The sequence below is a fragment of the Trachypithecus francoisi genome, unplaced genomic scaffold (assembly GCF_009764315.1).
Source record: "Trachypithecus francoisi isolate TF-2019V2 unplaced genomic scaffold, Tfra_2.0 Lachesis_group13, whole genome shotgun sequence".
Taxonomy (NCBI): Eukaryota; Metazoa; Chordata; class Mammalia; order Primates; family Cercopithecidae; genus Trachypithecus; species Trachypithecus francoisi.
In genome coordinates, this window is record NW_022681458.1 from 61955233 (window position 1) to 62099411 (window position 144179).

At 37.2% G+C, this 144179-nt stretch overlaps 1 protein-coding gene and 1 non-coding gene across 2 annotated transcripts; both read left to right on the top strand.

The window, feature by feature from the left end:
- Nucleotides 1-37296: 37296 nt before the first annotated feature.
- CWC22 (CWC22 spliceosome associated protein homolog) lies at nucleotides 37297-101012 on the top strand. Its single transcript, XM_033230980.1, has 20 exons — nucleotides 37297-37586; nucleotides 51502-51641; nucleotides 56736-56803; nucleotides 58839-58949; nucleotides 63627-63872; nucleotides 67188-67316; nucleotides 72012-72180; nucleotides 72568-72621; nucleotides 74750-74885; nucleotides 74977-75183; nucleotides 75270-75332; nucleotides 79872-79976; nucleotides 81237-81318; nucleotides 86403-86463; nucleotides 90536-90613; nucleotides 91209-91361; nucleotides 92996-93123; nucleotides 94645-94746; nucleotides 94840-95060; nucleotides 100172-101012. The coding sequence occupies exons 2-20, from the start codon at nucleotides 51615-51617 to the stop codon at nucleotides 100753-100755; spliced, it is 2724 nt and encodes a 907-aa protein (XP_033086871.1). The 5' UTR covers nucleotides 37297-37586; nucleotides 51502-51614; the 3' UTR covers nucleotides 100756-101012.
- Nucleotides 101013-112051: 11039 nt separating this feature from the next.
- LOC117095508 lies at nucleotides 112052-112189 on the top strand. Its single transcript, XR_004442043.1, has one exon. It is a non-coding gene; the product is annotated as a small nucleolar RNA SNORA43 (small nucleolar RNA).
- The last annotated feature ends 31990 nt before the right edge of the window (nucleotides 112190-144179 follow it).

Below are 144179 nucleotides of genomic sequence, written 5' to 3' on the forward strand. Positions count from 1 at the left end.
TGGGCAGATCTCCCAGACAGAAAATCAACAAATAAACATCAGTCTTATCAGTCTTAATCTGCACTCTAGAACAAATGGACCTAATAGATAGTTAGAGAACATTACATCCAATGGCTACAGAACACACATTTTTTTTCCCTCAGCACATGACTCATTCCCAAGGATAGACCATAGGATAGGCCACAAAACAATGCTTAAAACATTCAAAAAAATTGAAATAATGTCAAGCATATTCTGTAACCACAATAGAATAAAGCTACAAATCAACAACAATAAGAATTTTGGAAACTATACAAACACATGGAAATTAAACAATATATTCCAGAATGACCAGTAGATTAATAAAAAAAAATTAAGAAGAAAACTGAAAAACTTCTTGAAATCAATGATAATGGAAATATCACATATTAAAACCTATGAGATACAGTGAAAACAATACTAAGAGAGAAATTTATGGCTATAATTGCCAACAGTAAAAACATGAAGAAAAACTTCCACTAAACAAAGATCCATATTAAAGAATGAGAAAACCAAGAGCAAACCAAACCCAAAATTAGTAGAAGAAAAGAAATACTAAAGATTAGAGCAAGAATAAATAAATTTAAAATGAAGAAAAATACAAAAGATTGATGAAACAAAAATTGAATTTTTGAAAAGATAAAATTGGCAAATAACCAGAATAACAAAGAAGAAATAACCAGAATAACCAGAATAACTAAGAAAGAAGACCCAAATAAATAAAGTCAGAGATGAAAAAGGAAACATTACGACTGATACTGCAAAAATTTAAAGGATCATTAGTGGCTACTATGAGCAACTATATGCAAATAAATTGAAAAATCTAGAAGAAATTGATAAGTTCTTAGACACATACAACCTACCAAGATTGAACCATGAAGAAATCCAAAACCTAGGCATACAAGTAATGAAATTAAAGCCATAATAAAAAGTCTCCCAGTAAAGAAGAGCCCAGGACCCTATGGTTTCACTGCTGAAGTCTACCAAACATTTTAAAAATAACTAACACCAATCCTACTCAAACCGTTTTAAAAAATGGAGGAGGAAGGAATATTTCCAAATTCACTCTATGAGGCCAGTATTACCCTGATAACTAAACCAGACAAAGACACACAAAAAAAGAAGAAAGGAGGGAGGGAGAGAAGAAGGAAGGAAGGAAGGAAGGAAGGAAGGAAGGAAGGAAAGAAGGAAGGAAGGAAGGAAGGAAGGAAGGAAGGAAACCACAGGCCAATATCTCTGATGAATATTGATGCAAAAATTTTCAACAAAATACTAGCAAACTAGCAAACCAAATTCAACAATACATTAAAAATATCATTTATCATGACCAAGTGGGATTTATTTCAGGAATGCAAGGATGGTTCAGCATACCCAAATAAATCAATATAATACATTATCTCAACAGAATTAAAGACAAAAACCATATGATCATTTCAATTGATGCTAAAAAAAAAAAGCATTTGATAACATTCAACATCCCTTCATAATAAAAATCCTCGAAAAAGTTGGGTATAGAAAAAACATACTTCAACTTAATAAAAGCCATATATGACAGACCCACAGCTAGTATTGTACTGAATGGTGAAAAACTGAGAGCTCTTCCTCCTAGATCTGGAGCATGACAAGGATGCCCACCTCAACCACTGTTATTCTATGAAGTACTGGAAATCTTAGCTAGAGCAATCAGACAAGAGAAAGAAGTAAAAGGTATCCAAATTGGAAAATGAGGAGCCAAATTATCCTTGTGTGTAGTTGATAAGATCGGATACAAAAGCAACAAAAAAAAGGTAGCATTTCTGTATGATACCAACATGAAAAATATGACAAAAATCCAAAAAGTAATCCCATTTACAGTAGCCACAAATAAAATTAAGTACCTAGAATTCAACTTAACTGAAGAAGTGAAAGGTCTCTGCAATGAAACCTACAAAATATTGATCAAAGAACTTGGAGAGGATACAAAAAATGGAAATATATTCCATGTTCCTGGATGGGAAGAATTAATATTGTTAAAATGTCCATACTACCCAAAGCAATCTACAGATTCAATGCAATCCCTGTCAAAATACAAATGATATTCTTCAGATAAAAAGAAAAACCAATCCTAAAATTTATACAGTCACAAGAGACCCAGAATAGCCAAAGCTATCCTAAGGAAAAAGAACTAAACTGAAGGAATCACATTACCTGACTTCAAATTATACTACAAAGGTATAGTAACTAAAACAGTGTGGTACAGGCATAAAAACGGACACGTGGACCAATGGAATAGCACAGAGAACCAAGAAACAAATCCACACACCTACAGTAAACTCATTTTTAATAAAGGTGCTAAGAACATACATTAGAAAAAGACAGTGTCATCAACAATGATGCTGGGAAAACTGGATATCCATATGCAGAAGAATGAAACATGATCCCTATCTCTCACCTTATACAAAAATCAAATCAAAATGGATTAAAGACTTAAATCAAGACTTCAAACTATGAAACTACCACACAAAAACATTGGGGAAACTCTCCAGGACATTGATCTGGGTAAAAATTTTCTGAGAAATATCCCATGAGTATAGGCAACCAAAGCCGAAATGGACAAATGGGATCATATCCGGTTAAAAAGCTTCTGCACCACAAAGGAAACAATCACTGAATTAAGAGACAACCCAGAGAATGGGAGAAAATATTTGCAAACTACACATTTGACAAGGGATTAGTAACCAGAATATATAAGGAGCTCAAACAACTCTATAGGAAAAACTCTAAAAATCCCATTTTAAAATGGATGAAAAATCTGAATAGACATTTCTCAAAGAAGACATACAACTGGCAAACAGGCATATGAAAAAGTCCTCATCATTGATCATCAGAGAAATGCAAATCAAAACTACAAAGAGATATTACTTCATTCCAGTTAAAATGGCTTTTATCCAGAAGTCAGGTGATAACAAATGCTGGCGAGGATGTGGACAAAAGGGAATCCTCATACGCTGTTGGTGGGAATGTAAATTAGTACAGCCACTATGGAGAAGAGTTTGAAGATTCCTCGAAAAACTAAAAATAGAACTATTGTGTGATTCAACAATCCCACTGCTAGGTATATAACCAAAAGAAAGGAAATCAGTATAGAGAAGCGTGATCTGTACTCCCATGTTTATTGCTGCACTGTTCGTAATAGTCAACATCTGGAAGCAACCTAAGTGTCCATGAACAGATGAATGAATAAAGAAAATGTACTTATACACAATGGAGTACTATTCTGCCATTAAAAAAAAGAGAGAATGAGATTCTGTCATTTGCAACAACATAGATGGAACTAGAGGTCATTATGTTAAGTGAAACAAACCAGGTAGACAGAAAGGCAAACACAACATGTACTCACTTATTTGTGGGATTTGCAAATCAAAACAATTGAACTCATGAAGATACAGAATAGAAGGCTGGTTACCAGAGGCTGGTAAGGGTAGTGAGGGGGGTGATGATGGGGATGGTTAATGGGTACAAAAAAAGATAGAAAGAATGAATAAGATGTAGTATTTGACAGCACAAGAGAATTATTGACTATAATCAATTATATATTAAATTATTATTATATATTAAATACATTAAATTATTATTGACTATAATCAATAATAATCATTTCCCCTCAAATGATTCAGATATGTGTGTCCACGCATGCACACACAAGTGCGCATAGAGGCACACACAGAGAGAGAGAAAAGAAGCAAATGTGATAAAACAATCTTCTTTAAAAGCATGTGAGAATTTGTATTAGTCTTATAATTCTTCTGTAAACCTGAAAATGTTTATTTAAAATTAGAATAAAACATAATTTCAGAATCCATAAAAAGCAGCAATAATGGATAAGTTCCTATTAAAATAGCAGATCAATTTGTTTAAAATCCATGTTATTACTTACAGTCAATAGTAATTATTGACTGTAGTCAATAATTTAATTGCTCACTTTAAAATAAGTGAAAAAGTATAATAGGATAGTTCATAACACAAAGGATAAATGCTTGAGGAGATGCATACACAATTTTTCTTTATGTGATTATTACATATTGCACGCTTATACCAAAACATCTCATATACCCCAGAAACATGTACACCTACTATGTACCCACAAAAAAAAATTTTTAAGGAGGCTAAGGAGATATGACAACTAATGCAACCTGTGATCTAAGATATTTTTTGCTGCAAAGGATGTCACTGAGAAATGTAAAAATTTGCAGGTCTGTAGATTAGATGGTAGTGTTTGGTCAATGTTAGTTTCCTGATTTTGTTAACTGTCCTATGGTTTTATAAGAGAAGGTATTTGTTTTAAAGTATTTGATATTGCTTGGATTTGTGGCCCCACCCAAATCTCAGGTCAAATTTATAATCTCCAGTGTTGGAGGAGGAACCTGGGGGAGGTGATTGGATCACAGGAGCAGATTTACCCCTTGATATTCTCATGATAGAGAGTCATTTATCACAATATCTGGTTGTTTAAAAGTGTGTAGCACCTCCCCCTTCACTCTATTTCTCCTTCTAGGCCACATGTGATGTGCCTGCTTCCCCTTTGCCTTCCACCATGAGTATATGTTTCCTGAGGTCTCCCCAGCCATGCTGCCTGTACCACCTGCAGAACCATGAGTCAATTAAACCTTTCTTCTTTATGAATTATCCAGTCTCATGTAGTTCTTTATGGCAATACCAGAATAGACTGAAACAGTATTTAAGTATAAGTAGGCATCATTTTTAGAGCTTCCTCTCAAATGATTCAGATATGTGTGTGTCCACACATGCACACACAAGTGCATATTGAGACACACAGAGAGAAGAGAAAGCAAATGTGGTAAAATGTTAGTTTTGAAAAATCTTCTTTAAAAGCTTGTGAGAATTTGTTGTGTTAGTCTTATAACTTTTCTGTAAACCTGAAAATGTTTATTTAAAATTAAAATGTAATTTCAGAATCCATAAAAAGCAGTAATAATGGATAAGTTCCTATTAAAATAGCCAATCAATTTGTTTAAAATGCATGTTATTACTGTAGCTATTCCCTCAAAGTCTTATTTTTGGAATAAATAATTTGATATATTTTATAATTGTGCACATGTATGAAGAAAATCAACTATTTGGAATATATGTGCTCTTTTTTTAATTGGAAGCCAGAAAAACAGATATATAAGTGCATTACTAGAATGTGGATACTGAAAACTTTGCACTCGTTTCATGAAATCTGGGTCTGTAAATGCCTTTTATAATTTTCATTCAATAATACAACTTGAACAGATACATATTTGGGGCATCATAACATTTCTTCATAAAAGTCTTATGATCTGCCTTCACTGCCTTCTGTTATTTAGCCCTGGAGAGAAGAGGCAGCTTTGATTCTTGTTCTTTGTAGGTAACCTGGTATTTCTATTCTGTACTTGTAGGATTTTTCCCTTTATCCTATTGTGGTATCCTAGGAAGATATTTGTTCTTTGTCTCCAATTTTTGGACCCTCTGGGGTGAAGAGTGTGTCTTTTGTATGCTAAGGACATGACTTGAAGGGAAGGCACCAGATGGCTTCAAGATTTGGCTGGTCTCCAGGAAGACCAAGCCTAGATTAGAAATTGAATTTTCAGTTCCATCTGAAACCTGCAAGGAGAGGACACAGACTGGAGATTGGGTTAATCACCAATGGCTAATGATTTAATTAATCATGCCTATGTAATGAAGCCTCTCTCAAAAAAAAAAAAAACCTAAATGATGGGGTTCAGAGAGTTTCCAAGTTGGTGAGACACATTGAGATGCTAAGAGGGTGGTGCGCCAAGAAAGGGGATGGAAGGGGATGGAAACTTTACACCAGCCACCCCGACTCCTATACCTTATCTTAATGCAAGTTTTTCATTTGGCTGTTTCAGAATTGTATGTACACTTTGTAATAAACTGATAACATGAGAACACTTTCCTAAGTTCTGTGAGTCCTTTTAGAGAAGTATCAAACTTAGAGTTGGGGATTGGTCACAAGCCCTGGTGGCAAAGAACAACAGACAGAAGTACCTGAAATCCTGCATGACCTCCTGGAGCACAGACACCCCACCAGCCTGGACGTCAAGCTTTAATGTAAAAGAGAAGTAAACCACTGTGCTCTTTAGATCTCTTTGTTACAATTTCTTAGCCTATGCCCTACCTAATACAAAAAGGGAACTTACTATAAGGAAACATGGAAGGACGTATAAAATTAAATCTAGAAAATCATAAAGAACTAAACCTTTGTCTGACTGTCTCTGGTTCCCACATCCCCTCTGGCAGCATGTAATATTTTGTCTCTATGTCTTTTTGCATGCCTATGTTATTCTGCTTCCTCTAGAAATTGGCTTTTTATGTTGTCTATATAACTTGTAGAGAATGACCATTTCACTGTCCCCAAGTTTGCATGTTCCTCCAAGTCTATCTAGTTTTCTTTTCAGCCCAATTCCAAGTTAACAGAAGAATGCAGTTGTATCAACTTGGGACTAGCACCTACCTCTGTCTCAAACTATAGTCCCAACCGCTGTGTCACACAGATCAAACATAGTTAGCAGAGGGCATGAAGAATATAGTAATTATACAAATCAGGTCATTGCAACCTTAATCACTTAAAAAGTATAAAATCTGTTTTTCTGCACTCTCCCTCTTTCATCGTTTGTATACAGAGGTACTATACTCAAACTATCCGCTTCCTCAACCTCGCCATCCCCATGCTGTAGGTAAACAAGGACCAAGGTATTGAAATTGATGTAATTGTTCCCCTCATATCCTTCAGCTTCTAGCCACATGGAAAGCATCCTCTCTAAGAACCCTTAAATTATTATGAGTAAATCTAGTTTTGGGGTAGATTTCCAGGTTTTCACTGGAAACTAAATACAGAATGCCCAGTTAAATTGGGATTTCAGATAATTATTTTTTTAGTATAAACACATTTCAAATGTTGTATGAGACATATTAAACATTTTTGTTGTTTACCCCAAATTAAAATGTGAGTGTCCTATACTTTTATTTGTTAAATTCGACAACGTTAATCTGTAAAAATTGTTCTTTTTCCTCAGCTTCAACAGCTTCTTCCTGTAACTTCCTTGCTCAACAGTGATACTATTCTTCTCATCTTTTTCTAAGATGCCTGGATTCCACAGGCTCAAATGCTGCTTTCTCAGCAAAAAGTTATAGAACACCTAGAGTTCAGTAGTCATGCCCTTCCAAAGAGGTTCCTTAGCAGGCCATCCCTGTTCTTTCTTTCACTTTGCTGCCATGATCCAGGGCTTGCTTTATTTTCCCTCAGGGGCCGGGTCCCCAGCCCAACCCCATACCAGTCAATATCATCATAATTTCTACAGAGATAACACTTGTTCATAAAGAAAACAGAACAGATTTCTTTCTCTTTGTCTGAAGCATTTCCATACCCAGTTTCTCCTTTGCTTTGCGAAGGAGAAAGGAGGCTGCTTCCCTCTTAGGCTGAGATGGGATAGGATCCAGGGATTCCATCCCATCAGACTGAAGAGGTTAGTTCAAATGTCATTTCATCTCTGCAGGGCCACTTTCACTTCCCCAGTGCCATTCCACCAACAGCCTTTGCTGCAATGCTGGAAGGCCTTTGGTTTACTACATTGGTATTATATGACTCTACAGCTGATTCTACACCACAAATCAATCATCCTGAATGGAAGCTCCCAAATGTAACCTCAGCATCATGCTCCTTTTTCTGGAATGGGAGTACCATTCCTCACAAAATAAATTGAGAATCCAGGAAAATGTTCAAGAAATGCTTTACTTTCAGCAAAACAATCAATTCCAACTCGCCAAGAGCTCATGGGCTGGTAGAATTAAGGAGTGGTTTTCCTCGTTTATTCAACGTGTTAGAGAAAGTGAAGGCGTTTACTTAGGAGAACAGACTATTATGAAAAGACATGGTAACTGATACTTGTCTTCAGAGATCAGGTATCAGTTGTCTCCTTATAAAAGGAGACTTGGACGCAGAATAAAAGTTATTGGGATATAGATTTGATTCATTATCTTCCTCACCTTTTTCTACTCTGAAATACTGATCCAGGAATTGTGATACAGGGTCTAATGAGGGTTTCTTGGATGAAGTTCAGAACAGGTGAAATCAGATTGAAATTTGTGTTTCTTGTTCTACGTGTGGCAGGATATTTAAATTTGAGGAAAGACAGCTCTTCAGTAAAAATGCATTTTCCTGGGCTTTCAGGTTATGCAAAGCAAAGGAGAAACTGGGTATGGAAATGCTTCAGACAAGGAGAAAGAAATCTATTTTCTTTATGAACAAGTGTTATCTCTGTAGAAATTATGATGATATTGGCTGGTTTGGGGTTGGGGTGGGGACCCCGCCCCTGAGGGAAAATAAAGCAAGCCCTGGATCATGGCAGCAAAGTGAAAGAAAGAACAGGGATGGCCTGCTAAGGAACCTCTTTGGAAGGGCATGACTACTGAACTCTAGGAGAAACGGTGCCTCTTTGTTTTAGGATTTCTTTTTTTGAATTATAGTCTCATATATGCTTATCTATGCATATATCATCTCATAATAAGCTTGAGTAAAGTTTTTATAAAATGCTACAGCTGTGCTATAGGCAATTAAAGGTTAGGAGTCATGCCAATCTTTGAGGCATACCTAAAGTAGGAAGCAAACAGCAACCAGATGAAGTGTTTACAAGAATATAATAGGTGATGACTAGAGAAGTCAGAAAGTCTTTTTGTGGAGAAAAGTGAGCAACAACCAGCTAAAAATAGTATGCTCATGTTTATTGAGCCAGACATTTTCGAACTCACATGTTCTAAACATTTTCACAGATTATCTCATGTAATCTAGGGAATATTATTATTCCTGCTTTCTAGGTAGGAAAACAGGCAAAAAGATGCTAAATAACTCGATCAAGTTCAAACAGGGCAGTAAGTGGCAGAGACAAGGTACATATTCTGGCCGCCTTACCTCAGAGTCAGTAACCTCAACCAACATAATATCCTGTGTACATGCCCTCCCACCCCCTGCAATGTGGGTGTGATATCACCCTCTCCCACTGGATTTTACGAACTACCTCGCGTGGCGGGGCGGGGGTGTGTGTACATCCCTCCCCTGCCATGTGGGGAGTGATATCACCCTCTCCCCCTACCCGGATATTATGGACCACCACCCTCCGCGAGGTTGTTCGTAATATCCGAGGTGAGACAGGGTGGTATCACTCCGCACAGCGCTGGGGGGTGGGGTGTTATACACTGATCCCGCGAGGTGGTTTGTAATATCCGGGGGGGAAGTGTGATATTACTCCCCATATCGTGGGGGAAGTAGAGTGTACACCCTCGACCACGATATGGTTTGTAATATCCAGGGGGGAGAGGGTAATATTACCCCCCATATTGTGAGGGGGTGTACAATCCTTTGCAATACCTACCTTGGAATTAGGAATAAACTTTTCCTAGAATATTTTGAATAATTTCATGGGGTGTACACCTACTGTGACATTAGGAGTCACATCTCCCTAAAATATTACAATTAATATCACAAGGTGTAAACCCACTATGACATTAGGTGTAATATCTCAGTAGGATATTACTAATATAACTGGGGGTGTACCCCGTGTGATATTAGAAGTAATAACATCTCCCTTGGATAATACAAATAACAATAATTACAATAATAATATTTAATATGATATTCATAATACACTAGGGGAATCTTATTCCTAAAGTCACACTGTGTATGCACCATGTGTGTACACCCTGTGGTATTATTCATAGTATCCTAAAAAAATGTTACTCCTAATGTCACAGTGGGTGTACACCATGTGTACACTCTGTGATATTATTTGTAATATCCTAGGGGGTGTTATGTGGGTGTACACTCTGTGATATTATCTGTAATATCTTAGGTGATGTTACATTTAATGTCTCAGTGGGTGTACACAATGTTTGTACATCCTGTGTTATTATTCATAATATCATAGGAGAATGTTACTCCTAATGTCACAGTGAGTGTACACCATGTATATACACACCCTGTGATATTATTTGTAATATTCTGATGGGATGTTACATTTAATGTCACAGTGGATATACACCCTGTGATATTATTTGTAATATCCTAGGTGGATGTTACCCCTAATGTCACAGTGGGTATACACTATGAGTATACAGTCTGTGATATTTTTTGTAATATCCTAGGGGGATGTTACTCCTAATGTCACATTTGGTGTACACCATGAGTGTTCACCCTGTGGCATTATTTGTAAAATCCTATGGGGATGTTATACATAATTTCACAGTAAGTGTACACAATGTGTGTGTACCTTGTGATTTTATTTGTATAATTATAGGGGGATGTTATTCTAATGTCATCGTGGGTGTACACCATATGTGTACACCCTGTGATAATATTCATAATATTTTAGGGAGATTTAACTACTAGTATCACAGTGGTTGTACAACCTTTGTGTACAACCTGTGATATTCATAATATCCTAGGGATATATTACTCCTAATATCACAGTGTGTGTACACCTTGTGATATTGTTCATAATATCCTAGAGAGATATTACTCCTAATATCACAGTGTGTGTACACCCTGTGATATTATTCATAATATCATTGGGGAATATTACTCCTAATGTCACAAGTGATGTATAAGCTGTGATATTATTCGTTATATTCTAGAGTGAATATATTCTAGTTACTCCTAATGTCACAGAGGGTATACAACCTGTGATATTGATCATAATTTCCTAGGGAGATGTTACTTTTAATTTCACAGGGAGTATACACACTGTGATATTATTCATAATATCCTAGTGGTTTGTTACTCCTAATATCATGGGGGTGTACACTCTGTAATATTATTCATAATATTTTAGAGGAATGTTACTCCTAATGTCACAGGGTATGTACACCCTGTGATCTTATTCGTAATATCCTAGGGGGATGTTACCCCCAATGTCACAGGGAGTGTACATTCTGTTATATTATTCTTTATATCCTAGGTGGATGTTACTCCTAATGTCACAGAAGGTGTACACCCTGTGATATTATTGGTAGTATCCTAGGAAGATGTTGTTCCTAATGTCACAATGAGTGTACATCCTGTGATATTATTCATAATATCCTAGGGAAATGTTACTTCTAATTTAAAGGGGGTTACATGATATGTGTACAAACTGTGATATTATTCATAATATTTTAGAAGAAATGTTACACCTAATGTACACAGGGTGATGTGATATTATTCATAATATCTTAGGAGGATGTTACTTCTAATGTCACTGTGAGTTTTCACCCTGTGATATAATTTGTAATATCCTGGGGAGATAACACTGCTAATATCACAGTGGGTGTACACCCAAATATATTATTCATAATATCCTGGGAGATATTACTGCTAATACCACAGTGGGTGTACACCCGGGATATTGTTCATAATATCCTAGGGAAATATCGCTCCTTATATCACTAGGTGTACCTCTGGGACATTATTCATAATATCCTGGGGAGATATTACTCCTAATATCACAGTGGCTGTACGCCATGTGTGTACACCCTGAGACATTTTTCATAGTATCCTGAGAAGATACTACTCCTAATATCACCGTGGCTGTACACCATGTGGGCACACCCTGGAATATTATTTGTAATATCCTAGTGGGATGTTACTTTTAATGTCACAGGGAGTGGCACCATATGTGTACACCTCTTTTGATAGTATTTGTAATATCCTAAGGGGATGTTACACCTAATGTCACAGTGGATGTACACCATGTGTGTACACACCTTGTAATATTATTCATAACATCCTAGGGGAATGTTATTCCTGATGTAATGTGTTATATTATTTGTAATAACCTCTGGGGATTTTACCTTTAATGCCACAGGGGTTGTATACCATGTGTGTACAACCCCTATGATATTATTCATAATATGCTAGGGTGGTATTATCCCTAATATATTGGTGGATGTTACTCTTATGAAACAGGGGTTGTACACAATGTGTGTGTACACCACAGGGGGTGATATTAAACCTAATATCCTAGGGGAATGTTACTATTAATGTCACAGGGCTTGCATGCAAATGGTGATATTATTCGTAATATTCTAAAAAGATGTTACTCCTCATGTCACAGAAGGTGTACATGATGTGATATTATTTGTAATACAAATGGTGTACAAGCCTTGTGATATTATTTGTAATATCCTATGAGGATGTTAATCTTAATGTAACTTTGGGTGTACAACATGTGTGTACACCACCTGTGATATCATTCCTAATATTTTAAAGGGATGTTACTCCTAGTGTGTACAAGCCCTGTGATATTATTTGTAATATCCTATAGGGATGCTACTCTTAATGTAACTTTGGGTGTACAACTTGTGTGTACAACACCTGTAATATTATTCCTAACATTTTAAAGGGGTGTTACTCCTAATGTCACAGTGGTTGTATACCATGCGTGTACACATCCTGCAATATTATTTGTAACATGCTTGGGAGATGTTCCTCCCTGAAGTCACAGGGGTGTACACATATGGTGTGCAATACACTGTGATATTATTTGTAATATTTTAGTTGGATGTTACCTCTAATGTCACAGGATGTGAACACCATCTGTTTACACCACCCATCATATTATTTGACATATTCTAGTAAGATGTTACTCTGAATATCACAGGAGGCGTACAACATATGTGTACATGCCCTGTGATATTATTCATAATATTCTTGAGGGATGTTACTCCCAATGTACACACATGGTGTACACCCCCTGTGATATTATTCATACTATCCTAGGGGGATGTTATTCTTAATGTCGCAGGGGATGTCCACCATGTGTGAACACCCCCTGCAAGTCTTCATAATGTCCTAGGGAGACGTTACTTCTAACGTCACAGGGTGTGTACCCTATGTGTGTAAACCACCAGTGCTATTATTTGTAATATTCTATAATATTGTTATAGAATAACAATTAGGGATTGTTACTCCTAATATCCTAGAGGGTGTACACCATGTGTGTATACCCTCTGTCATATTATTCGTAACATCCTAGGGGGATGTTATTTCTAATGTCACAGGGGATGTCCACCATGTGTGCACACCCCCTGTGATATTATTTGTAATATCCTTAAGTGATGTTACTTCTAATGTCACAGGGGGTGTACCCGATGTGTGTAAACCACCAATGATATTATTTGTAATATCATGTGGAAACATTACTGCTAATTTCACAATGGGTTGCATGATGTGTGTACATCCTGTGATATTATTCATAATATTTTAAGGAGATGTTACACCTAACGTCACAGTGGGTGTACACCGTGTATGTACACCCTCTGATGTTATTCATAATATTTTAGGAGGATGTTACTCCTAATATCACAATAAGTGTATGCTATGGATGTACACCCTGTGATATTAATCGTAATATTCTACAGGGATGTTAGTTCTAATGTGACAGTGGGTGTACACCATGTGTGTACATCCTGTCATATTATTAGTATTATTATAGGGGGATGTTACTTCTAATGTCGCAGTGGGTTTACACCATGTGATATTATTTGTAATATCTTGGGGAGATATTATTCCTAATATCACAGTGGGTGTACACACTGTGTCTACACCCTGAAATATAATTTGTAATACCTTAAGCAGATATTACTCTGAATATAACAGTGAGTGTCAACCCTGGAATGTTATTCATTATATTCTGGGGAGGCATTACTGTTAATATTACAGTGCGTATACACCTTGGGATATTATTTGTAATATCTTACAGAGATATTACAACTGATATAACCATGAATGTACACTCTGGGATATTATTTGTAATATCTTGGGGAGATATTACTCCTAATATCACAGTGTGTGTACACCCAAATTTATTATTCATAATATCCTCGGAGGACATTACTCCTAATATCACAGTGGGTGTACACTCTGGGATATTATTCTTAATAATATCTTGGGGATATATTATTCCTAATATTACAGTGGGTATACACCATGTGGACACACCCCGGGTTATTATTCAGAGTAGATATTAGTCTCCTAATATCACAGTACATGTACACCATGTGTGTGAACCCTGGGATATCATTCGTAATATCAGGGGAAGATATTATTCTCCTAATATTACATTGGGCGTATATCATGTGCATACACCCTGGATATTATTTGTAATATCCTAGGGAGATATTACTTTCCTAATACCACAGTGGGTGTACAACATTTGTGTACAACCTGGGATATTATTCATAATATCCTGCAGAGATATTACTCTCTCACAGAGGGTGTACTCTCACAGAGGGTGTACACCATGTGTGTACACTCTGGGATATTATTCATAACATTTTGGAGAGATATTACTCTCCTAATGTGACAGTGCGATTACACCTTTTTTGTACACCCTGGGATGTTATTCGTAATATCCTGGGGAGATATTACTCTCCTAATATCACAGTAGGTGTTCACCATGTTTGCACAACCTGAAATATTATTTGTAATATCCTGAGAAGATATTAGTCTACTAATATCCCAGTGTGTTTGTACACCATTATTCGTAATATTCTGGGGAGATATTACCCTCCTAATATCACAGTGTGTGATATTACACCCAATATCACAGAGGGTGTGCACTCTCTCTTTGATATTGTTCCTAATATCTGGGGGTGGAATAATATTACTCCTAATATAGCAGGGGTTGTACACCCCCCTTGTAATATTGTTCCAAATATTTAGGGTGGGAGAGAATTATATTACTCAAAGTATCGCAGGGGGTGTACATTCCCCAGTGATATGGTTCCTAATATCCATGGGGGACAGGATGACATCACTCCCAATATTGCAGGTGGTGTACACCTCTTCTGTTATATTGTTCCTAATATCCAGTGGGGGAATGGATGATGTTACTCCCTGTATTGCAGGGATATATACCCCTCCTTGTGATATTGTTCCAAATATCCAGGGGGTGAGAGAATAATGTTACTCATATCACAGGAAGCGCATACCCCCTTGTGGTATTGTTCCTAATATCCTCAAGAGGAGAAGATATTACTCCCAATATCATAGCTGGTGTAAACCCCTTCTGTGATATTGTACTAATATTTTTGAGAGGAGATAATATTACTTTCAGTATCCTAGTGGGTGTACACCTTCCTCATGATATTGTTCCTAATATCCAGGGGAAGAGACAATGATATTACTGTCAATATTGCAGAAAGTGTACACTCCCACTGTGGTATTGTTTCTAATATTTAAGGGGAGAGAGAATAATATTACTTCCAAGATCACAGGGGGTGTACCACCCCTGTAATATTGTATCTAATATCCAGGTGGGGAGAGGATCATATTACTCAAAATATCACAGGGCATTTAAACCCCTCCTGTGATATTGTTCCTAATGTCCAGGTGGAGAGATGATATTACTCCCAATATTGCATGGGGTAGACAACCCCCCGTGAAATTGTTTCCAATATTCAGGGGAGGAAATTATAATATTACTCCCAATACATCAGGGAGTGTACACACCCCCCTTGATACTGAAAGAAAGTAATATTACTCCCAAATTCGCATGGGGTGTACACCACCCTGTGACATTGTTCCTAATATCCAGGTGGAGAGGGGATTATATTACACTCAATTTCACAGGAGATTTACACCTCCACAGTGATATTGTTCGTAATCTCCAGGGGGTGAATAGGATGATATTACTCTTAGTATCACAGGAACTGTACACCACTCCTGTGATATTGTTCCTAACATCCTGGGTGGGAGAAGATGTTATTACTGCCAATATTGCAAGGGGTGTACACCCACCCTGTGGTATTGTTCCTAATATTTAATGGAAGAGAGGATGATATTACTCCCAACATCGCAGAAGGTTTACACCTCCCATGTGATATTGTTTCTAATATCCACTGGGGGAGAAAATGATATCCCAATATCGCAGGGAGTGTACACTCTTTCTGTGATATTGTTCCTAATATCCAGGGAGGGAGAGAATGATATTACTCCCAATATTGAAGGGGTTTTACATTTTCCCTGGGATATTGTTCCTAATATCCAGTGGGGAAGAGGATGATATTACCTTCAACATCGCAGGCGACGTACACTGCCCACAGCCCCTACCCCCGTGATACAGCTTCTAATATCTATGGGAAGAGAGGATGATATTACTCCCAATACATCTGTCCTGTACACCCTCCCTGTGATGTTATTCCTAATATCCAGGAGGGAGACGATGATATAACTCCCAATATCGCAGGAAGTGTACACCTTCCGGTGATATTGCTCTTAATATCCACGGCGGAAGAAAATTATATTGCTCAAAATATCACAGGGGCTGTACAGCCCCCCTTTGATATTGTTCCTAACATCCAGGAGTGGAGAGAATTATATTACTCCCAATATCGCAGGGGTTGTACACCCACCATGTGATATTGTTCCTAATATTTCGGGGTGGAGAGGATGATATTACTCCCAACATCACAGGGATTGTACATCCATCTTGTGATATTGTTCCTAATATCAATGGGGGAAGAGAATATTACTCCCAATATCGCATGAAGTGTACACCCACACTGTGATGTGGTTCCTAATATCTACAGGGGAAGAGTATAATATTACACCCAATATCGCTGGGGGTATACACCACCCCCCGTGATATTGTTACTAGTAACCAGGGGAGGGGAGGGTGATATTACTCCCAATACGCAGGGGGTGTACACCCCCACTGTGATATTGTTTCTAATATCCAAGGAGGAGAGAATAATATTACTCCCAATATTGCAGAGGATGTAAACTCCCCAGTGATATAGTTCCTAATATCCAGGGAATCAGAGAATGATATTACTCCCAATATCACAGGAGATGTAAACCTCCTTCTATGACATTGTTCGTAATATCCAGGGTGGATAAAATGATATCACTCCCAACATCGCAGGCAGTGTACACTTTTCTGAGATGTTGTTCCTAATATACAGGGGGGAAAATAATTGTGTTACATCCAATATCACAGGGGATGGACACCCCCACTGTGATACTGTTCCTAATATCCAGGGGGAGACACGATAACATTACTCCCAATATCACAGGGATGGTTCACTCCACCTGTGATATTGTTCCTAAATCCAGGAAGGGAGAGAATGATATTACTTCCAATATCTCAGGGGGTGTACGCCCCTCCTGTAATATTGTTCTGAATATCCATGAGGGAGAGGATGATATTACTCCCAATATCACAGGGGGTTTAGACCTTATCTGTGATACTGTTTCCAATGTCCAGGTGGGAAGAGGATGATATTACTTCCAAACTCACAGGAGGTGTACACGCCCCCGCCCACCCGTGATATTTTTCCTAATATCCAAACGGGTCAGGCTGATATTACTCCCAATATCGCAGAAGGCATACACCAATCCTGTGATATTGTTCCTAATATCCGGAGGGTGGAGAGGATGATATTACTGCCAATATCGCAGATGTGTACATCTACCCTGTGATATTGTTCCTAATATTCAAGCCAAGAGAGGCTGATATAATTCATTTTTTTTCTTTTTTATTATACTTTAAGTTCTAAGGTACATGTGCACAACGTGCAGGTTTGTTACATATGTATACATGTGCCATGTTGGTGCGCTGCACCCATTAACTCGTCATTTATATTAGGTATATCTCCTAATGCTATCCCTCTCCCCTCCCTCCTCCCTATATTAGGCCCTGGTGTGTGGTGTTCCTCTTCCTGTGTCCAAGTTTTCTCATTGTTCAATTCCCACCCATGAGTGAGAATATGCGGTGTTTGGTTTTCTGTTCTTGCGATAGTTTGCTGAGAATAATGGTTTCCAGCTTCATCCATGTCCCTACAAAGGACATGAACTCATCCTTTTTTATGGCTGCATAGTATTCCACGGTGTATATGTGCCACATTTTCTTAGTCCAGTCTGTCATTGATGGACATTTGGGTTGGTTCCAAGTCTTTGCTATTGTGAATAGTGCCACAATAAACATACGTGTGCATGTGTCTTTATAGCAGCATGATTTATAATCCTTTGGGTATGTAACCAGTAATGGGATGGCTGGGTCAAATGGTATTTGGCTGATATAATTCTTTTTTTTTTTTTGAGACAGAGTCTCGCACTGTCGCCCAGGCTGGAGTGCAGTGGCGCCATCTCCACTCAATGCAAGCTCCGCCTCCCAGGTTCACGCCATTCTCCTGCCTCAGCCTCCCGTGTAGCTGGGACTACAGGCGCCCGCCACCGTGCCTGGCTAATTTTTGTATTTTTTTTTTTTTTAAGTAGAGACGGGGTTTCACCGTGTTAGCCAGGATGGTCTCGATCTCCTGACCTCGTGATCCACCCGTCTCGGCCTCCCAAAGTGCTGGGATTACCCGCATGAGCCACCGCGCCCAGCCTGGCTGATCTCATTCTTAATATTCGCACCACCTTGTATTACCTTGTGCACCACCCTGTGATATTGTTCCTAATATTTAAGGGAAAGAGGATGATATTACTGCCAATATTGCAGGGGGTGTTCACCCGCCCAGTGGTATTGTTTCTAACATCAAGGGAGGGAGAGGATGATATTACTCCCAATAACGCAGGGGTTTACACCCCCAATGTTATGTTTTTTCTAATATTCAGGGAGAAAGAGGACGATATTACTCTCAATATTGCAGGGAGTGTACACACCTTTGTTATATTGTTCCTAATATCCAGGAAAGCAGAGAATGATGTTACTCCCAATATTGCAGAGGATGTACACCCCCGCTGTGATATTGTTCCCAATATTCAGGGGTGAGAGGATGATATTACTCCCCATATCGCGGGGGGTGCACACCCCACCTGTGATATAGTCCCTAATGTCCAGGGTGGAAGAGGATGATATTACTCCGAATATCACAGAGGGTGTACACGCCCTCATATTGTTTTTTAATATTTAGAAAGAGGATGATATGACTCCCAATATTTCAAGGGGTGTACACCCCTTCCATGATATTGTTCTTAACTTCCAATAGGGGATAGAGTGACATTACTCCCAGCATCACAGGGGGTATACACCGTTCTCTAATATTTTTCTTAATATTCAAAGGTGGAGAGAGTGATATTACTCCCAATATGGCAGAGGGTGCAAAACCCCCTGTGATTTTTTTTAATATTCAGGGTCGGAGAGGGTGATATTACTCTCAATATTGCAGGGGGTGTACAACCACTGTGATATTGTTTCTGATATTCAGGTGCGGAGAGAATATTACTCCAAATATCACAGGGGGGTTACACCCCTCCTGTAATATTGTTCCTAATATCCAGGTTGAGAGAAGATATTACTCCCAATATCTCATTGGGTAGACACCCCCACAGTGATATTGTTCCTAATATCCCAGGGAAGAGAAGATAATATTACTCCTAATATATCAGGGAGTGTACACTCCCCCATTTGAAATTGCTCCTAATATCTTGGGGAATAGAAAATGATATTAATCCCGATATCATATCTCATGGGGTGTAGACCTCTCCTGTGATATTGTTCCTAATATCTGGGGGGGGGAAGATGATATTACACCTAATTTCACAGGAATTGTACACCCCCACAGTGATATTGTTCCTAATCTCTAGGGGGGAGAGGATTATATCATTTTCATTATTGCAGAGGGTGTACACTCAGCCTATAATATTGTTCCTAATATTCACGGGGTAAGAGAATATTACTCCCAATATCACATGGGAATATCACCATCCTGTGATATTGTTCGTAATATCCAGGGGTAAAGAGGATAATATAACACTCAATATCACCAGGGATGTACAGCCCCCTTGTGATATTGTTCCTAATATCCAGGTGGATGCAAGATGATATTACTCCCTATATCACAGGAGGTGTACACTCCCACTGTGATATATTTTTTAATTTCCAAGGGGGAAGAGAATGATATTTCTCCCAATATTGCAGAGAATGTACACCACTTCAGTGACATTGCTCCTAATATCCAAAGGGTCAGAGGATGATATTATTCCCAATATCGCAGCAGGTGTACCACCCCCTGTGATTTATTCCTGATATTTAAGGAGGGATGGGATGATATTACTCCCAATATTGCTGGAAATATACACCCACTCTGTGATATTGTTCCTAATATCCAGAGCCTGATAGGATAATGTTGCCCCCAGTATCGCATGGGGTGTACACATCCCTGTGACAATGTGCCTGATATCCAAGGGAAGAGAAGCTGATATTATTCCCAATATCACAGGGTGTGTACACTCCTCCTGAGATATTGTTCCTAATGTCCAGGAGAATCAGGATGGCATTACTTCCAAAATCGCAGGGACTGTACACCCCACCTGTGATAACTTTTCTATTATCAAAGGGGGAAGAGGATGATGTTACTCCTAATATTGCAGGGAGTGTACACCGCCCCTGCGATATTGTTTCTACTATTCAGGTTGGTAGAGGATGATATTACTCCAAATATCTTAGGGGTGTACACGCCCTTCATGATATTGTTTCTAATATCCAGAGTGGAGAGGATGATATTACTCCTCATAGTGAAGATGGTGTATGCCCACTCGATAACATTGTTTTTAATATATAGGAGTGGAAAGGATGATATTACTTCCAATGTCGCAGGAGGTCTACACCTCCCCTGTGATACTGGTCCTAATATACATCTGGGGAGAGGATAATATTGATCCCAATATCGCAAGGGGTGTACACCTTCCCTTTGATATTTTTCCTAATATCCAAGAGCAGGAGAGAGTAATATTACTTCCAATATCACAAGGTTGTACAACTCCGCTGTGATATTGTTCCTAATATCCAGATGGGGTAAAGGATAATATTACTCCATAATTCACAGGGGGTGTACACTTTCCCCATGATACTGTTTTTAATATCCTGGTAGGTAGAGAATGATATTACCCCAAATATCTCAGGGGGTGTACAACACCACCTGTGATATTTTTCCTAATGTACAGCAGAAAGAGGAAGATATTACTCCCAATATCACAGGCGGTTTAAACACCACCTGTAATGTTGTTTCTTATATCCAGGCGGGGAGAAGATGATATTACTGCCAATATCACAGAGGAGATACATCCACCCTGTGATACTGTTTCAATAGCATGAAGGCGGGGAGAGAAAGACATTACTCCCAATATTCGAGAGGGTGTACACATCCCCTGTGATATTGTTCCTAACATCCAAAAGAAAGATATTAAGAGTAATATCACAGAAGGTGTATACTCCCATCTGTGATATTGTTTCTAATATTTAGGGGAGGAGAAGATGATATAACTCCCAATGTCACAAAGAGTGTACCCCCTTCCCCTTGTGATATTGTTCTTAATATCAAGGCGTGGGGGAGAGAAAGACATTACTCCCAATATTCCAGGAGGTAATGTCTACACCTCCCCTGTGATATTGTTCCTAATATCCAAAAGGGAGAGGATGATATTACTCCCTATATCGCTGGGGTGTACACCTCCCCTGTGACATTGACTCTAATTTCCAGGGAAGGAGAAGATAATATTACTCCCAATATCCGAAGGGGTGTACATCCCCCCTTTAATATTGATTTTAACATCCAGGAAAAGAGAGGATATTACTCTAGATATCTCAGGGGGTGTACACACTCCCCGTATATTGTTCCTAATATCCAGGAGGAAGAGGATGATATTACTTCCAATATCACAGGGAGTTTACACCCCCTCTGTGATATTGTTTCTAATATTCAGGAAAGGAGAGGATGATATTACTTGCAATATCACAGAGGGTATAAATCCCCCTATGATATTGCTCTTAATATTCAGTGGGGAAGAGGATATCACTCCCAATATCTCAGGGATGTACACCTTTGCTGTTACATTATTCCTAATATGCAGTGGGGGAGTAGGTGATATTACTTTTCATATCGCGGAAAGTGTACACCCCACTGTTATCTGGTTTGTAATATGCAGAAGGAGTGGGGGTGACATTACTCCCCGTACCGCTCATATTGCAGAGTGTGTACACCTTTCTGTGATCTGATTCATAATATCCGAGGGAGGGGAGGATGATATTACACCCAATATCGCATGGGGTGCACACCCCTTTTGTGATATTGTTCTCAATATCCTGGAAGGAGAGGATGATATTATTCCCAATACTGCAGGAAGTGTACACCCGCCCTGTGATATTGTTCCTAATATCAGCTGGGGGTGGTGAGTATGATATTATTCCCAATATCGCAATGGGTGTCCAACCCCCTGATATATTACTTCTAATACCCACGTGGGTAGAGGATATTACATTCAATATCAGTGGATGTACGCCTCCCATGTGACACTGTTTCTAATATCCAGGGGAAAAGAGGATGATATTACTCCCAATATCTCAGGTGCTGTACACTACCTATGTGATATTTTACCTAACATCCATGGGAAAGAGGATGATAATACTCTCAATATTGCAGGAAGTGTACACCATTTCTGTGATATTATTCATAATATTTAGGGGGTGAGAGAATAATATAATTCCCATTATCTCAGGGGGTATTCGCCTTTCATGTGACATCATTCCTAACAACCAGCGGGGTGGATAATATTACTCCCAATATCTCAGGAGGTGGACACATTCCCTGTGATATTGTTTCTAACATCCAGAGAGAAGAGGATGATATTACTCTCAATATCACAGGGGGTCTACACCCCTTCTGTGATATTGTTTTCCATATCGAGGGAGGAGATTAGGATACTACACCCAATATCGCAGGGGGTGAACACCTCCCCTGTGATATTGTTCCTAATATCAAAGAGGGGAGACGATATTATTCCCAATATCGCAGTAAGTGTCCACCCTTTTTATGATATTGTTCCTAATATCCAGGGAGAAAGAGGATGACATCACTCCCAATATCGCGGGGGCGTGTACACCTCCCCTATAATATTGTTTTCAATATCTAGGTGGGGAGAAGATAATATTAACTTTAATATTGCATGGGGTATACACCCCCCTTATGATATTTTCCCTAATATCCAGTGGGGGAGAGGATGACATCACCCCCCAATACCGTAGCGGGTATACACTCATTCTATGATATTGTTTCAAATATCCAACAAGGGGGAAGGTGATATTACTCCCAATATAGCAAGGAGTGTACAACATCCCTGGGATATTATTCCTAATATCCAGGGTGGGAGAGGATGATATTACTCCTAATATCTCGGGGGGTGTTCACCCCCACTGTGATATTGTTCCTAATTTCATGGGGGGAGAGAGGATGATATTACTTCCAATACCACAACAGGTGTACACCCCCTATGTAATATTGTTTCTAAATCCAGTGGGTGAGAAGATGACATCACTCCCAATATCGCATAGAGTGTACACCCCTCCGTGACATTGTTTCTAATATTTAGTGAGGAAAGGGATGATATTACTCTTAATATCACATGAGGCATGCACATCCACTTTGGTATTTTTCCTAATATCCAGCGGGGCAGAGAATGATATTACTCCCAATATTTCAGGGGATGTATACCCTCCCGTGATATTGTTTCTAATATCCAGAAGGGGAAAGGATAATATTACCTTCAATATTGCATGGGGTGTGCACCCACCTGTGATATTGTTCCTAATATCAAGGGGCAAACAGCAGGATATTACTCGCTCTATCCCAGGGGCTGTACAACCCCACTGTGATATTTTTCCTTACATCCAAAAAGGAAGAGGCTGATATTACTCCCACTAAGGCAGGGGTGTACACCACCCGTGTGATATTGTTCCTAATATCGAGGGGGAAAGAGGATAATATTGCTCTCAATATCACAGCTGGTATACATTCTCCCTGTGATATTGTTCCTATTATCCAGGGGGAGAGAAAAATATATTACTTTCAATATTGCTAGGAGCATACACTTTCTCTGTAATATTGTTCCTAGTATTCAGGGTGGGAGAAAATGATATTACTACCAATATTGCAGGGGGTGTACACTTCACCTGTGATATTGTTGCTAATATCCAGGGGGGAAAGGATATTACTCCCAATATCGCCTGGCGTGTACACCCATCATGTGATATTGTTTCTAATATACAGATGAAGATAGGGTAATATTACTGTCAATATCGCAGGGGGTATACAGCCCACCTGTGATACTGTTCCTAATATCCAGGGGAAGAGAGGATGGCATTATTTTCAATATTGCAAGGGGTGTACACCCTAACTCCATTATGGTTTTTAGTATCCAGTGAGGGAGAGGATGATATTACTCCCAATATCTCAGGGGTGTACACCCCACCTGTGATATTGTTTTTAATATCCAGAAGAGGAGAGGTTGATATTACTCCCAATATCATAGTGTGTGTATACCCACCATGTGATAGTGTTCCTACTATCCAGGTGTGGAGAGGATGATGTTACTCCCAATATCACAGGAAGTGTACATTTCCCCTGTGATACTGTTCCTAATATCCAGTGGGAGTGAGCATGATGTTACTCTCAATATCACAGGGGGTATACACCTCCTACCCTGTGGTATTGTTTCTAATGTCCAGAAAGGGAGAGGATGATATCACTTATAATATCTCAGGGAGTGTACACCCTTCCTGTGATATTGTTTCTGACGTTTCGGGGGTGAGGATGATATTGTTCCAAATATCCAGGTGGGTAGAGGATGATATTACTCCCAATATCTCAGGGGGTGGGCACCCTTTCAGTGTTATTGTTTCTAATATCCAGAAGGAGACAAAATGATATTATTCCTAATATTGCAGGGAGTGTACACCCCCCTTGTAATATTGTTCATAAAATCCAGGGAGGGGAGAGGACGATAATACTCTCAATATCGCAGGGATTCTACAACCCTCTGTGATATTGTTTCTAATATCCAGGGCGGAGATGATTATATTACTCCTAATATTCCAGGGGTGTACCCCTCCCCTGACATATTGTTCCTACTATCCAGGAGGGAAGAGAATGTTATTCCAAGTATCACAGGAAGTATACTCCCTTCTAGTGATATTGTTCCTAATATCCAGGTGTGAGGATGATATTATTCCCAATATTGCAAGTGGTTTACATCCCCCCATGATATTGTTCCTAATATTTGGGCGGGAAGAGGATAATATAACTTCCATTATCGCAGGGGGTTGTACACCCCCATTTTGATGTTGTTCTTAATATCCAGAGGGGAGAGTTTGATGTTAATCGCAATACTGCTGAGGTTTATACCCACGCTGCGATATTGTTACTAATACCCAGGGAGGGAGAGTATAATATCACTCCCAATATTGCAGGGTGTGTACAACCCTGCTGTGATATTGTTTCTAATATGGAGGGGGGAATAGGATGATATAACTCCCAATATCGCAGGAAATGTACACCTCCAATGTGATATTGTTTCTAATATCCAGTGGGGGAGAGGATGATATTGCTCACAGTATCACAGGTGTGTACACCTCCCATGTGATATTGTTCCTAATATCCAAGCGAAAAGAGCATGTTACTCCCAAAATCGCAAGTGTTGTACCAACCCTGTGTGACATTGTTCCTAATATCCACTGGGGGAGAGGATGTTATTACTCCCAAAATCAGAGAGAATGTACACACCTGCTGTGATATTGTTTTTATTATACAGGGAGGGAGAGGATGATATTACTTTCAATATCGCAGAAGGTGTATATCCCCTTGTGATATTGTTTGTAATATCCATGAAGGGAGATAATATTACTCCCCAAAGAGTAAATACCCTGTGTGTCTACCCCCCTGTGATATGATTTGTAATATCTGGTGGGGAAGAGGATGATATTACTCATCATATTGCGGGGAGCTGTACACTCCCCGTTATATGGTTCATAATATCCAGGGTGGGGGAGAGTGATATTACTCCCTATATCGGGGGGGGTACACACCCCTGTGATATGGTTTGTAATATCCAGTGAGGGGAGAGGGTGATATTCCTCCCCATATCGCGGGGGGTGTACACTCCCCTGTGATATGGTTCGTAATATCAAGGGGTGGAGAGGGTGATATTACTCCCCATATCTCAGGGGATGTACACCCCGCTGTGATATGGTTCATAGCATCCAGAGGGTGAGTGGGTGGCCTCAAGGGATCCACTTGTCTTGGCCTCCCAAAGTGCTGGGATTACAGGCATGAGTCATTATGCCCACCTGCATTATTTTTTATTGTTGCACTGTTATTTTGTTTTAAGAATATTTTTTATCTTCAGTTGGTTGAATCCACAGATACAGAACTGGTAACTATAGAAGGGTGACTATATTCATGCCCTTGGGTCATTCTCTACCCCTGAACATTGGCTGACCCTGGTGACTTGATTCTAACAAATGTAATATGGTAAAAATAATGGGATGTCACTTTCGAGATTAGGCTATGCCCTTTCTCACTTTTTCACCCTGATGGAAGTCAGCTGCTACGTTGTGAGCAGCTGACATGGAGCCAATGTCCCTGGGCAACAGCCGGCAAGAACCTGAGCCCTGCCAACAACCACATGAGTGAACTTGAAAGTTAGTTTGGGCTGATAAAAAAAAGTTCATAAACTGGGTGGTTTATAAGCAATAACATGTACTTTGCACAGTTCTGGAAGCTGGGGAGTATAAAATCAAGGCACCAGCTGATTTGGTGGCTTGTGAGTGTCTGTTCCTCATAGAGGGCACCTTCTTGCTGCATCCTTACATGGTGGAAGAGGCAAACAAGCTGCCTTGGGCCTCTTTTATAGGTGCACTAATTCCATTTTCAAGGGCTTGGCCCTCATGACCTAATCACCTGTCAAAAGACCCCAGCTCCTAATACCATCGCCTTTGAGGTTAGGACGCCATCATGTGAATTTTATGATGACACAAACATACAGACCACAGCAGATGCAATCCCCTCCCAGTTGAACATTGAGGTGACTAAAGCCCTGGCCCACACCTTAACTACAGACTTGTGAGAGACCAAGGGCAGGCCAGAGGACCCAGCTAAGCTATAACTGGATTCCTGCCCTACAGGAACTGTGAGATAATAAATGTTGTTTTAATGTGTTGTACAGTAACCAATAACTAATACAGTTGACAAATTTAAACTTAGATAACCTGGCTTTGAACACCATGTTATAGCCACCATGTTCTACTAGGAATTGGTATCCTTGGCTTCCCTCACAGAGACCAACATTTACAGCCAGGCCTAGTGTGTTGCCTTTGCTTCCCAGGGGCCCAGGTGGTCTAGCGTGGGAGTCTAGAACACAGCATACACCGTAATTAACTCTAAGGTACTAAACAAAGATTCCTGTCTTCTTGCTTGCACCACAAGATCACACTGATCATTCCTGTTGGATTGTGACTCAGAAATTCAATTCTTCTTACCATTTCATTTGTTTTCGTTCTCCACTTTCTTTTTTTCATTGCTTTCATACTCTGTTTTGCTCTTATCTACCCTTAAATCTATTTTCCTCTTCATTTCTACCTTCTCTGTCCTGTAAACTGTTCTCTTCTGCTTCTGCTTTCACTTACAGAAGAAGGCACTATTTACTTTCTGGAGATATTAACATTGGTCTGAGAAGGACTGTTTTTTTGGAAATAGCATCAGGAAGAAAAACACAGGTGGGGGGTGGCCTACAGGAGGGGCAAGAGAACACTCTTTAGTGGTTTTTTTGTTGTTGTTTTTGTTCCCACCCACCTCTCATATCAAAACATCCCCTATGGCAGTTAAAAGCTGTTGGCTACCCCAATTAAAGTGTTTTTGTAGAAACTGTCAGAAATAGTTCCAAGAGCACTTTTAAGTTATTACATGTGGGTTGCATAAGCACTGGAGACTCATTAAAACATTCAACATATGATATGAATTAAGTGACAAATCAGTGAGTCAAAGCTTTGGCTTTTCAGTGTGACTAATGTGATGCTCTGAAATTTAGGTGCCCGCAAAAAAACATATCTTAAAAAAAAAAAAAAATTAAAGAGTATGTTTTGTTCACTCTAGGAATCCATACTCCCAGCTTTAAGAAAATATGGATATAACTATTTTGCATTTGGATTAATTGTGCTTTTAAATATATCTGTAACTAACAGAACCAGTCACATTACAAATTGAATCTGGGACACAAAAGTAATTGTTTATTTTGTTGAAACAAATCTTATCTTCCTTCAGAGCTCCACCCACTGGGTTGTGCAAAGTGGAGGAAAAGAAATCTATTAAGCCATTTCCCTAAACCCAATGGACTATAAGATTTAACAGCACCTTTCCATATTCCTTATGATAACCCAAGGGGCATACTGGGTGGGACATTTCTTCCTAGAGCTGCACAGACATTTAGCACCCCTACTTTCCCCTTTACCCTACTTCCTTCCCCTACAAAATGCCAGCAGCTGCCTCTCCTGGCATGGGGGCAACCTTAACGTTTCCAAACACTCCCTTGAGGGTAAGTACTGCCCTCCCCGCTAAACAACAACAAAAACCCTAACTGATGCTGAGGTCAGTACACTAGCGTGTCCAATCCATCCTTTCCCACCTCCTCTCCAAAGTAGCATCTGAACTTTACAGGAAAAGGGATTAGCGAGAGTTCTTTGATAAATTCAATGTCCCTGGGTGCCCCAGTCTCCAAGGAAATGGCCATTATTCAGCTTATTGACCTTCCCAGTAATGACAACAGCTGGTGTCATTTATGAGCTGGTCTCCACATACAAAGTCAACTCTTGTTCACATATACTTAAATGAGAATTATTTTCAAATATAACACTTTAAATATAGTCTTACTGCAAAATTGATTTGTCCAATTATACCCTGGTAAAAATGAAGACATATTCTTATTTATCCTACAGAAAAATTATATTGCTATGAAAAAGTAAAGAGACTTGTAAAAATAGTTTTCTCAATTCTTATGTTAGTGAAAATCAAACCCCAAAGGAAGAGTCTACTAAATTGAGAATTTAAGATAGCTTCAGAAGAAAAAGAATCTGTTATGTATCTATTAAAAAATAGAACATAAAATTAATACAAAAAATATATTCTGAATAAACCACATTAAAATTTCCCTCATTAGCTTAAGTATGCTGAATTAATTCTTGTTCCACTGGGCCTTGGATCAAGCAGTTGGATTTGATAAAGCATAACTGTTTCTGAACAGAAAGGGGTTCTGGAAATCCTGACTTTGTCCACTAGTACAGCCGGAAAGTTTTCTAAGCAATCTTATCTTGGAAGATTATACTCAAGACTATTCTTTGAAATACCCACAGTTCAGAGTACCTAGCACAGTCTTTTCTGCAGGGCTCTGAGATTATATTCTCTGGAGAAACAAAGTCTAACCTGTTGCCTAAACTAGGGTTTTTTAGGCAAGCTTCAGAGGGAAACAGAAATCTGCTTGAGAATGAGGCTGAATAGCTGTGATCAATTTATTATAATACAAATACTATCAGCATGAGAGGGAATAAAATGTTCCATTAGCTATTTCCTAAGTGTTTAATCAATGCTTCCTATAAAGTGAGAACTTAATATGAACAGTGAGGGCAGTGATAACTCTCTGGAGTCTTCCCTTAAAATCTAAAATCTCTGAAATGTTTATATTAACTGAATTAGGGGAAGCTGAGTATCTCTTCCAATTTGACAGTTCTTCCCATGCAACTCTTATATTAGTGTTGAGCTAGTTTAAAAATATGGAGTATACCAAACAAATCGAATTACTTCTAGCATCTCCCTATGCTAATACCTATTGTGGCAGACATGGAAATGCACCCTTCTGAGGTTCAGACTTGGGGCCTCTAGCTGTTAACTCCTTCAGATCTGCCTCAGTGCCCAGGTCATACTCTTCTTGGGGTCACCCCAGCTAAGGACCAAGCAAGAATGTGGTATAATGATGTGTTAGTCTGTTTTGTATCACTATGAAGGAATAACTGAAACTGGATAATTTATAAAGAAAATAAATTTATTTGGTTCACAGTTCTGCAGGCTGTATACGCAGGGGATCAGCATCTTCTTGACTTCTTGTGAGGCCTCAGGAAGCTTTCCTCATGGCAGAAAGCAAAGGGAGAGTAGGTGGGTTACACAACAAGAGACAGAGCAAAAGAGAGCAGGAGGGGCACACTCTTTTTTTTTTTTTTAACAGCCAGCTATCACATGAACTAACAGAGCAAGAACTCACTCATTTCTGTGTGGAGGGCACTAAGGCATTCATTTGGGATCTGCTGCCATAACCCAAATACCTCCCATCAGGCCTCCCTCCAACATTGGTGGGGGAAAGGACGCCACATTTAAACCTGACATTTGGAGGGGACAAACATCCAAACTACATTAAATGGCCTAAAATGTCACCTATTGTAAGACTCTTCTAACAGGGAATCCTTGCTCTGGACCTCTCTGTTGGGCTTTCAAAGCCCTGTCAGATTTTCATCATGATCTGCTAAGTTTTTCTGCTCAGTTTTGCTTCCTGTCTTTTCCTTTCACAGGTATTACTTTCTAATATACCTTTTACACTCCTGTTTCTGTCTCAGTGTCTGCTTCTTAGACGATCCAATTGATACAGTGATTTCAGGAATGATTCAAAAAAACAAGTGGTAAGTTGAGACTTTGACACTGGACCCCTCATTGTCTGAATGACAAACAAGAGCCCACTGCAGGTGGCATATGGGGCATAATTAGTCCCTGGCACAATACAGTAGCCCAACTGCTAAAATACTTCACTGGTAGACAGTACTGGAACATAATACCAGATAAATAAGAATTTATTGATATTGGGGCATTCTCTTGGGATATACGATTAAACTCCCCGGAAAAGATCTGAGGAGGTAGAGCAAATTTGCTGCTAGGGTACCTCTAGACACCTGGAGAAAGTGATGGTCCATGCTGAGGAAAACTGAAATGCCTAAATTGTCATAGCAGACAATGGAGGAAGGCAGTAAGAGGCCTAGGAAAGCGGACATGCTGGAGTGGAAGTGAGATCAGAAAGCCTACCAGAAAAAATTATTTTCCACAGGAGGCCATGAGGACACATCATTCCCCAAGGTCATCAGGAATTTGCTAGTAAGTGGGGCACCAACATCACCAAGACATCCAGTTCTGGCTCTTCTCTACAGGTCAGTGCTGCCTGTAGGAGAGGCTGTCATAGAACTTGACTCCTTAATAACAATGAGGATCATGGGGCCCAAGAGCAAGAGGGGTTGAAGTAAAACTTAATCCTCAATGCTGGGGGTGGGGTGGGTCACAATTATCATTGTGACCAACAATGTCAGAGCAGCAGCTAAGAGAGAATTGTGAAGATGGTTAATAAAACACAGTGTCACTAGGAGCAAAATACATGGGCTTCCAATGAGGATGCTGCTTGAAACATGCAATTAAAGGAAAGAATGGATGAACAGGAGGCTGAGGGTGGTCACACCAATAAAAAGTCACATTATCTTGCCCACTTCCTGGATCTGTGCCAGTTGTCAAGCTATCGAGACTTGTCCGGGTCTCAGGAAGAAATATCTTGTGATATCATGTCAAGTATGACATGTAATGATTCCCCTAGTCCTTCCCCAAAGAGATCCATTTCCACTTACTTGAATGACTATACACTGGGAAAGGGAGTACCCATACTTCCTGGGAACTATTGCATACAGGATCAGAATTAACACTGATACCTAAAGATCTGAAGCAATATCATGACTCTCCTTTTGGAATGGAATCATACAGAGACCATGAGTCATGTCCATGAGTCTGTTCAGAGTCTGCTCACAATGAGTCCACTGGGTTCACAAACCAATCCCATGGACATTTACCCCATCTTAAAGTGTATAATTGAGATTGACATATTTCACAGTTGGAACAACTTCCATGTGTTGTTCTTGGCCTATGGAGTAAGAACTATCATAGTGAGGGAAGGCTAAAAAGAAGCCTTTAAAACTGCCTCTCTTGTCCAAGAGACATCTAAAGCAATATAATGTGTCTAGAAAATGGTGCAGATTAGGCCGGGTGCAGTGGCTCAAGCCTGTAATCCCAGCACTTTGGGAGGCTGAGACGGGCGGATCACGAGGTCAGGAGATCGAGACCATCCTGGCTAACACGGTGAAACCCCGTCTCTACTAAAAAATACAAAAAACTAGCCGGGTGAGGTAGTGGGCGCCTGTAGTCCCAGCTACTTGGGAGGCTGAGGCAGGAGAACGGCGTGAACCTGGGAGGCGGAGCTTGCGGTGAGCTGAGATCCGGCCACTGCACTCCAGCCTGGGTGATAGCGAGACTCCGTCTCAAAAAAAAAAAAAAAAGAAAATGGTGCAGATTAATGATACCCATAAAAATAAAAAAGATGCAGGGTTGATAGTTTCCATCTTATCTCCATTTAATTCAACAGTCTGGCCTTTGTGGAAACTAGATGAACTATAACAGAAGAATGATTGTAGACTTTCAGAAGTCTAACAAAGTAGCAGCCCCAGTTGCAATTGACATGCCAAGCACAATATCATTGATAAAGCAGGATAATATGCCTCCAGGTATATGGTATGCAGCTATTTGTTTGGAAAATTCATTCTTTTCTATCCTAATCATCAAGACAATTTAAAATAGCTCATGTCCATATGAAATAAATAGTTCATATCCATAAGAAATAAAATATCCATATACATTGAAACTTTTCCCCTGGACTATATTAACTTTCCTACTCACACTTGTAGTCCAGAGATAGGAATCATTTGGAAATCCTGTAGAATATTACATTGATTCATTATATCAATGACATCACGCTGATAAAACAGGTTTAGCAAGAGGTTATTAGCATGCTTAAGGTTTGTGCTCTAGAGAGTGAGAAATGAAACCTTGGAAGAATCACAGAGGGACCTGGTTCTTTATTAAAGACATTAAGGGCCCATTGTTCGGAGGAGTACTAGGATATCCCTTCTAAAATAAAAGACAAACTGCAGCATCTTACGCCCCATATGAAGAAGGAAAAAGCACAATGCCTAGGAGGCTGCTTTGGGTTCTGTAAGCCACATACTCTACACCTAGAAATATTTTTGTCATCCACAAACCAGGTGACATAAAAAGCTGCCAGTTTTGCAACCTGGCACAGAAAAGAGTTCTACAGCAGGACTGAGCTGTAGTGAAAATAGCTTTGACACTGGACTATACGATCTGGCAGAACCTATGATGTCAGAGGTGTCAGTGGTGGAAAAAGATGCAGTATGGTGTTTACAGAAATCTCAGTGGGAAAATCACAGTTCGGGTGTCTGGGGATCTAGATGAAGCCTGCGAGTCTTTCGAAAAATGGCCCTTATAATGCTACTGGTAAAGAGGAAATACTTATTGTGGGACACTAAGTGACACAAAACAAAATGTATCTTGACTCCAGTCTGGGCAACAGAACGAGACTCCATCTCAAAAAAAAAAAAAAAAAAGTGACTTGTTGGACACACCATGTTATAAGTTCTGGGAAGCTCAACTGTAATCCATCATAAGATAAAAGAATTACATTTGGGATGAAGCACAAAGAAGACCACAATCAATCTACAGGAGCAGATAGCATACATTCTGACATCACTGTTAGAGTTGCATCAATACTTCTCCCTCAGCTCATACTGGTGACCATACGGAGCAGAGCTGTGGTCTTGATCCATAAGCTGAAGAAACAAAAAAAAAAAATGGCTGAGCTTAGTTTATGAATGTGTTGCCCACGTATGTGGATGAAAGCTGAAATTGGGCAGCAGCTTATATTACAATCTCATTAAAGAATAGCCTTGAAGACAGTGGAGAGAAACAGTCTTCCTAGTGGGCAAAGCTTTGGATGGTGCACCTTGTCATCTACTTTCTTTAGAAGGAGAAGTAACCTGGGGTTAGAATATAAATATACTTACAGGAAATGACAAACATCCTGGCTGGCTGGTCAGAGGCCTGAAAAGAATGAGTTTAGAAGACCGCAAATAATAAGTCCCGAGGATCTTAGAGGAACGTGGATATACATATTGGTGTGGGCAAAAAGTGTGAAGATATTTTTATTACACATCAATGTCCACAAGAAAGTATAATCTAAGGAGTAAGCACTAAAAAAAAGTAGAAAAATTACTCAGTTAGTTGATGTCAGCCTGTCTTTATTAGTGGCCACCTTGGTGCTGGTACAATCGGCACATGAACAAAATGGCCAGGGTGGCAAAAATGGAATATATGCACAGGTCCATCAGCATATATCCCCACTTACCACAGCTGATCTACCTACTTACTGCCTTATCTGAAAGCTTAACCTGTGAAACTGATCCTTAATTTGACACTGAATCTTTAGGAGATCAAGAAAACACTTGGTGGTAAGTAGACTACATTGAGATCTTTCCATTCTAGCAGTTTAATTTTATGGGAATATTTATTTTGGGAATGCATTCGCATTTTATACTCACCAAGACTCATCTAGCACCAGTATCTGTGGACTTCCACCATGATTGATCCACAGGTATGGAATATAGTACAACATAGCATCCAAGTAGGACTTACTTCATAGCAAAGGTGGTGCAAGTCTGTGACCATGGGTTCCACTGGATGTATCACATGCTGCATGCCCAGAAGCTGGTGGCCTAACAGAGCACTGGAATGGCCTGCTGAAGGTTCAGTTGAAGTACCAGCTAGAAGACAATATTCTGCAAGAATGAGGTACTGTCTCTCAGGATGCAGAGTTCCTAGTAAGAATAATACTTGGGTCCAGGAAACAAGGGATGAAAACAGGAATATAACCCAACTTACCATTTTTCCCAATGATCTACTGTGGGACATAGTATTTCCCATTCCTACAACTCTGAGCTCTGTGGAATTGGTGGTCCTAATCCCCAAAGGTGGTACATTCTTGCTAGGGACACAGTGTCCCACTGAACTAAGCTCAGCAGGTGCCTGGGAACATGAGATTTCTAGAGTTCAGGGGCTAGTAGGCAAGAAAGGAATCAATGCTTTGTCAGAGGTAGCTAAATCCAAACAGCAGGAGGAGATAGGCTTGCTGTTATGCAATGGGAGGAAGTAAGAATATATGTGGTACTTACATGATCCACTTGAGCATCTCTTGGTAATCCCTTACCTTATAGTAATCATCAGTGAAAAAATGCAGCAGCACCTGCCTGAAAAGAAGATCACTACCAGGCGCTCAGACTTCCCAGGAATTAGGATGTTTACACCACCAGTTTGACCACTGAGAGCAGTAGAGTAGTAGCTGACAGCAAGGGAAATTTAGAATGAATAGTGGAGAAGAGAGGCAATGGATTCAGTGTGGCCTCAGGACCCAAAGACGGGAAGTGTAGTTTGTCTCACTAACTTCCCAATTCTAAGTTGTTTTTTTTTTTTTTTTTTTTTAAGGAAGAAATGTGCACTAGAACCCTGGAAAAGATGTTCCTGAAATGTGTATGGAGACTGGGTCCACATGGTGTAACAAGTGGATGGTGACAGGCGTAGAGATATGCTGCTCAGATACCTCTTCAGGAAAGGACTTGTTTGTAGCCTAGCTGCAAGAAGTGTGGTTAGGTGACAGGCTTCAACTGTTGACATCTTCATATCCACCTCGGATTTTTAGTTGAGGCCACGCTTTTCTTGGGGTGGCTCTAGGCAGTGACTGAACAAAACTGTGGTACAAGGGCCTAGCCATTTGATCCCATTGTAGGCCTCTTCATCTTTGTTCTGGAGCTACCCCTGCCCCATACTATTTCCTCCCTTTTCCTTTCACCTTGTTTATTCATAACTCTTCTTCAGTGTCTGCTTCCTGAAGGACCCAACTGACAAGTCCATTCTTTTCCAGCTCCATCTAGTTCTCCTCTGCTCAACCCTAATTTTCCTATTTCTGTCAATAATTGTAGAGGTAGTATATTCATCACGGCTCCCTACAGGGACAGAACTAACAGGATATATATACATATATATATATCCTATAACATATATATCCTAATATAAATATATATCCATATATATACACACACACACACATATAAAGGGGAGTTTATTATTAACTTACACAATCACAAGGTCCCACAATAGGCTGTCTGCAAGCCTGAGGAGCAAGGAGAGCCAGTCTGAGTCTCACAACTGAGTAATTTAGAGTCCAATGTTTGAGGGAAGGAAGCATCCAGCACGGGAGAAAGATATAGGCTGGGAGGCTAGGCCAGTTTCGCCTTTTCACGTTTTTCTGCCCGCTTTATATTCGCTGGTAGCTGATTAGATTGTTCCCACCAGATTGAGGGTGGGTCTGTCTTCCCCAGTCCACTGACTCAACTGTTAATCTCCTTTGGCAACACCCTCACAGACACACCCAGGATCAATACTTTGCATCCTTCAATCCAATCAAGTTGACATTCAGAATTAACCATCACAGATAGTATTGTGGGTTTTTAAATATATAAATACAAATGTTCATCTCCAGATCCATCTCCTGTGCCCTGTATTGGTACACCAAAGTGCACCATCAACAATGGCCAAATATCTTAAATATGAAATAAAATAGATAACGCTATTGTATACTAGCAATTATCTTAAACGTATCTTGTGAATCAACTAATTCAACTCTTATAACTACTGCATGAATGGGTACTACTAGTATTTCCATTTAAGAGATCAGGAAACAGCCACAGAATGTGAAGTTACTTGCCCCAATCATCCATAAATAATCAAAGGACTCAAGATTCAAACGTAAGTAGTCCAACTGCAGTGTTTTTATTCTTAATCCTCACACTTTGCCTCCAGAAAGGAGTGGAAGCACAGCACCCTAAAACTGTAATAGAGAAGTGTGTGGAGAAATCAGGCCTGGTTTATGAAAGATTTGATAACATAAAGATATTCTTGTTTTAGAAAGAGAGTTTTCAAAATAGCAAGTAGTTGAACTTTTACGTTTTGTTACTAGTGAAAAGTGAAGTTTAAAGAAACAATTTGTTTGATGCCTTAGTTCTGCATGCTGTACAAATTGCTACTTCCTACTCAGCCAGGCAATCTCCTTATTCTCAGGTCATACCAGTTAAGTACCTTAAAACTTAAAAGACAGGCAACATAGTCTCTACAGAATTATTTTTTCCTCATTATTTCACTCTATTTATGATTTAATATTCTCCCATTCTCTTGGCTTGGATGTCTTGGAATTTATTAGGCACTTGACTGTTGGTCAAACTCTTATAAAAAAGTCTCAAGAAAATCTCTCTCTTAAGATTTTCAAGGAAAGTGACATCTGACTGCTAAAAAAAAAAAATTCCCCAAAATGCAGTGAAATAGTTTTAGATTAAAGTAAATTTGTCTAGACCCTAAACACTACTAGGCTGCCAGTGAGCAGCGTGGATGTTACCTCGTTGGCGCGCAACTGTATGAACTACAATTCCCATCGTACACCGCGCCATTTCACTGCTAAACTACAATTATGCTTTCGTCATTTCCGTCAGCACGGGTGCTGGATTTCGGACTTTGTAGTTTATGCCAACTTCTCTTTTTAGTCGCCATTTTGTTAAGAAGACAGTATGCCTGGATCGACTGCTTTGACTCTGGCATTATGATATGGTATCTGAAATAAATTAAAAGGATACCGCGTCAAGCCAATTCAGCGTCAAGTTTTTATGTATTTCACTATCTGCTTTGTTCCTGCTGTCGGTGCTCGGGAAGAGGAAGTGACGTACATCCGATGTAATGGCGGCGCGGTGGAGCTTTAGGTAATTATCGAACTCCGTGGAGTCCCCGTAGGCAGCGAAGCGGAGCGGGGGGTGGCAGGTCGCCGGGTCGGGTGGGAAGTGAAAGACCCTGAGGAGTGGGTGCGGGCTCACTGATACGGCTGTGAGCGGCATTGGAGTGTGCGTGGGTCTTCCCGCCACGCTCGGGCCCCCGGGAGGGGTGTGAGAGTGGCTGGGTCCGAGGAGTCCCAGCTGGTGGGGAGGGAATGGGCTGCCGTGAACTGACTGCCTGAGCGGACCGGCTGACCTTCCTTGTGAGGTTCCTGCAGCTGTCTGAAGTCCTGCACCAACGCTGGTGCTGTGTTGTTTCGTGTGCAGTGTGTTTTATACTTAGAGCCTCTGGAGTCCATTGGGCTTGCCAAAGCCCCTTTCCCAGTGCCCTGGTCCCAGGGCCAGGGGAGTGGGATTAATGAGCTCTAGCTGATTAAAAGTTAGTTGAAGTACTTGCACTCTTATGCCTCTTTCCGGCATTATATCCCTTTGGCTATTTGTTTTAAATTTCATTAGCAGTTTCTTTGTCATTTATTTGCCCTGTAAATACTGATAGTTTCTAGAGTTTAGTTTTGAAGACACTTCACTTCTCTTGTGTCCTCTTCATCTGTCATTCTTGATCCTTCCATAACTTGAACTATCTCCATTGAGGTAATAACTGCTAAACTTGGGTATCCAGACTCCACCTCTCTAAGGAGCTTTGGGTCCTATAACACAGCATTATAGAACGGAAATATAATCGTTAATTTCACTGAGTTTAACTGCAAAAACTACCATACCTATTTCCACTTAATCCTAACAATTCTTTTGAGGTAATTGGAGAAGGCAGGATTTGGAGAAAGGCTATTCTAGATGCAAGAATTAGGTAAGAGTTTCCTTTGCATTTTTGGATGTGCAGAGACTCGAAATAGCAGATAAACCAAAGCAAACTTGGTCCTCAGCAGATCAGTTAACCTACCTCTTATCCGTATTTAGACTTAACTTGTTGTAGGATTGCTTGTGAATTCAGGAGTTAACATAGATTATCCTACTATGCAAGGGCAGATTTAAAATTGACATTAAAAGTGTGGTTTTGACCAGGAGAGGAGAAGCCTTGTTACAGGCCTTATCAGTAGGTTGAGGAAAGCTACCTTTGTTGGTCCTGGGTGATGGACTAGTAGACCAAAGATTTCAGTTTTATTTAGCTATTATTAGGTCTATCACTTGGAGCAAGTTACTTAAAGTCTCGTCAGCTTCATCATCTGAAAACATGTAGGTAATAATACAATACCTGCCTCACTGTGTTGTCTTTTTTTAAGTATAAAGAAAATAATGCAGATGAGGCACTGAGCACAGTACCTGATATACAGTGTTAGCTTTGTATTATTGTAAATTGCTACTATGATACAGTTGATGAGTTCTGTCTGTGCCTCAGTTCTTGCCCTCTGGGTCTGAGTGTTGCCTTTCCACCTTTAAGTGTCCTTCCAGGTTTTTTTTTTTTTTTTTTTTTGAGACGGAGTGAGACTGTCGCCCAGGCTGGTGTGCAGTGGCGGGATCTTGGCTCGCTGCAAGCTCCGCCTTCGGAGTTCACGCCATTCTCCTGCCTCAGCCTCCCGAGTAGCTGGGACTACAGGCGCCAGCCACCATGCCCTGCTAATTTTTTTTATTTTTAGTAGAGACAGGGTTTCACCATGTTAGCCAGGATGGTGTCTATCTCCTGACCTCGTGATCCACCCACCTCGGCCTCCCAAAGTGCTGGGATTACAGGGTGAGCCGCTGCGCTCAGCCAGTGCCCTTCTAGTTTTAAGTGTCCATGCCACTTTTATGGAGTCTTACCCAACTCAGTTGACTGGGGCTCTGAGATTATCTTGGTTATAAGTTAAAGGCCAAGAACTTTGATCTAATACCCTGGTCTAGTGGTTCCAAAAATGTGGTCTCCTGAATCAGCAACATCTCTTTGAAGCTTGTTGGCAATGTAAATTACTGGGCTTCACCCAGTTCTGTTGAATCAGAAACGTGGAAATGCAGGCCCAACAGTTTTTTTTTTTTTTGCGCCAAAGCATTCGAGTGATTCTCATGCCAGTTAGTTTGAGAACTTCTGCTCTAGCCCATCTTTTAGGGGCATGCTATGTGGTTCATCCTCCCCCTGTCCTCAGAATCAGGTTTGCTGCCCTCCTTGCTCCAAAGTACTTGATCCATGGCCAGCCAGTATTTATTATTATGCCACCACATCCTTCTCTGCTTTGGATAGATTACCTCCAATCACTTTTTGGAGTTCTGATACTTCCTAGACTACCTGTTTTTTCTAAGCGAGCTTTCTTAGCTCTATTAGCTTTCCCAGCTGTTGAATTTTTAGAAGTTAATTCTTCTGGTGGGGCGCGATGGCTCATGCCTGCATTCCCAGCACTTTGGGAGGCCACGGCAGGCGGATCACTTGAGATCAGCAGTTCGAGACCAGCCTGGCCAACATGGTGAAACCCTGTCTCTACTAAAAATACAAAAAAATTTAGCAGGGTGTGGTCCTGTGCGTTTGTAGCCCCAGCTACTAGGGTGGCTGAGGCACGAGAATCACTTGAACCTGGAGGCAGAGGTTGCGGTGAGCCGAGATCACTCCACTGCACTCCAGCTTGGGTGATAAAGTGAGCCTCTTTCTCAAGAAAAAGAAGAAGAAGAAAAAGAAAAGAAGTTAACTCTCCTTCCCCATGATTGAACATTGTTGAGTGACCTACAGTGGCTTGTACCTGAGACCACCCAGAAGACAGCACAGTGACACATTTTGTATTTCGAATGCCCATGCCTTAACTTGAATAATAATTTCAGTTTATTGTCCACCTATATTTGGATGGAATTTTGTACTACCTATCATATCCCTAACTTGGTCATGATTTGTTCATGGTGCCTGGAGCTAGTCCAAGAAAGAAGTGGCTATTAGTAATACATCTGATCCCACTTATAACTTTGAAGGCTACCTTGTTGAATTTCCCCACTTTTCTGTTTATCTGAGCATGGGAGGGTGGTGGAACTGTACAGCCAGAGAGCATACTAGTTTTGGCAAACTCCCAGACTTAGGCTTTTTCTCAGTATATACATTTCCCAAGTGGACATTGGAAGAGACATTTGAATGTCTATAACAAAGTGCAAACTTTAAGCATGGATTAAAGCAAGCCTTTACTATATATAGTCCAGTTAATAGGTCTTTCCAATTGAACAGATACCAAAAACGGGGTATGCTGCCTTGGCCTTGGGACATATAAACTCCTGTAAAATGGATTAGCTAGTGGGAAGGATGAACTCAGTGGCAACTCATGTTTAACCTTTCTTTCAGCCTAACTTATAAATGGTTGGAGCTAGACAGAGTTCAGCACTTCCACCTGAAAAGTTACTCTGTGAGTCCCTGAAATAGTTTGTCAGTGTAGCTTTATTTTAGACCTGGCTACAGGAGCCTTTGTAGTAGAATGCAGTGCTTACATGTCTAGGGGCTCAATTTCTCTATAGAGGCCAACACCTCCCGAGTTTTCTTTAAACCAGAATGTGGTTTACTAAGTGGCTCTCTAATTAAATAATCAGGTGACTTTCAAAGCTGTGCCATGAAAATTGGCAGAATGTATTCACCCATGTACTTAATTAGGCAAGCTGAGGAACAGATTTGGGGCAGGAGAGAGTGGTTTGAATGTATCATGAAGGCATATGGCATATTCAGTAATTAGGGTTGATTTTGTAAGTTGAAAGAACTGCACCTTTAGGGATAAATTTCCTTTTGCAGTTCCTGCAAAGGAACTAGTATTTTTTTCATCTCACTCAATGCGGAAGTGTTTTCAAGCTGCTTGTTCCACAGGTTAACATGGAGTGAAGACTAATAGGGAGTGGCATCTGATAGTGCTGTGTTGATGCACTAAGACTTGGAAATCTTAGTATTTCCAAGAAGTAGGAGTTGATAGGTGAGACAAGGCTGCTGTTGTATTCCTTGATGAGCAAGTTGACAAAATGGCATTGTAGGGAGTTCTGTGTGGGAAGAAATAGGAGTTATCGCAGAAATCTACACTCCCCATTTTTAATTTAATTTTAGAGTTGGAACTTATTAAGTAGCAGACACTGTCCTAGGTTCTGGATATGTAGCAGTGACCAAAAACCTTGAGGATCCAGTGTCCTCATACAGAGGCTTTCATAGTTTAGCTTAATGAGTCTCTCATGTTCCATCTTATTCATGTTCAGTTTTTCATATACACCCTGGAATCCCCAAATTCTCTGTCTCTGAGTCTTTACACATGCTTATCTTATTTCCCGAATGACCTTTTTCCCCTTTCTATATGGATAATTCCTACTTGTTCTTCAAGACTCAGCTTCAAGACCTGCTTCTTTCTGTATGTCCCAAACCCTCTTTTCCAGTAAAACTTTGTTTATAACATTGTTGTAGCACTTAGACATTTCTTCTTTAGCCGAGGACAGAGTCGCGTCTGCTGTGTAATGTATGTATCTCCTCACCATACGTAGGCACTGCCTTTAGTAAAGACCACGACTGTACTTTCTTTCTCTTAGCTTCATAATTCCTCATTTTCTCTGTAAGTACTTTTCTTTTTTCTTCTTGTTTTACTATTCTTTTGAGATGGGATCTCACTGTGTTGCTCAGGCTGGGACTCTAGGCACATGCCACTGCACCCAGCTTTTCTCAGCCACTGAATGTAAATATCAATTATGGCCCTAGCCTAAATGGAACCTTTCCCCAGCCTCCTATATACGGTGACAGAATGAGGGGAAAACATGGGCAGATTTGATAGAATCAATAGGATTTGGTGACTTATGGGGAGTAAGGAAAAGGAAGTTGCCCCCTGGGAAGCTTTGTAAGTCGTATCTTAGAAGAAGAGCTGATTTGAGATGGGGAGAAGGAAATAATGAGTTCCAGTGTGGATTTCTTTAGTTCAAACGGCCTTTGACACATCCACATAGAGGTTTCCTGTAGCCAATTGGACATAATGATTTGGAACTTCAGAGAAGATTGGCTGGAGTAAAAAGTTGTTTTCACATGTTAATTGAAGCTATGGGGATGGAGATGATCTTCTACAGAGAATATGGAGAAAGAAAAGATAAGGACTATTCATTCGTTCATTTAACAAATATGTATTGAAAGCCTCTGGTGTTGGGTTGTCTCTAGTGTAACAATGAACAAAATGTAAATTCACAAGCAAAGATTAAACTCTCAGGCATAATAAATAATAAAGGGGTGGACAAATGAAGGTGGCGTCCCTGTAAGTTGACAAGTGAGAACTTCAAGAAGGGGATTAGGTGCCAAATGCTAGAGCATTGTCCCATAAAAGAAGGAAGCCGCCCCTGGATTTAGTAACAAAAAGTTATCGTGTAACATTGGTAAGTGTTGTGAAGTAGTGGGAAGGGAAAGCCAAATTACAGTGGGTAGGAGAGGTTAAGAATTAGAGACATCAGGCTGGACATGGTGGCCCACTCCAGTAATCCCAGCACTTTGGGATGCCCAAGTGGGCGGATCACTTGAGGTCAGGAGTTCGAGACCAGTCTGGCCAACATGGGGAAATCTCGTCTCTACTAAAAATACAAAAAATTAGCTGGGCATGATGGTGCACGCCTGTAATCCTAGCTGTTCAGGAAGCTGAGGCATGAGAATCACTTGAACCTGGGCGGTGGAGGCTGCAGTTAGCTAAGATCATGCCACTGCACTCCAGCCTGGATCAGACTCTGTCTCAAAAAAAAAAAAAAAAAGATTAGCGGCATCAAGTGTGAACTTACATATCAACATATCAAAAATAGCTGTGTAGGGATGAAACAGTAGAAATAGAGAGAGGACAGGATGAAGGGAATTTGCCCCATAAATGTCATAATTTGTTTTTAAATGAATCATTAAAAAGTTCAACATGTAGAATTTTTCTTTAAAACCAACTTAAATAGAAATCAGTACTGTACTGTAAATCAAGAGAGCTGATTGAAATGTTGAAACTAACAAAAATAGACAAATTCCTGTTCTCATGGATCCTGCATTCTGTTGAAAAGGAGCACATTGGGGAATCTTCCTATGCATAAAAAAATTTAAAAAATTCAAAGTATAGGCCGAGCACGGTGGCTCAAGCCTGTAATCCCAGCACTTTGGGAGGCTGAGATGGTCGGATCATGAGGTCAGGAGATTGAGACCATCCTGGCTAACATGGTGAAACCCCGTCTCTACTAAAAAATACAAAAAAACTAGCCGGGCGAGTTGGCGGGCGCCTGTAGTCCCAGCTACTTGGGAAGCTGAGGTGAGAGAATGGCATGAACCTGGGAGGCAGCGGAGCTTACAGTGAGCTGAGATCCGGCCACTGCACTCCAGCCCAGGTGACACAGCGAGACTCCGTCTCAAAAAAAAAAAGAAAAAAAAAAAAATTAAAAGTATTTCCAAATGATTGTATTACTTAACTCTTTGGTTACTTAAACAGCCTAAGATGGACTAGCTTCATGATATAGGAAATGAATGGGGGGTAATACTACCTCCCAATTTATAATGTGAAGATTTCAGTATAAATAATGGTATCATTGGGTTCATTAAAATGTCTTTTTTTTTTTTTCCACTCATCTGTGTCTGACTGTTTTAAAGTGTCTCAAAATTTGGGGTGTCTACTCTCCACACAGAGTTGCAGACCGGTCAAATGCTTTTACATTACTTATTTCTTACAGAAAACAATGTCCAGAACTATCTGCACAACTTCCAGCCCTGTACTAGAACCTGGCAATCTAGTCATTCGAATGGTTATGAGTCAGAGAGCACACCTGGTGTATGCAATGACCAGGAAGCAAAACGGAGTACAGCTCTGCAACTCTTTATTTGTAATTCTTGGAGCCAGAAGTGTTTTGACTTCAGTATCTTGTAGTTTTTAGAAAACTGCAGTACCTATCCTACATATTAACTAATCCCCCTTTTGAGGTCTGCGCAGCATCCTCTAATCAAGCATATTAATATTTCCGCACTGTATCAAGTCACATTAAGTATCAAGTCAGTATATGCTAAGTTTTGCTGTCAAGTGAGTTGCCACATGCTTAAGAATAATCTTTGTATTTTCAGAGCTTTACGGAATTTAGAACTGCCGGTAAGGGGTTGCCCACCTGTACCTGGTGACTTTTCTAGAAAGAGGAGTATTTTGACTCTTTTATTTTCTTGAAATTGTGATTCTATGCCGACATCAAATTATAATTTTTTGGCCTTATGTGGTATATCATGAGGCAAATTTTTCACTAATATGTAAATATTTTTAAGAAGGGGAAAAAAATAGCAAGAAATGGTTTTTCTAAACAGATAAGTTTTCCTTCAGTACAGATATGGAAAGTATATAGCAATCTTGTTTCATGTTGTTCAAGAGCAAAGCCAATCTGTTATTCCTGTTTGTTCCCTGGGAAGGGAACTCTGTTCTTTGGGGGCTTGGCTCTTGTTGAGGTATTTTCTGAGAATTCTGTTATCTCCCCTCCCATTATATTTTGGCATTTAGAATACTTTTAAGACAGTTTTTATTTTGTATTGTATAATATTACCACTTTCCCCATTGGGCAACTAAGGTGTTTTTTTTTGTTTGTTTTTCTTTTAAATATGAACTCTGTTAAAATGTTTGAAATTCACCAAACCTGTTGTTACTATTTAGAAACCGGAGGAGCCAACTAAAGGTAATTCACTGTTGATTCCCCCTTCCTTTAGCAATTTTACGATAGTATGTTTCAGCAAGTTCCTCTAACTTGAACTGAGGACACCGAAGTGACAATGGTAGAAGTGTTTTGCTACTGAAATCATCTGGAAAGCAGTGCATTTCAGCCATTAGTTGAACATTTTCTCATTTTCTTAATTTTTGAGATAATTGTAGAATTCACCATTTTCTGGTTAACAGTCTGAAGTACTCATAAATGTTGTTAAATATTTTGCTTTCTAATGCTTGATGAAACTGAGAGAAAAACTGTCATTTTTTTAATAGTGCTCTTGTGAGTACTATATTTCCTATTGGAAAATATCCTCTTTCTTCAGGAGAGCAGGTGTGGTTTTGCTGAGTTGCTTTCTTGTGAGAAGGGGACAGAAATTTAATAATTCACCATAAAATTCACATAGTGATGCTTAGAAGAGCAGAGAGTGCTGTAAACTCTAGATAAATTGCTCTCATTTCAGGAATTTCCAATTAGTGTAAGTATTAGCATGCATATGTTGAACTCAGAATTTCCGAATAGGCATATTCTGTATCAATCTGTACAATGACAATACTGTATTCATTTTTTGTTAGAACTATGATAGCAGTCTACTTTACCATATTGTCATTTTCACACTTACATTTTGAGACGTGGAAATGTAACAGATTGTACTTTATTGCCATAAATTATTTGCTGATGAAGATTGAAAGGGGAAAGATGATATCGATCAGAAAGAAAGCTCATTAAATTTAAATATGTAAGGTGACTTGAAATAAAATGCACAGAAATTGCTTGTTTTGAAGTAAGTAGGTTGGGAAGAGGAACTGAGTTTAAAACCCCAGGAGAATAGCAAAGGAACATGCTAAATCTTGTGCAATAGGGTCAAATGATTTTTTATTTTTATTTTTTGCTCATAGTGTATCTAGTCACAGTGAATTCTAGGTATGCTAAATTAAATAAAGGAATGCTTAAAATTACTATGAATGTTTGAAAAGAAGTAGTACTTCGTTATATGAAATCACAGTCTTTGCTATCTGGAACTTTGAATGAATGGATCAATTAAGGCTAGGATAATTTTCTGGATAGTAGTCTGTACTTATTTACATTTTATAATTTACCATTTTGGCTTCAATTCATTAGTGTTGGCATTTTCATTGGGACACGATATATGGCTTTGGCATCAGATAAACCTGGCTTTGAATTTTAGCTTCTGCCATTTACTAGGTGTAATGTGCTTGGACAAATTGCTTGAATTTGCTGTGCTTCAATTGTTTCACTGAAAAACATGGCTTAAAAAAAAAATCGCCAGAGCAGGGTAATTACGAGGATTGAATAAGATTGTATAAGTAATTATAAATTGTGGCCATAATTTCTCAGGTTTAAAAAAACACTTCTTACCTGTGAATTATTAAGAATTAATTCATTTGGAATTTCTGTGTCCCTTTCCAAAAGACCTACGACTAAGTTCTTCACCATAAAGTAGGTAGGCTGTGGGGTCTCTCTATTCTGCCTAAGTGGCTCGTAGTTTGAGAACAAATGGAGAACCTAAGTTTCTTATGTAGAATTGAAAAACTGAGGAGACTTAGGGAAAAGTTGGATTTTGGAATTACCTTGGGAATACTTTCATAAATCAAGTATGCATGGGTTTCTCCTGTACTTTCTGCCCGTTTTCTGATTTAGTAAGTCAGAGGTGGGCCCCAGTATATGTACAAGTAATTCTCCTCTCATGCATTTTTTCTTGATTCGGGTTGTTTTTAATATAGTGATATCAAACTAGTTTTACACTATTAAGTAGTGATTTAAAACTGACGTGTAGGCAAAAAACCCAACCTGTCACCTTGCTTGAGTGGCTTAGTGCTTTGCTTATCGTTATAGGTTTGTTTCTTATACCTAGAATGTAAACTTCATGTGAACAGGAGATTTTGTTAGGGTAGTTCATTGCTGCTTGTCCAATGCCTAGAAAGATGCTGGGCAAATAACAGAGGTGCTGTAAGTATTATTTGTTGGGGAACATGTGTATGTATAAATAACACTGGGTTTAAAGGTAGTGAAGGATGTGTTAGAAATGTTAAATGGTTGTGCTGGTAGAGGTAGGGAAAAAAATACCAATATCTTTGAGCAGAAGTAAGTCGAGTAAAGTTTTGAGTTTTATGGCTCTCTAAACCTTTGTAGCCATTAAAAACAGGACCTTTGGAAAGAATCATGCAATTTGGTTTCAACAGAGTCATCTTGTTGAGGCAAATGGTCCTAAAATCCAGCTGAGATAAGGGTTATCCCTACAGGGATCTCATCCTCAGGTGAGGGAGGGGGTAACTTCTGTTTTAAATATTTTTAAAATTCTATTTTAATTTGTAGGCTTTTAAGCTATATTTTGTACAATTTTTTTTTTTTTAGTCATTACTCTAGGAAACAGTATATATATATCCTTAACTTTTCATGTGCTACTTAGAGTCGATATTGTATCACCTCACAAAAGATGTAGAAACATTGCATAGTGTAGATCCATTTTGGTCGCTAATTCCATATACTATACATATATATACTCTGGCTACATATATTATAACCCCTTAAGACATAATTTTTGCTGTAAAGAGTCCTATGTATTTTAGATAAATGAAAATAAAACAATATTTTGTAATTCCTGAGAAAGGTATCATTTACAGTATTCTTCATTTCTTTCTGAAAAACAGTTTCCATCTAGTATCATTTCCCTTTAGCTTGAAGAACTTACTGTAGCATTTTTTGTAGTGCAGGTTTGCAGGTGATAAATTCTCTTAGTTTCTCTTAGTTCTTGTTTTTTGTTTAATCAGTAAATGTGTTCATTTTGTCTTCCTTTAAAGAGTGCTTTTTCTGGAATTCTAGGTTAACTGTTTTTTGTCTTTTAACACTTTTAAAAATTGTTCCACTATTTTCAAGTCTCGTTTCTTTTTCAAATGTTTTAATATAAAAATATATAGAGATGTAATTTACCATCTTTACCGTGTTTAAGTGTATAGTTCAGTGGTAATAAATACATTTATACTCCTTTTATTTCCTTCATCCTCCACGCCCCACTCACCTTTCCGGCCTCTGATAACCACCAGTCTACTTTATCTTCATGAGATCCAGTAAGTTTTTAGCTTCATATAAGTGAGAATATGGTCTGTTTAGTTTCTGATGAGAAGTCAGCAGTAATTTGAATTGTTATTTCCTTGTATATAATATGTTGTTTTTTTCTTTTCTGCTCTCAAGATTTTTCTCTTTATCTTTGGCTTTAACTATTAACCATTCTGTTAAGCGTATTCAGTGAATTTTTTATTTCATATATTTTTCAGTTTTAGAATTTGTTTGGTTCTATTTTATCGTTTCTCTTGGCTGAAATTTCCCAGGCATATTTTTCTTTGCATCGTTCCATATGTTTTAAAAACCATGGTTTAAAAACCTAGTATATTAATTCCAGGATCTGGGTCATCTCAGCATTGATCTGTTTTGATTGTCTTTTCCCTTAAGATTGGGCCACATTTTTTAAATGTTATTTTAAGTTGTCTCCTGAATATTGTTATTTTTATGTTATAGAGACTCTGGTTTCCTTACATTCCTCTACGGAGTGGTAACTTTTTAGGGAGTTAACTTGGTTGGACTTAAATTGCAAACTCTAGTCTCTTTAGCAACAGTTCAAATCTTAGTTCAGTTCTTGGCAGGAATCTGTCTTGTACATGTGTTGGTTCAGAGATAGAGATGTGGGAACAATTTATACCTAGCATATGGGGTTCCCCTCCACTGACTCTCTCCCCTCCTGAATTCCCCCCTCAGTTTCCAGCAGCTGTGGTTGTCTCAGACTCTGTCCACTTGTTCTTCAAATGAGAATGGCTGCAGCTTTTCATCAGTTTTAGCCACGCTTGCGTGGTACAGACTGCAGCTTGCCCTCAGACTGAAGCTATATTAAATGGGATGACTCACTCATGTTGCTCCTTTCTCAGGGCAGCTGTCCTCTAGACTGAGCCTGCTTTTGTTCATTCTCCAGTGCCTTCAGGTGGATGTTGTATGTTTTGTCAGGAGTTTATGGTTGTTATCGGTGAAAGGATTGGCTTCAGTAGGAACTTCCTAGCCATTTCAGAAGTGGAAGTTCAGTTACCGTTTTAAAAAACTTGTTCAGAAGTGCCACATAAACTACCCAGTGTGGCCCTGGAAATCAATACACTCTTATTATTTAAGTTCTTAGAGGAAAATAGTGTAATTTTTCTATGTATGAAACTTTCTAGTCTCGAACCTCTCTTTCCCCTTGGAAGTATGTTGTTTATTTGACTTTTCATAATGTAGGCTTATTAAGATAGTAACTCTTGCATGGTATCAGAATAGACGGTTAAAGTTAGAGGGGCATGCCTCTCCTCTCTGCTACTGTCACAGAGTCTGATTTTATGAAATGTTTTACATAACTTATTCTGGATTTTCTCAATTATTTATCTAAGGTATAGCATCCAGTAGGAAAAGTTACTCTGAAACTAAGTTCAAACAATAATGTCATAGTTGTGGGCATGATAAGGTCCTAGATAGGCTAGTCTGTGGGCATTAGGATTTAGGACCCAGAGTAATCTTTTTTTGTTGTTGTTTTTTTTTTGAGACGGAGTCTCGCTCTGTCACCCAGGCTGGAGTGCAGTGGCGCAATCTCGGCTCAGTGCAAGCTCCGCCTCCTGGGTTCACGCCATTCTCCTGCCTCAGCCTCCCGAGTAGCTGGGACTACAGGCGCCCGCCACTAAGCCTGGCTAATTTTTTGTATTTTTTTTTTAGTAGAGATGGGGTTTCACCATGTTACCCAGGATGGTGTCGATCTCCTGACCTCGTGATCCACCCACCTTGGCCTCCCAAAGTGCTGATAAACTTTAAAAAGATACATAAAGAAAAGATTTGGGTACAACTTGCCAGCCAAAAGCAAGGTTGAGCTTTCTAAACAACTGCAACTAATTGAAGAAAGAGCCTATTAATAAGCATATTATGTAAAGTTACTCACATTTGTCTATTTAACTATAGGCCTCATACATAAGCAGTGATGTGCTTTAGATTGCAGTTATATTTTATAGATTGATATGTTTGCCTTTACTAACCGTGACACCATGCCAACCATGGTAATAGAAAGATTTCTTGACTTAGTAATTTGTATACATCCCCATCTGCATTAAATCATAGCAGCTCTGTATCACTTTATAATATCAAGACTATTTGTATGTGTGTGCTGGTGAAAGGAATACTTAACAGGGTGTCCTTATTGTAGGTTTCTAGTTGTAAGTCTAACTGGTATTATAATTTAGTTATCATAATTATAATTGAAATGGCTTATCTGACTTTCAGTGTTCTCTTTTAAAAGAAGGAATTGGACCAGATAATCTGTTATACCCTTTCTGACACTGAAATTAATTTTTTTTCCAGTTGTATTCAGTTATTTTGGTACTAAGCACATTGCTTTCTCTGCATTCTCTGTATCTTTTAATCCTTTAATTTTGTTTTCCATTTTATTTTTGGGATTTCGTTGCCTTATGCTATAAACCATTTAGATATGTACTTCCAATAAAATATTTGAATGCAAGTTCTTTGTGAACATAAGTATCAATTTAGCATCTTACACAAAATTACTAAAATTTACTTAGAATATTAAAAGACATCTGAAGATTTTAGATTTAATGCTGATGACTAGGTTTATTCTGAGCCAAATACTTAGTTCTCCTATGTGCATATATCTGAAGCTTTGTGCCATTAATGGATCACATTGAGACATAATTATTGTAGTTTATAGCACCTTAAATTTCTATGTGGATTGTATTTGTTTCTTAATGATCATTATTGCAAGGATATTGAGTGTTTCATTCTTTGTCTATATAGAAACATTGGATTTTTATACTCAGTTTATATAGAGTTTCTCTTCTGTCATTGTTTCCTCAGTTTTTAAAAAAATAATACCACACTGCTATGTTATGATGTAGGTATGTATCTCCCTCACTGTGAGAACATTTTTAATACAGTTATAGGACATCTCTTTTTAAATTAACTTTTGTTCCCGTTGGTCCTTAGAATAAAACCTATTTGCTGTCTTGTGCATGGATTTTTTTTCTACTTATATGTGTTAGGTATACGTTATTATGCGTAACTACTTAAGGATTTTTAAATTATTTAGTTATTATATTTGTTTTATGGATTTAGAAAAATAAGGCGGTCAAATGTCCATTGTGTAGAAAAAAGATAATCATTTTACACACTTTGTTAGTGTTAACAAAGCTTTCTTTGGTATATTTTGTAGGTGATGTTTGCAGACAGAAAAAGCAAACTGTCAAGGAATTCAGAGCATTGAGTACTTGTTCTTTGGACCAGTTTGAGGAGTCTTTGATTTATTGGACCAACTGGCAACAGAACATGAAAAGTAGTGTGGCACAGATAAAAGTAAGTGTTTGAAACTTAAAACAGAGGATGTAAACTTACAGTCAATTACCTATTATTTAAAAATAAATGCATTTATGTAATTAGGACATTAGAGCCAGACAGTAGAGTGGCACTTAGATTGATGCAAAAGCAATTGCAGTTTTTGCAGTTTTTAAAACCACAATTACTTTTTGCACCAACCTAATACATCCATCTAACTTAAACAATTTTAAATGCAGATACTTAGCTCTGTGTAAGTATTAGTGCTCATGAGGGCAGTTGAGAGAACATACAGGAGTGTGTGTACATGTGTGTGCGTGCATGTGTGTGTGTACACATGGATGCATGCATCAGGGCCTGCATATATGATGTGAGTGATCACATGTAAAAGAAAAATAAGTGACAAACAGTGCAGGGAAATTCCTGCGTATCTGTTTACAATGTGAGCCTCTTTTTGCGTATTTCTTATGAATAGATGGTCTCTTATTCTGTGCTGTACTTTAGACAGTGTGTGTTCATTTATTTAACAAATGCATATTGAGTTCTAGTGATTGTTCTAAGAACTTTGAACAAAATAGTGTTATATATGTTATATGTTATATTGATTGTTTTATAGTGATTGTTCTAAGAACTTTGAACAAAATAGTGAATAAAACAAATACTTGTTTTCGTGGAGTTTACATTATAGTTGTTGTAGGGAGGAGACAAAATAAATTATAAACTTGGTAAGTTATATAGTATATTAGAATGTTAAGTAATAGAATTGTCCTATGGAGAAAAGAAGTAGAATAGGGTAGGGGGATTCAACATTGAGGGGCTGCAGTTTTTAATAGAGGAGTGAGTAGGGCCCATTGAAAAGATAGCCATTTGAGCAGAGACTTGAAAATGTGAGAGTTAACTATGCCGATATCTGGGGGAAAGAGTGTGCCTGGCAAAAGGAACAGCAAAGACAAAGAATCTAGAGTGGAGCAGGTATCAGAAGGGGAGAATTGTAGGAGATGAGGTCAGGGCAGTAATAGGGACCAGTAATTCCATCTGCTTTCAAAACTGTTCTGCCTGTGAGTGGCCTTGGCAGGAGAGCAAACTACTCAACTTCCTTCTCTTTCCAGCTGCATGGATTTAAAACCAGGACATCACTTTTTGGGCCGTGGAGTCAGTAAAGGGGGAACTGTATTTTTATTTGGTTATAAATGTAGGCACTCCTCCCTTCCTCTCCTCTTATAGCTGTGCACACCTAAAGTTCCTTCTTTAATGAGAAGCAATAGATTGCAAGCTCCTTGACAGTAGGCTCTGTGGTAGGTGCTTATTAAGCTGAACTGATAGACTTGTAGAGTACGGCAACCTCTGCTGCAATCTTTTCCAACCTCTGTCAAGTGTGAGAAGACACTCACCCACCTCCCTGCTAGGTAGACATCCAGCCTTTGCTTGCATATCTCTTTTGGCACGGGGCTCACAGTTTCCTAAGGTAGTTCCATCTGTGAGTAACCCTTGTATATTGTTCTGAAATCGGCCTTCTTGGGGCTTGTGCTCATTGGTCCATTGTTACTTAAACAGTTAATTTATTGAGGACCTAGTAGGTGGCAGATTCTGTGTTAGGAGCTAGGGACATAAAGAAAGGAGACTGTGCAGAACTGGCTCTTGACAGAGCCATGTTAGACAAGAGCACTCAGATCTTTACACTAACGCCTTTTACTCAAAGGGAGAAATGTTTAGCCTTTCTTAGACTCCTCTTTTGGTTCCTCTTAGCCTCTGCTTCTCCATGCTTCCCTCTTGTGGCCCAGATGGGTCTCCTGTGGCATTTTCTCCCCCAGCCTATGAGTGGGTGACTTCATTTAGCATGCCCTTGACACTTAGTGGCTTGGTTCTCCCAGCCAGCTCTCTTTGGTCTGCTTCCATTTCTTTCCTTTGTGTTAGCCACAATGGGTCCACTAGCTGGGTTGATGCTCATTCTTTCTTTAGGTGAAGCTCAGCTCTTCCTTTGATATTATGAGGACTCACCTGTTAGGTTCATAAGGCGTCAACTGAGAATCCCCTGTTTTTCCCTTGAACCTTACTATAGCTTCCTTAGCAAGCTCCCTACCTCTTCCAGCCCCTCCTCGCTCTTTCTCTTAAAGTCTAATGGATCCTGAAAGCCACTGGACTCAGGCTTCTTGTTCCCCTTGTCTCCTCATACTGCTCTCTCTGCGTTGTTGGAGACTATGAGTTACTGCATGATGTCATCATATTTGTTTTGCTTCATGAACAATTTATAAAAATTTTAAAGGTAATTTTGACTGTGTAGTATTTTCAACTACTGCACTGACTTACAATCTAAACTCTGTGATAAAAGAAATGGGAAATTCAAGTTCTTAATATTTAATTCATACCCAAAAGTGATTTTTAACTTGGTGAAATCCTATTCATCTACCAAAGCCAAATTCAAGTCCCGGTTTTCCCACTTTCATCCCTTAGCACTCTATGCTACAGTGATTGTTTCCTACTCAAGATCTCCTTTTAGCACTTAGTGTGTGTGCCAGTCATTTGTTACTTGATCATATTTATGAAATCCTTCTTCTTCACAACTTCAATATTTTTGGTCTCTTCCTCTTGCTCACAACAGATGTTGCGGAGATGTGTTAAAAATCATTAGCACAGAAATGGGGCCTTCTCCTTAATGTAATCAAAATAATTTTTTTTGCCTTGTAAAAGAAAAAGGAGGTAATGCAGTTTTATTGTTCTCTGTCTTCTCCCCCTTCTCTCCCCCGCCACCCCCCGCCTTCTTCTTCTTCTGCCTCTCTCTCTCTCTCTCTCTGTCTCTGTCTCTCTGTCTCACTCACTCTCATTCTGGGGAACATATAATCTAATGTGTTTAATTATGGAAATTTTTATAAGCCTCTCTGTCTCCTACAAGACCATAAGGTCCTTGGCCTTTCTTATCTATTGTAACCTTCAGAATGTCTACACAGGAAGGACTATGTTGTGTAATAAATGATCAGTATCAATATTGTATTTTATGTTACCATTGAATTTAATGAATCTCATGCTCTTTATTTGACCTAAGAGCTTTATGTGAAGTTTTATGGAAACCCATGTCATATATATTGAACAATTCTATTTCACGGTGTTGCTAAGTGAAATAAGTTTTAAAACTTTCTTATATTAGACACAGAATTTTATTTTTATTTTTTTATTTTTATTTATTTATTTATTTATTTATTTTTACATGTATCAATAGCTTGTTCCTTCAGAATTTTAAAATGGTTGAATTTAGTGCAGAGTAACAGCTAAACTATGGTTACTTTAAATCATCAATTTTGATTACATGCTTATTCACCTATATAGATTAGTTAGTGGATACTATTCAAAAAATTCAATAGTTAATGAGACTATTTTGCATTGTACTTATGATTATGTTAGACTCAAACTGCTGTTAATTAGATAGTCATAAAATCAGAGGAAGTTGGATCTTACATTTCTACTCAGAATAATTTTCTATTTTAAAATATATCCTTTCTTCATTAAGGAGGCAAGCATGTAAGTTTGCAGAACAGTTACTCATTGTTTGATTTAGTTTATCTTAGATTTCAAGATTAAGGTATGTTAAATGCTATTTTTCTTTACAGTATGGTTAGTTAAAATTATTTTAATTCTTAAAAAAAGGCTTGTCAATATTTGAATGTTGACCAGTTATATAAAAAATTTTACATATATACAGAGGTAAACATTTTGGTTCCTTAATGTATTTGGATTTTTTAAATTAGGATATAGTCTCAAACTGGACTGTCTGTCTCATGTCAATCTCATGTTACATGAAGTTTCTTATTTGTATATTGATAGGAGATAGGAGATACAAATCTTTTTTCAAATAGTACTTATACCCTAAAGTAATGTTGTTCGATTCCCTAGAACCTACCATAGTATAATACATATCAGACACTCGATTGATGTTTGTTGAAAACAAAAACGAATTTTTTTGAATTTTTTATTTTATTTTTATTTTTTTAAGAGACAGAGTCTCGCTGTCTCACTCTGTTGCTCAGGCTGGAGTGCAGTGGTGCGATCTCGGCTCACTACAAGCTCTGCCTCCTGGGTTCACGCCATTTTCCTGCCTCAACCTCCTGAGTAGCTGGGACTATAGGCGCCCGCCACCACGTCCGGCTAATTTTTTGTATTTTTTGGTAGAGGTGGTATTTCACCGTGTTAGCCAGGATGGTCTCGATCTCCTGACCTCATGATCCGCCCACCTCGGCCTCCCAAAGTGCTAGGATTACAGGCATGAACCACTGCGCCCGGCCAAAAATGAACTTCTATAAACATGTTAGAGTCAGTTTCTTGCCGCTATTTTACCCGGTACTGAAGTTGTGGTTTTCATAAGCCAACGGAGATAGGAGGTAAGTACAATATCGTGGCTGAGGCAAGAGGATCACTTGAGCCTGGGTGGTTGAGTCTGCAGTGAGCCGTGATTGTGCCACTGCACTCCAGCCTGGGCAACAGAGCAAGACCCTGTCTCAAAAAATAATAATAATAATAATAATTACAACTTATTACATAGAAGTAAAATATAAACTAGGTGTCATCGAAAATTTGAGAATTATCTTTTTCTACCTTGAATTGTTTTGGCTAGAAAGAAGTATTTGGTCCTGCAAAGGCGTAAGAATGATACAAGTAGTTTTAGGGACTCCGTGGAAAGGGTTGGGGAGGGTAGCGGTGGCAGTTAGGGATAAAAGGCTACACATTGGGGTACAGTGTACATTATTCATGTGATGGGTACAGCACAGTCTCAGAAATCACCACTAAAGAACTTAACCGTATAATCAAACACCACCTGTTCCCCATAAAACTATTGAAATAAAAAATAAAATAAAAAGAAATAAAAAATAAAAGTAAATAGAAAAAAACAAGAAGTATTTGGTCCATAATGAAAACAAGTGCCTGCCACAGACAGGCCCATCCAGGATGGTCTGAAAATTTTGTTTTATAGATTGTTTAGGTTACATGAATTATTTTTAATGATTTAAAAAATGTTTTGATACAATTTCTGAAGTACTTCCAACTTTCTAAGCCATGTATTTCAGTCTATGTTTTTTAACATAAATAACTTTTGAAATGTTTTCTCCTTTTTTTCCTCTTTTAAAGCCTTCTTCTGGTCATGACAGAAGGGAAAACCTTAATTCATATCAGAGGAACTCCTCTCCAGAAGACAGGTAAATAGTTTAATGTGCTCTGAATGCAATGTAAATTTTTTTTATTTTGAGATGGAGTCTCGCTGTGCTGCCCAGGCTGGAGTGCAGTGGTGCACGGTCTCTGCTCACTGCAAGCTCCGCCTCCCGGGTTCACGCCATTCTCCTGCCTCAGCCTCCCAAGTAGCTGGAACTACAGGTGCCTGCCTCCACGCCCAGCTAATTTTTTGTACTTTTTTTTAGTAGAGGTGGGTTTCACCATGTTAGCCAGGATGGTCTCCATCTCCTGACCTTGTGATACGTCCGCCTTGGCCACAATGTAAATTTTTATAGTAAGGTTTATGTAATAATTTAGCTCTTAGATTTCTGATTTTAGGGTGGATAACTTCTTTTTAATGGTTTTATAGCCAATATTACTTGAATGGGCTGTAGGAGAAATCATCCTTAAATGACTCTTCTAGGAGTTTCTAGTAAATAATTCCAGATATTATGTCATTTTTATGTGAAAGGGAGTAATTTTTAATGTTTCAAATACTAATGGAATGAAAGTGTAAAATGGAAATCTGAGTTGAAATTACACTATTTAGAAGTGCTCCTTTTGCTACTGTTAGTATTATCCCTTACATGTACATAGCTCTATATTGTCTTTAAAATGTTTTTATATAGATTATATCAGGGTCCCCAACCCCCAGAGCCATGGACCAGGCCACACAGCAGGAGGTGAGCAGCAGGCCTGCCAGCATTCCTGCCTGAGCTCCACCTCCTGTCAGATCACCTGTGGCATTCCATTCTCATAGGAGCACAAACCCTATTGTGAACTGCATGTGCGAGGGGTCTAGGTTGTGTGTTCCTTATTAGAATCTAATGCCTGATGATCTGAGGTGGAACAGTTTCATCCTGAAACCATCCCCTCACCCCCTACCATCTCTGGAAAAATTGTCTTCCACAGAACTGGTCCCTGGTGCCAAAAAGGTTTGGGACCGCTGGATTATATCATATTATAATTATGTTAAGATCAGCGATCCAAAAATGTTACCATTAATGTGCATTATGAATTCATATTAGCACTACAATTATCTCATTTATGATCATTGAAAGACCATTAAGCATATGGTCTATTAAAAATAATGACTGTAAAAGTAATTTTTTATGCCCATTAAAAATAATTTATGAAGGAAGAAGCACCTTCAGACTTTCTTTCAGTTGTCTAAGCTTCCTTACTCCATATGTACTTTGTTATTCTACCCTGCTAAATATCTCTAAAAACTTTGCTTTGTGAGCATCAAGTTAATTGTCCTGATTCATGATTACTTACTACCTTTCACCAACTGCCTACTCCCTATATATTAAAAATAATAATAATAATAACTCTTTGCACACAGACACATACACACATAGGTATATGTGTGTATAACTTAATTGTAGATGTGTATATAAAATATGGATTATGTTATGTGTATATAAAATATGGATTATGTTATGTATATATTTAACTTCTCTTAAGGTTCTCTGATTTTATTGACTTTTAAGATTCAAATAATAGATCTGATGCTATCCATCCTCGTTTGCTAATAATTTCAATCCATTCTCATTGCTATCCAATAATGCATTTTAAAATTAACAGGTGATGAATATGGTCTTTTGGTGTGGAATTAAACTGATCCTTATGGAGGCCAACCAGTGACATTGGTCTCATACATTCAGTGTTTTGATAAACAAGCCAACTAAGCAAAAGCAGCCATTTTTGGATAGTCTTTTTCATGCTAACTATATATGATATCCAGATATGTCTCCTACTAAGAACAAAGTGAATCAGGATAATTCACTAAACAAATAAGTTTGGTTAAGTGAATCCTAGGAGTTGTTCTGCTGTGTACAAACTGAAAGCTTTTATAATTCTGATGGAATGAATGGGTGTTAGCAAAATGAGCTGTTAAGAACAGTTTGACAAGATGTTGTTCAGTCAGAGTTGCTTTGCCCTTACCAATATATGACTTTCCTAAATATTTATAACATAGTAGTTTTTAATTTGCAACTTGGTTTTCTTATTTTATGTTAGATATGCAGAACAAGAAAGATCCCCCCGGGATAGAGATTACTTTGATTACAGCAGATCAGACTATGAGCGTTCAAGAAGAGGACATTCTTATGATAGTAGCATGGAGTCACGGTTAGTGTTCTGAATGTCTAACTTGTAGAAAATTATATTTGTTTAAACTTTCTTTATGCTATATTTATAATAAAACCAAAAATAATAGAGGCCAATATTAATTGGATGTTCTTAGGTGCCAGGCTTTCTAATAAGGGCTTCATGTGAATTAACTTGTTATTGCAGCAAATACGTGAAGTAGATACTATTATGTCTGCTTTACAACTGAAGAAACTGAGGCCTAGAGAAGTTTAGTAGTTTGTTCATGTTTTGAAACATAATAGTGGCAAGCTCAAGTCTGTCTGACTCTAAAGCCCAAGCTCATTCATTATATTGTACTGCAAGAGGGGTTAGCTTATGTGATTTTTTGAGATTTTTTACTAAATGAAAGAAATTGATATTCTATGATATAGAGTGGTCTAAAGTTACTTTCCTGTGTAATGGCAGAGGGACATTGAGACTAAAGTTTCCAATTTGTAGTTTTTTTCTACATGTAAAGGATTCTTACTTGAGCTTTAGAGAACTTGGTTACCCACCTGTTCCTCTGGCTAACAAGACTTACAAGATTTACTTGGTTGAGAAATGGGCAAGGGAACTGAATGGAAGGCAGATAGCAAGAAACATTGGAATGAGAGTGTTTGGAAACTCTTAGGGGTAATATTTAAGAAGGGTCAGACATTAAGTGCCATTCACATTTCATTGAAAACTTGGCAGAGTATTATAACCCCTTGTTATTGATTTGTATTTATTTTCAATTCTTTTTCTCTCTTGTAGAAATTAGTAATAGTTTTTACAATGAGAATACAATGGTCTCCACTTATCCATGGGGAATGTGTTCCAGGACGCCAGTGGATACCTGAAACTGCAGATAATACCTGAACCATATATATACTATGTTTTTTCCAATACATACATACTTATGATAAAGTTTGATTTATAAATTAGGCATAGTGAAAGATTAACAACAGTAACTAATACTAAAATAGAACAATTATAAGAATATACTCTAATAAAAATTATGTGAATGTGGTCTCCCTCTCTCAAAATATCTTATTGTACTGTAGTCACTTATTTTTGGACTGTTGGTTAACCACTGGTAGCCGAAGCCTTGGAAAGTGAAACCACAGGTAAGGGGTGACTACTGTGTTAGAAAGATGTTGGCGTTTTAAACAATCCCTTTAAAACTTCACTAAAGGGCCTCTGTGTTTGCTCAGGAGAAAGTATAATGGAATTAAAAGTTACTTAGTACATGTGGGGAGAGACTCCCCAGGTAGAAGTAATGGTAGTCTCAAAGAAAGTAGTGGGACAGATACTTCAGATGCTCAATATAGGGAAGAGATGTCAACTAGAATTCTGCAGATGGACATACTCTCAAGTACTTAAAACAGAAGTCACTATATGGGTAGTATTCCCTTAACTTGCATGTATCTTTGCTTAGGAGAGGAGTAGTGATGCAGACAATTTCCAGGTCATTTGAAATTGACTTTGGAATGTCTATATTTTAGACTTTTTAATGAGGCAGTGTTGCATAGTAGAAAGAGAATAGTTTCCATGTATATGCAGATTAGAGTTCAAGTTTTAGTTACTAGTTATGGAAATTTGGTGAAATTTCTTAACAGATTTCTTCTGAGCCTCAGTTTCCTCATCTATAAGATGATGTAACATGCATCTTGTCTGGTTGTTTAGATTTAAAAACCATATCTGTCCTACTACCATGTCTGAACATAGTAGATACTAAGAAAATTATAACTTATTTAAAATATTAGTTTCTTGAGCATATCCGTTTGAGTAGTGATAAGCGGTGAACCGGTGGGACTTTATATAGAAAACAGTGGAAGAGTTCAGGTGTACTATTGTTGAACGTGGTCGATTCTGAATGTATGTCTAATTAATCTTGCAAAACTAACATTATTTTAGTATTTTATAAAGGAACTATGATATGTCTTTCTAACAACCATTTTCATTATCCCTTCGAAGACAACTTTCTGCCTTTGTCGTTGTTTTCATAAAACCAGCTTTCTCCTGATTTTCCTGTATTCCCTTATTAGTCATCTAGTTTCCAAAACTTGACTCTCATATTTTATTGTTCACTAAGATCTATATCTGTTTTGATGTTTCTCAGATATTATCCACCCCTTTACCACCAATATTATATCCCCCACAGGAATTTTGACCAAATTCCTCTGCAGTTTGAAGTTTGAAGCTAAGCACATTCTTTGATATCTACAGCCAAAAATTTCCTTCTCATCACTTTCTAGTATATACCTAATCCTATAATGTCAGATTATATTAACCTTCAAAATCCAGGCTTGTCTACTGTCACCTTAATGAAAACAACTACTATAACCATAATTCATAAGCTAAGCTTTTTGCATATTTTCCCAAATACTGTTAAAACTCTTAGAAACTAGATACTATTTTTTCCAATTTACAAATAAGGAAATGGCTTTGAGTTTATTAAGTAGCTTACTTGAGGTTGCGTTTAAACATCTGGTAGATGTTGAAACTGGAATTTGAACTCAGTTCTGGCTCGAAAGCCCATGTCTTTTTCACAATCCCTGACTGTACTACTTCAGTATAACTCTATGTTAGGTCTAGTATACGAAAATGAAGTCTCATGTTATCCACACAGTCACACTGTGAAGTCAACAGGCTAGGTATTATGCAGAACATAAAGGCTAACAGTCCAAAAATGTTTCTGTTTAGACTCTTAGAAGTTACTTCTGCACTTTACAAACACAATAATGGTAAGGATATGATTTTATCAGCCAGCTATCTCTCTTACCTGGTATTTCTCAGAAGAATCATAACCAATGTCAGGAAATCCCTGCTGTAGCTACTCTCTTGGAACATGTATATTCACAAGAAGAAGCAACTCAGTTGCAAATTAGTGCAGAGAATTTAGAGCATCTGCCTTTGTGACTAATTGAGGTTTATATTTGAAATCACTCTTTCCCCTGACTGTTTACCCTTGGTATATACAGATTGTGTGTCCTCCCTAAGAGTCATTTAAGTCTCTTATACCTCAGTTTCAAAACTGTTTACTTGACCCGGCAATCTCATTACTGGGTATATACCCAAAAGAATATAAATAATTATATTATAAAGACACATGCATGTGTATATTCATCACAGCACTATTCACAATAGCAAAGCCATAGAATCTACCTAAATGCCCATCAGTGATAGACTGGATAAATGAATTATGGTACTTATACAGGAATACTATGCAGCCATAAAAAAGAATGAGATTATGTTCTTTGCAGGGACATGGATGGAGCTAGAGGCCATTATCCTTAACTAACACAGGAACTGAAAACCAAATACTACACGTTCTCATTTATAAGTGGGAGCTAAATTATGAGAACACATTAACACATGGAGAACAACACACACTGGGGCCTTATGGAAGATGAAAGGAGGGTGGAGGGTGGGAAGAAGAAGAGGATCACAAAAAACAACTAATGAGTACTAGGCTTAATACTTGGGTGATAAAATAATCTATACAACAACCCCCCATGACACAAGACACAAGTTTACCTATGTAAATAATAAATCTGCACTTATACCCCTGAACTTAAAATAAAAGTAAACAAACAGAAAAAACCTGTTGCTCCACAGCTACCTGGGAAGATGACTGCTTTTCAATCTCCGTGTAGGTTCTATTACTATATATTTAAAAAGACCATCTCAAACATACCCCTTAGATTTAGCTAAAATCTATCCCATAGTTTCCTGGTAATGCAGTGATAATATGAAATTTACTTCTATTTACTGGGTCATATAACTCATGGTTACCCAAAATAGAATGGTCTGAGTTTCCAAGGCAATATATGTAAAACGCAGCTCAGTGGATAAACTTTGTTGTGGGGAAAGATTGCAAAAAGCAAAGATTCATTCTTTCCTGTTAGTTCTTGATGGTTTCAGAGAACTGTACCTTGATTGTTTTAAAAGCCTTAGCTTAAGAAAGGATAATCAGGTACTTTGGTAGGGAAGATTTATTGTGGCTAGAAAAAATTTCCCCCCCACATTGTCTCAAATAAGCAGAAGCTTCTGATATTCTGAGATTTCTAATAAAAATATTAGTTCTATCAAGAAACAATTTCAAATACTATATTCTATAGCAGTCTTACAACTAAAGTAACCACTATTGAAGATTAACTCTGGTTTCTTCTCCTTTATACAATTTGTCATAAACACCACAGGCTAATTTGTCCTCTTAAAACACGCCTTTCATAAAAGCCACTCTCCTACTCAGAAACTTTTAATGATTCCCCATCACCTCCAGTAAAAATCCTTCAAGTCTTTTGCATATGTTTTAAGATTTTAGTCTAACTCTTAACTTATCTTTCCAGCTACCATCACACATAATTCTTTGTTTCCTGATTGTGCTACTCATTCTGACCTTAGCACCCCTGCTCAGTCTTTCAATAGTTATTCCCTCTTCTACTCGTTGCAGAATGCCATCCTTCCTCTCCCCTTCCTCCTCCCAATTTGCCCCCAGTCTAAATCCTGTCAAGCCTTCAGGACCTAGTTTGTTGAATTTTCTCTGTGAAGCACTTTCTCACCATTCTAAACCACTTTTCCTAGTCCAAATTTGTGGGACCCACTTATGGTCTCACTCATTTGTGTGCAGTTAATTGTTAAGAGTGTATTTTATATTGTCTTTTCTGCTCTTAAAAAAAATTTGTATTACAGAAGCAGGGACCGAGAAAAACGCAGAGAAAGAGAAAGAGAAATGGATCGAAAAAGGTCCCGGAAATCCCCATCTCCTGGGAGGAGAAACCCAGAAACATCAGTAACTCAGAGTTCCTCTGCTGAGGATGAACCTGCTACAAAAAAAAAGAAAGATGAGCTGGATCCTCTTCTTACTCGCACTGGTGGAGCATATATTCCCCCTGCAAAGCTCAGGATGATGCAGGAACAGATTACAGATAAAAACAGGCATGTTGATATCAATCAGTATATAAAGCCATTATATGGTCATTGAAAAATAAGTCAACTATGGTTTAATGAACCCTGGCTCTTGAGAATTTACATTAGTCTTCAGTGATAGAGACCTCAAATTAGAGACCTCTTTACTTCATAGCTCCATTGGAGAGCTACACACTACTTGCCCTTATATTAGCTCATTACTTTTTTTTTTTGCATGAATGAATTAAAAAGTTTGAGGAAAAGATTGCTTACCCTTTTTATAGTATTTTCAAACTATTGTTCCTTTCATTGTTTCATGGATGCATTCCTATTGATAATGTTTATTTTTTGTAGAAAAGATTAATATTGACATTTTAGTTCTAAAATTGACTTTTCCTGCTGTAAACCAGGAGTCAGCAAACTTTTTCAGTAAAAGCCCAGCTAAAGCAGGTGGGCAGCTGCATTTGGCTCATGGGTGTAATTTGCTGACCTCTGTACTCATCTATAAAACTGAAGCTGGCAGTTACCTCTTTTTGTACATTTTCTTTAGCCCACAATATCTTAGACTATACATTTTTGCTACTCTAAGGCAGACAGACAAAATTTATATATGAACGGTCATACTTAAAACATTCCTCCTTCCCTTTTCAGAGTAATTGAGATGGTGAGGAACTATTTAGGAAAGTACAGCTAAGTTTTTAAGATATTTTCTCTAATAGGATGAGTTGATAACTAGGGAAAGTATGGTCCCAGATTGAGATGATGATTCAGTTATCAGATAACTAGTTAAAAGATTGGGAAAGAAGGTATTAATAGTTATAATTTAAGAAAAACAGATGCAAGGTGAGCCAGACAGGAGTATTTCCACATCCTTTCATGGGTGTTTTAATGGCAATTTGAAAAGTGCTTGAGAACCTTATTTAAGTTAAATCTAAATTTGTTTCAAGGGTTAGCTTGAAGTAGAAATGTCATGATCCGCCCACCTCGGCCTCCCAAAGTTTGAGACCAGCCTGGCCAATATAGTGAAGCCCTCTCTCTACTGAAAATACAAAGATTAGCCAGGCGTGGTGGCGGGCACCTGTAGTCCCAGCTACTTGGGAGGCTGAGGCAGGAGAATGGCGTGAACCTGGGAGGCGGAGCTTGCAGTGAGCCGAGATTGTCCCACTGCACTCCAGCCTGGGTGACAAAGAGAGACTCTGTCTCAAAAAAAAAAAAAAAGAAAAGAAAAGAAAAGAAATGTCTTTATCTAAAAGAAGCTATGAAGATTTGAAATAAAACCAAATTTAAGAGCCAGAAAGGGGTATTTGATGACATTAAATTCAAAACTAATAAGTTTTTCATTATGTGTCATGTTTTAGCACTTGCCAGTGATATTTGAAGTGTTAGGTTGAAAAGGAATTTGGAGTTGGCTTCTGTGGTTAATAGGACTTTCATTATCATGTAAGCGTTTTGCTCATGCACAAGGCAGTAGTGGCGGCATTACTGAAAAGTATTCACTTTCTCCAGTCCAGTCCAAAGCAATCCTGATTGTAAAAGACTGGAAACTATATCAGTCCAAGTCTTGCTTCCTTTTAAATAAAGCAGACAGGAGAGTCAGCAATACATGCAATTTAAAGCAGATTCCTTTAAGATAATTGTATATACAGTTGAAGTCTGTTAGTAGGCTGTAAAGGGTTCAAGAAGAAGTAGACATCTGGAAAAGAAGGCCATAGTCTTTGCTTTCAGTAGATACATGAATTGTGGGCTTCCTAATTAGGATGTATAATTGTAGTTGATGTAGCTGTTTGATTAGTTTAGTAAGATAGGTTGTGATTGTGTATGGGCAACATCTTATTAATCAGGCCACTTGTTAAGCCATACATCTTATTTCTAGAGATAGTGGGATACCAAAAGGTTGGAGTTCTGAAACAGTGGAATAGTCCACCTTGGGTACAGGCAGTAAGGGTGTACGTAATTTATAGAGAATTTAGAAATGAAATAAAATTAACTGCAAAGTGAGTCTGTTTTTTATCCTCACCATGCTGGCAATACTAAACAATGTCAGTGATACAATACTTGTTCCCACCAGGAACTGCTCTCACCAACCTTCTTGTTGTACCACTCCAGAACAGGGATTCTTAATCTACGAGCTGAGCCCCTCAAGAGGTCCATGGATAGAATTCAAACAATCAGTCCATTAATGTGTTTGGGAAAAAAATTGAATCCTTATTTTTACTATTCTCTAAAGTTTAGCTTTTTTTTTTTTTTCTTTTTAGAATGTAGGCAATAGATCAGAGTATTGACAGTCTGTTACAGATATTTCATGATATGGATTATGGCCATGCTACTTAGAAATTTAAGTAGTTATTAAGCATACTGCTAGTTCTTGTTTAATGTGTTATGAAGCACATAGAATATTATATCAAACTTTTGTTCTTTTCATGTTTCAAAAACTGAATTTCGGTATGATTAGTATCCTTTGTAATCCTATTCTTTGTATATATCATTCCAAAAAGTCTACTGGTTTCACCAGGCTTCCAGAGAGAGACGTGTATAGAAGAAAAAAGGTTAAGACTTCTGCAGCTGAAATCAGATTTCTGCAGCTGAAATCAGATTCCACAGAAAAGCAGTTACAAAATCCATAGAATTGTAGAGCATTGAAAGATCTTAGACATTGTCCAGTTCAACTTAAAGAAACTCAATGAGGCCAAGTAATTTCCAAAATCTAGGGTAAAAAGCAGTACAGCTATCTAACATTCAACTGGTATAGCTGTTGGACTACTACATCAGCATAGAGGTTGTCTTTAAAATACTCTGAACAATATTTCAGCTCCATGATTTCACATGACTCCCTTTTTCTGTAGTTACCATTTATTTGTGGTTTAAAACATTTAATTTTGTTATCTCTGTCATCTTTTTATGAGATGGGACATACAGATTTTTTTTTGTGGCTTATATTTGGGTATTTCATGTTACCATTTACATTTTTTTAATTGCATTTATTTTAAAGGTCTTCATTAAAGATGAGTGTAAATCAAGCATTATATGTAAAATAAGCGTGTATTGAATTTGACTAATTAAATGTACTAGGCCTAAGAACAAAACATTATCCTTATATGTCCTTACATAATCTTATTGTATTATTAAAGGAAAATGGTGTGTACTTAAGCATGTGTACAGAAAATCAAATATGGTTTAGGATATAATCTGTTTATCCTGATAGGCATCATATATTTTACTGTACTTGGGGGTCATTTCATGAAAATAATGTTAAAAATTAAGGAACACTATGTAGTTTTTATGTTCTTATAACTTACTGTAATTATTGAAAGAGTTTTAATCTTTATTAAAATCACTTCTTTTTAGCTTAGCATACCAGAGGATGAGTTGGGAGGCCCTAAAGAAGTCAATTAATGGTCTTATCAACAAAGTCAACATTTCCAACATAAGTATTATTATTCAAGAGCTTCTTCAAGAAAATATTGTTAGAGGAAGGTAAGTTTTTTTTTATTTGTAGTATTTTATTTGTGGTATTTCTAAGTAATTTTTTCGAAGGTATATAATATCTACATGAACAATAATCATTGATTTATTGTGCTACTTCATTTCAAAGGTCATTGAGTATATTTATTTAAAATGCAGTACTTATAAAAATATAGACTGCTAAGAAATAACTTGTGCCTTGCTCTTAGAGGTTGTATGGAATTTTTGCTTTTTGAGAAGCTTCGATTTCACATAATGGTTTTTGCAGACATTCACTTAATGCCTCCAGTAATTTAAACTCATGAAGAATAATGAATATCACAGTATACTACCTCTAACTAATTTAATTTTTTATTTCTTTCTAAAATTGATGAGTAAAAGTTGTATGTATTTGTGGTATGCATCATGGTGTTTTGATATATGTGTACTTTGTAGAATGGCTGTATCAAGCTATTTAACATGCATTCACATACCTGTCATTTTTTTGTGGTGAGAACACTTAAAATGTACTCTATTTTCAGCTCTCAAGTATATAATATATGGTTATTAACTATGGTCAAAATATTGTAGAATGGATCTCTGGAACTTATTCCTCCTGTCTAACTGAAATTTTGTGTCCATTGACGAACATCTAAATTCCCCCAACCCCCAGTCTCTGGTAACCATCATTTTATACTGTGATTCTATGAGTTCAGTTTTTTTTAGATTCTGCATATTAGTGAGATCATGCATTATTTGTCTTTCTGTGCCTGGCTTATTCACTTAGCATAATGTTCTCCAAGTTCATCTCATCTGTGTTTTTGCAAATGACAGGATTTCCTTTATGGTTGAATAGTATTCCCTTATACATATATACATTTTCTTTATCCATTTATTCACAACAGAGACTTTTGTTGTTTCCATATTTTGACCGTTATGAATGATGCTGCAATAAATGTGGAAGTTCAGATACCTCTTCAACATACTGATTTCATTTTCTTTGTGTATATATCCAGTAGTGGGATTGCTGGATCAAATGGTAGTTATAATAGAAAAAAATGTTTTTAGTGTTGATTTGTTTTAGAGATGTGGGTCTTGCTTCATTGTCAGGCCAGAGTACCATGCATGGTCATAGTTCACTGACCCCTTGAATTGCTGGGCTCAAGGAATTCTCCCACCTCAGCATCCTGAGTAGCTGGGACTGCAAGCCCTCATCACCATGCTGGGCTAATTTTTTAATATTTTGTAGAGAATGAGGTCTTGCCATCTTGCCCAGGCTGGTCTTGTACTCTTGAGCTCAAGCAGTCCTCCCCACTTGGCTTCCCAAAGTGTTGGTATGATGGGAGTGAGTCAGTGCACCTAGCTGGTAGTTCTGTTTTTAATATTTTAAGGAACCTCTAGACTATTTCCATAATGGCTGTACTAATTTATATTTCTTTCTTTTTTTTTTTTTTTTTTTTAGACGGAGTCTCGCTCTGTCGCCCAGGCTGGAGTGCAGTGGCCAGATCTCAGCTCACTGCAAGCTCTGCCTCCCGGGTTCACTCCATTCTCCTGCCTCAGCCTCCCGAGTAGCTGGGACTACAGGCACCCACCACTGCGCCCGGCTAGTTTTTTGTATTTTTTAGTAGAGACGGGGTTTCACTGTGTTAGCCAGGATGGTCTTGATCTCCTGACCTCGTGATCCACCCATCTCGGCCTCCCAAAGTACTAATTTATATTTCTACCAACAGTATACAAGGGTTCTCTTTTCTCCATGTCCTTGGCAACACTTGTTATTTTTCATCTTTTTTGTTACAGCCATTGTAACAGTTGTGAGATCTCATTGTGATTTTAATTTGCATTTCTTTGATAATTGGTGATGTCGAGCATTATATATATATAATGCTATTTGTACATCTTTTGAAAAATGTCTGTTCTTGTCGTTTGCTCATTTTTTAAATTGGGTTATTTGTTTTCTTACTATTGAGTTGAATGCCTGATGTATTTTGGATATTAACCTCTTATCAGGTGTATGGTTTGCAAATGTTTTCTCCCATTCTGTAGGCTGTCTCTTCACTCAGTTGATATTTTCCTGTGCTGTGCAGAAGCATTCTAGTTTTTATGTAATCCCATTTGTCTCTTTTTGCTTTTGTTGCCTGTGGTCTCGGGGTCATATCCAAAAAATCATTAACCATACCACTGTCTTGGAGCTTTTCCTCTGTGTTTTTCTTTTAGAAACTTATAGTAGTTTCACAGTTTCAGGTCTTATGTTCAAGTCTTTAATCTATTTTGCGTTGATGTTTGTATATGTTGCGGGACTAAGGTCTGTTCTCATTCTTCTGCATCTGGATGTTCAGTTTTCTTGGCACCATTTATTGAAGATACTGTCTTTTCCCTATTGTGTATTCTTAGCATCTTTGTTGAAAATCAGTTGACTGCAAATGTCTGGATTTATCTCTGGTTTCTTTGTTCTCTATAGCTCTATGTGTCTGTTTTTATACTAGTGTCATGCTGTTTTGATTACTATAACTTTGTAGCAGATTCTAGGTCAGGGAGTGTGAGGTCTCCAGCTTTGTTCTTTTTGTTCAAGATTGCTGTGGCTATTTGGAGTTTTTTGTGGTTCCATGTGAGTTTTAGGATTGTTTTTTCTATTTCTGCGAAAAATGTAACTGGAATTTTGATAGGGATTGAGTCGAGTCTGTATGTTGCTTGGGTACTATGGACATTTTAATATATTATTTCAGTCCATGGACATGGGATGTCATGCATGTTCTTCCATTTTTTCATCAACAATTTGTAGCTTTTAGTGTACAGACCTTTCATCTCCGTGGTTAGATTTATTCCTAAGGTTTTATGTTTTTGTTTTTTTTTTATAGTTATTGTAAATAGGATGTTTTCTTGATTTCTTTTTCAGAAAGATAGTTCATTGTAAGCATATAGAAGCACTACTGATTTTTGTATGTTGATTTTATGTTTGCAGCTTTACTAAATTAGTTTATTAGTTCTAACAATTTTTTGGTTAAGTCTTTAGGGTTTTCTATATTAAGATCCTGTTTACAGCAAACAGACTTCTCTATTTTTGATTTGGATGCCTTTTATTTCTTTCTCTTGCCTCATGGCTCTGGCTAGGACTTCTAGTACTATGTTGAATAGAATTGGAAAGAGTAGGCACCCTTTTCTTATTCTTGATCTTAGAGGAAAAGCTTTCAGCTTGTCACTGTTGAGTATATTAGCTGTGGGTTCATCGTATATGGCCTTTATTCCAATTTAATTTCTAGTGAGAGTGAAGTGGGAATGTGAGAGAAATGGGAAAGATAAGAATAAATTTGAGAAAAGCGGAAAGGAATTACCATATTCTATAATATGTGGTTTTAAGCAATTGATGATATTTAAAAGGGTCAGAAAATAGAAGTACTCCATGTTCTACTTATTATTTTAAAATCTGAGGGCTGTTTTCTCATGTCATTTTACATGACTATGATTCATCTTTTAAAAAATATGGAATGTAGTGGCCACGCATGGTCGCTCAATGCCTGTAATACTGGCACTTTGGGAGCCTGAGGCAAGAGGATCACTTGAGTCCAGGAGTTTGAGACCAGCCTGGGCAACATTGTGAAAACCCATCTCTATGAAAAATACAAAAATTAGCTGGGCGTGGTGGCACGCAGTACTCCCAGCTACTCTGGAGGCTGAGGTGGGAGGACTGCTTGAGCCCAGAAGGCAGAGTTTCCAGTGAGCCAAGATCAAGCCACTGTACTCCTGCCTGAGTGACAGAGTGAGACCCCATCTCTCCCCAACCTCACCAAAAAAGATGGTGGTATAAAGTAGGTGCAGCGAGTTGTAGAGGTACAGAAAGTTGATCAAGAGACAGCCATTATCCATAAAAGTGGGCAGAGATCTCTCCATTTTACTTAGAAAAAAAGTAGACTCAGAAGAGTTATGGATTGCTAAAGATATTATAATTTATAGGCTGCATCCTTTTTCTCATTTTCTACCCTAGTGATTATGTTGTTGTATCTAAAACTACCATTAAGACTTTTTTTTCCTAACTTTTGGCAATCCAATAATTACTTGTCATTACATTGCTAAAAATAACTTCAGTTTGCCCAATTTGCCTTTCCCCTTCCTCATCAAATGCATATAGAAACATGACCATTTTCAAAATGAGTTACAAGTAGGTACCTTTTAATTTCCTGTTATTGTTGTAGCATTAATCTTGCATTGCTTTTAATTCATGTCTTTATTTCTCATAGGAATATTCCAAATCTTCATTTTATTCAACTAAAATTAGACTTAAAGATTTAAACCCAAATTTGTCTTTAATCACAAAATTAATTTTATAAAAATGTGGATTTGTAGTAGAAACTTTATGTTGTCTAACTTTTGTACTTTTGAAGCAGGTCTGCTTTTGTTTACTTTTTTGAAAATGTTAAAGAATTTGTTTATATGAACCTTAAAAACCTCAAATTCATGATTTGATATAACAGACTGGGAAAAGAGAAATTATATGTAGAGAGAAAAATTTTGGCGATAAATTGCAGTAAAATCTTCATTCTATTTTACAAAATCACAAATTCACATTTCATTTTCTGAAAAACAATTTTTATTTATTAGTAAGATGAACTCTTTCCATTTAGTTCTGATTTAGATTTTATGATTATAGAGAAATATTACTGAATTTTAATAGTTTTTGTTTCATTTAATTCATTTGGTTATTGTTGACTCCTTTTTTTATTCTTTTTTAAACAGAGGACTGCTGTCCAGGTCTGTTTTGCAAGCACAGAGTGCTTCTCCAATCTTCACCCATGTTTATGCAGCATTAGTGGCAATTATCAACTCAAAATTTCCACAAATTGGAGAATTAATCCTCAAGAGGTTAATTCTTAATTTTCGAAAAGGCTATCGAAGAAATGATAAGGTATATATGAATGGCTTGTATGTAGAATGATACATAGGAACAGACTAGTAAACCAGTATCAACAAAAGTAAGCAAGGTTGATTTTGACACAGGTACATAACATAATGCTTTTTAAAAACTGTCTTTCATGAGAACTTCTTTATTCTCTTAAATATCCCTGGCCACTATTGATGAGCCACAAAAATGATGGCTCTAACTGTAGAATTTTAACTGTTTAACCAGAAGTGATATTCTTTCATGTGTTTTATCTTATAACTTTCTGGTAATATAAAAATTATTATTTGTGTGGTACATGTTTTAAATAGATTGTTAGTAGGCCATAGATTAATGTAAATAAATGAAAATTGGGTTTAGTTTATGGATTAACTCTCCACCTTCATTTTTCAGCAACTTTGCCTGACTGCTTCAAAATTTGTGGCGCATCTTATTAACCAAAATGTGGTAAGTATTTATCTTCAATACTTGTTCGCATTCGGTGGCATTAGACCACAGAGTTGATGCCACTTCACTGATACCTCTCTATTTTTGCTTTGCTTTATAGTCCTTGGGATAAATATGTTGAATGATATTTTCATTTGAAAACTATAATAAATGTATTTAATATTCTTTTTTTTTTCTTTTTCTTTTTTTGAGACAGAGTCTCGCTCTGTCGCCCAGGCTGGAGTGCAGTGGCACGATCTTGGCTCACTGCAAGTTCCGGCTCCTGGGTTCACACCATTCTCCTGCCTCAGCCTCCTGAGTAGCTAGGACCACAGTTGCCCGCCACCACGCCCGGCTAGTTTTTTTTTTTTTTTTGTATTTTTAGTAGAGATGGGGTTTCACCGTGTTAGCCAGAATGGTCTGGATTTCCTGACCTCCTGATCCGCCCGCCTTGGCCTCCCAAAGTGCTGGGATTACAGGTGTGAGCCACCACGCCCGGTCATATTTAATATTCTGTAACATAACACTTTGATGCTAATCAAAACACTTTTAGATATTTTATCAGATTAATCTGACTTAATACTATACATGGTTACTTGACTGCAAACCATTCCTTTGAAGAACCATTCTGTTCATTTTTATAAAACAATAAAGTTGGTGTCTCCTCCACTTCATTCCCTGGTGTTCATGAGACTCTAATAAATACCTGATATTTTACAAAAACCTCTATTCCTTGCCACCACATAGGTATAGTCATATATGTTTAGAATCACTTTGTAGAATAGAGTTGATCAATTTTAATCTGCTTCAAATGCAAGTAATTTTATCATGCCATTATTCAGTTTGTGTTTATTTTATATACATTATTTGATGGTTTTGATTTAGCTTCTGTTTAACCATGAAAAGTGGTAAAATTGTTCTTGCTCATACTCAAAAGTTTCCTTCAGATATATATTATCATTTCCAGTTTAATATCATGTATAACAGGAAGAATTTTAAAGTCCTGCCTAGTCTTATTTCACTGATATTAAATGTTTTGACTCTTATTTACATGAAGATTCTTTCACTCTTAGAAATCTTTTAGATTTTGACCTAATTAGTCATATTATTACAGTGATAACTTGCTACTTAAGACCAAGGAAACTTAATTTCACATCTGTAACCACAGAGATATATTTCCACTTTTAAATGTGTATTACACTTAGACTAGAGATTTTTGACATTGCCATAAAACACTTGATATAAATTTTTTGCATCTTCTCAACTGTGGTAAAGGGCAGTATTGTCACTGATATAAGACTGTTTGACACCCCTCTTCCCCTAGTGAAAAGAAGTAGTGGGTATCTTTGATGTTGTGCACAACTGGAAGAAGGTATCTCCTGAGTTGAGATTTAGACTTCTTTCCTCACCATCTCAAATCACTGTCTGACTTTAGAAAGGCATATGTATGGTGTTTTAAACATTCTTTGTGGTTCATTTTCTTCTCATAGCAAAGCTTCTCAGTAGAATTTTGTTCCCTCTCTTCCTGGCATTGTTTATAAATGTCAGTTTTTGAACATGGCCAGTAGAAATAGTTTGATATAATTTTTTAAAAAAAGATGGAATATTCAAAACTGTTTTGTTCCAGCAGTTATTAAGATATTTTGTAATGAAATTAGTATTTGTGTAACTTAAGGACTGTTTGCGTCTAATACAGTTGCCAATAGAATGAATTAGGAAATGTATATAAAGAATTGTGGTCATGAAGAAGGGTACTATAAATCATATTACTATTTGTCATGTAGTAATTATGAAAATAGTTATCTTATTAGAAAGTAGTATATGATTTTTAACATATTTTATCTATGACACTTTCCGTACATAATGGCTAAGAATATTTCTTCTAAAGATAATTCAGATAGTTGTATTCAGCATAGAAAATTAAAATTTTTGGAACAGTCATCTGAAAATTCTTAGTAGATAGATAATAAAAGTGATAGAAAAATTGTATCCCGTATTTGGAGTATTTCTATATACTTCATAAAACTTTGCCCATCATATGTGCAATATGATTATTGTACACAGATTTACTAATTTTTAGAAATCATAAAAATATTTTAATGTATGTAAAAGCATTTTCTTTCTTCCATGTATATGTATTCTATTTAAGGCACATGAAGTTTTATGCTTAGAGATGCTCACTTTACTCCTGGAAAGACCAACAGATGATAGTGTTGAAGTAGCTATTGGTTTTCTTAAGGAATGTGGCCTCAAATTAACACAAGTGTCACCAAGAGGAATCAATGGTAAGTGTCCATTCTTAATTTGATGTTAAGTTTTTGTTTATTATAATATTTATTGCTTATTTTATTGTCTTTTCTTTCTGTTAACCTTTAGCTATATTTGAACGCCTTCGAAACATTCTTCATGAGTCTGAAATTGACAAAAGAGTTCAATATATGATTGAAGTGATGTTTGCTGTACGGAAAGATGGATTCAAGGACCACCCCATTATTCTAGAAGGTCTTGATTTGGTGGAAGAAGATGATCAATTCACTCATATGCTCCCTCTGGAGGATGACTATAACCCAGAAGATGTTCTTAGTAAGTCTGGGGCATGTTAGGTGGAAAGAGGTGTACCAACAAATGTAAATATAGAAAATAAACATGAACTTTAAAATTTTTTTTAGATGTTTTCAAGATGGATCCTAATTTTATGGAGAATGAAGAGAAGTACAAAGCTATTAAGAAAGGTATGTAAAATTTTATAAAATAATTTAATTTGGATAAGTACGAGCAATTTAAGTAGTTATGTAATACTGATAGGAAATATTTAGAGATCGTTGATACCCACCTAATGAAATCTCTGCTCCTATAAAGTTATTCTCTTAGCTATTTCCTTGGGCATTATTTTTTTCCTGGTACTTGCCCTTGATTTTTTACTTCATTCTGAATTACTGACCCCATTGTTCCTTTCCTCTTTGTCTTTAAACTATGCAACACTTACGTCTCACCCATCTTAAGAAATATTCATAGGTTAGTAGTGGCCTTTATTTAGCTTCTCTACCACTTACAGTCTGTGCCACCCAGTTTAATATTCAATTAAGTGGTATACTTTATTGTAAAGTGCTATACTTTATTGTTTCTTGAGGTCAGGTTGATATCCTTCTGGGAGGATGAATTATAGTATTGGTGCCTCTCTGATAAAATAAATTGATCATTTTCATTTGTATATCATTGATATACTGTAAGCACTAACTTTGGACAGGTTTTGATTTGTAATTTGTCTTTGACATTACTAGCTGAGTGACCTGTAGCAAGTTACTTGTTTGATGGAAGACTAAATGTTACCTTTCTATGGAAGGATATATAAAATACAGTGTTGTGTATTATCACAGACAATGATAGCTATTATTACTGTTACTATTTTCACATTCGTATTATTTTCCTCCTAAAGCTAACACTCAGGCCTACTTACATAATAATTTTATGGGCTTATTTCTCTTGAGTTGTAATTTTACTGGAGAAGGTCAGTATTTATTGCTGTGGAAGCAATAAATATTTACCTTTGTGTTAAACTCCAAAAGTTTGTATTAAAAGCTCTCTGATTATAATAGAAATGTAGAGTCAGTTAGCTTTGCAAAATCTTTTATCAAGCTAACAGCACCATTGGGCAAAATATAATTTTAGTTTTTGTCATTTGTTTGCTTTTAACATAAAGACCAACTTTGTGTAGTCTCATATACAGAGAAAGCAGAGACCTAGAACTCTGTCTCTGTCTGCATTCCATTGTTCAGTAGTGCTTAGAAGTAGAAGGTTGAAAGTAAAAGTAAAAATGGGAGAAATCTTCCATTCCTATGCATTATCCTAAAAATCTGTTATAATAATAATAATGGGTTTCTCTTCTTAGATGCTGATTTCCTAGGAGCTTTTCACTGTAATCTGTCAGATTCTTTTTTTCTGTTATAATTTCATTTCCAAACAGAGAACTTCATAGATCCGTTTTGCCTTCTTTTCTTACGAATCTCTTTTCCTGCAGTCTCCCTGAGAGATGCCAAATGTTTTTTTGTGAAATTCTTGTGTACACCTGATTTGATTTCTTTCTTTATTAAACTAGAGAATTCTCTATCCATTTCTTTAGCGTGTAGGCAATTGGCCAATGCCTGGAAAGTAGTACATTATTTTATTATAGCAGTTCTTAAATTCTTTGGTCTCAGAATCCCTTTACACTCTTGAAAATTATTGACAACTCCAAAGAACTTCTTTTTATATCTATTGCTATTTACTATATTAGAGGTTAAAACAATATAAAAGAATATTTATTAAATTATTTCAAAATAATAGCAAACCTAGTATATGTTAACATAAATTACATATTTTTGTGAAAATCGTTATTTTACGGGCCGGGCGTGGTGGCTCACTCCTGTATTTCCAGCACTTTGGGAGGCTGAGGTGGGCGGATCATGAGGTCAGGAGTTCGGGAGTAGCTTGATCAACATGGTGAAACCCTGTCTCTACTAAAAATATAAAAATTAGCTGGGTATTGTGGTGCATGCCTACAGTTCCAACTAGTCAGGAGGCTGAGGCAGGAGAATGGCTTGAACCCGGGAGGTGGAGGTTGCAGTGAGCCAAGATCACGCCACTGTACTCCAGCCTGGGCGACAGAGCAAGACTCCGTCTCAAAAAAAAAAAAAAAAAAAAATTGTTATTTTACAAAACAAATTTAGTGAGAATGATGTTTTATATATTTTGTATTATATATATATTTTATAAAATTTTTTATTTGTAAAGTTTACTGCCGGCCTAATGGGAAGCAACTGGACTCTCATATCTGTTTCTACATTCAATCTGTTGCAGTAGGTTGTTTTAATCGAAGTACATGAAGAAAATCTAGCCCCAGATAAATATGTAATTAGAAAAAGGGAGCAGTATTTTAACAGCCTTTTCAGATAAATGCCAATATTTAACAACTAGTAGTTTTAAGATTAATTGCGGTGTGAATTCTGAAACAATATCAATGAACTTTGATAGTGTTGCATTAGAATCCATTTATCTGTCACTTTAAATAAATCTTTTACTCATGCATGATTTTGTAATGTTGCATTAGTCATTTAGAAAATACTAATTCACTGAGTTATGCACATCTTTTAAATGTTAACGTTAATGTTATCAAAATCAAATTAACATGTTGATATAATATCTAGATAGCACATTTAATAATATTACCACCACTCTCGTCCAAAAAATCTAAGTATTGGGGAGCTCTCAAGCTCGCAGAGATTGATATAGGTTTTTCAGAATTCTTGAAAACCCTAATGTTATCATTGTCGTAGATATTGTTAGTTGTTTTCCCCAAAGTGACAGTCTCAGTTTGTTTGCATTTGAGAAACTGTTGTCCAAATATCTAACAACTGTAGTTAGTTGGCCATTTTTTTCAAGTAAAAATGAAAAAAATAGCTAATTCATCTTGCAAAGCAAACAATCACACAAGTGGTTTTCCTTGACATAACTGTCACCATTGTGTATCTGTCTTTAACAGAAGGGCTATATATATGAACTTTATATTTCATCACTCAGATTAGGAGAAAGGCCTATATTCAGGGCTGAGATTTGATAAAATTCATCAAGGACATTCTCAGATGAAACTGGCTTTCTACTTCAAGAGGGTGGCAGTAAAGAATACATTGATTACTAGTGAAGTTTGATGCCTTGGGTTACAGAAGTTTTAACCTCCATTGCTTTTGGATCGTCATCACAGATATCAGCACAGTGAAAGGGCAGATACTGTCTTGGTATTATTATGAAAATAGTTTTGACCTCACAGACCACCTGACAGGTCTCAGTGATCCCCCATGGACTCCTAGACCATGCTTTGAAACCACTACTTTATTCAGTTAATGAAATCCAGTTGTCCTTGCCTAAGTGATTCTAGTAAGTAGTGTCTAAAGTGGAGAGATGAGAAAAGGATGATGTAAATGATCAGACAATTCATTTGACCTTCATTGTTTTATAAAACATTCTTCTAGAGCTGGCATAGAAAAAGGGCCCCAGCAGGAAGTGGGCACAGCTTTAGTAATTAGCACCTTCGACTGACCCAGGTGTACTTGTGTTTTAGATCTTAACAGCATTTGGGAAGACAGCAGGAGTGCCTGTCTTCCTACTATTAAATATAAATAGTTTCTTGTTTTAAAAGTCTGTTGAAGCCATGTTACATAGTAATAAAGTAGATACTTTAGATTATCTGTTGAATTCACATTTGTTCGAAATATTCTTGAAATTTATATGTCAGATAAGGGCAGAATGACTGCTCCTCATTTTTGTAAAGTGATTTGTTTCTCATAATGTGAAGTTCTCTGCTAACTTTCGTTATGTGTCTCCTGATTTATACTGCTTAATTAAATATAAAGAAATTAGAATTTTTCTTAAAGTGAATTGATCTCAGAACTTTGTATTAAAAGCCCTCTGATTATAATAGAAATGCAAAAGTAAAGAGTTGGTCCAGTTTGCAAAATCTTTTATCAGGCTAACAGAGCACCATTGGGCAAAATATAATTTTAGTTTTTGTCATTTGTTTGCTTTTAACATAATGACTGGCCTTATGTAGTCTCATATACATCACTATTTTCATCCAGTTCTGAATATATCATTTGTATTTTTAAAAGTGATAATCTAATACAGTGCTTGTCTTACCAGTTGTCTTAAAGGCTTTTAAACTTCTGTTTCTGTTTTATATATGAAAAGTCTTTGAATTTATTATAATATTCAATTTAGTAGGTATATATTTTAATAAAAATCTCATTACTATTTATTTCAAGTGAACACTAAGTTATGCAATTATTTTCTCTCCCTTCTTTGTCTTTCCAAGTACATTCTTAGCCTAAATTCTTGTTTTCTGTATCTAGCCTTAACTTTTTATAATGGACTGTCTTCTTTCTGATGATGAAACAATATTTTGACTCCCATATGCTAGCTTCTATTCCTAATATTTTTCCAGTTCTCTTGTTCTTTTCAAAAACCTTCATCTACTTTCTCTTTGTTTTTCTCATCTCCTTGTTTCATGGGCACTTTTTATGTGGCAGAAAAGTGATACATACAGCTCTCTCTAGTCAAATCAGTTATAATGCTTTTTGACCACCTAGGCAATAACACAAGGCTTGGTGGTTATGTTTGTTGGCTAATAAACTGTTACACCACAGTGGATTTCAACGAACTGAGAATTATCTTCTTAGAATGAAATACGTGTGTATTACTTGCACATTGTTTTTTTCCCAAACTTACTTTGTACTTTACAGAAATTCTTGATGAGGGAGACACTGACTCAAACACAGACCAAGATGCTGGGAGTAGTGAAGAGGATGAGGAAGAAGAAGAGGAAGAGGGAGAAGAAGATGAAGAAGGTAAACATGTAGCGTATTCAAATAATATTATAAGATACTCTAAAATTAATTCTAATGTAATCTTCTAAAACAATAGTTCTCAATCTTTGGGGAGAGCAAGGAGGGCTGCTGATGGCATCTAGTGGGTGAGGACTAGGGCTGCTATTCAATAGCCTACAAACCACAAGACTGCCCCCTGCAACAAGGTATAATCTAGCCCAAAATGCCAGTGTTGCCAAGATTGAGAAACTGCTCAAAAAGTATTAAATTCTTTTTTTAACATCAGCACAATTTTAATTTAGTATATTATGCCTTTGATTGTATTCTAGACAGTGAAAAACATGTTTTCATATTGAGTTCATGTGATTTATGTAGCCATGGCAGGAATGTGACAAATGAGAGTGACTGCATATTTGCTGTTCATTTTGGCAAAATAGAGTGAAGAGGCCAAAAGCTATATTTACACAGAAGTAGTATGTTCTTCCTCTTCAGCTTTGATTACATTATTTCACAGAAATAAGCTCAGAACTTTACTTTGGTTAAGGCACAGTTAATACATCAGAACATACATAAACTGGTCATTATTTACATGTATTGCATGTGTGAAGATATTAAAAGTACACATTTGCCTTTTAGGGTATAATAAACACTTCTGTCTTACAGTACAATTGTTCTTTAACATTTTGTAAAAATAGCTTTAATTTTTTCCAACTTTTTTTTATTAAAATTCTATCCATGTACTACATTTTACTTTAGAATTTCCTTGTTTTATATGAAAATACTGTTCAAATAAAAACTATTAAATATTTATAAGGAAAGTTTTCATGCATTAAATAAGAGAAAATTTTAACAAATACACGTATTTATATTGGACTCACCCAGCCTGTTGTGATGATCCAGTGTTCTCTGAAACTGAATGTTTACCCATGATTTATATAGTGCGTCTAAATTATCAAGATATTGTTTATAACTCTCGAAATAATATTTTACCAAACAACAGCAAGAGTACAGCCTTTTATAGTGTCTAAATGAGCAGATAACAGAGAAACAAAAATAGTTTTCTTGGCTTGGTTCTGGACTTCTTTGAGCTAACATTGTGATATAGCAAAAACTTGAAATAGTTACTTTGAATTCTATAAATACTAATTTACAAAGTAAAAAATAATTATTAAATTTGTATTGATTCTAAATAGATTTTTGAAGAAAATGCTATACAGAGATACATTTTAAATTCTTCACATTTATTTTTGCAGTTTTGTAATTTTGTTATGTTTCTTTCAGGACAAAGAGTGACTATTCATGACAAAACAGAAATTAACCTGGTCTCATTTCGTCGTACAATTTATCTTGCTATTCAGTCAAGGTAAGGCATCTTGTCTCAGTTCATCCTGTTTTTGTTTTTCATAAGGGATGGGTAAAGAGATCAGGGATTCATTTTAGGGTCTCATAACAGAAAACCGAACGCCATTTCAGCATTCATAGACTACCTGCCTCTCTCCCCCATCCCATGCCCAAGCTCATGGTACCCTTCTGTTGGTTCTTTGCTTTATAGGCAAATTGTCTTTACTTAATTGGAAGGTCTAATTGTGTTACCTAATTAAATGGGTTTTTAGCCATATCATTTCTTATAGTTAAGTGTCACTAATAAAAACCTGAAAATAATTCTGGTTTACAAGATAGCAGAGTACCTAATTGTATAATGAAATTTTAATATTTAACATCTTTAAAATTTGGTTTCTAGTTCTGCTTCTAGGCAAAGAAGCACTGTTGCAAAGACTGTTGGACAGTGATTTGCTCTGCAGATGTAAATGAGTATGAACAGAAATAGGAATTAGACTTAGGAAGATTTTGAGGACTCTTTGAAGTAATGCTAAGTAAGAAGCAGTGTGATGTGATGTCATGAAAACAAAACCTATTCCCTTTGAAGGCTGTGAATTTGGTTTTGAAGAGAAATAAACGAGGATGTTAAATCTTAGTACATCTGGTACTTTGTATGTGAATCAACCTATTGATGTAATGGGCACAGTGTTTACATTTTACACTGGAGGAGAAATGTTTCCTCAGTTTTGTTTCATTACTAGGTTTAGTATATTTCCATTTAGTATGATGTAATAGCAATAATGATTCATAAGTAGGAGTCATCTGTTTTCAGTCTGAACATTTTTTGGCTTTAGGTTTATCGTCAAATAGAGGAATGTTAAACAGCAAAACATTGGTTGGGAATTTTTTTGCTTTATCCTTTACCTATTTTCACATAAAAAGTATTAAATATTTTTTCATATAAACTTGAAGTGAAAGGTGAGAAATATTTTGTCAGAGGTAAATATTCTTGGGGTTTGACCTTTCATTTGTTTGTCCTTTTTTAGAAATCCAGCAGTCATCAGTTGTGAGCAGCAGATTTACTGTGTTAAGTGTTACAGTTAACATTAACTTTGAAGAGTTACAGTGGAACTCTTTGAATAATTATTTAAAAGAAGCATAACCTTGATAATCTCTGAATCACACAAAAGACTTGAAAAATGAAAGCATTAAACACAAGTAATAGCCAGTATTACATAGTGGCATCCGCGCTAGTAGCAGTAATTCCCGTCCTATATGTTGATTTTCTCTGGAGAGTTTTTGTTTTTTTTTAAACAATTAATTTTAATTAGTTAATTTATATTTATAATTGGCATATAATAATTTTACATATTTATACCCTAAGGATGATTATACATTGTGTAATCAAATCAGGGTAATTACCGTATCTATCTCTTTAAACATTCATCGTTTCTTTATGGTAACAACCTTCAAAATCTGGCTACTTTGTTATTTGCTATAGCCACCCTGCTATGTAATATGAATCAAGGGCTTATTGTTCATGCTATTTGACCCTTGTTTTTCATTACTGTATTTCCTAAAGATGTAAATATGGACACATAATTATATACAGAATTGTTTGGTGCAAAAAAAAAAAAAATGGAGACAGTCTTATTTTCTACCACAAATAATCAAAATGTCCAGTCTGCCAGCACTGAAAATTACGTTAATAGAGAGTTGTTTTAAATGTGAACAAACAGTCTGATGGAATATTAAGTGGGATAAAAACTATATAACTATATAGAATTGTGCTTGTAGTATTTTCTTAGCTGTCAAAATAGGCAGATTCTAGAAATAATATGTTAATATATCAACAGTGATTATCTTAAGGAGAGGTTTATGTTTATTATATACCAGGCTAAAAAGTCAGAAATAGGATGTAATCATCAAGCCAGGTGGCTATGAGGGTATCTTAAACGGTCCACTTTTGAAAATCTTGTGAACGAAAACTAAGTTCTGGCAACTGAACTGTGGGGAAATTTTATTTTTTAAATTTGTTTTTGTTGACTAATCTCACCAGTAGTCTTCTTTCTGTTATGGCTCCTTAAATACCCTTTTTTATATGCATAAAACATTAAACTAGACAATTGCCGTTGCTATTAAAAATAAAGCATTCCTGTTTGTTCTTGCTTTTAAACGATATTCCAGTCTGATTTTATTTTATTGAAGTTGTAACATCAGAGGGAGATGGACTACCACGTCCCCACCTGTTTAAAGTTTCTGATATTGGACACATCAACAAAACTGTGTAAACACAGCTTGAAATCTGGCATCATGTAAAGAAGACAGTAATTCAGTAAATGTCTTCTTTTTTCTTTACCCTCTCCTCAATTGCTATTAATTTGTGTTAAACCTGAAACTCATTTGGTTTAGTAAGCTAAGATGAGAACTAAAATACCAAGAAAATTTAATTCATTTAATATTTATAATTAGTACAACCTAAAAACTATCTTGGTGTAGGAGGTCATTAAATACTTTCAAAATAAAACGAGAACAAGAAAACAGACTGTCATATAGCTAACTTTCTCCCTGATACTTCACTTAGTAGATAAAAGGGAAGTAGTAACATTTCTTCATCAACTACTTGATTGTTTTTCAGAAATTTCAGGATTTTGTTGCAGTGCTAATTTCTTTTTCTTAAAAAGCTGGAAAAGAAAAAGTCACATCTGTTTTAAATGTTTTTGGTTTTGCTGATTATTAAAATGTGCCAATTACTGTTTAGTATTTTAATCTTAATGTTAGATACTGTTTAATATTATCTGTTATATAATCTCTTTCCTGGCAGGTTTCTTTTTTATTTCATTGCCTTGTGCCATCCTGGATTATTACCCTGTTGTGCTTAGGAAGCCCTATAAGTAATAGAAGCTGAGGAATACAGATGAACTGCAAAACTAAGTCCATAATCATTAATTAGTGATGATTTTATGGTATTTATCAAAAGTAAGGGTGTGGGCATTCCACAGAAATGCAAATATAGTAGCATTATTTCTGAATCAATAAACAATTAACAAATTGAGTTTGCTAATTCTCTTTGAACTATACTGATGATATTTTAAATTCTGTTCATATGAATAGTGGATAAAAGCGTATTTTTTTCTTGCAAGTTATTTTATATTTATTATTTTTACATGTGGTATTTATAAAATGTGGATGCCCTGTGTTTTAAGATGAACCAAGCTAACTTGTAAAAGTAGAGATTATAAAATGTGGATGCCCTGTGTTTTAAGATGAACCAAGCTAACTTGTAAAAGTAGAGATTAAACGCTAACGTCATGCTGAGCTCCTGGAACGTCTTTCACCTCTTGGAATCAGTATAGAAAAATATAAGAAGTTGGCAATATCTAGTAAAAGTAGATAGAGTTATGATAGAATAATATATCATTTATTCTTCCACACTGAGATTTTAATGTAAGCAGGGAAACTTGACCTGTGCTTGCTCCTGCCTTAATTAGGACTTTTCCTGGCTTCTCTAAACATGTAATATACATTTCAAGAAATGACTTTTCAAATTAAGTATTAATTATAGCCTTATGAAATATTGGGTGAGAAAGTATAAATATTCTTATGTTCAAGTTCTACTTCTGGGACTATATGGCCAGGAGCAAATACAAATACCTAAGTCTCATTTTTCTCATCTATAAAAATGAGAGTCAAATTAGATTGTCTCTAAATCCTTCTGAAATCCTATGTATAAACCTAAATCAGTATAGTATTTAAAAGCTTTTATTTCTTTGTCCTCATTGTTAACCATTCTACTTGTTGTTTTATCCAAGCTTTTGAATAGAGTTATTGATCATTTTCTTTCTTAGATTTATTTAACAACTAAATGTAGAACAGAACAGCCAGATCTCTTGAAAACCTTGAGCATTGGGAAGCACTCTTTGAGATCTGGACCTGGTTACCCAGATTTAGAGTACTTAGATTTGTCCTGTAATATGGGATTATCAAGTCAGAATATTTAATAAATTCTTTATGTACAGTTATTATCCTCCAGTGCTTGAAGGAAAAAGTATTGCTGACACTTAAGAATTTACTACCGTCGTACTTGAGTGACCAGTTTGCAGTGGGAAAACATTTGATAAGCATTATATGATTGCAGAAATGAGAGAAACTTACACATCATGTGTTTTGTTTCTTAAAATGAAGAAAACCACATAGAATAGAAACCCTTTTATCTGATTAGTTATGGCTTGAAGTTGGTTGGTTTGAGAGAGTAATACAATTCACTGCATATGCCTCTTTTTTATTTTTATTTTTGCCTTTTTAAGATTGAGATTTTATTCACATGCTATGATACTCACCCTTTTAAAGTGTACATTTACAGTCATCCGCCATGTAACGACTTTTCAGTCAACAATAGACCACATAGGCAATGGTGGTCCCGTAAGATTATAATACCATATTTTTACTAAACCTTTTCTATGTTTAGGTGTGTTTAGATCCATAAATACTTACCATTGTGTTAACAGTTGCCTACAGTATTCAGAAGTACAGTAACATGCTGAACAGGATGTAGCTTAGGGGCAACAGCCATAGCATATAGCCTAGATATATTAGGTTGTACCATCTAGATTTGTGTAAATATACTCTATGATGTTTGCACATGAAAAAATTTCCTAAGTATGCATTTCTCAGTAGATAACCGTGTCATTAAGTGATGCATGACTGCAAGTGGTTTTATTATATTCACAGAGTTGTACAACCATCATCGTTGTCTAATTCCAGAACATTTTTATTACTTTAAACTAAACCCTGAGCCTATTAGCAGTCACTTTCTACTCATTTAATTTACTTTCTGTGTCCATAGATTTGTCACTTCTGAACATCTTGTATAAATGGAATCATACTGTATGTAGTCTTTTGTGTTGGGATTCTTTCACTTAGCATAATTCAAGGATTCATCCATGTTGTATGTATTGGCACTTCATTCTCTGTAGAGTTAAGAGCTATATTTTCCTTATAGATGCAGTACAACAATATGAAATTACAGTAAAGATGATTTAAAACAGTTATTAAAGTAAGATTCTTGTATGTAAGAGTGTACAGTCAATGTTGCAAGCCTTTAACCTATTGTGATCATTTCCACAGTTTAGATTTTGAAGAATGTGCTCACAAATTGCTGAAAATGGAGTTTCCTGAAAGCCAAACAGTATGTTAATACTTTTTCTATTAGGAAATGCATATATTGGTTTTAAAAATGTTTAAGGCTGTTAATGGGTAAGTTTTGTGGATTGAAGCAATACCTCAGTACTAAATATTTATTTTTTAATGTAGGTTTTATATCACTTTAAGATAACACAAAGCTTAGGATGTTTCAGATATATTGCTCACTCTAGGGAATTAAATTTCTACTCAGATGGGATATGGTAAAAAGAGAGTCTCTGAAACACTGCACTTTATGTAGAATTTCTGAGTTGCCTATAAATCAAATTTTGACTTAAATATAGTAGGAAATTTGTTCTTTAATGGATTATGTGGTCCATCTTCTGGATGCACTGCAGGGGTATCCAATATTTTGGTTTCTCTGGGCTACATTGGAAGAAAAATTGTCTTGGGCCACACATAAAATACACTAACACTAACAATAGCTGATAAGCTAAAAAAAAAAAATTGCAAAAAAATAACATAATGTTTTAAGAAAGTTTATGAATTTGTGTTGGGCCCCATTCAAAGCTGTCCTGGACTGCATGCAGCCTCTTGGCCACAGGTTGGACAAGCTTGTGACTAATGCATTCTTTGCGGTAGAAATGATAAAGATCACAGCACATATTACATTGCTCTAGTTGGATATAGAAGAATTTATATAATTTTTTCTTTTTTTTTTTGAGCCAGAGTCTGCCTCTGTCACCCAGGTTAGAGTGCAGTGGCATGATCCCAGCCCACTGCAACCTTTGCATCCCAGGTTCAAGCAATTCTCCTGCCTCGACCTCCCTAGTAGCTGGGATTATAGGCACCCTCTACCACAGCCGGCTAGTTTTTGTATTTTTAATAGAGATGGTATGGTGTTTCACCATGTTGGCCAGGCTGGTCTCAAACTCCTGACCTCAGGTGATCCGCCCACCTTGGCCTCCCAAGCAATGGGATTACAGGCATGAGCCACCACTCCCAGCCTTCATTCATTAATTCCTTTAGTGAAAATTTATTCAGCAGATACTATATGTCAAGTCACACCACAAGATAGCTCCATCTTGGCCCCATGGGACTCACTGTCTTACAGCTTGGTATACTTCACTTTTCAAAGTATCAGAACCCTAATGCCAAGGATAATGAAGATCAGATTAAGTAGATAAAGTTGCTCTTTCTTCGTTTTTTTTTTCTCTAATGTGTATTATATATATTGCTTCCTTCCCATCTAGATATTACATCCTTAGAAACTGAGCTAAAGTTTTTATGATTGTATTTTTCTCACTTTGCTTTACATGTGGTAAACCAGGCATAGATGCCAGAGTGAATGCATCAGCTCTGATGGGCTGTTCAGTTTCTAGTTCTTCTAGGTCTTCTTGATTATCTGAGCTAAGTTACTGTTAGATAAAATTCTTTGTCTTAAGCCTTTAAAAATGTTGATGTGTTACAGAAGTTGGCAGCCTGCGGCGGAGGCCTGCTGCCTGTTTTTATGAATAAAGTGTTACTGGAATATAGAAAGATTCATTCACTGATATATTGTCAATGGCTGTTTTCACACCACAGCCACAGAATAAGTAGTTTTGACAGAGACCATGTAGACTCTAAAGCCTAAAATATTTATTATCTGGCCTTTTACAGAAAAAGTTTACCAGTCTTTATTCTAGAACATACATTAATTATTGAAATATAGTGATATGGAATTTTTAGAAAAAATTATCTTTTTAAATGTAAAAGATTCCTTTTTTTCCCTTTCAAAGTTTTGTTATTGGTATATTAGTAATAGTGTGCTTGTTTGTATGCTGGCCTCACTTGATATGCCATCGCTAGAAGGAAATAAATTAATACATTAAAACCTTTACAATTATAATTGTCACTGAAATTACTGTATGATCTTGTCATGTTATTTGAGGAAGATAATTAAGCCATTATAAATTGTATTAATATTAATCGAGAAGATAGTTATTCCAGAAATAACCTCAGTGCATTTTGATAATATTTGGAAAAGCATCTTAGTGCATTTATTTTCATGCACTCAAAAGACTCTTAAAATTGCTGTAACACTTAATTAAAATGTTAAAATATTTAATTATTATAAGCTAGAGGGAATAACTCTTATAATTGCATTTAGTCTAGGGAAGAAGGTAATTTGTTTTGAAAGTAGTGCATAGCAGTGCTATCAGCATATTATCATGCTCTGTTGCTTAAAAGCTGATTAACTGTTATATTACAAAATATGATGTTGGTAAAAAAAAAGTTGAAAGTGAATTTCATATATGAAGTTACCATAATTTGGTAGAATTTAGAAAAACCTTATTTTTTTAGTTTTTTGTACTGTATGAAATTTTGATAAAGTATGTACAGCTTTTCAGAACTTACACATTTATAAACATTTAGTTGAGATAACTTGAGACTTATCTTTATTTTTATATATATTTTATATTTTCATATATAATTAATATATATGATATAATTATGTATAATATAATATAATTTTATATAATATAATACATATTTTTAAATATTGTTTACTTATATATATATAGCACAGTATAATGGCAACTGAAAGTAGCCAGCTCTATGTTGTAAAGTGAGGCCTTTCAGCTTTGAGTGTTAAGTATCAGTATCTAAAGCGGTGCTGTCCAATACAACTTCCTGTACTGATGGAAGTATTTATATTCTGCACTTTCTAGTACAGTAACCACTAGTCACATGTGGCTTTTGAGTACTTGAAATATGACTAATAATGTGGCTGAAGAACTAATATTTTAATTTTATGTATAATTTAACATAATTTGAATTTAAATAGCCATTAGCCGTAATGGCTAGCGGCTACCATCTTGGACAGCACAATTCTAGAGTATCTGTTTTGTGCTTCTCCAAGATTCCCTTCCTACTTCTTGCCCTAAGTCCTCCTCTGGAGTCTCAGACACATCCTGTTAACATAGATATATGCAGTAAATACTTAATGATATAATTTTTAAAAATATTTACTATTTTTACTTAGGTTGTATCCTGTGTTAGTAAATAAGACAAAATGTCAAAATTGTTAATTGAAAATATAAAGGTCAAAATTAAAAAGCAACACGTTTTTATAGGCTTGCTTTCTGTTTGTATAAAGCAAGTATATTACAGTTACTCTATTTGGAAAATTGTTTTAAGTTTCTGATAAATCTTTATAGAAAGAGATTACACTAATCAGATGAATTCATACCTTTTTTCATTTTGTCTCTTCACCTTATGTTGCTGAGTTTTTTCGTCTATGACATTGCTATAATCAATACATATTTCATTTGAATTATTTCAGAAATTAGTATATTAATTTAAAAACTAATTTGTTAATTAGAAATCATCTGTGGTGATAGTATTTCTTTACTGGGGATTTATCCATTAGTTTAACAGAATTTTCAGAGAGGTTTACATGGCACCTGAATAGGTAATTGGAACAATATACTAGTAGGTATGGAGTGATTCCATTTATTCATATAGATCCATATAGATAGGTCTATGTGAATAACATTTATTTTGAGGTGAGAAAATTCATCCACAGAGGTGTTTTTTGATGTTTCTTTATCAACCAAAGGGTCGTTTATGTTAAGGTTGAAGTTGTACCCACTTATGCCTCTGTAAAGACTAATAATGGTCTGCCTTTTCCATACTGAATATATTCCTTAGCAATTGAGTTTATATCCTTGGGACATATGTAACTGAATTGTTAAATGTTGTGTTGGTGAGTCTATATTTAAAAGAATTCTGCATAGAATCCTTTAAGAATGCAGTGTATTATATCTCTCCCTTATATGTCTGTTTCCTATACTAGGTTTTCTTGATATGGTTCATACTTATCATGAATTTAGAATTTTATAATTAATATAATTAGCATAATGACTGTGGAAGCATAAATGACTGTCAGCCGGACCCAAGGCTTTAAAAAATTATGAGTTTAACATAGATTGAGGTTTTTATTTTATTTGCAAAGTTTTTGAAGTGTTTTAAACCCTTATTTAAAAATGCAGGTCAGTCACTATCATACCAGTAAATTATGTAGTATTTAGTCTCTTTGTGTTTTGAATCATTAATGTATTTTTTTTCCCAAATAGAAAGAACTCTGCAACATGATACTTGATTGCTGTGCCCAGCAGAGGACATATGAAAAATTTTTTGGCTTATTAGCTGGGGTGAGTTCCAGCATCTACTAAGGGAATTCTTAAAACAAGTATTGTAAATTAATTATTTCTGCTTTATGATCTGGCCTCATATAACAACATATTACCATTTTTGCTAAAAGCAAATTATTCTCTCCTTCCTCAGGTTTCCCACTGTCTTCACCTTCCTCTTTTTCTACTTCATTTTTGCAGTGCTTTAACTTTGCATATCACTTTTCCAGAACTTTTTGGAATTTTCCATGCTTTGTAACAATTTCCCAATAGAGAACAATTAAATGCTGTCTTTTCAAAATCTCAAAGCAGTTTCTAAAGTCAAGTACATGTTTAGGCAGCACAATTAAAGCATGATCTACAATATTTCTTTAAGCTCTACCCACATGTGATCAACTATATGTATGATTTTGTTTTAACATGTAAATCTCAGGTAATTAGAAACCATATATATTAACTTCTTTTTTGAGCATCAAATGGCACAAAAGGATTTAGTGATATATGCTCTTTGAAAATATAAAACATATTAAGTTTTGATTCAGTAAATTTAGGATTTAATATGCTCATAATTGTATTAACATTCAATTTTTAACGGTGCTGATTTTTTATTTATTAGCGATTTTGCATGCTGAAGAAAGAGTACATGGAATCCTTTGAAAGTATATTCAAAGAACAGTATGATACCATCCATCGCTTGGAAACAAACAAATTGAGAAATGTTGCTAAGATGTTTGCTCACCTTTTATACACCGATTCACTTCCATGGAGTGTAAGTACATGGGTCAATATTTATACTTCCTTCCTAATTCCCTATTATTCTCAAATAGATTTTGGTATAAGCTAGCTATATTTATCCTATTATGAAATGTGCTTTAAAATGAAATGTGTAGAACTGCTGTCTTTGAGATTATCTTCATGTAATAAGGAATCAGAAAGCTAGGTAAGTAACATACGAGAAATACTGTCTTTGTATTATATTAACCGTCCAAACATGCCAGTGTTTCAATATGATGGCTAGGAGTGTCTTCAGGAAAAATACTGCAGATTTTCATGTTCTCTGTGGACACACATATGCATACACACTCACATCCACATATGCTACTATTTTGGTGGTAAATGTGTCTCTGAATTACTCTCCCTTGATTCCTGAGGGAATAACTCTCCATGGATCCTCTTGTTGGGTTTAAGAAAAATGATTGTCCTAGAAGGATATGTTCTTTTTAGCAGACATTGAAGTTGGGTAAGCTATAGAGAGGATATCCTATAGTCATAGAAGAAAGAAAGATACATTCTTGATGGGGAAATGTGCACTGGATTGAAATTTAAAATGCTTTCATTAAGTTGGCATTTATTTTACAGCTGTTATTCAACCACTGTTAGTTAGCCACCACTTACATACTGTCATTGAGAGAGGTGCTGGGTATTCAAAGTGAATTATACATGGCCCCTCCTTTCAAGAGGGTTACTGTGTAAGATCAGAAGTAAGATATGCCCATAGCAATGATACAAAATAAAAAGGCTTAGATTCTAAGAAAAGCAAAATTGCTAAAGGAATAGAAGGAAAGAAAGAGAAGAGAAGAGGAGAGGAGAAATTACATCCAGGAGGCAGTAGGAAAGAACAGGATTATCTTGTAGAATGCCATCCTACTAATGGTAGAATGCCATCGTACTAATGGTAGAATGAAGCAATATCTCAAACTTACAAAAATTGGTTAGATTTTTATAGTACTTTAAGTACCAAGTATGTCCAGCTGCATTAATAGGCATTTGTAATCTAACCTAGGAGACTAATTGTAATAATTTTTGACTTCTTTTTTCCCCTCTTTGAGAAAATGAAATGAGAATTTTAAACAATTAACTAATGGGCCCCCCGAACACATAACCCATAAAAACTGGAGGTTACTTTTATTTTTATTTGCCCTAAAAATATTTCTTTAGGCATTTCAGTTTTTAAGCCACAGTCTTAATATTCAGAATAAACCATCATACTTTGTCTTTTTTTTTTAATCATATATTATGTGTGGTAAACAAAATTGTAGTCTAATGTGCTAAGTGGCATTTTGCCCCAAACCCTCATATACACCACATTTTGATGAGTAAGGTATAGGAGCTAGTAATCTTTACCATTATATGCTCAAGAGAGGATATCTTCCCTGCTGTAAAAAGCACATTACTCAAAACAGAGAATGAAATCTATTTCTGTAGCATCTTAACATTTTGAAAGTTAGTATAGAGAAGTTTTAAACTTTGTATCAGCATAAGGGGAGATACTCAGAGAGAACTCTGGTTGAAGATGGGAATAAATAGTAATTTTGAGAAACACTTAACCCTACAAATATTGGTCACTCTGTCCTGTCTTTTATAAATTTAAATATGCTTGTCTTTTTAAACTTTAATTTTCAGGTTCTTGAATGTATAAAACTGAGTGAAGAAACCACTACATCATCCAGTAGAATTTTTGTCAAAATATTTTTCCAGGAACTGTGTGAATACATGGGTCTTCCTAAACTTAATGCAAGATTAAAGGATGAGTAAGTTTGCCATTAAGCACTTTGTATTCTTACTGACCTCTGGTTTTCTCCCATTGTAGCAGACATAAGCCCATCCAAGATTGTAAAAACAAGTACTAAGCCCCCTAGGACTTTATTCATCCATTAATCACTATGAATCTCATGTTATGTCTCACAGGACAACGTGCAACTTTTAGTGGTGGTTTTTAGTTTAAATGGAGTTCAAATTAATGCCCTTTGAAGTTTTCTTAGAAAATACAGAATTATTTTTGTATGCTCACTAGAATTCTCCAGTGATATTTATAATTTTATTTTCTTTTTACCCTAATTTTAAGCCTTAGAATGATAACTAATATTATCAGTGGACAATTTTGAATATATATTTCATCTATTAATAATTTTTCAAGTCTATTACATGGAACTAGAGCCTTATTTCAGGACTATTAGGTAATCCTCTCTCACCTTTCTTATTTCCTATTTATTCAGATTGCCACTTAGATTGACTTCTACTCCATTGACACTACTGAAATCATCTTTTCAGATTTCTCAGTGACCACCTGCCATATTCAGTTGTCTTTCTCAGGCTGCATGCCTCTTTACTTCTCTGCCTCACTTATGCAGTTGACCACCTGCTCACTTTGGCTCCACACTTTCTTCTCACTTCCTCTCTCAGTCTCCTCCTCAGCCTGCCTCTTCAGTGTTCCTGAGTTCCACACACTGTCTCTGGACTATTTCATCCACTTCTCTTGACTTCATATACTTACTTATTTGGTCCGTATCTACTTGACCAGGTTCATCTTCTCTCTCTTCAGCAAGCTGTACTCCAGCCACACCAACATTGCCAAGTTTGTGAAACACATCTAGCTCTTCATGCTTGCTTACCTCGGTTTCCACTGTTGGCATTTCCCTGTCTTCTTGATCTGTCTGGCAAGCTCTTAATCATTCTTTTTATATTTAACCTTTTTCTATGGAAAGTTTTTTCTGACTCCACTGAGTAGTTATTCAGTGTGTTGCTGAAAACCAAATGTCCAAAACCACCTTGTTTTGTTAGTGTCTTTCTGTTGTCTCAGTCCATAGATATTGTAATTATGTGGTCTTCATCCTTGATTTCTCCCTTTTGTTGACTACTTTCACCTCTCCCCCAGTACTTTGCACAGTTCTACATATGTGTGTGTATGTGTACATACAACAGAGGAGGTTTTTAACATTTTTTGTACATACACTTTGTATACATATGTGTGTGTATATATGTACTATATATTCATACGTGTATATATGTATATATTTTTCTTTGTGTGTGTAAAAAAGGTTTTTTAAACATCTCCTACATTGTATAATGATGGAAATCAAGTTCAGTACATTATTACTTGACCCTACTCATTTCATTTAGATAGCACGTAGCCTAACCTAATAAGTGACATCAACTAGTTACTTGGTTGTATTTCATTAGTAATTTAATATATCAAAAACCTGAAAAATGACTAAGGATTTTGCCTTTTTATCTTTAAGCAATCTGTTCTCTTTTATTCTTTTCTTTTTTAGAACTCTACAGCCATTCTTTGAAGGATTATTACCCCGAGATAATCCAAGAAACACTCGGTTTGCCATCAACTTCTTTACTTCTATAGGTCTGGGAGGTTTAACGTAAGGATTGTTCTCAGAATTTTATTTTCAGATTATAAAATTATCTCATAATTGTCTTTGAAATAGAATCTAACAGATTATATTTTAAATTAGGGATGAACTGCGTGAACATCTCAAAAATACACCAAAAGTCATCGTGGCACAGAAACCAGATGTTGAGCAAAATAAATCCTCCCCATCCTCTTCCTCTTCAGCGTCCGCCTCTTCAGAGTCTGACTCATCCAACTCTGATTCTGACAGCAGTGATAGCAGTTCAGAGTCTTCCAGTGAAGAAAGCGACTCTTCATCTATCAGTAGTCATAGCTCTGCCTCAGGTATTGAAGCTCATTTGTAATTTGGCTTGCTCTTTTCTAATAAAGACATTGCTGATATTTACAAAGGAAGAAAATAATTTGATTGCTTATTTGTTTTAGAGATCAGTTGTTTAAAAGCCACAATTAATATAAATGGTCCCATCTATCATTGTTGCAGTCTGTAGTATGACATTTATAATGCTGGGATTACCTTTTGCAATCCTCCTAATAGAAATGAAAGTATTTCATTGGCAAATACTTATCTGAGTGATGACTGATATGAAACATCCATTCGTAATGTTTGTAATCTAGTTTATAGGAGCTATCCTGATGTTTTTATTTTAAATAAATGTTAGTGTTTTACTTTTAATATTAAAGCTTTCTGTTTGTAATTGACATATACATTCAGTGTGGATCTCAGATACTATACGAATTTTTATAGAGGGAACACATCTGCAGAGCTAGCACACAGATCAAGATATACCGGTACCCCAGAAGTTCTCTGCATTTCCTCTCCCAGTTACTACTCCTTCCATCCTCATGGCAGCTACTATTCTGATTTGTAATTTCATAAATTAATTTTGCCTGTTGTTACCTTTAGCATTATGTATTGTAGACTCCTTTTTTATGTCTGGCTTTTTTTTTTTTACCATTATGTTTGTGAGATTTAGGTGCATTACTGCATTTAGTTATAGTTAATTCATTCATATTGCTGTGTAGTTTTCTACTATATGAATATACCACAATATATATTTATCATTTTTACTCAACAGACTTTAGATTTACAAGTGATATTTCCATGTATGTTCTTGTACATATCTTTTGATGACCTTATTTATTTATTCACATTTCTACTGAGTATGTACTTATAGGTGGAGTCACTGTGTCATAAAATGTGCATATATTTAGCATTAGTGAATACTGTCAGTTTTCCAAGTGGCTATTCCAATTTACACTCCCACCGGCCATGTTTCAGTAGCTCCTGTCCTCATTAGTACTTCAAATTGGCCATCTTTTTCATTTCAGCCATTCTGGTAGATGTGTGATGGTACTGCATTGTTTTAGTTTTAATTCGCAATTTAACTAATGAAGTGTTTAACTTCATTAGTTTTTATACATTATTGGCCATTTGGATTTTTGTTGTCAAGTGACTGCTCAAGTATTTTACCAATTTTTTTTAATTAAGTTATTTTTTCTGTTGATTTATAGGTTTTCTTTATGTATTCTAGATATGATATCTTTTGCACATATATGTATTGCAAATAACCAGTCCCATTCTTGTCTGCCTGGCCCTGCAGGGCTACCAGAGCTCTAGTGTCTTTCTGTCCCTCAGTAGCATCCCTGAATCAGCAGATGCTCCCAGGGAGAAAGTGGCTGTAGAACATCGCTTACTTCTCAATGTTTCGGCCTCCTCTTGCGTCTTGGCCCCTCTAGTCCTTGTTTTTCCACTAGCTCTCTAATGCCTTTATGTTTTTTACTTTGTAACTGTAACCTTTTATTTTGAACTAATTTTGGACTTAGAAAAGTTGCAAAAACAGTACAGAGAATTTCCATATACTCTTCATCCAACTTCCCCTAATGCTAGCATCTTACATAACCCTGGTTCATTTATCAAACTAGGAAATTAACATTGGAACAGCATTATGGACTAGACTACAGATATGATTTGAAAACCAGTTTTTCCACTAATGTCCTTTTCCTTATTTCAGGATTCTGTTTGCATTTAATTGTATTTTCAGTTTTCTGTATTCTATGATAGTTCCTCTTGGACTTTCCTTGTTCTTAATAGCCTTAACACTTTTGAAGTCCTCTGGTCACTTATTTTGTAACCCGTCCCTCAGTATGGAGTTTCGTTCTAATGTTTTCTCATTATTAGAATGAGATTGGACATTTTTGGCAAGAATACACTAGAAACAATATGTTGTTCTTAGTGCATCTTATCAGCAGGTTCATAATTTTATTTTGGGTGGCAACCTTGATCACTTGAGTAAGGTCGTGTTCACTGGATGTCTTCAGGGAAACTATTTTTCTCTGTGAAAATATCTTGTAGGGAGATGACTTGATACTATGGAAATCTCTTTTTCCTCCAGCTTTTACTCACCAATTTTAACATCCATCTTTGGATCTAGTCTGCAACACTTATTTTTACTATGGTATTTTCCTAATGGCGATTTTTTATTTGTCTGTTTTCTTCTACATCTAGTAATTGAATTTCTTCTGTAAGAAAGCATTGTCCCTCTTCCCTCATTTATTTATTTAGTCAGCTGTGTATATCAATATAGACTCATGACTATTTATCTTATCCTGTGGGTTAAAGTCCAATAAGATGATTTTGTTCAAATCATCTTAGCTTTGGCAATTAGGAGTTCCTTCAACTTGATTTTTGGGTGCTTTTCAGCGTTTTTCAATGGAACATTTTAAAATTGTATCTGGCATTTCTAGTTATTTTCAGCAGGCGCACAGGTTTGCGACAGTCTTCTCTATCCTACCTGGAAGTGGAAATGCTGTAGTAAAAGATGTTTTCAAAGTTTGATCTGGTTCACAGTTTCTGAAAAGGTCTGTGTTGTTTTACCCAAGGTCAGCTCTACTTTCTTTCATTGCAGTATCTTGGTCCAAATAAGGGATTGTCTGTTTATCCTACATGCATGTCATTTCTCATTTTGTTTTGTTTGGCTGCAGTATTTCATCAAATGTGGCATCAATACTTTCCTCTGTAGCCTGAAGTTGAAAGGCTAGTCTTTACACCTTTGTTCCATGGCTTGTTATGTTTCACAGTGTTTTATATACTGTGTGACATCCAGAATTGTGAGGCTGTTTTTTATATTATCAGAGAAAGATTGTTTGCTTACAGGAACTTTTATTCTTGAATTGAAGTATACAAACATTGTTCATTTAACATTCACTATTTTATATTCTACAGAATTTGTTATTTCATGGTATCCATTTTGAGAACAGATGATAACACAGCATGAATTGCTGCAATAAGGAAGCTTGCTGATTCAAAATTAATTTGCCTTCTCATACAATTTCAGTAGAGAACTTTGTTTTATTAATAAAATATTAAATAGCATAAAAGCAGTATGAACTGCCCCGAAATTGGGAAACTGTAATGCAAACATAGCAAATGGAGAAGAGATTGCCTGTTGTGATATGACTGGGTTTTAATATCAATAAAGCCTGACCGTGGTGTACAGTAGAATCAGGGGGACGTTGGTTTAGCACAGATCCAGATGGTTTCTGCTTGGGTAGCTGCAGCTCAGCTGAGCTGTTTGATAGGAACCAGAGAAATAGGTCCTTAGTGGCAAACCAACTGACTGTACCATGTGCCAAAGATAGGCATTTAGTGGAAGAAATAGAGGCTGGTACAGTGAGATTTAGGTAGAGTTAGGGTGACAAGAGGCACTTTTCTATCATATTTTCTCTTTCTTGCATATGTATGAATTTGACAGAAATTTTTGTTAGCGTCTTTGATTTATGCACCCAAATTAAATAACAGATAAACTGATTAAATTTGTTGTATTGCTTAAAGTGGTAAGTTATTTCAGTATAACCATTTTGTATTTATAGTTGTGATTATATCAGCAAAATCAAATTGTTCGAGGTCTTTTCAGAAGAGTTTCTTCAGAAATTAAGCCTTTGTGGCTCTAATAAAGCCTATGACTGTAAATCGTAACATGTCTGCTCGTTGGTACAGTTAGTGCCTCTCTGGTAACCAGAGGGGAGAACTATTGTTTTTGCAGAAAGAGGCCTTTGGGATCTTATAGATCCTGTAGATAAATTGATCAGAAACCAGCAAAGAAATGATAGGAAACAAAAAGAAAGAAGACAGGAACACAGGCACCAGGAAACAAGGACTGAGAGAGGAAGGTCAGAAAAACACAGAGATCAAACTTCAAGAGATTCAAATTGGAGAGATCCTATAACAACGTACACATCAGACAAAGATGTTCCTTCTGAACGAAATAACTACAATAGAGTTGTGAATGACAGAGACCAAGAAATGCATATAGATTTAGAAAATAAGCATGGTGATCCCAAAAAGAAGAGAGGAGAGAGAAGAAATTGAGAAATACATATTCATGCTGTTGAGCAAACCCAGTTGTTCTACTCCTCCTATGTTTAGGGAGTGAATGCTAGTTTGGGTGATCATTGTATTTTGATCTGACATAATATTCCTATGAATAACACACTATGGGCTGGAATTTCAGTTTTTGAATTAAATTTGATAAGTAGAAATGTACCATTTGAGTCGCTTTCTAAAATTTTTACATTTGCAAAAAATTTCTGTTTACTATCTTAAATCTAAAAATCAAAACACTACTTTAGTAACTCATGTTGAGATACTATATATTCCCCTTCCTCCCTCCCCTCCCCTCCCCTTCCCTTTTTTTTTTTTTTTGACAGAGTCCCACTTTGTTACCCAGGCTGGAGTGCAGTGGTGCATTCTTGGCTTACTGCAACCTTTGCCTCCCAGGCTCAGTTGATCCTCCCACCACAGGCTCCTGAGTAGCTGAGACTACAGGCTCATGCCACCACTGCTGGCTAATTTTTGAATTTTTTGTAGAGAAGGGGTTTCACTCTGTTACCCAAACTGGTCTCCAACTTCTGGGCTCAAGCAGTCTGCCCCCCACCCACTCTGCTTCCCAATGTGCTGAGATTACAGGCATGAGCCACTACACCTGGATTGAAATGTTGTATATTCTTAAAAGGCCGAGGTGGGCAGATCACCTGAGGTTGGGAGTTCGAGACCAGCCTGACCAACGTGGAGAAACCCTGTCTCTACTAAAAATACAAAAATTAGCCAGACATGGTGGCAGATACCTGTAATCCCAGCTATTCCGGAGGCTGAGGCAAGAGAATCGCTTGAACCCAGGAGGCAGAGGTTGTGGTGAGCCGAGATTGCGCCATTGCACTCCAGCCTGGGCAACAAGAGCAAAACTGTCTCAAAAAAAAAAAAAAAAAGTAAGCATTTGGTAAGACCTTGTGTCATCAGACTTTCTGTTCAATCAATTTGGCTTTGCATCCGGTTTATCTGAGTTAATAAATCTACAGTGTATCGGTAAATGTGATTGTTATAATTTTGAAATTAAGATTGAAATAAAAGCTAACTGTCTTTTATTTTACACATGCAGCTAATGATGTAAGAAAGAAGGGACATGGAAAGACCAGAAGTAAAGAAGTAGATAAATTGATCAGAAACCAGCAAAGAAATGATAGGAAACAAAAAGAAAGAAGACAGGAACACAGGCACCAGGAAACAAGGACTGAGAGAGGAAGGTCAGAAAAACACAGAGATCAAACTTCAAGAGATTCAAATTGGAGAGATCCTATAACAACGTACACATCAGACAAAGATGTTCCTTCTGAACGAAATAACTACAATAGAGTTGTGAATGACAGAGACCAAGAAATGCATATAGATTTAGAAAATAAGCATGGTGATCCCAAAAAGAAGAGAGGAGAGAGAGGAAATTCTTTTTCTGAAAATGAGAAGCATAGATACCGAAATAAAGACAGTGAAAATTTCATAAGAAAAGATAGATCAAAGTCAAGGGAAATGAATAGAAAGCACTCAGACTCAAGAAGTGATGAAGATAGATATCAAAATGGTGCCGAGAGACGATGGGAAAAATCTAGCAGATACTCTGAACAATCCAGAGAATCAAAGAAAAATCAGGACCGGCGAAGAGAAAAGTCTCCAACAAAACAAAAATAATTCTACAAAATGATATAAACTGGACATGCCTTATATTCAGTTGAAACAAATTATTTTTTACTTTGATTGACAAACTTTATAGAGAATTCTTGTATAAAGTACTGGTTTGTATTTGTAAATTTAAAAAATGTTTTCATTTTAACATGTTTTATAATTGATACATCTCAAGGCCCTGTACATAAAATTATTTGAAAAGATTCACCAGAAAGAGATGTAAGTCTTGCTTATATTTTGTAAATAAAATGATCAAATGCTCATTGATTCAGTGATGTTTTTTCAATTGACAAAATATTTTTTTGAATTGTTTAAGAAGCTGTTATAGTGAATTATCAGTGCTTTTTTGTTTGTAACTGAAGACCAAAACAGGTGAACCTTTTCAGTTTAACATTTTTGCTTTGTTAATGAGATATTATGAATATTTTTCAGGTGGTCACTTTTTTTTTTAAGTAGAGGATTTATTACAATTTTCATATTAGGCTTTGAACAAAGTATGTAATGTGTAATTTTTTTCACAAGTGTTGGTAAAGCTAGGTGTATGTTAGTCTTTAAACCAGTACACAGTTATTTATAATTAGAACTTCTCTCACAGGAAATATTTCTTCTCTCTGGACTCCTTGATACCATTTAATTGATATTCTTTGTGATTTTTCTCAGCCTCGAAGTTATATCACTGTTGATGAATTAATGTGTATTTAATTTTTAGTTTAGGTTAATAGATCACTGGCAAATATATAGTTGTGAAATATGCAAGCAGCCTAACTGTAATTTCTGGTTTTCATACGAATTTTAAGGGTTTCCATCATTGTAACTGTTAACCGATTAATTAATAGGACCACATTAGTTATTACTTTTGAAATAAATATTTCCTCTAAGATCTTAGACTTGCTGACAAACATTTGACCTTCCTTGCTAAATATAGACTTCTTGTGTTTGCTCACCTTAAAGGTACATATAGTTCATTTTAGCCAATGTTTGGTTTCAGGAATAGTGGGACCACCATTTTAATGTTTAGTTTTTGGGCATATGCTTATTCAAAATGTTTCCTATTTTTGTTGTTTAACTTGAATATAAATAACAATAAAATTCATGTAAATAAATATTCTTTCCTCCCCACTAACTCACAAAAAGCATTCATTTGAATGAGACAGCTTGGATACATTGGTTTTAGTGTTTTCTCCCTTTGTGGTGGTTAAAATTTGGTCTCATTGGAAGGGACTATCATGGACAGTGCATTCCACAGAACTACAAGCTGAGCAAATTGGATTTAACAAACATGTGGGCCATGAGCCCTAAGGGAAATAGTTTATTTTTTTTACCTGAATCCTCGTCTTCAGGGTTGGTAAAAAGGAAAAAACAGTATAGACATTTTAGTTTATTTTTGCCACTTTAACCTTAGTTCATGACTTTTACATGTAAAAATGGGAATGCATTCATTTTATTAAGTGCTTAAGACCTTAGAGTTATTAGATTATTTTAAAAATGTTATTAAGGCCGGGCGCGGTGTCTCAAGCCTGTAATCCCAGCACTTTGGGAGGCCGAGACGGGCGGATCACGAGGTCAGGAGATCGAGACTATCCTGGCTAACATGGTGAAACCCCGTCTCTACTAAAAAATACAAAAAACTAGCCCGGCGAGGTGGCGGGCGCCTGTAGTCCCAGCTACTCGGGAGGCTGAGGCAGGAGAATGGCGTGAACCCAGGAGGCGGAGCTTGCAATGAGCTGAGATCCGGCCACTGCACTCCAGCCCCGGCAACAGAGCGAGACTCTGTCTCAAAAAAAAAAAAAAAAAAAAAAATGTTATTAATATGTATTAAGCTTCTACTGTTTGCTCAGGTTTGTTTTAGGTACTAGAGATAAAACAGTGAACAGAGTCTCTACTCTTTGGGACTTACAGTTCAGGGGTGGGAGATGGTAAACAGACAATAAATAAATAAATAAATATGTGATATATCCAGTAGTGATAAGTGCTATGAAGAAAAGTAAAGCAGAGAAAGGCAAGACTGAGTGAGAACAGTCAGAGCAGTTCTCTGATGAGGTGATGCTTGCCCAGATATCTGAACAGAGTGAGGGCTTGAGACATGTGAATTCCTTGGGAAGAACTATGTAGGCAGAAGGAACAGCTGAAATACAGATGTTTTTTGGAACAGCTGAAATACAGATGTTTTTTGATAGCAAATATTGCTTGGAAATTTTTGTTTACACTTCCTATTCTACTTAATTTGTGTTTTGTCTTGTGTGTGTGTTCTCCTCACTATTTTTATATACTCTTATACAAGCAATTAATACCTAACTACCTCTAGCAGAAGTATATTTAGTATAAGTGAGTTATATCAGAAGTAGAGACTAGAAGCTGGATTGAGGAACTATGCTGTTCTGCCTTCAAAATGCATTTCTAGAGCATCAACTATGATGTATTCATATGTACTGTCTGCCACTCAGGAAGATTTTTCACCTTCACCCTTTTAATGTGTAAACAAGGAACATGTTGCCTATGTTTGCTATTTCTTATTTTTACACTATTTTTAGAGTTAGCATTTTTTAAGGATCAACTGAATTCTAGATACTTTGCATGCTCATTCCTTTTCTGCTTCTCAGTTTCCTTGCTTCCAAAGTTCTAATTCTACATCCGTAGCTACCTACTCCCATTTTCATCCCCTTTAGATTGGCTTTCAAATCATACCACCTCTGATATCCCTCCTTGAAGCATCATACTTTGGCCACTTCCCAAGCAGTTCACCTGCTTTAGTACCACTATTCTAGAAATCCTTTCACCTCAGCAAACCTTCTGATCCATTGGCTTTGTTATAATCAGTTACCAATCCCTGCCCCAGCATTTCTTTACTTCCCTCATTCCATGATCTGTCATTTGAATGGATAAATGAACAAATCAACAAACATAATTCTTTCAAAATAACCCCAGGGGAATTGGTATTGTCTTCCCACATCACAGAAGAGGAGACTGGAGTCCAAAGAAACTCATTAGGCTCAGGCCACAAAGTTGGTAAGTAGTAGGATTTAACTCAGATCATCTTCATTCCAAAGCACAACTGGAGGATGAATAAAAGCCAGAGAGAAGGATTTGAGAATCACCTCTGTCTCCTAGCAGCTGTGTGAACTTAGGCAAATTATTTCACTTTTCTGACCTTCTGATTCATCTTTAAAATACTTCTGTCTATCTTACACAGTTGTAGTGATAATTATATGAAATAATGAAGTCAAAGGCCCTAGAGTAGCTTGTAACACAGTGGGCATTCAACAGTTTTCTTTTTTCACAGCATACAGCAAAGATTTGGAAGAAAATTCAGGCTCCAACTGGTTCATTATGATTGCTGCTTTCCGTCCGTAATGCCGTTTATAGTTAAAAAAAAAAAAAAAAAAAGTGTTAAAGTAGCAGCACAGCAAAATGGATTGATTGTTTTGGAGTCAAGGTGTGACAGTAATTTTCCATCACTTCTATCATAGCACCTGTTTCCCAGATGTACATATCCTGTTAGCTAAAGCAACCTACTTCCTGTGTCTTATACCACTACTTCACATTTCTCAAATGTATTATCAGAAACAAAGGTTTTGGCTACCCATGATGGTTATGAGTGAGGTTTTTATTCTTGACTTGCTTTGTTTACACCATTTTCATTTTGACTTAACTGATATGTAATCCCCACCCCGCGCAAAAAAAACTTCATAGATTAGCAGATTAAAATCTTCTCCATAGATTTTTTTTAGAATCCTGATGCCTTTGTTTTCCAAACCAATTCTCACTTTTTCCAGTATAGTCAAATGTCCTTTCTGTCTGATCTTTCAAGTTCTTTCATTCTGTTCTGTGTATATTCCATGGAATGTTTCCTCAGCCAAGCAAACTTTAATACCCACTGATACTTTAGGAGAGAACACAGAGTGCCCAGTGTGACATCTCGGAAACCTGTTCCCTTAACATGGAATTTTCACAGTACACACTTTGAAACACTCATGGAAACATCTTCAAATGGTGTTCCTGGCTCTCACTGTGATCTCGTGTCCCCTCAGCCTTGAATATGCTCTGCAACTTCCATTTGTACTCACCTACATATTACTAAACCTCATTAAAAACCTCTGAGTCTATTGCGTATCTCCAATTAGAACTTCAGCTTCTTGAAGTTGGTTAATTGTATCTATGCATTTTATGTTTACTAGACATAAAAATGAAGACAAGTCTCTACCATTCCCACCTTCCCTTCCCACCACCCAAAGTTCATGATTTATGGTGAGAAACTAAGCTTTGAGTTCATCTCAGATCATCTTAGGCACAGGAAAAGAGGCAATGAGATAACGACCCAAAGTCACACAGAGGTTTCCATGTCTGTGTATATACTGCAGAAAAGAGCGCAAGTTCCTGTGGCTGAAATGGAGGTGTCTGCTTTTAGGAAAAGACTCAGATTTCATATAGAGTAACTTAGTACCATTTGATTTGAATACTATTTGGCAACTGCAAATTAAGTCTGACTGGAATTTTAATCTCATCATTACCACTTTCTGGCTGTTGACATTTAGGCAGGTCTTTGAACCTCTTAGTTTTTTTACCTATACAATGGTACAATTATAGCACCTCCCTCAAATGGTGGGTGATCTCTGTGGCACACTTAGAACAGTGCCTGCAACTAAATGCTCAGTGTGCTATTATTGCTGTTACTGGTTTTATTCTTACCATTTTCATTAAAGCTGACATAATACCATTAGACCAGGAACTGCAAACTCTAATACCTACAGGGTCCGGGTGAATATCACAAATGAGACAAATTGGGTAGTGAATTGGAGTCATTTAAAGGCAGCAGCATTTACTCAGCTTCATTCATTTCTGCCTGTTAAAATGAAGACAAGGTTGACCATCTGCCTGGTATTGGAAAGGATTAAAGAATCAGAATTTTTATGTAGCTTCTGATTTTTAAATGTTGACAATTGTTAGGTTAGAATTAAGCTGTCCAAACAAAACTATCTACAGGCAAACTAACTTTACAGTAGCTAATTTATGACTCCACTCTAGACCCTCAAAAACTATTACTTAATATCGGAATGGCACTGTTATACAAAGAAGGTCATTTTTCAGTTTCTGCTCCTCAGAGAGTGGGAAGATAAGGTCCTTCATCTTTCTTGAAAAACCTTTTACTTTGCTAACCTCAGCAATCCCCGCTAGCTAAATTGCTCTAAAGCTTTTGTCAAGCTTCAGTTCTGCACTTCATTGGCCTACTCCCTCCCTGTAATCCAGGGATGTAAAATACGTTTTTCCTAAAATCTGCATATTTTCGAACCTCCTGCAATTGGTTCCACGAATCTCCCATCACCTGAGTTTGCATTGCTGGTCTATATCCAAATCACCAAATTGCTTTGGAAAAACTTTGGCATGGACCCCTATCTTCCCATACAAACTGCTGTCACCATAGTTCTGGCCCTTTTCACTTTTTCTTTTCTGTTTGAACTGTTAGACAATAGTTTATTGGTCATCTCTGCTGTGTGTTATGTACTGTTGCTGAGGATATAGCCATGAGCAACAGGGACCTCTTCTCAGCTGAGCCTAAATTATTGCAGGAGGAAGCAGAAAATAATCAAGTTTTTTTTTTTTTTATGTTCTTTTTCTTTTTTTTTTTTATTTTTCTATTAATCAAGTTTTTTTTGTTTGTTTTTTGTTTTTTTGTTTTTTTTTGAGACAGAGTCTCCCTCTGTCGCCCAGGCTGGAGTGCAGTGGCGCGATCTCGGCTCACTGCAAGCTCCGCCTCCCGGGTTCACGCCATTCTCCTGCCTCAGCCTCCCCAGCAACTGGGACTACAGGCGCCCGCCACCATGCCTGGCTAATTTTTTTTTTTTGTATTTTTAGTAGAGATGGGGTTTCACTGTGTTAGCCAGGATGGTCTCGATCTCCTGACCTCGTGATCCGCCCGTCTCGGCTTCCCAAAGTGCTGGAATTACAGGCGTGAGCCACCACGCCCGGCCAATAATCAAGTTTTTTAAAAAATAAAAACTTATACTTTGAAAAATGTTAGCCATTCAGAAAAGCTGAGAGAATAATGCAGTGACCACTCACGTATCATCCACCTAGATTCAGATTAATCGAAAGCATTATTTTCATCCTGTCACTGCCTTATACATTGAAGCAATGACTCTTTCAGCCCATAGGATAAATGTAAATTCCCACCCTGTTAATTTGGTTTCTTTAAAGTTCAACTTGTCTTTCCTTAATGTTTGCTCTAGGAGCTGCCATCCTTTAAGCAAGACGATGTGACAGGCATGTCAGTGTCTAATTTTTACAGGAACAGCTGTAAGGTAAGAGATATCCCAATTTTACGGCTTGCACGCTGGTGTTTACCCAGCTAAGACATGGCAGAACCAGGACTGCATCAGCCACATGATCCCACTTGACAAGTGAAAACGTTTTTTGCTGATTGCCTTGCTGCACAAACACTGCTGGACAGGGCTGGTTATTTACTGTCCTGAAAAGACATTGTTCTTTCTCATCTCTGGATGTCTGCCTCCAGTGTATGCTCCACTTGAAATATCCTTTTCTGTTTGCCTATCCAAAGCTTTCAAAATTCAGCACATCTACCTTGCTACTCTCATAAAAGTATACAATTCAAGCCCCATGTGTTAAAAGACCCTGTGATCAGTACTTAATGCATTGTGCATTGAAATCCTTTTTATCATTTATCCTTTTTTTTTTTTAATTTCAGCTTTTATTTTTTATTTTTTATTTTTTTGAGACACAGTCTCACTCTGTTGCCTAAGCTGGAGGGCAGTGGTGTGATCTTGGCTCACTGCAACCTCCGCCTCTCAGGTTCAAGTGGTTCTCCTGCCTCAGTCTCCTGAGTAGCTGAGATTACAGGCGTCTGCCACCATGTCTGGCTAATTTTTGTACTTTTAGTAGGGATGGGGTTTCACCATGTTGGCGAGGCTGGTCTCAAACTCCTGACCTCATGATCTGCCCGCCTCAGCCTCCCAAAGTGCTGGGATTACAGGCGTGAGCCACCCTGACTGGCCTCAGCTTTTATTTTAGATACGGGGATACTATATAGGACTGTTATATGGGTATGTCAGACCCAGGTAATGAGCTAGTACCCAATAGGTAGTTTTTCGACTCATGCCCCCATCCCCATCCCCTCCCTCTCCTCTCTAGTAGTCTGTGGTATCTCTTGTTCCAATGTTTATGTCCATATTAGCTCCCACTTATAATTGAGAAATGTGGTATTTCATTTCTATTCCTGTTATCTGCTTGGGATAATGGCCACTGGTTGCATCCATGTTGTGACAAAGGACATAATTTCATTTTTTATGGCTGTGTAATATTCCGTGGTGTATCGGTACCATGTTTGTTTTCTCCAATCCACCATTGATGGACACCTAGGTTGATTCCATGTCTTTACTGTTGTGAGTAGCACGGTGATGATGATAGGAGTATGTGTGTCTTTTTGGTAGAATGATCTACATTATTTTGGGCATATATATCCAGTCATGGGATTGCTGGGTCAAATGATAGCTCTGTTTTATATTCTCTGAGAAATCTCCAAACTGCTTTCCACAATGGCTGAAGTAATTTACATTCCCACACTGTTTTGTGTGTAAGTGTTCTGTTTTCTCCTCAGCCTCGTCAGCACCTGTTGATTTTTTTACTTTTAATAATAGCCATTCTAACTGGTATGACATGGTATCTCATTGTGGTTTCGATTTGCATTTCTCTGATGATTAGTGATATTGAGCATTTTTTCATTTTTGTTGGTCACTTGAATGTCTTCTTTTGAGGAGTGTCTGTCCATGCCATTTGCCCATTTTTTGATGGAGTTATTTATTTTTTGCTTGTTGATTTGTTTAAATTCCTTATAGATTCTGGATATTAGACCTCTGTCAGATGCATAATTTGTGACTATTTTCTCCCATTCTATAAGTTATCTGTTTACTTGTTGATGATTTCTTTTGTTCAATAAATGGTGCTGGGATAACTGGCAAGCCATATTCAGAAGAATGAAACTAGACCCTTACCTTTTACTGTATACAAAAATTAACTCAAGATGGATTAAAGATTTAAGTGTAAGACCTCAATTTATGAACATCCTAGAAGAAAATATAGGAAATACCCTTATCATTTATCTTACACCCTCAAGCAGATTATACATTAATTAGGGGCAGGGGTTTTGTCTTAAACATTGCCTTTCCCTCTGCATCTTGCTATAGGCCAGAGTTTCTTAACCTCAGCACTGTTGACATTTTGCACCAGTTAATTATTTTGTTGTGTAGGGCTATCCTGTGCAACATGGGATATTGAGCAGTGTTCCTGGCATTACCTGCTAGATGCCAAGAGTACAAACCTCCCAGTCCTGTAGTACATCTCCAGACACTGCCGATGATGCCCTGGGGGGAAAGATTGTCCCAGTTCATTACCATTGTCATAGACTTAACATTTAGGAGTTACTCCAGTGGATGGCAATGATGGCGCTTCTCCTACACAGCATCACTATTGTCTACTCAAATAAAGCTCTGTAGACTTCTATTGCCCTCTTGTTTTTGTGAGGACAAAATTTGTTTTAAATGAGGAACTCATTTAATAGAGTGGTATACAGCAATGTTCCAACTGTTTTTATTTGTCAAGATACTTTGATAATCTAGGGAAATATGTAGGTTTTCTACAAATATAAGCAACATTTTTAGCCTGTTAATATGATTGTCCCATACAGGTTCTGTTTTCTTACTGTAGTGGTAACCAACTTTTATCTGAGGGACAACTAGCTGTGACTATTGAATTATTTTAATGCTATGTTAGAGAATTAGATAATTAGATGATCTAATACCCGAATACCTTCATTTTGTTATGTCTGTATTTTTTTAATGTTTTAATAGACTTCATTTTTTAAAGCAATTTTAGGTTCACAGCAATATTGAGCAAAAGGTACAGAGATTTCCCAGTTACCCTTTGCCCTTACATGTGCATAACTCCCCCATTATCAACAACCCCCACCAGCGGGGTGCATTTGCTACAACTGACAAACCTGCATCGACACATCATCACCCCAAGTCCATAGGTTACCTTGGAGGGTTCACTCTTGCAAGAACCTTAATTTTTTTTTTAACCATCTATTTATTTGTAGAGACAGGGTTTTGCTATGTTGCCCAGACTGGTCTCAAACTCCTGGGCTCAAGTGGTCCCCCCGCCTCAGCCTCCCACATAGCTAGAACTGCAGGCACACACCACCTCACACAGCTAATACCTTAATTTTTGATCAGACACTTCAGTGACAGTCAAGTGGTTGTTAAAGTGAATTACTTAGTTGTTTAATCAGTAATTTCGTGTATTATGATACCTGAAAGATTGGGCAAATGAGATTGAATCTGCTGCAAGTCAGCTTCTCTCCTGGTAACAGGAAATCCTGGAATGTGTATCTTTGGTATGAATTAGGAGTCATTGTGAGTTCCATTCTTCATAATAGCACCGTGTTTTGTTTAATCATAGATCTTCCCTGCCCTAAAACTATTTTTGTGACTAATATATGTGAAGCCCCTGTGAGAGCTGTACTGAACATATGCTGCTTTTTGTCTGAGGATTGTTCCTCTCACTGATGAAATGATTCTAGTGAACCAGCCAACAAAATAACTTCCTGGCCTGGCCACACCTAGTACTGCATTCCCCTGGACACTGTAATTGGTTCAGGAGGGAGCATATGACCTAAGCTGGGCCACAAGGAGTTCTTCTCTTGTAGTTTTTCAATGTGGCCGTGAAACATGGCCATGTCTAAGGGCATAGCAGAGCAGGAAGGGTATTTATTGCAGCCGGACCATTCCCTGATCCATGGGAAAAGGTAGTCTGCAGTAGGAGAGGATCAGTGCAGCTCAAAAGGAAGCAGGGCCCAGAGAGAGGAGCAGAATCTGAACAATTTTGTTTGAGTCCCTGAATTGAGTTGTGGCTGAAGTTAGCCTCCCAGTTATGTGAGCAAATGAATCCTCTTTCTACTTAAGCTACTTTGATTTGGATTGGTACCACTTGCACTAAAAGTATCTGTGTTAATTCAAGGATTTTCCTGTTGATGGATAGTTTGAATCACTTGGTACAACCAGCTATTACTACCATACTATACTTTTGCTTGCATACTTTTGCTTGCAGCTCTTTCTTTTAACTATAGATGGAAATAAGTACAGACTCAAAGAAGCCTATGGAAAAAATACAATAAAGGACCTTTCGGTGTCTCTGAATACTTTATGGAAACATCTAAATGAGAGATTTTTAGATGCGGTTAATTGTTTCACTAGAAATCACTGCTCCATTTTTATAAATTACAGAGAATCTGGCCTTTAACAGCACCCTTCCTGGGCTTTGAAATGCACTGCACAGGTGCAACAATTCAATTCACAAACAAAAATTGGTTTTATATTACCAGTGAGAAGGACTAACCGTAGCTATTTTGGGAGTTGTAATACCTCCTTTAAGCCACAAAGATACTTGAGCACATTACCTTAACAACCAACGTATTCTGGAGATCATTTTACAGTGTGAAATACTGAATAGCAAGAACATTGTAAACATTTTCAATCTTCTTACACAATATAAATGTAGTCTGAAAATCCCATTACACACAAATACATACAGGCTCTTAAAATACAGGAAATAATGTGAAAAATAAGTATTACCACCATTCCTCAAGTCTCTAGAACAATTTTACTCTTCTCCCTAATATAATTTTTTGTCCAGAAAAGGAAAAGACTAAACTCATGGATAGTTATCCAAACAGGTAAAGGAGAGAAGAGGAAATTGTTTGTGGTGAATGAAAGATACTGCCTACAATAGCACAAATAATCCCATTCACAGCTGCCAGCCTGCTAAGCATTGCTTACTTATGCTGCGGGCAACTATTGTGGAAATGACAGGAGGACAGGAAGGCATGAGAAAGGGGCAGACAGCTACTGATGAAAGAGTCATTAACTACTGTAGATACTTCTTGGAGATTGGAAGTTGAATTTTACATTTCTTTATATCCCCAGGTTTAATTTTTAAAAAATCACTTGTAGGTGTTCAATAAACATTTGATAAATGAATGGGGAACAGATAAGTTATTTTCCTTGAATCCTAGGCAGGATGATTTGATACACTTTGGATTATTGAGGTTTTATGAAATTTTAAATGCAGGGAGAACTACTATTTGCCCAATTGAAGTCCAAATATAAGCATTTTATGGTAAACCAGGAGAAAGTAGAAGGCAAAAATGCATTAGCTTAAAACCTAGAACACCAAATGAAGATAAAATGTATGCATGAAAGTGTGTTAAAGAAAATCGTTGCACTGCCCTGCAGATGCTATCCTGGACTTGCCAGCCCCATAAACACAGTTGCTCTGCTGTGCCTGTACTATTGGAGCAAAGAAAAAGTGGCTATCTCTATGCTCAGTGTTCACAAACCAGTGAGCACTAAGAATGGTTTATAGCCTGACATTTCTTAGAAAAGAAGAAGAAGAAGAAAACTGTTGCATAGTATCAACTAAATTTGAACATACATGTTTCCTATGATTCAGTAATTCTTTTTTTTCCGTTTTTTTTTTTTTCTTTTCTTGTTTTTTTGAGACAGAGTCTCACTGTCACTGAGGAAGGAGTGCAGTGGCGCGATCTCGGCTCACTGCAACCTCCACCTCCTGGATTCAAGCACTTCTCCTTCCTCAGCCTCCTGAGTAGCTGAGATTACAGGCACCTGCCATCACACCTGGCTACTTTTTGTCTTTCTTGTAGATACAGGGTTTTACCATGTTGGTCCAGCTGGTCTCAAATTCCTGACCTCATGATCCACCCGCCTTGGCCTCCCAAAGTGCTGGGATTACAGGTGTGAGCCACTGTGCTCGACCTGATTCAGCAATTCTACTCTTAGGTATTTATTCAATAAAAATGTACACACAGGTGCAACAAAAGACATGCACAACAGCCAAAATTGAAAATAACCCAAACATTCAAATTTGTGTTATATTCATGCAATGAATAAAATGCACGTAATGGAAGTGATAAAACCACAGCTACATTCAATAACATGAATGTGTCTAACAAGCATATATGCTGAATACAGAAGCCAGACAAAGGAATGCACAGTATATGATCCCATCTACACGAAGTTGTAAAACAGGCAAAACTAATCGAGTCAGAATAGTGGTTACCTTTGAGAAGGAGAATGGGGTGATGTTGAAGAAGGGATAAGTGTTAGGAAAAAACTACTGGGGTGTTAATAATATTCTCTTCTCAGACATGAGTGTTAGTTACACAAGTATATTCATTTTACATTGAATTGTAAATCCTTAGGATTTGTACACTTTCTGTTCAGTAGAAATAGCAAAAGAAACTTTGTAAAAGTCTCCTAGAATAACCTTTGCTTTTGACCTTTTCAACTCAAATACAACTGAAATTATTGCCTTATCTTAACTGTAGACAAAGATGCATGAAGTGGGAGATTATAACATGACCATAAATTTCTCTAATCCCTCTATGTATACCCCTTATTATCATGAGATATACTCCTTCACTTCACCCTTGGGACCAAAATAGATATCCAATACCAAATCTGAGTTTTTATCTGAACCATAATTAGAATTTCAACTTTTTTTTTACCCCAGGTATATTTTTTCACACCTCTGTGAGAGGTTTAAATCCAGCATATGACTTACTTTGGCCAATGAACATTAGCAACTATGATGCATGCAGAAGCTCGAATACTTCTTGTGCATAGAGGATTGGCCTGTCCTGATGCTGGAAATCCTTTCATCACCAAGAGAATGAGCCTCAGTTAGGTTGCTGGATAATGAGAGATCATGACCATTTCTCTAACCAATATTGGGCCAGCTGCCACACATAGTAGTAAGCCCACTTCAGACCAGTCAGCCTGCCAAGTGCCAGAAATGTGAGTGAGCCTTGAGCTGTCTGGCACTGACCAGAAGGACAGAACTTTGAGAACTAATAACTATTTGCTCTTTTAAGTCACTAGTTTTGGAGTATTAATAGTTTGCTACACAACAAAAGCTGTCTAATACAAAAAATAATCCCTGAACTTTTTGCACAGCAACTGGTATAACACTACATACTCTTATACACTTAATACATTTATTTAATCATGAGAGAGATTTCTTCTTCTGGTCTTTTCTCCTAAGTTTTAGGTTTTGCAACCTAAAACCTCAATATTTAGCTTCACGAATGTTAAATGTTTAAAATGCCTGTTTGATTGTTCTTGTCATTGTCAGTTTTGTTTTGTTTTATATACTAGCCTCTTGGAAGGCCTCAGGAATGACCTTCAGATATGTTAAGGTTTTCCCTGAAAGCCATAGTGATTACTGTTTCTATCACCATGGTTTAGAAAATAACAGTCGAAACTTGTTCAGCAGCTGCATGATTTCTTTTTAATGGATACATTTTGTCAGAGAAATGTTGAACAAATTTACTATGGAGGGTTGTAGAATCTCCTTTAAGCCTTTGAAGAAAAGTATTCCCTCCTATTTGAGCATATAAGGCATCTCCTGTTTGATCTCTTGGTCCCTACTCACCCTATGGTTTTAGCATATGCCAAGATGGAACACAAAGGAGAAAGCCTAGGCCGGGCGCAATGACTCACGTCTGTAATCCCAGCACTTTGGGAGGCTGAGGCGGGCAGATCACCTGAGGTCAGGAGTTCGAGACCAGCCTGGCTAACATGGTGAAACCCCATCTCTACTAAAAATACCAAAAATTGGCCAGGCATAGTGGTGGGCACCTATAATCCCAGCTACTCAGAAGGCTGAGACAGGAGAATCGCTTGAACCCATGATGCGGAGGTAGCAGTGAGCCGAGATCACACTAGCCTGGGCAACAAGAGCAGAACTCCGTTTCCAAAAAAAAAAAACCCGAAAAAGAGGAAGAGCGTCTCTGCAGTGTGGTAGGACTGCTGTCCTACCAATTAAGAACATTAAGTTTTATAATGTTCTTAACTCTAAGAGATCTGTGGTTCATAATCTGGGTTTTTAGGAGAATCCTATGTATAATCAATTAGCTCTTGGCTGTGCCATTGTAGGCGATGCCCGTCTCTTTTTGTTACTGTTCATCTGGTGTATATTACTGATCAGAAGTGTAGGGTGGAGGAGATTGTGGTGAATGGTTAACACACTATATGGACACAATAACAAACCCAACCGAAGTATATGCTCCACTGATAGAGGCCCAATAGTATCACCTTTAAAAAACAGCTAGCAGTAGTGTAGGGAATGCTGCTATCTTGCTTTTCTACTGGTCTCAACTACTTTAATTTGAAAAGAGTAAAAACAAGTGCATGTGGTAGATGTTTTGAAACATTAAGTGATACATTTTTCTTTCTCCTTCCATCTCCCCATTATTTTCTATTACCCAGTACTCCCTTTCTGCTTTTAAGTCATTAGATAGGGGGCCACATTGTGCTCATTGGGAGATGTCCCTGTAGAAACAGAGAACAAAGATGTCAAGCCTTGGCTTTTGAGTTTCAAAAGCTGTAGTACAAGAGTAAGTCAGAGGTACCTGGAGAAGAGTGTGATGAGGCAGAATTCGTTTTTATAACTCCAATTTAAGATAAGATTTCTCTAAACTTCAAGGGAGAATATATGACCCCATATAAATTTGAAATTGTGAAAGTTAATGCTATGATTTGGCTGAGTCCCTACCCAAATCTCAACTTGAATTGTATCTCCCAAAATTGCCACATGTTATGGGAGGGACCCAGGAGGAGGTAATTGAATCATGGGGGCCAGTCTTTCCCCTGCTATTCTTGTGATAGTGAATATGTCTCACCAAGATCTGATGGGTTTATTAAGGGTTTCTGCTTTTGCCTCTTCCTTATTTTTCTCTTGCCACCATGTATGAAGTGCCTTTCACCTCCTGCCATGATTCTGAGGCCTCCCCAGCCATGTGGAATTGTTAAGTCCAATTAAACCTCTTTTTATTCCCAATTTTGGGTATGTCTTTATCAGCAGCTTGAAAACAAACTAATACAGTAAATTGATACCAGCAGAATGGGCATTGCTGAAAAGATACCTGAAAATGTGGAAGCGACTTTGGAACTGGGTAGCAGGCAGAGGTTGGAACAGTTTGGAGGGCTCAGAAGAAGTTAAGAAAATGTAAGAAAGTTTGAAACTCCCTAGAGACTTGTTGAATGGCTTTGACCAAAAGTCTGATAATGATATGGACAATAAGGTCCAGGCTGAGGTGGTCTCAGATGGAGATAAGGAACTTGTAGGTACTGGAGCAGTGGTGACCTTGACTTCTGTTATGTTTTAGCAAAGAGACTGGCAGCATTTTGCCCCATCCCTAGATATTTGTGGAACTTTGAACTTGAGAGGGATGATTTAGGGTATCTGGAGGAAGAACTTTCTAAGCAGCAAAGCGTTCAAAAAGTGACTGGGGTGCTGCTAAATCATTCCATTTTAAAAGGGAAGCAGAGCATAAAAGTTCAGAAAATTTGTAGCCTGATGACGCAGTAGAAAAGAAAAACTTATTTTTTGAGAAGAAATTCAAGCCAGCTCTAGAAATTTGCAAAGTAGCAAGGAGCCTTATGTCAATCCCCAAGACCATGGGGAAAATGTCTCCAGGCCATGTCAGACAACTTCCCAGAAGACCGTCCCATCACAGACCTGGAGGCTCAGGAGGAAAAAGTGGTTTTGTGGGCCGGGCCTGGGGTCCCCATGCTATGTGCAGCCTAGGGACCTGGTGCCCTGTGTTCCAGCCACTTCAGCCATGGCTGAAAGGGGATAACATAGAGCTCAGGCTGTGGCTTCAGAGGGTTGAGGCCCCAACCCTTGGCAACTTCCATGTGATGTTGAGCCTGTGGGTGCATGGAAGTCAAGAATTGAGGTTTGGGAACCTCCACCTAGATTTCAGAAGATGTATGGAAATGCCTGGATGCCCAGGCAAAAGTTTGCTACAGGGGCAGGGCACTCGTGCAGAACCTCTGCTAGGGCAGTGAGGAAGGGAAATGCGGGGTTGGAGCCCCCACACAGAGTCCATACTGGGACACTGCCTAGTGGAGCTGTGAGAAGAGGGCCAACATCCTCCAGACCCCAAAATGGTAGATCCACTGGCAGCTTGCACCATGCACCTGGAAAAGTCACAATCAGTGCCAGCCCATGAAAGCAGCCAGGAAGGAGGCTGTATCCTGAAAAGCCACAGGGGTGGAGCAGCCCAAGACCATAGGAACCCACCTCTTACATCAGGGTGACCCAGATGCAAGAGATGGCATCAAAGGAGATTATTTTGGAGCTTTAAGGTTTGACTGCCCTGCTGGAATTCAGACTTACATTGGCCCTCTAACCCCTTTGTTTTGGCCAATTTATCCCATTTGGAATGGCTGTATTTACCCAATACCTGTACCCCCATTGTATCTAGGAAGAAACTTGTTTGGTTTTGACTTTACAGGCTCACAGGTGGAAGGGACTTGCCTTGTCTTGGATGAGACTTTGGACTGTGGACTTTCGGGTTAATGCTGAAGTGAGTTAAGATTTTGGGGGACTATTGGGAAGGCATGATTGGTTTTAAATGTGAGGACATGAGATCTGGCAGGGTCAAGGGTGGAATGATATGGTTTGCCTGTGTCCCCACCCAAATCTCACCTTAAATTGTATCTCCCAGAATTCCCACATGTTGTGGGAGGGACCCAGGGGGAGGTAATTGGAGGCTGATGTTTTCAGTGCTATTCTCATGACAGTGAATGAGTCTCAGGAGATCTGATGAGTTTATCAGGGTTTCCACTTTTGCTTCTTCCTCATTTTTCTCTTGCCGCCACTGTGTAAGAAGTGCCTTTTGGCAGGGCGCAGTGGCTAACGCCTATAATCCAGCACTTTGGGAGGCCAAGGTGGGCAGATCACGAGGTCAGGAGATCAAGACCATCCTGGCCAACATAATGAAACCTCATCTCTACTAAAAATACAAAAATTAGCTGGTCATGGTGACAGATGCCTGTAGTCCCAACTACTCGGGAGGCTGAGACAGGAGAATCACTTGAACTTGGGAGGTGGAGGTTGCAGTTAGCCAAGATCGTGCCACTGCACTCCAGCCTGGTAACAGAGCTAGACTCTATCTCAAAAAAAAGAAAGAAAGAAAAAAAAAGTGGCTTTTGCTTCCTGCCATGATTCTGAGGCCTCCCCAGTATGTGGAACTGTAAGTCCAATTAAACCCCTTTTTGTTCCCAGTTTGGGGTATGTCTTTATCAGCTACATGAAAACAAACTAATACAGTTAAGGAGGCTTGTATTCTGCTGCCCTTCTGGGTTACCTGGAAAATGACAAGCCCCACAGAATTCTTTATATCACCATAGCACTAGAGAATAGATGAGAAATTTCTGAATATACTGAATAGACAGAAGAATCATAGGAATCCTGCAGAGTCCTTGCAAGACTCAACCAGGAGAGGGAAGTAGCCAAAAGACTTTTCTGTGAAGATGACACTGAGAACCTGTGGATTTGTGATGTTGGGCTTCATAACAAGGAGGAGAAAAGCACAGCAACAGCTATACTGTGGAACCCATGACTGGAGGACAAATGAACACTCAGACATTGCTGCATTTTCCAGTGTAGAAGAGTGATGATAATTGAAATATTTCTTTTTTTTTTGAGATGGAGTCTCGCTTTGTTGCCCAGGCTGGAGTGCGGTGGCGCGATCTCGGCTCACTGCAAGCTCCGCCTCCTGGGTTCACGCCATTCTCCTGCCTCAGCCTCCCGAGCAGCTGGGACTGCAGGCGCCCACCACCACGCCTGGCTAATTTTTTTTTTTTTTTGTATTTTTAGTAGAGACGGGGTTTCACCGTGTTAGGCAGGATGGTCTCGATCTCCTGACCTTGTGATCTGCCCGCCTCGGCCTCCCAAAGTGCTGGGATTACAGGTGTGAGCCACTGCGCCCGGCCTAATTGAAATATTTCAAGATAGGCCCATGACAATCAGGAATGAGACACTCAACCTAGGGGAGAAAATGAGGTGCAAGAAAATAATGAATTCACTGGATTTACCCAAAATTGACTAGATTAATTTTTCTACTACTAAACTATGAGTTCAAAATAGGTGTTGAATGCAAATAAAATTGTATACCTTATGATCTAGAGCAGAGGGGTTGTGACAATAATGCAGGGCCAGATCATGAAGAGCATTATTAACTGTGCTATGGGAAGTCATTGAAGGGCTTCAAAGATAGGATCAGCTCTGTGATTTAGAGGTTCTCTCTAAGCAATGTACAGGCTGGATTAAAGAGCACACATATTAGAGGAAGGTGCCTAAGTGATAGACTAGGTGGTGGGGAGTCGCTGGGAGAGAGAAGATTCATTGTTGAGGGATTTGCTTAGGATAAGGTTTAATTACACTAGATCTAATTTCTATGATAGGACACAGAACTTCTATTATATTGAAAATAACTTTCTCAAGAAAAGATTGAGAATCCCTAGGATCAAATCCAAGTTAATGTAGTCATAATCCTGCCTGGATATAGGAGAAATAACATAAACTTATCTGAGGAACTTAATTTTGTATAGGAAGATTTAAGAGATAGTCTTATGTTATTTGAATATGTATGCTAGCTCCTTTGCATCCACTTAGGGTGTAGAATAATAGAAAGTCACAAGGAAACATTGCTCCTACCCTAACAAGAATGAAAGGGGATAACAAATGCACGCGTTTGGTTCAACAAAAGAGAGCTGAGGATGCAAAAAAGACTAATGAACTAAATCAGAGTGAGAGAAGAAATCCTCAGCTACTCCATCCTTGTAGAAAAGCTGGAGGAGGAGGAAGCTGCCACAAAAGCAAATAAGAAGAAAATGGCTGAGCTTTTTAACATAGTTTTAAAGGCCAAATAAACCCTGGTGTGATGATTCAGAAGCCCTAAGTGGCCCATACACAAAGACAATTTGCTCTTTTCAAATCTTTTTCAAAGGCCTCCACTGAGTCATTGCTGGCAAGATTGGGGAAGGGCAGAGAAGTGGAGAGATTTATCCTCCAGAAGCACAGGCTAAAGTATGAAGGAAGACAGGAGAATGGAGGGAATTCCACAAAGCACTATAGGCCTGAGAATGGGGAGCTTTCTATGGTTGGGTGAGGGGTAGGAGACTTGTGAGAGATGTCACTGCTCTTCTTAGATGAAGGTGTGCTGGGCCTGCTGAAACCTGGGGGTAAAGCAGGACAACTGCAAGGAAACTTCCAGGCATTTCAGGCCTCAAAAGTTTAAAGCAGCAGCCCACTGGAGATGAGAGAGAAATTAAAGAGCTGACAGAAAATCCCCTGATAAACAGGTGCACCAGGCATACCAAAGGCTAAAGTCAGGGAAAGAGAACTTAGGCAAACTCTCCAATTACTCAGATCTCAAGCTGTGCTAAAGGGAATATTCTAATCCTACCCTCAAACCTTTGAAGTCTGTACTGAACTAAATCTAAAGCATCAGAAAGTCTATACTCATCTCAATTACAGATAGCCTCTCATTAACAGCCTGAATGAAAAGAAGGTACCCTTTTCTGAGTAAAAGTTTTATTTGCTTTCATCTCTATTCCTTTATATACAATGTTAACATTTAATAAAAATTATGAGATACACAAAGAAGCAAGCAAATATGACTCATACTCAAGAAAGAAAATAGCCACTTGAATAAGACCCAAAGATGATAGAAGTGTTGAACATATCAAAATATTTAAAATAATCATGATAAACTAGCTAATGGTACTAGTAGAAAAGGTGAACAGTATTTGTGAAAAGATAGGGAATATCAGAAAAGCTGTAAAAACTATTTTAAAAAGAGCCTAGATATGAAAAAATATGATGACAAAGATGAAGAATTCTTTTGTGGGTGTACAAGACCAGAGTACATACCACAAGAATGAATTTGTGTACTTGAAGATAGGTCAATAGGAATTATATAAACTGATACAAAAGTGAAACATGAGAGAGAAAAAATATGTCTGAGATAAGTGAAACAATATAAAATGAACAATCATACATGTAATTTGAGTTATGGAAAGAGAACAAAGAGAATAAGGTCAAAAATCTTAAACTGATGAAAATCCTCGATGTACATATTCAAGAAACTCAGCAAACTCTAATCTGAATAAATACAAATTAAATTACATATAGGCACATCATAGTCAAACTGCTAACAGACTCCAAGATAAAAGGAACATCTTAAAAGCAGCCAGAGAATAGAAAACACATTGCATACAGATGAATGACAATAAGAATGTTGACAGACTACTCGTTAGCAACAACTGAAGGCTAGAAGACAATGGAACAATAGCTTCTAAGTGCTGAAAGAGTAAAACTACAATCTAGTATTCTATACCCAGCAAAATAATCTTCAAGCATGAAGGTAAAATAAAGACCTTTGCACATGTAGAAAATCTGGAACAATATTCCTCTTTATCAGACCTGCAATTAAATTAATCCTAAGAGAATTTCTTAAGACTGAAGAAAAAATATTCCACAGAGGAAAGGTACCAGACAAAAATTATCAAATAGAAATATACATATATTCAAATTCCATTTAAAAACTATTGGTTGTTTAAATAAAAATTAATAGCAGTATATTATGGGATTTATAGCATAAATAAAAGTTGAATGTATGAAAAGAATAGCACAAAGTGAGGGAGGGCAGTAATTAGAAGTTCTTTGTTGTAAGATGCTTACGCTATTGATGAAGTCATAAATTAATTGTGGAAGATATACTATGAAAGATAAAGATGCAGTCAGTCTTAGTTGACTCAGGTTGCCAAAACAAAACATAGTAGACTGGATGGCTTAAACAACGGACATCTATTTCTTATCGTTCTGGGGGTTGAGAAGTTCAAAATCAAGGTGCCAGCCAGTTTGGTTCCTGGTGAGGGCTCTCTTCCTGGCCACTTTCTCACTATGTCCCCATATAGTGGAGAGAGAAAGCAAGCAAGTTCTCTGGTCTCTTCTTATAATGATAGTAACTATATCATGAGGACCCCACACTCATGACCTCATTTAAACCTAATTACCTTTCAAAAGCCTCATCTCCAAATGCTAACACATTGGGGGTTAGAGTTTCAACATATGAATTTTGAGGGAACAAAATTCAGTCCATATCAGTTACGTATTGTAATCTCCACCAAGAGGTGCGACTAGAAAGTCAATTGAGAAGCTAAACTAGAATATATTTTAAAAGGCTGGATTCACTCAAGAGATGATAGGGAGAAACAGATGTAAAGAGAAAATGGGACAGATAGAAAAAAAATCACTAACATGGTAGAATTAAACACAAACACATCAATAATTGCATGAAAGGTAAATGGAGTATCGAGCTTTTCAGTTAAAATAAGTGAAAGCCAGTCTAGATAAAAATTCAGACTCAATTATGCTATTTATCAGTAATACATTTTAACTGTAAAGACAAACAGAAAGTAAAAGAATGGAAAAGATATGTAATGCATATACTAAACATAAATAAACTGGTATGAGTCTCTAAATATCAGACTCTGTAAAACAGAGTATTCCTAGATAAAAGAGGGACATTTCATAGTCATCCAAGAGAAAATAATGTCTATACACCTAATATAAAGCTCCTAAATGCTTGAAGTAATAGTGTAAAATAGATGCAAAAATATAGTTGGAGATTTTGATACCTCAGTAATGAATAGAGCAATTAGATTAAAAAATTAATAAAGATATAGAAGATTAGAGAAACTCTATGAACTAAATTCACCGAATTTAGTTATAAAATAACCAAACCAAAACAATACAATTATTCTAAATTGCACATGGAAAATGTATCAAGATAGACCAAACTAGGCCACAAAACAAGTTGTAATAAATTTCAGTGATTAAAATCATAGAGAATGTATGTCTCTGACCACAATAGTATTAAGCTAGATTAATAATAGTAAAATATCTAGAGAATCTTCAGATATTTGGAAAATAAACAAATTTTTAAATAACTCATGGATCAAAGAAGAAATCACAAGAGAAGTAAAAAAAATATAGCAATGAAATGGCAATTAGATATAGCATTTGAAAATTTGTGGCATACATACTAAAGCTGAACTTAGAGATAAATCTATGGCTTTAAATGCTTATATTAGAAAAAAGAAATATATACATTAAATGATTTATGCTTTCAATTTAAGAAGCTAGAAAAATTGGAACAAATTAACACAATATAAGTAAAAGAAGTAATTTGAAATTAGTGAAGTAGAAAATGGACACAAAAGATGAACAATATAAAAAATTGATTCTTTGAAAAGATTAATAAAGTTGATAAATATCTAGTAGGACTGATCAATAAAAGAATTAAAGCCAAAATTGTCAATATTAAAAATGATAGAGAGGATATTACAAATTATACAGATGTTAAAGGACAAAAAGGGACAATATAAACAATTTTACACAAATAATTTAAACAACCTCAGTAAATAGACAAATTTCAAACATCAAATTACAAAAATGAACATGACAATATATTGAAAACCTCCAAAGCCTTATACTTATCAAAGAAATTAAAACCTTCATTTGAAATAGAATATAAAACTTGCCACAGTTTCAGAAAATACAGGAAGAAGAGATGCTTCCCAAATTGCTTTAGGAGGTCAGATTGCCCCTATATCAAGACCATACCAGAACATTCAAGGAGAGAAAATTTCAGCCCACTACATACACAAGAATGGTTAAAATGAAAGACTAACCAACCATACCAAATGTTGGCAAAGAGTGAATCAGCCAAAACTATCATACAGTCATGGTGGAAATGTATAATGGTATAATATGATATAACCACTTTAAGGAAATTTGTAGCAGTTATTTTAAAAGGTAAATATATATTTGCTTTATGATCCTGTAATTCCACACCTATGTAATCCAAAAGGATTTAAAATATATTGTTCACCAAAGCCTTGTGCAAAAATGCCTATAGTAGCTTTATAATAGCTAAAACCTGGAATCATCCCCAAGTAGTCATCAACAGAAAAATGAATAAGCAAATAGTAGTGTCAAACAGAATATTTAAAAATATTATGTTCAATGAAAGAAGCTAGACATAAGAATAAATATTCTTGATAAGTATTCATGATTCTAGAAAAATCAAATCTAGTTAATGGTAATGGAAATCAGGACAGTAGTTGGATGTCATTAAGGGTTGAGGGGCAGGGTCACAAGGGAAATTTCTGAGGTGATGGAAATAATTTATAACTTTATAAGTATTTGGATTACATAATTGCATAAATTTGTCAAAATCAAACAAACTGTGCTTAGTAACTGAATTTTATTGTATATCAATTATAGCTCAATAAATATGGCTGGAAGCAAAAAATACTTATGACAATTTATTATTATTATTACTATTATTATTATTTTGAGACATGGTCTAGCTCTGTCGCTTAGGTTGGAGTGCAGTGGCTTGATCTCTGCTCACTGCAGCCTGGGCCTCCCAGGCTCAGTGATCCTCCCAACTCAGCCCCCTGGTTTGCTGGGGCTAAAGGTGTGCACCACCACACCCAGCTAAATTTTGTATTTTTTGTGGAGATAGGGTTTTGCCATTTTGTCCAGGCTGGTCTCAAACTCCTGAGTTCAAGAGATCCACCTGCCTCAAGCTCCTAAAGTGCTGGGATTACAGATGTGAACCACTGCGCCCAGCCTGACAATTTATTTTCAATAAGTAAAATTTACTAATAAAATTACATTTTTCAAATAGGAAGTATTCAGCCTTAAATGTATTACAAAATAGCTTATTGTTTGTGTTAGAAGAATTGAAGACTTTCAATAAGATTATTTTAAAATTTTTATCTTTTTGTTTCTATTAAATGATTTTGCAAACTGTCATTTTGTAGCAGGTCAAGTTGGGGACTTTAAAAAGTCTTTTTTCTGTCTTTAAGATTTGATTAATTACCAAGTTATTTAAAATGCTTTGGGCCAGGCTTAGTGGCTCATGCCTGTAATCTCAGCACTTTAGAGGCCAAGGCGGGCAAATTGCTTGAGCCCAGGAGTTCAAGACCAGCCTGGGTAACATGGAAAATCCCATCTCTACCCAAAATACAAAAATTAGCTAGGTTTGGTGGTGCATGCCTGTAATTCCAGTTGCTCAGGAGGCTGAGGTGGGAGGATAACTTGAGTCAGGGGAGGCTGCAGTGAGACAAGATTGCGGTACGGCATTCTAGCCTAAGTGACCGAGCGAGACCCTGTCTCAAAAAATAAAATAAAATGCTTTGAAGCCTGAACAAATTCTCTAAAAACCTACCAGTGTCAGTGCCTGTCTTACCAATGGGCCTCATTCTAACCTTTCTATACACACAGTGAAAAAATAAATCAATCTTGCCTCTGTCACAGACATTGTTGGAAACAAGTTTAAGCCTCAGCAGTCTTATTATAATTTCACCAGTCCCAGACCTCTAATTAATTTGTCATTAAATACAATTAAGAAACTGAAGTAATTCAGTTTAAGAATCTGCATAGGTTTTAAAGTGTAATTAAAAGGCTTCCTTAATTCATTAGAAATCAGAGAAAAATTGGAACCCAAAGGAGCCTTCTCACTTTGGTATGTAATACTTTAAAAATATGTCTATTTATCTGTAAATAAAAGGGAAGGTCCTAGATAATAGGATCATCTGAGTTTGCTATTTTATGCAAAGATATTTATCATGTTGGGAAAAGATATGCTTCTTCTTTTAAGTGTATTTATCATTATATTTTTATTATAAATTTAATAGTCTCATGAAGTAATATTTGAGTATGAGAAAAGATGGGACAATAAAGTAGCCATAGTCTCATGAGTCAAATGCCATTATAGTTAACACTGTGGAATATTTCCTTTCCAGCTACTTCAAAAATGGTTTTTATTCAATATTGACAATATAAAAAGGAGTATTTCTATTACACTTTAAGGCATAAGAACAATAAAAAGGAGTACCTGTACCCATCACCAATCTTAAGAAATAGAATGTTCTAGTATTTTTGAAGCCCTAAGTACCCCCACTTTATCCATGCCTCAGTTTATCTCATAGGTAACCATAATCCCAAATTTGATATTTATATTCTTGTGTTTTTATTTATGGATTTACCATACATCTATTCCCTTTATCTTTCAACTATACTTCTTAACGTCACTTACATATTTATGATCTCTTTGTCTCATTTTTGCTGCATTCTAGAGACTTCTTTTAAATCTGCCTTCTGATATTTCTAATTCTCTCTTCAGCTGTGTCTAATATTCTGTTTAACCCGCTCACTGAATTTTAAATTTTTATTACTTTATTCTTATTTCTAGAATTTCCATTTGTTTTCCTTGAGTCTCTTTATTATTTTAATGTACTCTCATTTCCTTCTCAGATTTACAATTCTCTTTTATTTCCTTAAATATTGAATATATTGTTTATTGTTAATTTTGTGCCTAGATTATATTTAAAACTTTTGCATGATTGATTTTGCTCTTTGCTTTTTCTTACTCAAGCTGCCATCTTTTCATGAGTGTTATTTTTATTTGTTAATGTGAGCTAATATTTATTTCTGCTAATTTTTGAGACCAAATTGTAGATATGTTTCCACAGAAAGAATGTATGCTTGACAGAATTACCATTTGACCTGGCAGTCTCATTATTGGGTATATACCCAAGGGAACACAAACCACTCTACCATAAAGACACATGCACACGTATGTTTATTGCAGCACTATTCACAATAGCAAAGAAATGGAATCAACCTAAATGCCCACCAACAGTAGACTGGATAAAGAAAATGTGGTACATACACACCATGGAATATTATGCAGCCATAGAAAAAGAATGAGATCATGTCCTTTGCAGCAACATGGATGGAGCTGGATGCCATTATCCTAAGCAAATTAACAAAGGAACAGAAAGTCAAATACCACATGTTCTCACTTATAAATGGGAGCTGAACAATGAGAACACGTGAACACAGGGAGGGGAACAATACACACTGGAGCCTACTTGAGTGTGGAGGGTGGGAGGAGTGGGAGTACCTACTGGGTACTATACTTATTACCCTGGTGATGAAATTATCTGTACACCAAACCCCTGTGACACACAGTTTACCTATATAACAAACCTGCATATGTACTCATATAAGAATCATGTACATGTAAATAAAAGTTTAAAATAAAACAAAAAATAAATTCATAGGAACTTAAAAAATGCATGTTTGAATCATCCAGATACCCGGGGATACTATCAACTTGGACACTTTCAAATTTTGGCTTATAATTCTGTGGACCACACTGGTAGTATGAATTTCAGGTCCTAAAATGTTTATGAAGGTGAGCTTGTGGTTTAATTTTCAAGAAGGCTGTTTTGCTCTCCACTCAGCATCAATTTGTTTCCTTGATGATTCCTTCTGTGGAGTAGGCTTATCTCTACTCCCCTCTTATACCAAGTATGCAGCTCTTTGGGGTCCAGCTTTATATGGGGTCTACAATTAGACTCTGTCTTCTACAGGATCCTATGATTTTTCTTCCCTAAACTTTGCTCAGTAATGTGTTGGTAAATGCTTAAGGGCTACCTGTCTGATAAGAACATCCAGATTTGTAGTATTTTCCAATTTCTGTGTTGTAAATACATGCCAATTTCAAGCTACCAAAGTGACGTCACTGAATGTGAAGATGGGAAAAGATGAGTACAATCAGTTCTTACAGCCAGTAATAGGCAGCTCCACCACACCACTGCTTACACTTGGCATAGCTATGAAAAATGAAGCTAAATTCACTAGGGCTTGGCATATCTCTCTGATATGGTTTGGCTATGTCCCCACCAAAGCTCATCTTGAATTATAGCTCCCATAATTCCCCTGTGTCCTGGGAGGGACCCAGTGAGAGATAATTGAATCATGGGGGTTGGTCTTTCCCATGCTTTTCTAGCGATAGTGAGTAAGTCTCACGAGATCTGATGGTTTTATAAATGGGAGCTCCCCTTCACAAACCCTTTTGCCTGATGCCCACGTAAGACTTATCTTTGCACCTCATTCACCTTCAGCCATGATTGTGATGCCTCCCCAGCCATATGGAACTGTGATTCAATTAAACCTCTTTCCTTTATAATATGTGTGTTCACTTAAATATCTCTATGTGTTTTTAGCTAATGTGCATCAATGGTATATGTACTATTTTGAAATTTGGTTGTTTTTCTTTTTTGAGATGGAGTCTCACTCTGTTGCCCAGGCTGGAGTGTGGTGGCATGATCTCTGGCTCACTGGAACCTCCACCTCCTGGGTTCAAGTGATTCTCCTGCCTCAGCCTCCCAAGTAGCTGAGATTACAGGCATGTACCACCACACCTGGCTAATTTTTATATTATTTTATTTGTTTATTTTTTTGAGATGAAGTTTTGCTCTTGATACCCAAGCTGGAGTGCAGTGGCACGATCTCCAGCTCACTGCAACCTCCGCCTTGTGGGTTCAAGCAATTCTCCTGCCTCAGCCTCCTGAGTAGCTGGAACTACAGGCACACACCACTGTGCCTGGCTAAGTTTTGTATTTTTAGTAGAGACAGGGTTTCACCATAGTGGCAAAGCTGGTCTCGAACTCCTGAGCCCAAGTGATCCGCCCATCTCCGCCTCCCAAAGTGCTGGGATTACAGGCGTGAGCCACCACACCTGGCCGAAATCTGGTTATTTGTTTATACTATTTAATTGATTTTTCTCATCTTTAAATATTTCTCTACAACTCATTTTTGTGGTGCATTATGTTCTCTCACATGCATGAGCCAGAATGGCTGAACATGTATATTGTTTCTGTATTTTCACCATAATAAATAATGCTGAAATGAACATAAAAGATGTAATTCTGGCCATTTTTCTGGGGCAATACATTTTTTTCCCTCCCCTGGAATTGAGACAATCTTCCCATGTGGTGTTAGACTACTTTCTCCCTTTCTTATTTCTGCCTTACTCAGCTGTATCTCATTCTGCAGCAATTCACTTTTTCCTATTGTATCTCCAGTTCCTCATCATTAATAATGCTATTTATAGAACTATATTTGGCTTTGTCAGCCAAATACATTAGCCATTTATGAAATGGTGTCATGAAAACGTATATAGTTAAATGTGAGTTTTAAAAGGCCAAAGAAAAAAAAAATCTCTTGTCTTTTTTTTTCCAATTTGTTATTTACTAAAATGAATTTTGTCCCTGGATGTGGATGACTCTATTAGATATGGCCACCTTGTAAACTATCAAAAGTATTGCTTCTCAGCAAATAAAGATATTGCCAATCCATTGTGGCCACTTTTGGCAAAGGTAGAGAAACAGCAGAACATCTATCCTCAGTGAAGCCAGTGTTTGCAACAGGAGTGAGTCATCAGTTTATGAGAAAGTCCAGTGGGGGGTCAGTTCTTTCCTTATGAGCGCTCTTCGTCTCTCCTTCTGCCCTGTGTTTTGATTCAGTCTCTTGTGGGGCAAATCATCTATCAGGAAAGAAAAAAGCAAGAAGTGAAATAATGACTATAAGTTGACCCCGAGAAGGAATAAAATATATATTTTAATATACTACAAACTTGAGGTAGGAAGACTAGGTGATGCTTTCCGAGAAACTGGTGGTCAAAAGAGAACATTCAAGCTGTCATTTTTAATAATGTAATAATAGTGGACTGTGGAATATCTCTTATATTAAAACTAAGTCATCTCAACAAGTTAAGCTGTAGAAATAAAAGTAACTTCACTTCTCCAAAAGAAATGATAGTTCATGTCATATGAAATCATAGGCTATTTAAATGTCAAGCTTTAGTTGTAGAAGGATTACAGGTAATATTCTTGTTGAACTCAATTTTCTTTCTCCCAAGAAAGTGATGTAGCTAGAAAGACTCTCTTCAACCCATTTCCTTCTTCTCTACTCCAAAGTAAGTATCAAATTATCGGTCACATCCCTCATATTCAGTTCCATGTATTCAGGCACACAGTACTCAGATTCTCGAACATATAACAATGATAAATGATGTTTCCGTTTAGTTCTTGTTTAGTCTTTACTCAGCAGCAAACATAATTTTGTTAATACCAATTGTCCTACAAAGTCCTAATGTAACAGGATTATAGATTATAAGAGCACAGATATTTTTAAGAAAATTTGGATTTGAATCCCAGACTTTCACTAGTTATCTGTATGACCTTGGTGAGATTGTTTAACATTTATTCAGTGTCTTCATTTGTAAAATGGACATGATGAAGTCAACTTCACAGGCCACCTCCAAAATTAAATGAAGTAATATATGTAAAGTACTTGGCACATTATGAGGATAACTGTGCTAAATATTAACTATCAACACCTGTTATACATAGTAACACCCAAATTCAATTCATCTAGTATTCACTGAGTACTTATGTTTGAGATTAGTGGTTTGGTAAACTGGAAGAGTATATGCCACATATTAGACATGAAGCTACTTTCATAAAGTTTATAGTCTAGTTGAGGAACAAGTTTTACACATTTTAAACATATGCATAACAATATAAGGCTGTATATAATCAAAATCCAATATGTGTGACAAAAACTTTGATTTAGAAAAGTAAGTGAGATCTGTGTGGAAATCTCACTGGATATCTGGAGAAGTGAGCAGATCTTTTTATTTAATTTCCAACTTTTATTTTAAGTCCAGGGGTACACGTGCAGGATGTGCAGGTTTGTTACATAGGTAAATGTGTGCCATGGTGGTCGGCTGCACAGATCATCCCATCACCCAGATATTAAGCCCATCCACTAGCTAGTCTTCCTGACCCTATCCTATCTTTCTGCTCCTCTTCATCCTCCCAACCCCTGCCCCCAACAGGCCCCAGTGTGTGGTGTTCCCGTCTGTGTGTCCATGTGCCCTCATCATTTAGCTCCCACTTACAACATTCGGTATTTGGTTTTCTACTCCTGCGTTAGTTTGCTGAAGATAAGGGCAATTATCCTCCTGCACGTCCCTGCAAAGGACCTGATCTCATTCCTTGTACAGCTGTGAGCAGATCTTTTGAAGGAGATGGACTTCAGATTCTGAAAGACATATTAGAGTGAGTAACAGCTCAGGTGCTAGAGTCAAATAGAACTGATTTAAATTCCAGCTCCTCCACCTCCAGCTATGTGATCTAGGACACATTATTTAATTTCCCTATTCCTCAGTTTTCCCAACAGCAGCATGGCAAGCCCCTAGCCACAGATTACTTTGGAATGTTAAGTGAGATTATGCATAAGTTAGTAGAGTCCTTGACTTGTGGTGGGTGCTCTATAAATATTGTGGTGGTGGTGGTAGTAAATACTGTAAATGAGAACAGGGAGGAAAATGAACATAGAAGCAACACAAGGATCAGTTTTTAATACACCCTTATGTTGTTATTTATGTACTTGATATAGTTTTAAAGGAAGCAGTTAGGAACTTAATAAATACCACTCAAAGACTGTGATGTTTTATTTGCTATTTTTTAAATCAAACTGTAAAAATGGACTGAAAATTTTTCAAGCTATTTAAATTATTCAATTTAAGTAAGTTTTAGAGCCAAAAGGTATTCATGAATCATTTTAATTCTTTTTAGGGTATATAATTTTTTGAAAAACTTCTGTACCATAATGTTAAAGTTTAAATCCATTTGTTTTCTGAAGTTATGTTTTTATTAATAATTTTTATTTTATTCCATTCCTCTTAAATATTGTTTCATTTTATGTAATTTTGTATTTTTCTTTTAAAAATTATATTTATTGTTCTCATAATAACAAACATACAGTTGAATACAAAACACAAAAGCCATCAACAGTGAAGTTATTAATATACCTTCAAGATAAACATGATTAGATACCAGGCATTTACATCTCTGATGGATAAACTAGATGCAAATATGTTGAATAATAAAAATGTTTTGGTTCTCCATTAAATTATTGAAAATCCAAATGGTAAATGTTAGTATATTATAAGGCTTGAATATTCATTATATGCCTTCCATATTTGTGTTCTTCTCTCACTTGACAAAAATATTGTTATCATTTCCAAAACCCTGAATATACCAAATATCATAAAGAAATATTTTTGAAGAATAATTTCATCATTAGAACTTGGCTGCTTTCTTTTTAAAAAGAACAGCCGATTCTTCTTTTAAAAGTTTGGCCCAGGTGCAGTGGTTCATGCCTGTAATTCCAGCATTTTGGGAGGCCAAGGCAGAAAGACCTCTTGAGTCCAGGAGTTTGAGACCAGCTTGGCCAACATAGTGAGACCTTGTCTCTACAAAACAAAAAAAAAATAGCTGGTGTGGTGGTTCATGTCTGTAATACCAGATACTTGGGAGGCTGATGAAGGAGGATCATTGGAGCCCAGGAGTTCAAGATTACAGTGAGATACGACTACACCACTGTGTTCCAGGCTGGGTCACAGAAAGAGGAACCATTTCTTAAAAAAAAAAAAAAAAGCTTGGATAACATCAGTATTTATTCAGCATTTATTCCCCAATTAATAAAACTCCAATTTTGGAAATATTCAATCATAAGTTCATAAATTGTACTTGAACAGATGAAAGGAAATTAATCTAGGAGACATAAGCAATGAGTCAAGGTTAGAACACAGCATGAACGAAAGAAAAAGAGAAATAACCAGTCACAGGCGGGGCTAGAGGTAAGGACTTTGTACACCAGAGTATAAAAGGTAAAGAGGTGCACAACATGCACAGGGGCAGCACCAAGGGCAAGATGCATGGAGCCTTCTTGGTGAGTAGAGTCAGTACCAAGCCATGAAGTCGACTGCCACTGGACCCAGTTCAAATGTTTCTTAGCCTCATCACTAATATTGACTTTTAGGCCTTGTCTGATCCCTGACCTTGGATGAAATATTCACCCTCCTAGAAGGAAATCTGATTTTGAGGTGAGTGTAGCAGTTAGGAGTTTTTTATATCTCAGGAGTCTAGGTTTCTATGGATTGAGTGCAGGCTGATTTCTTCAGCTCTTTGTTCTCCCGTGGGAATTTTCTTTTTCTGGGGCAAGCCCTTTCCAGTGATAGTTTTGTCCTTGAGTTTGACATTGATAGTTGTTTCTGAAATCCTGGCTCTAAAGATACTCCTTGGTAATCCATTAGACACACAAGGAGAAGCATTACTCTTTCAGGTCACTGGGACTACATTTATTGAATTTCTGTTTTAAAGTATTAAATGCTTAGTCAACATTTATTGAGCACACATGGAGTATCCAGCACTATATTAGAATCCGTAGGCAGACAGAAAAGACATAATAGATGAAGTTCGTGCCCTAGAGTAATTTTGATACAGAAAAATAAATGTAAAAAACAAAAAAGCTCTTGAAATGAAACATATAAATGTAAACATTAATGTAGCACATTCTTGTGTATGTACCACAGTCTACCATTTATCACTGGGTATTATATATTTAATATTTATCATACACATACAATGTCTAAGACCCTAGGCTGGCACCATGATGTTGTAAACTTTGAATATAACACAGCCTGCCCATAAATTGCTCATAATCCAAACATCATGATGACAAATAGACAAGTAATTATGATATTTGTGATGTGCCAAGTAACTGGTTCAGATCTCATATTGGTATATTGGAAGAACCAGCCCCCAATATTTCAACATACGTTCTTTTCTATTTTCCCTAAGTGTTGGGCAGTCTGAGAAATAATGAGAAAGAGTACAAAAGAGAGAAATTTTACAGCTGGGCCTCTGGGAGTGACAGCACCTATTGGTAGGTTTGTGATGCCCCCTGAGCCGCAAAACCAGCAAGTTTTTATTAGGGATTTCAAAAGGGGAGGGGGGTATGAACAGGGAGTATATCACAAAGATCACATGCTTCAAAGGGCAATAAAAGATCACAGGGGCAGAAGGGCAGAGCAAGATCACAAGGTCAGGGTGAAATTAAAATTACTGATGAGGTTCCATGTCCTGCTGGGCATGTATCGTCTTGATAAACATCTTAACAGGAAACAGGGTTCGAAAGCAGACAACCGGTCTGCCTAGAATTTGCCAGGCTGGAATTTCCTAATCCTAGCAAGCCTGAGGGCACTGCAGGAGACCAGGGTGTATTTCACCCCTTATCTTCATCAGCATAAGACAGACACTCCCAGAGCAGCCATCAATAGACCTACCCCTGGAATGCATTCCTTCCCCAGGGTTATTCCTTGCTGGGAAAATAATTCAGTGATATTTCTCCTATTAGCTTTCTGCAAGAAGAGAAATATGACTCTGTTCTGCCCGACCCTGCAGGCAGTCAGATCTTATGGTTAATCTCCCTTGTTCCCTGAAAATCGCTGTTATGCTATTCTTTTTTAGGATGCCCAGATTTCATATTGTTCAAACACACATGCTTTATAAACAATTTGTGCATTTAATGCAATCATCACAGGGTCCTAAAGCGACATACATCCTCAGTTTACAAAGATGATGGGATTAAGAGAATAAAGTAAAGACAGGCATAGGAAATTATAAGAGTGTTGATTGGGGAAGTGATAAATGTCCATGAAATCTTCACAATTTATGTTTAGAGATTGCAGTAAATACAGGCATAAGAAATTATAAAAGTACTAATTTGGGGAACTAATAAATGTCCATGAAATCTTCACGATTTATCTTCTTCTGCCGTGGCTTTAGCTGATCCCTCCATTTGGGGTCCCTGATTTCCTACAACATTGGTGTATTTAAGAAAAATAGTATTAGAATAGATAATATTTGTATCATGCCTTAAAAGGTAAGAAAGATGATGAAATGAGAAAACATATACAGAGGCATTCTAGGTAGAACAAAAACTCATAATAGAAGACAAAAACATAGTTTATCTATATTAATTATCTAATGCTATGTGACAAATTTCCCAAAACTTATTTGCTTAGAATATATAAATCATTTGCTATAACTCATGGTTTCTAAGAGTGAGGAATTTGGGATTGGCTTGGCTGGCTGGTGCTGGTATGGGGTCCTTAATGAGGTTGTAGTCACATGTCTGCCAGGGCTGCACCCATCTGAAGGTTTGAATGGGTTAGAGGATTTTCTTCCCTGATAGCCAACTTATGAGACTGGTAAGTTGGTGCTGGCTATGGCCAGGGGCTTCAGTTGTTCTTTAAGTGGTCTATACATGGGTCACTTTAGTGTCCTCATAGTCAGTGGTTGGCTGGTTAGCAATTCAATAGACCAATGTGTAAGCTGTGATGCCTTTTATTACCACAGAAGTCACTTCTGTACTTTATTGGTCACACAGGCTAGCACTGCTTTAATGTGGAAAGGAGCCTTAGATGAGGATAAAGACCAGGAGGTGAGGTTCACTGGAGACCATATTAGAGACTGGAGGCAACACCATCTGAAATGAGGATGATTTTAAAATATATATAATAGAGTTGGTTTAGGAAGCACTTGCAGGCCTTTACTGGAAGTTTTCTCATCTACCTTCTCAACTAGAATCTGAGTACCTTGAAGGCAGAATGGTATCCTTCGTTTGTGTTGTTTTTCCCAGTACATAGAACACTGCTTGGTAAATAAAAGACACTTCATATGTGATTCTTGAAGAAGTGAATGATTGAATAAATATGAATTAATATGATCTGAGAGATAAATTAAAACTATCAAAATTACAGGGTGAAGTGTTGATTCAGAAAAGTGTGGGAAGCTACATAAATGAGTCAGGGTCTGCACGGAATCTAGAAAAGAAGGCAGATAATAGGAATTGTAGGTGTTAGCCAGTATTAGCCTAAACTTTGTCTGGCAGACGTGATTATTCCTATCACTCAGAAAGTCTACATTATGGTGTAGATGGGGGAGTGTACGGAGGAAATAGTACTCAGAAAAACCAGAGAGCTCAGATTATTAACTCTCTGAGTCTGATCTATCAGCTCTCTGATAGGTCACTCCAAATTAGCCATCAAACACGCCTGACCTCTAAACATTGTCAGAGGGGTCACCGCACTAGGTTTACTGTGACAGATTTCCACTCTTCATGCTAGAATTTCTTTGGTGAAAATGGCAGAGAATTGAAGTCAATTGAAGTCAATTATTTGTTGAGTTATCTGTTCTTAACAACCATGATAGGCCAAGGCCAGGCCAGTTGCACTGACGTCTCAGGTAGATTCTATGGTTCAGCCAGAACTTAAGGAAGACACAGGAGATAATATCATTATGATGCATCAAGGAATCCTGAAGCTGGAACCTGGAGTGATCACCTGAGTGTTGTAGACTGATGGGCCCCTGTAACCCTTACCCAGCCTACCCCCTTTTATAGAAAGTATTTAATATAAAAGACAGTGAGCACATACATGGGCTTTTTGGACCTGGTGAATTCCTCATTCTGCATCACTGCCAGGGCATCCCAAAGAGCAAAGGAACCCTGAGAACCACATCCACTCATACCATTGTGTATCTTTCACCTTGCATAGCTTGTTTGCTGGTTCTGCGCTAAACAAGGAGAAAGCAGTCTTACTGGGGACTGAGGATTCACTGAGCCCTTGAACTTGGATGAGACTTTGTGTTCTGCCCTCACTTCACCCCTGAGCACAGAACTAACTAAATCAAACCCCATTTATGTACAAACATAACTGTAAAGGTACAGAAAATGCAGACTGTTCTTATGTTCCCATAACAAGACTGTTAAGAGTTGTAGATCATCATTTTTTTCTTTCTCTCTCTTAGTTTATTTAAAGGAAATATTGCAGTTGTTCCTAATAACTCCATTAAAATAGGGGAGGTGAAATATGTTTTCTTAATGCATAATCTGCTGTTGGGAAGCTGGCAGGGATGGCATTTTAGGGTAATACCGCATTTTTCACATGCTGCCCTCATGAGGTGTGCTAAGAAGCTACCACCTCTTACAGGCAGCAAGTTAGTGGAGGCGAGGCCAGAGAGGACAGGGTATGCAGCTGCTCTGCTGGGGAGTCAGGGCCCCAGGCGAGACTAAATGCTTACAGGAGGTAAAACGGAAGCTCTATATTTTCTTTTTCCTTTTTTGAAACATGGCGATTCATGGATGCAGAAGAACTTTGTATGTGTATTTTCTTTCATTGCTAACAAGGTTACTGAAATCTTTTCAAATAAAAGGGCTAGAATGTGTTTTTGACATTATCATTACTTTTTAAAAGAAGGGAGCAACAAGGTCAGCAATGATTCCCTCTGAAATGGAAATGAAGAGAATCAGCATCTATTCACATACGCCCTCACCCCTCACCCACGCACCCTTGCTCAACTTTTCCCTGCAACCCACACTGCGCTGGAAATAGATCGATAGACTGCTTGTCAGACTTATGCAAGGCTTACAGGCTCTAAACCTCTCTCAGACTGATGATCAGAGTGGGAGTCTACCCAAGGGGTTAAGAGTTGAGGTTACAGGGGGTTTCTTAGTACACAAAGAAAATATATGGAGTTGAGATGTTAATCAAACAAAGTGGACTTGGGGCCATAACAGTTTTGGGCTTCTCCATTTCCTGAGTCACCTGTCAGGTATGCTCTCCTACCCTCTCCCTGAAGCAAGTTTAGCTTTGTCCCATAGTAAGACAAAGCTATAAAAGTGATTCTGTCCTATCCAGAGTGCTGCGAAGAAACACTGATAACTCTGATTCAGCACGTCAGTGCTGCTCTTGTTCTCTGACTTTGGTAACCCAGACTTGCAGTGACTACTTTGCTGTCACTGACTCCAGCATCTATGTCCAAGGCATGAGTCCCTGTCCTGGATCTCCCTGAGTTTCCTGCCTGAACGCTGACAAGGTTGTCTCTTTCATGGCTTGCCTGACCTGGCTTAGCCTTCTGACCTCTGGCATTGCTTGTTGTTGTTTCTCAATCTGTTTGCATATCACCATTGTCTAGAGAGGGTGGCAGGTTTTGTTTTGTTGTTATGGTTAAGTATACATAACATAAAATTCACCATTTTGACCATTTTCAAGTGTACAATTCAGTGGCATTAATTACATTCATGTTGTTGTGCAACCATTACCACTATCCATTGCCAGAATTTTATTTTTTCTCACTTGAAACTCATTACTCATTAAACACTAATATCCCTTTCCCCTCTCCATATTCTCTGGACACCACACCTTTACTTTCTGTCTCTATGAAATTAACTACTCTAGGTATCTCAGATAAGTGATCATACAATATTAGTCCTTTTGCATTTGGTGTTATTTCACTTAATATTTTCAAGCTTTATCCATGTCATAGCATGTATCAGAACTTAATTCCCTTTTATTGCTGAATAATATTCCTTTGTATGTATACCACATTTTGTTTAGCCATTCACCACTGACGGACATTTGGGTTCCAACCTTTTCACTATTGTGAATAATACTGCTATGAACATTGGCATGACATAATGATTTGAGTCCCTGCTTTTAATTCTTTTGACTACATACCCAGTAGTGAAATTGCTGGTTCATTTGGTAATTCTGTATTTAATTTTTGGAAGAACTGCCATATCATTTTTCATAGCAGCTGCACCATTTTACATTCCCCACCAGCAATACACAAGTGTTCCAATTTCTCCACATCCTTGCCAACACTTATTTTCTGTTTTTTATTTGTTTGCTTGTTTTTCTAATAGTCATCCTAGTGGATGTGAAATGGTACCCAAGGAGTTTAAAAATTGCCAGTACTCAGAGACACTGATTTAATTGTTCAGAGAGAGGGCCTAGTCAATAACTTAAAAAAAAAAAAACTTTCCCAGGTGGCGTTAACGTGCAGCCAGCGTTGATAACCTCTAATACATTCTTGACTTATGTGACCTGACTACTGTCCCATATTCCCGCATTGCTTTCTTGGTCTCACAAAAAGAAAGCTTAGAGAAGGACTTACCAAGTATAGACAGCAGTAACTAAGAAGATCTGTCTACTCCAAGCCCTATGTTCTGTCTACTGTATTTCACTGTGTCCTAAAGGGTGATTTTGTAGGGTTCCTGATGCATGCTGCCAGCACAGAGCACATAACAAGGCTGCCATAACAAATTACCACAAACTGAATGACTTAAAACAACAGAGATTTAGACACTTGGAGTTCTGGATGCCGGGAGTCCAAAATCAAGAAAGGGCTGGGTCCTCCTGGAGGCTCTGAGAGAGAATTCCTTTCATGATATTCTCTTAGGTCTTGGTGACTTCTGGCCACTGTTGGTGTTCTTTGGCTCAAAGACGCATCACTCCAAATCCTGCCTCCATCTGCATGTGGTCCTTCCCTTTCTTTGTGTCTTCTCTTTGTCCGTCTCAGAAAGATATCAGTCATTCAATTTAGGACCTCCCCTAAGTCCACGATGATCTCATCTTGAGATGCTTAACTTGATTATATCTATGAAGATCTTTCTTCCAAAATAAGGTCACATAGACATGTACCAGAGGTTAGAACTTGGACAATTTTTGGGGGGAGCCCCAGTTCAATCTGCAACAGGGAGTTTTCTGTTAGTCTTCTAAATTGCAATCAGTAGCGTTGTGATTCAAGAGTTCAACGTATACCAAAGCTCAATCTGATATAATCAAGGCTGGAATAGGACTTGCATTAAAATCAGAGGGCCAAAGTGATCTGTAAGCCCCACGTTCATTGCAGCATTATTCACAATAGCAAAGGTATGAAAATAACTCAACTGTGTATCAAAAGATGAATGAGTAACACACACACACACACACAAAGGAATATTATTCAGCCTTAAAAAAGAAGGAAATTCTGCCATTTGCAACAACATGGATGGACCTGGACGACATTAAGCTAAGTGAGATAAGCCAGTCACAGAAGACATCTAAAATAGCCAAACATGTGCAAGCAGACAGATAATAGAATAGTGGTTCAAGGGAATGAAGTGAGGAAGATATGAAGACTTGTTATTCAATGGTATAAAGTTACAGTTATACAAGATGAATGAGTTCCAGAGATCTGCTGTACAACACATTAATATAGTTAGTAAGATGATATTGTACACTTAAAAATTTAAGAGCGTATATATCAAGTTAAGTGTTCTTACCACAAAAAAGACAGGGCACAAGGGATCCTTTGGAGGTGATGGGTGATGGATATGTTTATTATCTTGATGGTGATGACAGCATGAGTGCATTCATGTGTCCAAACTCACCAAATTCTATAAATTAATTATGTGAAGTTTTTGTATACTAATTATACAATAAAGATAGGGGGGAAAAATGCTGAAGAGGTCACATAAATCTTTGCCTCAGGCCAAATAAGCTGCTTGACATTTTTATTCTGGCCATCATGGGCTCTGACACAAAGTCAAGTCCCTAAGATAGTTTGAGACTGCCTTGGAGTCAACAAGGTAGTGCTGAGACCTGAACTCAAGATGCCACAGGAGTGCCCAGACTAGAGTTCATATCTTGCTTTGCCTCCCACTTAAAAGCACCTGCCAGAGCATAGGGTTTTGGAAGTATCTTGGGCCAAAATCTCCAATCAGTAGCAGGAACTCTACGGATAGCGTCTCCTGGCTCAAACTTATTCCATCTATTCTACTGCCCCCCGATGATTTCAAGGCTTCTTGGAAACTTAAAAGAAAAGAAAAGAAAATATGGAAAAGGACATGGCTGCCTATTCTGTAGAGAGATGGGAGGACTCCTTACTCATCTATCCCACTCATCAGCTAATTTAACTGTGCTGTTTGGACCTGGAAGATTTATCCAGGCCAATTTAGCTAAACCTTTCATAATCTGGGGCAGTTTTAGGAGGAGAAAGTTGCACTTAACCTCATAAATACTTCCACTCTGGACCAGAATCAGGGCAGCCCCACTTTTCCAATGGTGCAAGCATCTGGCATCACGGGTGTAATCCTGAACTGAATTATTTTCAGTTTTGCAGTGCTTGATAAGGTGTCTGAAGTGATAGCATTTTACTTCTCAGCTTTGCAGAGAACTGCACACATAGTTCTCACTCTTATTTTCTTTTGATATTTGAAATGATTTTATTATAAACTATGACTTTTTTATGAGTGACTACATCTGAGAAAATAAACGCAATCTCCCAGTGGACTCAGCCATTTGTAAAACCATCATAGAATCTCCAAGCAGAGGTTTTAAGAAGTGAGAGAGGCAATTTATCAACTCTTCATGCATATTCTCCTGACTGCTGAGGAAATTAAATTTGTTTTCACCTACTGAAACCTCAACACATTTTTATTATACAAATCTAATATGTGTTTAATGCTAACCTGCAACCAATTTACCCATTATGATGAAATCCTAATCCTACATTTTTTTTCTCATTAGAAGTTTTGTTTTAGTGTATTCATTGATCCAGTTTACGAGTCTGTATCCTAATAGAGATAGGAAATTAAACTATAAAAATGACCACATTAGAAGCTTTATGTAAAAAAAAAATTGTAAACTTTTAATTTCCTATCTTAGGATGTTTAATTAGATGGAAAACCTCCAAGTTCAGGAACAATGTCATATTAATCTCTGCCTCCAAGGGCCAAAGGAAGTGCATGGTTCATAGTAAGTATCCCATAAATGTTTATTGAAATGCACATATTTAAAGTGCATTTGTGCCTTATATACAACACAGAAGCCTAATCCATTCTGCATTCTATTTTATCAATTTTTAATAGTTCTAATGTGTGCTCTATTATAAGTCATCTCAGATATCAGCAGGATATTTTAGTTATCTATACATTAAAAAAGAATGTCAAAGTTCTCTGCATATAAGTGACCAATGGATTCATGTGAAGGTGTTCTACTTCATTCAGAATTAAACAAATGCAAATTAAAACATCAAGATAATTTTATCCATCAGCTTGATAGAAATGTAAAAGCCTGATAATATTTTGAGCATTTTGATCTGATGAGGGCAATGCCAAAAATTGTTGATAGGAATTGAAATAGAAACATAAATTTGGGAGGAAAATGTTCATTCCACTTAAAAGAGCCATCTAAATGTTGGGAATGAAGCCTAGGAAAATAACAATACAAGTCTGTAAATACACATGTACAAACAGCTTTGAACAAAGTAATTTGACACAACAATAAGTAATTATAGCAACTGAATCATTTCAATGCCCATCAGTAGAGGCATGAATAAAATCAGTGGTTCATGCAATGGAATATAACACAACCTTTTCAAAAAGCAAGTTAGATCTGCATGGTCTGGAAAGACAACCAGGATATATTGTTAAGTAACAAAACGAATTGTAAAATAATGTGGATATAGGAAAATCCTGTTTTTCATTAGAAAAAAAGTAGGCATTTGTATTTGTGTGTGTATGTGTGTGTGTGCACAAACAGGAAAAGTAGGGAAAGGTAAATATCAAGCGTTAATACAGGAAGTCCTAGCTAGAGAAATCAGGCAAGAGTAAGAACTAAAAGATATCCAAATAGTAAAAGAAGTCAAACTTTCTCTCTTCACTAACTATATGATTTTATTCCTAGGAAGCCCTAACGACTCCTCCAAAAGGCTCCTGTAACTGATAAACAACTTCAGTAAAGTTTCAGGACACAAAAATCAATGTACAAAAATCAGCAGCATTTCTATACACCAACATTAAAACAGAGCCAAATCAAGAACACAATCCCATTTACAATAGCTACAAAAAAGAAATACCTTGGAATACATATAACAAAGGAAGTGAAAGATTTCTACAAAAGGAAATCTTTTTGCAAAACACTGCTGAAAGATATTATAGATTACATAAACAAATGGAAAAGTATGCCATGCTCGTAGAATGAAAACATCAACATCATTAGAATGGCCAAATTGCCCAAAGCAATCTACAGATTTAACAATGTTTCTATCAAGCTACCAGCATTATTTTTACAGAGCTAGAAAAAGCTATTCTAAAATTCATACAGAGGCAAAAAAAAAAAAAAAAAAGCCAAAATATCGAAAGCAATCCTAAGCAAAATGAACAAAGCTGGAAGCATTACATTACTTGACTTCAAACTATACTATAAGGCTACAATAACTAAAACAGCATGGTACAAAACAGACACATAGACCAGTGGAACAGAATAGAGAACCCAGAAATAAGCCACACACCTATGGCCATTTGATCATTGATAAAATAAGCAATGGGAAAGGACGCCATATTTAATAAATGGTTCTGTGAAAGCTGGCTAGCCATATGCAGAAGAATGAAACTGGACCCCTATCTTTCACTAAATATAAAAATTAACTCAACATGGATTAAAGACTTGGATGTAAGAGCTCAAAACTATAAGAATCTTAGAAGAAAACCTAGGAAACATCATTCTGAACATCAGCCTTGGGGAAAAGTTGATGACTAAGTCCTCAAAAGCAATTGCAACAAAAACAAAAATTGACAAATAAAACCTAATTAAACTAAAGAGCTTCTGCACAGCAAAAGAAACTACCAACAGAGTAAACAGAATGGGAAAAATATTTGCAAACTATGCAACCGTCAGAGGTCTAATTATCCAAAATCTATAAGGAAATTAAACCAATCAACAAGCAAAAAACAAATAATCCCATTCAAAAGTGGGCAAAGGCATGAACAGACACTTCTCAAAAGAAGACATGCAAGTTGCCAACAAACATGGGAAAAAAATCTTCACATCACTAATTATCAGAGAAATGCAAATTAAACCCACAATGAGATACATCTCATACCAGTCAGAATGGCTATTACTAAAAAGTCAAAAAATAACAGATGCTGGCAAGACTTCAGAGATAAGGGAATGCTTATACACTGTTGGTGGGAATGCAAATTAGTTCAGCCACTGTGGAAAGCAGTGTGGGGATTTCTCAAAGAACTTAAAACAGAGTATCATTTGATCTGGCAATCCCATTACTGAGTATATATCCAAAAGAAAATAAACTGTTCTACCAAAAAGATACACGCACTTGCATGTTCATCACAGTCAAAAAGATGCATGCACTTGCATGTTCATCACAGCACTATTTATAATAGCAAAGACATGGACTCAACCTAGGTGCCTGTCAACAGTGGATTGGATGAAGAAAATGTGGTACATATGCACTATGAAAACTATGCAGCCATAAAAAAGAATAAAATCATGTCATTTTTAGTGATATGGATGCAGCTGGAGGCTATTAGCCTAAGCAGATTAACAAAGAAACAGGAAACCAACTACAGTGGGAAAAAAGCCTCAAAGGCATTTCAGAGACCTTTGCAGCAACCCCTCCCATCACAGACCCAGAGGCTTAGGAGAATAGAATGGTTTTGAGGGCTAGGATCAGAGCACCACTGCCCTTCACAGCCTCACCTCAGGACACTGCTCCATACATCCCAGTTGCTCCAGCTCCAGCCATGACTCTAAGTGGCCCAGGTGCAGCTCAGTTTGCTACATCAGAAGGTACAAGCCATAAGCCTTGGTGGCTTCCATGTGTTGTTAAGCCTTCGGTGTATGGAGTATAAGAGTTGAAGCTTGGGAGCCTCCACCTAGATTTCAGAGGATGTATGGAAAAACCTGGATGTCCAGGCAGAAACCTGCTGCAGGGGCAGAGCCCTCACAGAGAACCTTTACTAGAGCAATGTGGAGGGGAAATATGGGGTCGGACCCCACATGAAATCCCCACTGGGGCACTGCCTAGTGGAGCTGTGAGAAGAGGGCCACTGTCCTCTGGACCCCACAATGGCAGATC

What these genes read in the sequence shown, in the direction of transcription:
- CWC22 (XM_033230980.1), top strand. Translation starts at nt 51,615, where the DNA reads ATGAAAAGTAGTGTGGCACAGATAAAA. An exon ending in GATAGTAGCATGGAGTCACG is followed by an intron (nt 58,950 to 63,626) that starts GTTAGTGTTCTG and finishes TTTGTATTACAG; the next exon opens with AAGCAGGGACCGAGAAAAAC. An exon ending in TATCTTGCTATTCAGTCAAG is followed by an intron (nt 81,319 to 86,402) that starts GTAAGGCATCTT and finishes TCATTTCCACAG; the next exon opens with TTTAGATTTTGAAGAATGTG.